Raw genomic sequence first — 144,179 nt, 5'->3', positions numbered from 1 at the left:
TCTGTTTTTTCACCGGCTCATGTATTTCTATCTGACATGATATGGATTTTTCATAACTCGAAGCGTGCTAGAGAAATATTTTGCAAGGATTGGGATCCTCTCAGTGCAATGCAGATTGGCATGCATGTTACCTTTGTTTGTTCATCTTCAAGGAGAATTACATTTTTTTGGTCATCTTCAATGCCAAAATCACATTATTAGTTTCATCGTGCTTTAAGGTAAACTGACACTTACTTATGCTAATTTGCATATCTTAGTATATGCAAAGGAGTAACTTAACACCTACCCGTGCAAGCTCACATTGGTCAAGCAAGGTTAGCTTTTCTATAGTATTGATTGTTGAATAGTAATGCAGAATAGCCTTTTGCATAGATGGTGAAAGCACCCAATTTTTATTCATCTAGGAATAATTGATGTGTATCGTAAATCAAATCATCGCTTTTCTTTTAGGCCGTGTTTAGGCTTAAATCATCATTTGTTTACTGGAACTGGAGAGTGAGGTGATTTTTCTCCCGTTGCAACGTACAAACATATTTAGGTGGCCCTTTCGGATGTTATTATGCCATGATGACGGTCATTTCCATGTATAGTGGGCGCAATAATTTCTCTCCCGGTGCAACCCACGGGCATTTGTGATAGTAAATACTAAAACCAAAAGAGCCCTAGATGATAAGTTCCGCCGTCACAAGCCTCTATAGCCACGAAAACTCAATCAGGACCCCGTTCCGGCACCCGGCTGGAGGGAGAAATCATCACCGGAGGCCATATTCATCATCCCGATGGCCACCATGATGAAGAGGGAGTAGTTCACCCTCGGGGCTAAGGGTATGTACTACTAGCTATGTGTTTGATCTCTCTCTCTCTCTCTCTCTTGTTCTTGATTTGGCACGACATTGATGTACCGCGAGCTTTGTTAATATATTTGGATCTTATGGTGTTCTTCCCTCTCACCTTCTTGTGATGAATTGAGTCTTGCTCTTTGTGGTTTCGTTATGTTGGATTGAGTATTGGATTTGAGAACACTTGATGTATGTCTTGCATCTGGATACCCGTGATGACAATGGGATGTTCTATTGATTCACTTGATGTATGTTTTGGCACTCAACTCACGGATTCCCGAGGTGACATTGAGGTAATCTATGCACAGGTGTTGCTGCACATTTTCGTCCTATGTTCTCCAATAGGAACTTTGGAGTGATTCTTTGTTGCACGTTGAGGGATTGTTATATGACCCAATTATGTTATCACTGTTGAGAGATTGCACTAGTGAAAGTATGAACCCTAGGCCTTGTTTCTAAGCATTGCAATACCGTTTGTGCTCCATTTTATCACTTGCTACCTTGATGTTTTTTTATTTTCAGATTACAAAAACCTATATCTACTATCCATACTACACTTGTATCACCATCTCTTCGCCGAACTAGTGCACCTATACAATTTACCATTGTATTGGGTGTTGTCGGTGTCAAAACCGGCGGATCTCGGGTAGGGGGTCCCGAACTGTGCGTCTAGGCCGATGGTAACAGGAGACAAGGGACACGATGTTTTACCCAGGTTCGGGCCCTCTTGATGGAGGTAAAACCCTACGTCCTACTTGATTAATATTGATGATGTGTGTTACAAGAGTGGATCTACCACGAGATCAAGGAGGCTAAACCCTAGAAGCTAGCCTATGGTATGATTGTTGTTCGTCCTATGGACTAAAGCCATCCGGTTTATATAGACACCGGAGAGGGCTAGGGTTACACAGAGTCGGTTACAATGGTAGGAGATCTACATATCCGTATTGCCAAGCTTGCCTTCCACGCCAAGGAAAGTCCCATCCGGACACGGGACGAAGTCTTCAATCTTGTATCTTCATAGTCTTGGAGTTCGGCCGATGATGATAGTTCAGCCATCCAGACACCCCCTAGTCCGGAACTCCCTCAGTAGCCCCTGAACCAGGCTTCAATGACAACGAGTCCGGCGCGCATGTTGTCTTCGGCATTGCAAGGCGGGTTCTTCCTCCGAATAATTCATAGAAGATTGTGAACACCAGGATAGTGTCCGGCTCTGCAAAAAATAAATTCCACGCACCACCGTAGAGAGAATAATATTACACAAGTTCAATCTGCTGACGTATTTTGCGGCGTGACGTCACACCACTACCAAGCCTTTACTAGAATCGTTTTTATTGTACCACCTCAGCGCGTTTAGCGAAGTGGTTTCTTTGGCACGTCTTGTCGAAGCAGAGATCATGTTCCCCTTATTCCGGGATTCCCATCAATACGGACGTGGGTAACCCAACCGCACCATTAATTGCGGCGCTTGGGGGATAAGCGAGTTTTATCAGGCTGGTGGGGACGCATGTTTGTGTCCGCCCATATAAGGGGATAAAGATCCAACCCTTTTACCCGTGCCTTCTTCCTCCTTGGCTTATCCAACTCCACGAACTCGAGCTCCAGCGCCCAAGTCCGCACTTCTCACCTCAACCTTCTCCAACTATGTCCGGAGCGGGAGGCAAGTGGATGGCCTCCTCCGTCACGGAGGGGCAGATCCAGAAGCTGCGCAACGCCGGATATTTGTCCAGCAACATCGCGCACCGGCTCCCCGACGAGGGAGAGCTCATCCCCACCCCCAGGCCCCATGAGAGGGTAGTATTTCTTCCCCATTTCCTCCGCGGACTGGGCTTCCCACTTCATCCCTTTGTCCGGGGGCTCATGTTCTACTACGACCTGGATTTCCATGATCTGGCCCCAAATTTCCTCCTCAACATCTCGGCGTTTATCGTCGTGTGCGAGGCCTTCCTCTGCATCCAGCCCCACTTCGGTTTGTGGCTCAAGACCTTCAGCGTCAAGCCGAAGGTTGTGAAGGGCAGCCAAGCGGAGTGCGGAGGCGCCATGGTGGGCAGGATGTCCCATGTTACTTGGCTGGAGGGCACTTTTGTGGAAACCATTAAGGGGTGGCAATCGGGGTGGTTCTACATCACCGAGCCGCGTGACCCTGAATGGGCAGCGGCCCCCGAATTCAGATCCGGCATCCCTACACGGCTCACCTCCTGGAAAGAGAGTGGCCGGATCTGGGGTGATTCGGAGGAGCTGACCGGACTCCAAGTCTGTATCCAAAAGCTGGTGGACAAGAAGCTCAAGCTTGTTAACGTAGTCCAGGTCATGCTCATCCGCCGGATTCTCCCGTGCCAACGACGGGGTTTCGACATGTGGGAGTTTGATCCGGCGCAACACCAGACTCTGAGCGGGCTCTTCGACACTACGTACGAAGATGTCTGGAAGGTGCTGTTCAAGGGCGCCAAGGCTCCTGCATCCGCTACCGAAGATCGCAGATTCATCTCGCAGCATCCGGCTGACGAGGTAAGTGATTTTGTCCTTTACGAAACGCTCGTTTTCTATAGTTTGACTCTATGCGGGATCTAAACTCCCTTTACCTTTGAAAGGACTGGCTGGCGAAGGCCGAACAGACTATCTGTCCGGCCCCGTTGCCAGAGGACCCAGCGGACGCCCGCCTAACGGGGCTGCTGGCTCCGGCACCCCACGTGGTGCCGGAGAAGAAGGCCAAGAAGAAGGCCACGGGGACTCGGAAGAGTTCCCATTTTCAGGTGCTATCGGATGATGACTCCGAGGCCGACTCCTCTCACCAAGGTGAGGAGGAGAAGAAGAAAGCCTCTCCCCCCAGAGGGGGAGAGAAGAAAAGGAAGGCCTCCCCAACGAGGGAGGCCGAAGGGTCCAAGAAGGGAAAAACTCTTCCCCCGGACTGCTCTGCCAACGCCAGTGACGACGACGAGGACTGGCCTCCAAGGGCCAAGCCCCTGGTGAGATCGTGAGTATCCGGACTCCCGAATAACTTCATGGTTTTTATTTTTTGCCACACAATGTCTTTCTAATGCCGCATACAACCCTGCAGTCCGCCCAAGGACGATCTTCCCGCTTCGTTGAGCGGGTCCTTAGGTGCGTCAGATATGGATTCTCTTCCGACCGCCTCCACCCCCCGTGACACGGATGATGCCGAGGTGGGATCCCAGGAAGGGACCCGCCATGAGGAGGAGGCCCAGGAGGTGTCGCAGGACAACCTCCTGGACTTTGCACTGGGCTCGGCTCCGGATCCCATAGTGGCTCCGGAGTCCGGTGGGCGGCCCCTTCATAAGAAGGGCAAGACCGTGACGCTGGCAGCCTCCGTCCAACCGGAGGCGGCGGATAGCTTGCTGGAGGCGCTTAATGGCGCCTCCATCGAAGAGGAACACCGCACTGTTATGAGTCGGTGATTCAGAAGGTGCAGCTCGCCAAGAGCGGGCTGACCGAAGCCTGCAGCAGCCTTCTAACAGGCTTTGAGGTAAGAATTTTGATATATGTAAAATAGTACCGCATAGACAGTAGCCCCTGATGCTCGGTTCGGTGTTCGGAAAGAAAAGCCGGACTGAGGATCTTAAGAAGATATACGCAGGAGTCATAAAAAATATGTCAATATGGGATTGCAGGCTGCGCTGTTGACCTCTGCCGCACTGACTGCGGAGGTCAATACTTTGAAGGAAAGCCTCGAGCGGTCCGAGAACGTGCTCGACCGTGCCAAGAAGCAGCTCGAGGACAAGGAAGGTGAGTAACACCTTATTAAAATTGTACCTTACAGAAAAGGATTTTGGTTGCAAAAAGAATGACAAGGATAACGTGGGTATTGCAGGGGCCACTAACGAGGTGGCGACCCTGAAAGAGGCGGTGGCCGTGGCCGAACGCAATGCGGCCGCGGAGTGCACCGAGTGAGAGAAGCAGGAGGCGCGGGTGGCGGAGGTACTAAGGCCGAAGCCTACAAGGCCCTCCAAGAAATCGAGGAATTGAAGAAAATAGCGGCGGGTAAGGCATTTTTCATGCAAAGTAAGCATGTGAGTGTTAATTACCTGTTTACCCGAATTCGGAGCTCTCCAGGAACGTTCGCAGATCTTTCTCGCAGCGTATCCGATGCCGCCGCATTCTACCGGGCCGAGGAGGGGAGCTCGACGGAGAAGGTCTTCTGGTCTCAGTATGCTGAGGCCGGACATCTGGTGCCCCTTAGCGACCAGCTGAAGCAGCTGGTCGAGCTCCACAAGGTGGCCGAACAGGCCATGAAGGGCCTCATAGTTCGGCTATGGCCTAAGGAGGCCATGCCCGGGAGCTACTTCGGCCTGGTGCGGCGGCTGGTGGATGCGTGCCCGTGGGTTGAAGCCATCAAGCACTCCGCTTGTATTGAGGGTGCCTGTTGGTGTCAAAACCGGCGGATCTCGGGTAGGGGGTCCCGAACTGTGCGTCTAGGCGGATGGTAGCAGGATACAAGGGACATGATGTTTTACCCAGGTTTGGGCCCTCTTAATGGAGGTAAAACCCTATGTCCTGCTTGATTAATATTGATGATGTGTGTTACAAGAGTGGATCTACCACGAGATCAAGGAGGCTAAACCCTAGAAGCTAGCCTATGGTATGATTGTTGTTCGTCCTATGGACTAAGGCCATCCGGTTTATATAGACATCGGAGAGGGCTAGGGTTACACAGAGTCGGTTACAAAGGTAGGAGATCTACATATCCGTATCGCCAAGCTTGCCTTCCACGCCAAGGAAAGTCCCATCCGGATACGGGACGAAGTCTTCAATCTTGTATCTTCATATTCTTGGAGTCCGGCCAATGATGATAGTTCGGCTATCCGGACACCCCCTAGTCCGGGACTCCCTCAGTAGCCCCTGAACCAGGCTTCAATGACGACGAGTCCGGCGCGCATATTGTCTTTGGCATTGCAAGGCGGGTTCCTCCTCCAAATAATTTATAGAAGATTGTGAACACCAAGATAGTGTCTGGCTCTGCAAAAATAAATTCCACATACCACCATAGAGAGAATAATATTACACAAGATCAATCTGCTGACATATTCTGTGGCGTGAAGTCACACCACTTCCAAGCCTTTACTCAAATTGTTTTTATTGTTCCACCTCAGCGCGTTTAGCGAGGCGGTTTCCTTGGCACGTCTTGTCGAAGCAGAGATCGTGCTCCCTTTATTCCGGGATTCCCATCAATACGGACGTGGGTAACCCAACCGCGCCATTGATTGTGACGCTTGGGAGATAAGGGAGTTTTACCAGGCCGGGGGGACGCGTGTTTCTGTCCGCCCATATAAGGGGATAAAGATCCAACCTTTTTACCTCCGCCTTCTTCCTCCTTGGCTTATCCATCTCTGCGAACTCGAGCTCCAGCGCCCAAGTCCGCACTTCTCACCTCAACCTTCTCCATCTATGTCCGGAGCGGGAGGCAAGTGGATGGCCTCCTCCGTCACGGAGGGGCAGATCCAGAAGCTGCGCGATGCCGGATACTTGTCCAGCAACATCGCGCATCGGCTCCCCGACGAGGGAGAGCTCATCCCCACCCCCAGGCCCCATGAGAGGGTAGTGTTTCTTCCCCATTTCCTCCGCGGACTGGGCTTCCCACTTCATCCCTTCGTCTGGGGGCTCATGTTCTACTACGGCCTGGATTTCCACGATCTGGCCCCGAATTTCATCCTCAACATCTCGACGTTTATCGTCGTGTGCGAGGCCTTCCTATGCATTCAGCCCCACTTCGGCTTGTGGCTCAAGACCTTCAGTGTCAAGCCGAAGGTTGTGAAGGGAAGCCAAGCGGAGTGCGGAGGCTCCATGATGGGCAGGATGTCCCACGTTATGTGGCTGGAAGGCACTTTCATGGAAACCATCAAGGGGTGGCAATCGGGGTGGTTCTACATCACCGAGCCGCGTGACGCCGATTGGGCAGCGGCCCCGAATTAAGATCCGGCATCCCTACACGGCTCACCTTCTGGAAAGAGAGTGGCCTGATCTGGGGGAATTCGGAGGAGCTGACCGGACTCCAAGCCTGCATCCAGAAGCTGGTGGACAAGAAGCTCAAGCTTGTCAACGTAGTACAGGTCATGCTCATCTGTCGGATTCTCCCGTGCCAACGACGGGGTTTCAACATGTGGGAGTTCGATCCGGCGCAGCACCAGACCCTGAGCGGGCTCTTTGACACTACATACGAAGATGTCTGGAAGGTGTTGTTCAAGGGCGTCGAAGCTCCCGCATCCGCTACCGAAGATCGTGGATTCCACTCGCAGCGTCCGGCTGATGAGGTAAGTGATTTTGCCACTTGTTTTCCATAGTTTGACTCTATGCGGGATCTAAACTCCCTTTGCCTTTGACAGGACTGGCTAGCGAAGGCCGAACGGACTATCTGTCCGGCCCCATTGCCAGAGGACCCAGCGGACGCCCGCCTAACGGGGCTGCTGGCTCCGCCACCCCACGTGGTGCCGGAGCAGAAGGCCAAGAAGAAGGCCACGGGGACTCGGAAGAGTTCCCGTTTTCAGGTGCTATCGGATGATGAATCCGAGGCCGACTCCTCCCACCAAGGCGAGGAGGAGAAGAAAGCCTCTCCCCCAGCGAGGGGAGGGAAGAAAAGGAAGGCCTCCCCAACAAGGGAGGCCGAAGGGTCCAAGAAGGAAAAAACTCTTCCCCCGGACCGCTCCACCAACGCCAGTGATGACGACGAGGACTGGCCTCCAAGGGCCAAGCCCCTGGCAAGATCGTAAGTATCCGGACTGCTGAATAATCTCAGGGTTTTTTCTTTTCGCCACATAATGTCTTTCTAATGCCGCATACAACCCTACAGTCCGCCCAAGGATGATCTTCCTGTTTCGTCGAGCGGGTCCTTGGGTGCGTCGGATATGGATTCCCTTCCGACTGCCTCCACCCCCCGTGCCGCGGACGACACCGAGGTGGGGTCCCAGGAAGGGACCTACCAGGAGGAGGAGGCCCCGGAGGTGTCGCAGGACAACCTCCCGGACTTTGCACCGGACTCAGCCCCGGAGGCCATAGTGGCTCCGGAGTCTGGCAGGCGACCCCTTCGTAAGAAGGGAAAGACCGCGGCGCCGGCTGCCTTCGTCCAACCGGAGGTGCCGGATAATTTGCTGGAGGCGCTCAACGGCGCCTCCATCGAAGAGGAACACCACACTGTTATGAGTGCGGTGATTCAGAAGGTTCAGCTCGCCAAGAGCGGACTGACCGAAGCCTGCAGCAGCCTTCTAACAGGCTTTGAGGTAAGAATTTCAATATATGTAAAATGGTACCGCATAGACAGTAGCCCCTGATGCTCGGTTCGGTGTTCGGAAAGAATAGCCGGACTGAGGATCTTTAGAAAGATAAACGCAGGAGTCGTGAAAATATGTCAATATGGGATTGCAGGCTGTGCTGCTGACCTCCGCCGCACTGACTGCGGAGGTCAATACTTTGAAGGAAAACCTTGAGCGGTCCGAGAACGAGCTCGACCGTGCCAAGAAGCAGCTCGAGGAAAAAGAAGGTGAGTAATACCTTATGAAAATTGTACCTTACAGAAAAGGATTTGGTTCCAAGAAAAATGACAAGGATAACTTGGGTATTGCAGGGGCCACTAACGAGGTGGCGACCCTAAAGGAGGCGGTGGCCGCGGCCGAACGCAATGCGGCTGAGGAGCGCTCCGAGCGAGAGAGGTAGGAGGCGCGGGTGGCGGAGGTACAGCAAGAGCTCCAGGATCTCGTGAAAAACATGAGAGCTTGGAGCGTGACTCGAAGACTCGAGAGTTTGAGCTTGCAACGGCTCTTGAGAGTGCCAAAGCCGCTAAGGCCGAAGCCTACAAGGCCCTCCAGGAGATTGAGGCGGTGAAGAAAATAGCAGAGGGTAAGGCATTTTTCATGCAAAGTAAGCATGTGAGTGTTAATTACCTGTTGCTTACCCGAATTCGGAGCTCTCCAGGAGCGTTCGCAGATCTTCCTCGTAGCGTGTCTGATGCTGCCGCATTCTACCGGGCCGAGGAGGGGAGCTCGACGGAGAAGGTCTTCTGGTCTCAGTATGCTGAGGCCGGACTTCCGGTGCCCCTTAGCGACCAGCTGAAGCAGCTAGTCGAGCTCCACAAGGCGGCCGAACAGGCCATGAAGGGCCTCATAGTTTGGTTGTGGCCTAAGGAGGCTATGCCTGGGAGCTACTTCGGCCTGGTGCGGCGGCTGGTGGATGCGTGCCCGTGGGTTGAATTATCAAGCACTCCGCCTGTATTGAGGGTGCCCGTCAGACCCTTGCCCGCGCAAAGGTGCACTGGGGCAAGATGGATGCCCAGAAGCTTGTGACGGACCCCCCACCAGAGGGCAAGGAGCATCGCACGCCCGAGATGTATTATAAGAGTGTGCTGAAGGGCACCCGCACTATTGCGGGTGAGTGCTCCAAAGATGTAATATTTGAGTAGACTCGCATTTTGTAATCCTGTGCGCTGAAATCTTGGTTCATATGCGCTAAGCAACGCTTGTTAATTTAAAATATTACCTTCTGTGCGGCTGTTTATCAAATCTGAGAGATGGCAAGTCGTCGGCTTCAGCCCCCATGCCACGAGTGCTGGGGTGTTCGGGATAACCTCGAGCGCTCTTGTTCCCATTTTTGGGTCCATCTAGGGAGGCGCTCGACACAGCGAACAAGGCAACCGGACTTATAATGCTTGAACACTCTCACTTAGCCATAGAATTCTATAATTTTAAATTTTGGCGAAGCCCCTAGTCTTCGGAAGGCCGAATTTGGGGCGCTATCCACGCCTTGGCCGGACAGTATCCGGCTCCTCGCTCTAAGCGGCATAAGTCTTTAAGGACTCACAAAAAACCTCTCGAACAGCGACCGGCTCTCGCCTCATCATGACGGTCAGTTTTAGCTTTCTCCACTGAGGCGTTAACCCAGCTCAACTGGGGCACAATCGCAGTGGTTCTCCCAGTGCTACCTTAGCCGATATAACGGAACGTAAGGTACCAAAACATGGGAGTCGGGCAAACCCAACTATTGACCCGAGACATGATTCGGAGCCGATGCATATAGTGCTATAAGTTCGGGGTGCCGCACTTGTGAAAGTGTTCGGACTCATCACACCATGATTCGGGGGAACATAAGCCCCTGATGTGTATTAGCCGTACCAAAAGTGTACGAATGCAATATGCCATGAATGAACATATGTATGAAAAGGAAACACAATTATAAGCAAAAAGGTGCTGCATTGTTTTATTCAATAAGTGCTGCTATGAATGCAGAACGATACAAATAGTGCGATAAGCAAGGTATGGGACTGTTAAACATGTCCCCCTCCAGGGGTAGGCTGCAGATTGGTGTATAAAAATGCTCGTAACGGAGACCACGTGTATATTCGTTGTAGCCTTTATCCTTCCCTGGCTGTTGCATCGTGAGTTCGGCAGATCTGCTGCCGGACAGGGCCTCTGACAAACAGAGTCCTGTGTTTAAAAAATAAAAAGGTAAAAAGAAAAGAAAAAAGAATGACACACTTGAGAGCCCCTGGTGCGGTTGAGCCGCAGTCTGGGTTTATCGTGGTCGTGCCCCTCTCCCCATGCTCATGGTATCTTCAGAGCGTAATGGTGTACGCGAAGGATCTGCTTTAACGTTTCGCAGGTGCTGGGGTTGGGGCCACACTGCTACGCGTGCTCGGAACGTGCCATGTGGTCTTGTTGTAAATTACTCCGGGTGCGCTTAGCTGTGTCCGGCCGCTTAAAGGCCGGACTCGATAATTGCCTCAAGAGGCTGCATTGCACTTCTGCCGCGAGAGCCGCTGTATGTTCCTCCGTGCGGAGAGAACGTTCAGTGTTTCCGTTGACCGTGATGACTCCTCGAGGGCCTGGCATCTTGAGCTTGAGGTATGCGTAGTGCGGTACCGCGTTGAACTTTGCAAACGCAGTACGTCCGAGCAAGGCATGATAGCTGCTGCGGAACGGGACTATGTCGAAGATTAACTCCTCACTTCGGAAGTTATCCGGGGATCCGAAGACCACTTCCAGTGTAATTGAGCCTGTACAATTGGCTTCTACACCTGGTATGACGCCTTTAAAGGTCGTTTTGGTAGGTTTAATCCTTGAGGGGTCTATGCCCATTTTGCGCACTGTATCCTGGTAAAGCAGGTTCAGGCTGCTGCCGCCGTCCATCAGGACTCTGGTTAGGTGAAATCCATCGACGATTGGGTCTAAGACCAGTGCGGCGAATCCGCTATGGCAGATGCTGGTGGGGTGGTCCCTTCGGTCAAAAGTGATCGGGCAGGAGGACCATGGATTGAACTTTGGGGCAACTGGCTCCATCGCGTAGACATCCCTAAGTGCACGCTTCCGCTCCCTTTTGGGTATGTGCGTTGCGTATATCATGTTCACCGTCCGCACCTGTGGGGGGAAACCCTTCTGTCCTCTATTGTTCGGCGGTTGGGTCTCGTCCTCGTCATCGCTATGTAGCCCCTTGTCATTGTTTTCGGCAATTAACTTGCCAGCCTTCTTGAATACCCAACAGTCCCTGTTGGTGTGGTTAGCTGGCTATTCGGGGGTGCCGTGTATCTGGCACAAGCGGTCGAGTATTCGGTCCAAATTGGACGGACCCGGAGTAGTTCTTTTGAATGGCTTTTTCCGCTGACCGGGTTTAGAGCCTCTGAATCCGGCATTGACTGCCGTATCCTCAATATGATCGCCGTTAACGCGGCGTTTGTTTTTGTTGCGACGCGGCCTGCCATTTCGGTCCTTGAAGTCCGGACTGCCAGAATTTTTGCTGAGGTTGTTGCTGCGTGCTAGCCAGCTGTCCTCACCCGCGCAGAAGCGGGTCATGAGTGATGTGAGGGCTGCCATGGATTTCGGCTTTTCCTGTCCCAGGTGCCGGGCAAGCCACTCGTCGTGGATGTTATGCTTGAAGGCCGCGAGGGCCTCCGCATCCGGACAGTCAATGATTTGGTTTTTCTTGGTTAAGAACCGTGTCCAGAATTGCCTGGCCGATTCATCTGGCTGCTGAATTATGTGGCTTAGGTCATCAGCGTCTGGTGGTCGCACATAAGTGCCCTGGAAGTTATCGAGGAATGCGGCTTCCAGGTCCTCCCAACTCCCAATTGACTCTGCTGGCAAGCTGTTGAGCCAATGTCGGGCTGGTCCTTTAAGCTTGAGGGGGAGGTATTTGATGGCATGAAGATCGTCACCGCGGGCCATGTGGATGTGAAGGAGATAGTCTTCAATCAAAACTGCGTGGTCTGTTGTGCCATCGTAGGATTCAATATTGATGGGTTTAAACCCTTCGGGGATTTTGTGATCCATTATTTCATCAGTGAAGCATAGTGGGTGTGCGGCGCCTCTGTACTGGGCGATGTCACGACGGAGCTCAAGGGAGCTTGGTCTATTTGGTTCGGCCCGGCCGGACTTACTGTGTCCGGCGTGACGATTGTCGTCACGTATCGTGGGACGCCCACACGATCCGTTGATCGATCTTGATTGTCTTGCCTTATCCTCCAATATATCTCGCAAGTCCGGAGTGTTCCCCTGTGGCCATGTGCTTTTCGAGCGATGCCGGGGTACGGGTCTGGTGAAGGGCCTAGAGGCCACTCTGTCGCGACCACGGGGTGGTCGGTCAGCCGTACTGTCTCCTGGTGATGCGGGTTCGTAAGCCTCCTCCTCTAATCGGGGGAGCAGCTTGCATTTAGGTAGCTTTTGGAGGGGCGCTTGAGCTCATGCTCTTTGGCCGCAAGGACTTCAGTCCATCTGTCGGCTAGCAGATCCTGATCAGCTCTAAGCTGTTGCTGGTTTTTCTTGAGGCTGTTCGCCATGGCCATAAGCCTGCGTTTAAAACGCTCTTGTTCGATGGGATCCTCAGGCACGACGAATTTGTCATCGTCGAGGCTCACTTCGTCTCCGGAGGGAGGCGTATAATCCTCTGCCTCTTCCCCTGCCGCTCCTTCATAAGGGCTGGCGTCTCCGTCCACCTGCGCTGCATCTTGCTGGAGCGGGTTGTCTTCGGCACTGTCTGGTGTATTATTGTCTTCGGTGCCGGAGTCTTCATTCTTGCTGTGGCGGGATTTAGAGCGGCGCCGCTGACGCCGGGCTTGGGCTGCTTTTTGGAGGGGTCATCCTCCTCTGTTCCTTCGCAATTCCCATCTTTTGGGATATCCACCATGTATATGTCATACGATGAGGTGGCTGTCCAGTGCCCAGTGGGCGCTGGTTCTTGGTCGTCTCCGGCGTCATCGTCCAGACCGTCGATGTCCTCGGAGTCGTAGTCTAGCATGTCGGTTAAATCATCGACAGCGGCTACCAAGTGGGTGGTGGGTGGGCTTTGAATTTCTTCGTCGTCCGCATCCCAACCGTCCTGACCGCAGTCCGGCCAGGGCTCTCCTGATAACGAGAGATATTTTAGCAAACTCAAGATGTCGCTGAAAGGTGAGTGTTGGAAGACGTCCGCTGCGGTGAACTCCATGATCGGCGCCCAATCGGATTCGATCAGGGTGGGCGCGGGTGGCTCAGAGTCCGGCGAGGAGTCCGGCACCTTGGAGTCACGAGCTTTATGAGGGACATAGTCAGTGTTCGGCTCTATCGCCGTAGAGGTTGAAGCACCCGAGGCGGTGTCTAGGCATCCGTCCTCGATCTGCGGAGCTGGCTCCGAATTCAAGATCGGAGCGGTTTCGAGTGCGGCCTCGAGGGTACTGTCCGGCGGCAGAGCTAAATCATGCCGGACGTGACAGTGCGGCACGCTCGGCTGTGGCTCGAATCCGTCGAAGATCAAGTCCCCGCGGATGTCAGCCGTGAAGTTCAAACTTCCAAATCTGACCTGACGGCCAGGGGCGTAGCTTTCGATCTGCTCCAGTTGGCCAAGCGAATTGGCCCGCAGTGCAAAGCTTCCAAATACGAAAATCTGTCCGGGGAGGAAGGTCTCACCCTGGACTACGTTGTTGATGATGATCGAAGAAGCCATCGAGCCTATCGGTGACGACACAGAGGAACTCTCAATGAAAGCACCAATGTCGGTGTCAAAACCGGCGGATCTCGGGTAGGGGGTCCCGAACTGTGCGTCTAGGCGGATGGTAACAGGAGACGAGGGACACGATGTTTTACCCAGGTTCGGGCCCTCTTGATGGAGGTAAAACCCTACGTCCTGCTTGATTAATATTGATGATGTGTGTTACAAGAGTGGATCTACCACGAGATCAAGGAGGCTAAACCCTAGAAGCTAGCCTATGGTATGATTGTTGTTCGTCCTATGGACTAAGGCCATCCGGTTTATATAGACACCGGAGAGGGCTAGGGTTACACAGAGTCAGTTACAAAGGTAGGAGATCTACATATCCGTATCGCCAAGCTTGCCTTCCACGCCAAGGAAAGTCCCATCCGGACACGTGACGAAGTCTTCAATCTTGTATCTTCATAGTCTTGGAGTCCGGCCGATGATGATAGTTCGGCTATCCGGACACCCCCTAGTCCGGGACTCGCTCAGTGCCCGTCGGGCCCTTGCCCGCGCAAAGGTGCACTGGGGCAAGCTGGATGCCCAGAAGCTCATGATGGACCCGCCGCCGCAGGGCAAGGAGCACCGCACGCCCAAGATGTATTATAAGAGTGTGCTGAAGGGCGCCCGCACTATTGCGGGTGAGTGCTCCAAAGATGTAATATTTGAGTAGACTCGCATTTTGTTATCCTGTGCGCTGAAAACTTAGTTCATTTGCGCTAAGCAACGCATTTTAATTAAAAAAATTACCTTCTGTGCGGCTGTTTATCAAATCTGAGAGATGGCAAGTCGTCGGCTTCAGCCCCCTTGCCAGGAGTGCTGGGGTGTTCGGGATAATTTTGAGCACTCTTGTTCCCATATTTGGGTCCATCTAGGGAGGCGCTCAACACAACGAACAAGGCAACCGGACTTATAATGCTTGAACACTCTCACTTAGCCATAGAATTCTATAATTTTAAATTTCGGCGAAGCCCCTAGTCTTCGGAAGGCCGAATTTGGGGCACTATCCACGCCTGGGCCGGACAAAAACCGGCTCCTCGCTCTAAGTGGCATAAGTCTTTAGGGACTCGCAAAAAACCTCTCGAACAGCGACCAGCTCTCGCCTCATCATGACAATCAGTTTTAGCTTTCTCCACTGAGGCGTTAACCCAGCTCAACTGGGGCGCAATCGCAGTGGTTCTTCCAGTGCTACCTTAGCCGATACAACGGAACGTAAGGTACCAAAACATGGGAGCCGGGCAAACCCAACTATTGACCCAAGACATGATTCGGAGCTGATGCATATAATGCTATAAGTTTGGGGTGCCGCACTTGTGAAAGTGTTCGGACTTATCACACCATGATGCGGGAAACATGAGCCCCTGGTGTATTTAGCCATACCAAAACGTATGGATGCGACATGTCACAAATGAACATATGTGTAAAAGAGAAATGCAATTGGAAGCAAAAAGGTGCTGCATTACTTATTCAAGAAAAACTGCTGTAAGTGCAGAACGATACAAATGGTGCGATAAGCAAGGGATGGGACTGTTAAACATGTCCCCCTCCAGGGGTAGGCTGCGGAATGGTGCATAAAACAGATTTAATGCTCGTAATGGAGACCACATGGATATTCGTTGTAGCCTTTCTTCTTCCCTGGCTGTTGCATCGTGAGTTCGGCAGGTCTATTGCCGGACAGGGCCTCTGATGAATGGGGTCCTGTGGGTAAAAATAAAAAGGAAAAAGAAAAAAAAGAACGACACACTTGAGAGCCCCTGGTGTGGTTGAGCCGCAGTCTGGGCCTATCGTGGTCGCGCCCCTCTCCCCATGCCCATGGTATCCTCAGAGCGTAATGGTGTACGCGAAGGACCTGTCTTGACGTTTTACAGGGGCTGGGGTTGGGGCCGCACTGCTACGTGTGCTCGGAACGTGCCAGGTAGTCTTGTTGTAGGTTACTCCGGGCGCGCTTAGCTGTGTCCGGCCGCTTAACGGCCGGACTCGAGAATTGCCTTAAGAGGCTGCATTGTGCTTCTGCCGCGAGAGCCGCTGTATGTTCCTCCGTCCGGAGAGAACGTTCAGTGTTTCCGTTGACCGTGATGACTCCTCGAGGGCCTGGCATCTTGAGCTTGAGGTATGCGTAGTGCGGCACCGCGTTGAACTTTGCAAATGCGGTATGTCCGAGTAGGGCATGATAGCCGCTGCGGAACAGAACAATGTCGAAGATTAACTCCTCGCTTCAGAAGTTATCCGGGGATCCGAAGACCACTTCCAGTGTAACTGAGCCTGTACAATTGGCTTCTACACCTGGTACGACGCCTTTAAAGTTCGTCTTGGTAGGTTTAATCCTTGAGGGGTCTATGCCCATTTTGCACACTGTATCCTGATAAAGCAGGTTCAGGCTGCTGCCGCCGTCCATCAGGACTCTGGTGAGGTGAAATCCGTCGATGATTGGGTCTAAGACCAATGCGGCGAATCCGCCGTGGCGGATGCTGGTGGGGTGGTCCCTTCGGTCAAAAGTGATCGGGCAGGAGGACCATGGATTGAACTTCGGGGCAACTGGTTCCATCGCGTATACATCCCTGAGTGCACGCTTCCGCTCCCTTTTGGGTATGTGCGTTGTGTATATCATGTTCACCGTCCGCACCTGTGGGGGGAAACCCTTCTGTCCTCTATTGTTCGGCGGTCGGGTCTCTTCCTCGTCATCGCTATGCAGCCCCTTGTCATTGTTTTCGGCAATTAACTTGCCTGCCTGCTTGAATACCCAACAGTCCCTGTTGGTGTGGTTAGCTGGCTTTTTGGGGGTGCCGTGTATCTAGCACAAGCGATCGAGTATTCGGTCCAAATTGGACGGACCCGGAGTAGTTCTTTTGAATGGCTTTTTCCACTGACCGGGTTTAGAGCCTCTGAATCTGGCATTGACTGCCATATCCTCACTATTGTCGCCGTTAATGCGGCGTTTGTTTTTGTTACGACGTGACCTGCCATTACGGTCCTTGATATCCGAACTGCTAGAATTTTTGCTGAGGTTGTTGCTGCGTGCTAGCCAGCTGTCCTCACCCGCGCAGAAGCGGGTCATGAGTGATGTGAGGGCTGCCATGGATTTCGGCTTTTCCTGTCCCAGGTGCCGGGCAAGCCACTCGTCGCGGATATTATGCTTGAAGGCTGCAAGAGCCTCCGCATCCGGACAGTCGACGATTTGGTTTTTCTTGGTTAAGAACCGTGTCTAGAATTTTCTGGCCGATTCATCTGGCTGCTGAATTATGTGGCTTAGGTCATCAGCGTCTGGTGGTCGCACATACGTGCCTTGGAAGTTATCGAGGAATGCGGCTTCCAGGTCCTCCCAACTCCCAATTGACTCTGCTGGCAAGCTGTTAAGCCAATGTCGGGCTGGTCCTTTAAGCTTAAGGGGGAGATATTTGATGGCGTGAAGATCGTCACCGCGGGCCATGTGGATGTGAAGGAGATAGTCTTCGATCCAAACCGCGGGGTCTGTTGTGCCATCGTAAGATTCAATATTCACGGGTTTAAACCCTTCGGGGATTTGATGATCCATTACTTCGTCTGTGAAGCATAGTGGGTGTGCGGCGCCTCTGTACTGGGCGATATCACGACGGAGCTCGAAAGAGCTTTGTCTATTTTGTTCGGGCCGGCCGGACTTACTGTGTCTGGCGCGACGGTTGTCGTCACGTATCATGGGGCGCCCACGCGATCCATAGATCGATCTTGATTGTCTTGCCCTATCCTCCAATATATCTCGCAAGTCCGGAGCGTTCCCCTATGGCCTTGTGCTTTTCGAGCGATGCCGGGGTACGGGTCTAGTGAAGGGCCTAGAGGCCTCTCTGTCGCGACCACGGGGTGGTCGGTCAGCCGTATTGTCTCCTGGTGATGCGGGTTCATACGCCTCCTCCTCTAATCGGGGGAGCAGCTTGCGTTTAGGGTAGTTTTTGGAGGGGCGTTCGAGCTCATGCTCTTCGGCCGCGAGGACTTCAGTCCATCTGTCGGCTAGCAGATCTTGATCAGCTCTAAGCTATTGCTGCTTTTTGTTGAGGCTGTTTGCTGTGGCCATAAGCCTACGTTTAAAACGCTCTTCTTCGACGGGATCCTCAGGCACGACAAATTCATCATCGTCGAGGCTTGCCTCGTCTCCGGAGGGAGGCATATAATCCTCTACCTCTTCTTCTGCCGCTCTCTCATGAGGGCTGGCGTCTCCGTCCTCCTGCGCTGGGTCTTGCTGGAGTGGGTTGTCTTCGGCACTGTCCGGTGTATTATTATCTCCGGTGCCGGAATCTTCATTCTTGTTGTGGCGGGATTTAGAGCGGCGCCGCTGACGCCGACGCTTGGGCTGTTTCTTGGAGGGGTCATCCTCCGCTGTTCCTTCGCCATTCCCATCCTTTGGGATATCCACCATGTATATGTCATATGATGAGGTGGCTTTCCAGTGCCCGGTGGGCGCTGGTTCTTGGTCGTCTCCGGCATCGTCGTCCATACCGTCGATGTCTTCGGAGTCGTAGTCTAGCATGTCGGTTAGATCGTCGACAGTAGCTACCAAATGGGTGGTGGGTGGGCTTTGAATTTCTTTGTCGCCCACATCCCAACTGTCCTGACCGCAATCCGGCCAGGGCTCTCCTGATAACCAGAGATACTTTAGCAAACTCAAGATGTCACCGAAAGGTGAGTGTTGAAAGATGTCCGCTGCGGTGAACTCCATGATCGGCGCCCAATCAGATTCGATCGGAGGGGGCGCGGGAGGTTCGGAGTCCGGCAAGGAGTCCGGCACCTCGGAGTCCATCGAGGATCAAGTCCCCGCGGATGTCAGTCGTGAAGTTCAAACTTCCAAATCTAACCTGACCGCCAGGGGCGTAGCTTTCGATCTGCTCCAGTTGGCCAAGCGAATTGGCCCGCAGTGCGAAGCCGCCGAATACAAAGATCTGTCCGGGGAGGAAGGTCTCACCCTGGACTACGTCGTTGATGATGATCGAAGAAGCCATCGAGCCTATCGGTGACGACACAGAGGAACTCTCAATGAAAGCACCAATGTCGGTGTCAAAACCGGCGGATCTCGGGTAGGGGGTCCCGAACTGTGCGTCTAGGCGGATGGTAACAGGAGACAAGGGACACGATGTTTTACCCAGGTTTGGGACCTCTTGATGGAGGTAAAACCCTACGTCCTGCTTGATTAATATTGATGATGTGTGTTACAAGAGTGGATCTACCAGGAGATCAAGGAGGCTAAACCCTAGAAGCTAGCCTATGGTATGATTGTTGTTCGTCCTATGGACTAAAGCCATCTGGTTTATATAGACACCGGAGTGGGCTAGGGTTACACAGAGTCGGCTACAATGGTAGGAGATCTACACATCCGTATTGCCAAGCTTGCCTTCCACGCCAAGGAAAGTCCCATCCGGACACGGGACGAAGTCTTCAATCTTGTATCTTCATAGTCTTGGAGTCCGGCCGATGATGATAGTTCGGCCATCCGGACACCCCCTAGTCCAGAACTCCCTCAGGTCTGTTGGGGGACAAGAGACTCTTTGTTATTTGGTTGTAGGGTTGTTTGAGAGAGACCATCTTCATCCCACGCCTCCCATGGATTGATAAACCTTAGGTCATCCACTTGAGGAAAAATTGCTACTGTCCTACAAAACTCTGCGGTTGGAGGCCCAACAAGAGTCTACAAGAAGAAGGTCGCGTAGTAGACATCAAGCTCTTTTCTAGCGCCGTTGCCGGGGAAGTGAGCGCTTGAAGGTATATCTTTAGATCTTGCAATCGAATATTTTAGTTTCTTATTTTATCACTAGTTTGGTTTATAAAAGAAAACTACAAAAAAATGGAGAGATTGCCTCATATTATCCATCTTTATAATGTCTTTCTTGAAAATGATGGATCGATTTTTTTTGCTCAATTGATAGAAGAAGAATTCAATAAAGTGTTTGGTATAAAATCCATGAACGATAGGCATGATTGCAATATTGTTGGTATTAATTCTTTGAATATCCATGATGCTAATGATATGCAAAGCGATAAGCTTGGGGATGCTATGTTTGACGAAGATGATATTTTCTGTCCCCCAAGTTTTGATGAGAAAATTTATTATGAAGATAGCATGCCTCCTATTTATGATGATTATGTTGATGAAAGTGGGTTTGGAAGAGTGTCAACTCCAGGTAATGATCCCACTATTTTGGATGGTGTTGAATCTTTTCGCAATATTGATGAAAGTGGATTTGGAGAGGTCATGATTTTATTTAATGGTGAATCCACTATTTTTGAAGGGCTTTCAATTGATTATGACAACAAAGTTGCTATCTATGATGATTATTGTGATGCCATGTATGCTATAAATAGTAATGATAAACATGAAACTTTTCATCATGATTTTGATCTTCAATTTGATTATGTCAATCAAGTGTCTCATGATAGTTATTTTGTTGAGTTTGCTTCGACTACTATTCATGAAAATAATTTTGCTTATGTAGAGAGTAATGAAAAATTTATGCTTATGGATCATGAAAAGAATTCTTTATATGATGGTTATATTGTTGAATTCATCCATGATGCTACTGAAAGTTATTTTGAGAGAAGAACATTTGCTTTTGTATATCTCAATAATATCAAGTTTCCCCTCTATGTGTTGAAAATCTTAACTTCATGCTTGTTTTGCCTTCCTATGCTAGTTGATTCTTGTTCCGATAAATTTGCTCACAAAATCCATATGCATAGGAAGTGGGTTAGACTTAAATGTTCTTGCCATGTGATTCATGATGCTCTATTTGTGTTTCAATTCTTTACTTCTACGTGAGCATCATTGAAATCATCATGCCTAGCTAAAATGCATTAAAGAAAATCGCTTGTTGGGAGACAACCCAATATTTACCCCTACTGTTTTTGGGTGTTCACATGATTAATCTACTGTAGTAATCATGTTTTATAACTTTTGTTTCAATAAAGTACCAAGTAAAGCCTTTGGGATAGTGTGGATGATAGTTGACTTGATTCTGTGCAAAAACAAAAACTTTTGTGCCCAGTTCTATAATTTTATAAATTCAAAGAAATGCGCTTTTGATCTGAGTTTTTTTACACATGATTGATATACAAATTTTCCACATTTTCCTAATTTTTAAGAATTTTTAGAGTTGCAGAAGTATGGTCAATATTCAGATTATTACACACTGTTCTGTTTTCCACATATTCTATTTTCAATGCATACTTTGCTTGTTTCATTGTTTCTATAGCTTATATTGGTCAATATAAATTGTGGAAATGATAGAGTACAGTAGGCATTATGTGGAAACAATTGTGAATCTTTTATTGACAATACCCAAGTGGGTGCTATGTTTTATCGTACTTCTTCAACAATGATCGGTCAGTTTTGGTTGATCCTAAGTTTTTGCTTCTTCACTTGATATGTGCTATCCTTGGAATGTTATTTTATTTGTTTCAATACTGTTTGAATAAAATACTCTAATTTTTTATGAGAGAGAGTCTTCACATAGCCACTTAATTATTTGACTACTCATTGATCTTCACTTATATCTTCTTGGAGTAGTTTGTCATTTACTCTCGTGCTTCACTTATATCCTTAAATGGTTGAATGAATTGAATATCATGAATATGAAATTATATATGTTTCATATGCTTATCCCATGGGGAGTAATGACTTCACATATAAGAAGTATAGGTGGTAAAATTTATTGAAAGTTAGCAAACACAACATTGGTCACTAGAACAATTCATGAATGAATATTGAAGGAAGACAGATTTCACATATAAATATACTATCTTGGACATCTTCTATCATTGTGAGCCCCATCAATTATTTTCAAACTTGAGTAAATTAGTTGAAGTTGGACAAGGAAGACAACATAATGAGTTATGTTTGGGTATATTTGTATAGAAGTTATATTGTTATGGACCCTCCAACATGTGGTGCTTGTCGGTGTCAAAACCGGCGGATCTCGGGTAGGGGGTCCCGAACTGTGCATCTAAGGCTAATGGTAACATGAGGTAGGGGACACGATGTTTACCCAGGTTCGGGCCCTCTCAATGGAGGTAATACCCTACTTCCTGCTTGATTGATCTTGATGATATGAGTATTACAAGAGTTGACCTACCACGAGATCGTAGAGGCTAAACCCTAGAAGCTAGCCTATGATTATGATTGTTGTTGTCATATGGACTAAACCCTCTGGTTTATATAGACACCGGAGGGGGCTAGGGTTACACAGAGTCGGTTACAGAGAAGGAGATCTACACATCCGAATTGCCAAGCTTGCCTTCCACGCAAAGGAGAGTCCCATCCAGACACGGGACGAAGTCTTCAATCTTGTATCTTGATAGTCCAACAGTCCGGCAAAAGTATATAGTACGGCCATCCGAGGACCCCCTAATCCAGGACTCCCTCAGTAGCCCCTGAACCAGGCTTCAATGACGATGAGTCTGGCGTGCAAATTGTCTTCGGCATTGCAAGGCGGGTTCCTTCTCCGAATACTCCATAGAAGATTTTGAACACGAGGATCGTGTCTGACTCTGCGAAACAAATTCCACATACCACCGTAGAGAGCACAATATTCCACAGATCTAATTTGTTGACAACTTTTCATAGTGTGACATCACGCCATGGCCTGGTCATTATTCAAACCGTTTTTCTCAACCAGCTACTACACATATTGCGAGGTGGTTTACTTGGCACGTCTTGTCGAAGCAGAGATCGTGTCCCCTTATCGCGGGATTCTCATCAATACGGGTGTGGGTAACGCAACCGCGCCATCAATCGTGGCGCTTGGGGAATAAGCAATTTTAACGGGCAAGTGGGGAGGCGCACAGTTTCTACTGCCTTTATAAAGAGATAGAGATTCCCCTTATTCACCCACGCCTTCTTCCTCCTTCGCTCATCCATTCTCGCACTCTCGAGCTCCAGCGCCCAAGTTCCCAGCTTCTTCGTAAAGCCATTCCAGACATGTCCGGAGTGGGAGGCAAGTGGATGGCCTCCTCCATTATGGAGGAGGACATCACGAAGCTCCGGGAGGCCGGATACTTAGCCGCAGACATCGCGCACCGGCTCCCAGACAAAGGGCAGATCATCCCTACTCCGGAACCCCACGGGAGGGTTGTGTTTCTCGCCCACTTCGTCCACGGACTGGGATTTCCCTCCACCCATTTGTCCGTGGGATCATGTTCTATTACGGGCTAGATTTCCACGATCTAGCCCCCAACTTCATCCTCAACATCTCGGCGTTTATCGTCGTGTGCGAGGGTTTCCTCCGCATCAAGCCCCACTTCGTCCTGTGGCTGAAGATCTTCAACATGAAGCCGAAGATAGTGGTCGGCCAGCAAGCGGAGTGCGGAGAAGCCATGGTGGGCAAGATGCCCAACGTCACCTGGCTCGAAGGTTCCTATGTGGAGACCGTGAAGGGGTGGCAATCGGGGTGGTTCTACATCACCGAGCCGCGCGACTCCAACTGGGCGGCGGCCCCCAAATTTTGATCTGGCATCCCCATGCGGCTTACTTCCTGGAAAAGGAAGGGTTTAGCCTGGGGCGAGCCAGCGGAGCTGACCGGACTCCACAATTGCATCAAGAATATGATAAGCAAGAAAATCAAGCTTGTCAACATGGTCCAGGTCATGCTCTTCCGCCATATCCTACCGTGCCAAAGACGGGCATTTAATATGTGGGAGTTCAACCCGGCCGAACACCAGACGCTGCGAGACCTCTTCGACATGATGCACAAGGACGTCTGGAAGGTGCTATTCAAGGCCGCCGAGGTACCTCCTCCCGTTACCGAAGATCGCGGTCTCAGCGCAAAGCGCCCCGCCAATCCGGTAAGTTATCTATATTTCACAAGATGCTCCTTCCCCTAATATATTCGTGAAAGTAATTTAAGCCTTCCCACCAATCTTAACAGGATTGGGTGGCGACAGCGAAGCGGATCGACTGCCCAGCTCCACTACCCAAAGACACAGCGACAGCTCTCCTAACGGAGATGCTGTTTCCGGCATCCTATGAGGTGCCAGAGAAGAAGGCCAAGAAGAAGGCCACGAGGACTAGGAAAGGTCTCCGGCGCAAGGTGGTGTCGGACTCGTCGTCCGAAGACACCGAGGCCCACTCCTCCAACGAAAATGAGGAGGATGAGGAAAACCCTCCCCCACAAACCTAGGGGGAGAAGAAAAGGAAGGCCGCCCCATCCAGGGAGGCCGAAGGGTCCAAGAAGGGAAGGACCCTCCCTCCGGACAACTCCACAACAGCCGCCTACAGCGACAAGGAGTGGCTGCCTAGGGACAAGCCCCTGGCGAAGTCGTAAGTATCCGGATACCATAATACTTCTGGCATGTTTTTGCTTTATTGCTTCTTATCACGTTAAACATGATCATGCAGTCCGTCCAAAGCCCGCATCAACTTATCCTCCTCGGATGGGTCTTTGAGTGCGTCGGCGATGAATAGCGACTCGCTCCCGACGGCCACCACCCCCCGGCCCGCGGACGACACCAAGGTGCTGTCTCAGAGGACACCGGGCCAGTGGGAGACAGTTCTGGAGGCGCCCCGAGGCGAAATCCCCACCGCCGGCACATGGGAGGGAAGACCCCCATGGATTCTGATGAGGGGGCCGCAGCAAGTTTGGCCCCCAGCCAGATACTACACCGGAACCTCCTGTGGTTCTGGATTCAGGCAGGCAGCTCCTCGCTAAGGGGGGCGAGCCGCCTATGCCGATGACCTCTGTCCATCCAGAGGCGTCAGACAACTTGGTGGAAGCGCTTCAGGGCGCCTCCCTTGATGAAGAACACCATACTCTTATGAGTACGGTGATTGCGAAGGTTCAGTCCGCCAAAAGCAGATTGAATGAAGCCTACGCCAGCCTCCTGACAGGCTTTCAGGTGAGTAATTAAATTCTGAGAAAATATCACAGTATAGACAGTAGCCCCTGATGCTTTGTTTAGTGTTCGGAAAGAAAGGCCGAACAGAGGATCAAATATTATCTCCAGGAGTCTAATCATATTATGTCTATGTGAATAAGGAGGCGTCACTATTGGCCACCGCCGCCCTCACTGCGGACGTCTTCGTACAGAAGCAGAACCTGGGGCAGGCTGAAGAAGAGCTCGGTCTCGTGAAGAGGAAGCTCGAGGAGAACAAAGGTAAGTGATACCCCGTCCGTGTGTTATATAAGGGAAAAATCGTTGATGCTAATAGAAGCATTATGAATTTTAATAGGGGCCATGATCGAAGTGGCGGCCCTCAAGAAGGCGCTGTCCGAGGGAGAATACAAGGCGGCCAAGGAGTGCACAGAGCGCGAGAAACAGGAGGCTCGGGTTAATGAGGTTCAACAAGAGCTCCAGGACTTCGTCAAAAAATTCGAGTCCTTGGAGCGTGACTCCAAGATGCAAGAGTCCGAGCTTGCGACGGCCCTCCAGAGTGTGCAAGACGCCAAGGCCGAAGCCCAGAAGGCCCTTCCGGAGATTCAGGCGGCCAAGAAGATAGCGGCGAGTAAGGCATTCATTATGCAAAGCAAGCATGTGAAGGAGACTTTCCTTTTACTTACCCGAATTCGGAGCTCTCCAGGAGCATTCGCAGATCTGCCGCACAACGTCTCTGATGTCGCAGAGTTCTACCGAGTTGAGGAAGGGAGCTCGACAGAGAAGTTGTTCTGGTCCCAGTATATTGGGGCCGAACATCCGATGCCTTTGAGCCACCAGCTGAAGTAACTGGTCGAACTTCACAAGGCGGCAGAACTGCCATGAAGGATCTCATAGTCCGGATGTGGCCTGACGAGCTCCTGCCCAACAGCTACTTCGGCCTGGTAAAGCGGCTTGTGAATGCCTGTCCGCGGCTTGAATCCATTAAGCGGTCAGTCTGCATTGAAAGTGCACTGGGCGAAGATGGATGCCGAGAAGCTGGTGACAGAGGGGCCGCCGGAGGGCAAGTAGCATCGCCACCCCAAAAAGTATTATGACGGTGTCCTGAAGGGTGCCCGCCTTGTGGCGGATGAATGTGCTAAGGATGTAATGTTTGAATAAATGTACTCATGTGATCCTGTAATATGAAAACGAGTTCATGTGCGCTATATGGCGCTTGTTAATTTAAAATAATACCTTCTGTGTGGCCATTTATAAAATCTTGAGAGTTGGCCAGTTGTTGGCTTTTGCCCCCATGTAACTAGTACTAGGGTGTTCGGGATAAATATAAACACTCTTTATCCAATTTTTTGGCCCTTTTAAGGAGGTGTTGAGCGCAACGAACAAGGCAATCGGACTATACAGCTTTATCATTCTCACTTGGCCATAGAAGTCTACAATTTTAAATTTTGGTGAAGCCCCTAGTATCCGGAAGGCCAAACTTGGGGCGCTATACACGCCTAAATCGGACAAGGCCGATTCCTCGCCCGAAGCGGAAAAAATCTTTAAGGATTTGAGACCTCTCAAACAGCGACCAACTCTCGCCTCATCATCACAGTTAGTTTTCGGCTTTCTCTATTGAGGTGCTCGTCCGGAAGAACCGGGACACAATCGCACTAGTTCTCCCTGTGCTACCTTAGCTGATATAGTGGAATGTAAGGTACCAAAACATAGGAGCCGGGAAAACCCAACTATTGACCCAAGACATGATTCGGAGCTGATGCATATAATGCTATAAGTTCGGGGTGCCGCACTGTCAAAAGTGTTCAGACTTTTCTTGCCATGTTATGGGGTACACTGAAGCCCCTGGCAAACTGGACGTACCTGTCGGATGTAGGGTTCCGCTAGACCCTTAAGGTTCGAACTCTGGGGTGCGCGCGAAGATCTCTCCTCTACCAACCTACGTCCCAACGCCTCGCTGAGAATCTAGACTAGCAAGATGAACAACACAAGGGACACATGGTTTATACTGGTTCAGGCCACCATTGTGGTGTAATACCCTACTCCAGTGTGTGGTGTGTGGATTGCCTCAGGGGCTGATGATGAATAGTGTAGTAGAATAACAGCCTCGCGAGGGGTGTTCTTGTGGTGGTGGGTGTTCTGCTTCGTAAGGGTTCGATCCAAGATGCTGCCCTTTTGTGGTGGCCAGCCCTATATATAGAGGCCCTAGTCCTCTTCCCAAATATTAAGTGGGAAGGGCGCCAACAACGGCCATTTTGAAGGGGAACATCTAGTACAACTTATATTGACTAAAGTTGGTCTTCGACTGCCAAAGGCTCTGACGATGACGCTGTCTTGGGCTCCACGGTGACCTCCATCCTGCCGCTTTGCTGGTCTTGGTCTCGTTGCAACGAAACGATAACCTTTACTTGATGCCTTGGTACTCCGTTCCTGCGCTTGCCCCCTTTGCACCAAAGGGGAAACAAGGACACTGCCCAGGCCGGCGCCCGCCTGGCGCCCGCCTGGTCTCAATCGTCATGGCTTATGTCATGAGCACCTCGCGAGGTACCCTTGCCTTGATATCTCTGCCTCCTCGCGAGCGTGCCTGGTGAGGCCGCCCCTGAGGAAGCTTCCTGTTGTCCGACCCGCGAGGCTTGGCCCCTCGCGAGGGTCTTGAGCTTGATTCGATGTAGACGGGCCATACTGGGCCACCATTCGAGCCACGCCGTAGGCCGTAGGCAGGCAAGTTTGGGGACCCCCGTTCCCAGAACACCGACAGTAGCCTCCGGGCCCAAGGCGCGCGTGGACTTGGCTTAGCAAAGAAGCGAAGGGGAAAGTGCGAAGCGCCGCGGGCCCCAGTAGCCTGCGGCCTTTGGCGCCGCGTGGCAGTTGATTGGATGTGGGCGTCTTCGCTCCCCCACGACGCCTCGGCAACTGCCCGTCTTGACAGGTCCCTGCATGCAAAAATGAGTCATGATTACTTGCGATCATGGAGGCTGACGGTTGGCCTCCTCTGGCTATAAGTACGGAACGACGCGAGCCCTCCCAATCTATCTCTCCTTGCTCCGCCTCTTCTTCTCCACTCCTTCTCCATTTTGATGACAATGGCGCCGATTCGCCGGTTCTCCGCCGAGGAGAAGGGGAAGGCCCCCTGAGGGGGCCCGTCCCACTCCCACTGAAGAAGCGGCTAGTCCCCTGTTGCCGCGACGAGGGCACTCAGCATGAGGCGTCGAGGCCTTGGTATGAGCGGCCGCCGCGGGGGTTTCCGCTGTCCTTGTACGCCCGAGCCGTGGGTTCTGGAGAAGGAGACACCGAGCGGCACTGCCGACACCGTCGGCGACGCCAACGAGTAACAGCGGTGCGCGTCATCGCCCCTGGGGTCCATGCCGAGGGCTCTTCTCGCGAGCTTGTGCTTCACACCGCTATGCCCCCGCGCTCCTGGATTCACCTTCCTCCCTCCTTCGCCCTCGAGATACCGTCGAGGGGGCCTCAGGAGCTCTGGCTGCAGCACGCCGACTGCAGCACCCCCGCGACCGAAGCGGAGGTCGAAGTTATCGCTCCGGGCAAGGTCTTCATGACCCGCAGCTAGGGCGAGATCGCCCGGGCCTGCCGAATGGAGGGCGCCCTCGTGATTCGTCTGGAATACGACGGTGCCTCCTTGATGTTCTTCAAGGTCTTTGATGCGGAAGGACGCCGTCTGTAGTGCTGCCCCAGGGACAGCGGCCAAAGCCCTGGAGTGGCGAGGGCCAAGCTTGCAGCCCGCTTCCCCGGCAGCTCCTCTGGCAGCAGCGGAGGAGCCGGAGGGTCCAGCGACTCTCCCGAGCATCTCGCGACTCCGGAGATGAGCGGCAACAGCTACAAGCCCCCAAGCTCGCGCCGTGCTCGAAGCAGGGCAACCGCGTCGGGCCGCCGGCGCGGCTGATCTGGATGGGGTTGGCGCCGACGCTCAGCGGCCCACTGTTGATGATGGCGTCGATCATGAAGGAGCGCGTAGTTAGAGTCCCTTAGGATTAGCACCTTTTGTTCCCTGCAAGGAATCAAGGAAGTACCCCGAGGGGGCATGTAAAGCATATGTGATGTCTTTTGTCAATATGATCCTTATCGTGAAGTAGTGCGAGATGCATGTCCTATCCCAGCTTAGTTCGTCCTTTCTATCCTCACAGGGGGTCGACGCTCTACGCCGACAAGTCCCGATCCCCAGGCAGGCTTCAGCCGTTGTTGGTATGCCAGGTCGCGATGCCGTGGTCAAGGCCAGGAGGTGAGCGGCCCAAGTTCCAGTAAGAGCCCTCGAGGCGCGGTGCTTAGGAGGTCCCCTTTAGCGCTCAAGCAGCCATCGCTAGGCGACAAAGGACGGCAACGTTGCCGTCACAGAGCCGCATTAAGTGAAGGTCGGGTGTTGCACAAGCTAGCTGTTCCAGGGAGTGACTTATCTTAGGAGCTTGGAGTCATCAATCGGCGCGGCGCGGGGCCTGCGCGCCGGCAGCTGGGAAATTGCCCGATGAGGTCCTCGTGAGCTTCTTCCCTCTTCCCCGCGCTCTCCTTCGTGCTCTATGTCCTTAGGTCCCGGCCCTCGAGCGAGCTCAGCTGTCGCTGGTATGCCATGTCGCGATGTCGTGGACAAGGCCTGGAGGTGAGGGCTAGAGAGCCAGTAAGAGCCCATGAGTCGCGATGCTCAGGCTCCCCCTATTAACGTGCAAGTGATTCGCGCAGGTGAGAGAGAGAGAGAGAGAGCTCACGAAAGCCTTGCCTGACATTATTCCTTAGAGTGGCCCTGCAAACCAATCATGAGGAAAACAAGGATTGCCAATACGATTGCCGACCATCCACGGGTTGCTTTGAGGGAGTGATGAGGGCACTAAGGGCCTGGTGAGGTGGCGCCTTGCGGGGCTGCCGCGGCCAGAGCTCGGCTACTCAGGTTGGTCGACGTTGCAGGGACGGACCCATGCACAAGTGCCGTGTCGGGGCAAGCAGCTCCAAGGGTTGGTGTCAATCGAGCAGGCGATTACGATGGGCAAGTTGAGCATGAAAGAGGAAACCAACTTAGATAGATGCGAGAAATATACACACCACTGGGTCAGGCCCGACCGGCTTGGGGATGATGCAGCCCAAGGGGCTCCCCCAGCAAGGTAAACTAAAGACGTGAGCAAAAGGGATACATGCTGCAGGGACAGACCCATGCGACCTGGGAATGATGCAGCCCTGGGGGCGCTCCCAGTTGAAATGGAACTTGAAAGATGTCACCTGATACCGTTGGAGACAAAGGAGTGTTGGAGTAGCTGACGACGCGCGGTGAGGAGGCTGACCCTCATGAGCCCCCAGGTCCTTGAGCCTGGGGAGGCTCTAGGGGTCCAGGCGGCTCTTCGAGGACCATCCCCATCTCCGCAGGACCGCGTTGTGCCTGACCTCCCGAGCTTCCAGAATGCTCCGCACCAGGCGCTGATGCGCAGCGGCCGCATTCGGTAGCCTGAGAGGCATGCAAATGTAGCTGTGAGGCGGGCCCTTGCAACATCCCACACGCGAAGGCCAGAGGCGCTCCTGAGACGCGGCTCGGTTGAGCCCTGGTACGTCGATGCAGACGTGCAGCCCACCATCCTCGCCTCGATGGAGAGCTACGGTGGGCAGGCGGCGGTTGCCACACATGACTCTTGACTACTGTAACTCCTGAGTCATTTTAGTGATGAACTCCTGAGGGTTGGATCTTCCTTGCTATGTACCTTCCTAAGGGAAACGTGCCACAAAGCATGCCTCCAAGTGCTGCCCAAGCGCCTCCCTCGTGATCTTCGCAAGGTCAGTGGCCCTCCAGGAGAGAGCCCTCGAGCCTTGCTCGAGGAGGGCGCCGGGCGCGCCTTCCTATGCGACGGAGGGAGGCGCCCCTTGAACGGGCGCGGATCCTGGCGTCGTGCCGCCGGAGGTGCCTGCCTCCTGAGGCCTTGGGCCAGGTGATGTCCTCTTCTTCTTGGGAGCCGCCTCAGGAGGGCTCCCACTCTTGCGATCTAGGTCTTCAATTGACGCGGCCTGGAAGGCACGCTCAAGGCAACACACTGCATCTTTCTCCTCACAGGGGACTGTGATGACTCCACCGCTTCCTGGCATCTTGAGGACATTGTAGCCATGGTGAGTCACTGCCATGAACTTGGCCAGGGCTGGATACCCGAGGATGGCGTTGCACGGTAGGCGAATGTGAGCGATGTCAAAGTCGATGAGCTCGGTACGATAGTTCTTGTATTGTCCGAAGGTGACAGGGAGGCGGACCTGCCCTATCGGGGTGGTAGAACCATCAGTGACTCCTGAGAAAGTCTTGGTTGGTTGAAGCTGATCGTAGGGCACTTGGATATTTTTGAATGTCTCGACAGACAGAACGTTGCGCCCTGCACCGCCATCGATGAGGGTCCTGGTGACCTGCACATTGCTGATGACTGGGGAACAGAGCATTGAGAGGACCCCAGCTGTAGATGCACACTTGAGCTGATCCGCTGAGCTGAACGTGATGGCGCACGTGGACCACCTGAGAGGGCGCGAGGCCTCGAGCTTTGGGAGGACCGTGTTCACCTCACGAGCAAATTGCTTGAAGATGCCCTGAGAGGCTGGGGCCTGAGCCCCGCTCAAGATACAAGCGATAGCACGCGGCTCCTGGAAGCCCCCAGCCCCCTCGTCCTGGTGCTGGTCTTCATTCCTTCTTGGCGGTGGTGGCAGAGGAGGAAGGCCTGCGTTGCCTTGTGGGCAATCCTCATGAGGCTGATCCCTCCAAGCCCCCTCGTGAGGCTAGTCCTCCCAGCGGTCCTCACGAGGCCGGTCACGCCACCCTTGGCGTGGGCCACGATCTTCCCATCATCCTCCACCTCTTCCTCCTCCTCGGCCATAGCCCCGGTCACTATGCTCGGGGCGTCGGCCGGCACGTCCTTCTCATACAGCCCCGAGCTGTTGACATTCGTTGGTGTTGTGGGTGTGAAGGTCGTGCTACACGCAATACCGGCTGCCCTTGGACGACTCCGGCTGATCTCTGCCACGCTTGGTGTCTGGCTCAGCTGCGAGCACAACTTCTCCCTTGCTCTTCACATCCTTGGCCTTGGGCTTCTTCTCTTCAGGATCAACAGCTGGAAGATCGAGGAGGGAGAGGCGTCCCTCCTCAGCCCTGGCGCACTTTGTCGCCAAGTTGAACAGCTCCAGTGATGTGCACATTTCTTCGTGGATCGCCAGTTCCTCCTTCATCTTGATGTCACAGACGCCATCAGAGAAGGCTAAGATGATGGCTTCCTCAGTCACCCTGGGGATCTTGAGGCGAGCGTTGTTGAAGTGCTGAATGTACTTCTGCTGGGTCTCTCCTGGTTGCTGCTTGATGCGGCACAGGTCGCTCATGGCAGGGGGCCGCTTGCGCGTGCCCTAGAAGTTGGCGATGAAGCAGGTGCGCATCTCGTCCCAAGAGGAGATCGTGCTGGGAGGCAGGTTCAGGAGCTAGGTGCGGACACCGTCCTTGAGCGCCATGGGGAACCAATTCGCCATGACTTTTTCATCTCTGTTGGCCACTTCGATGCCCAACTCGTAGAGCTGGAGGAACTCCGCGGGGTCGGCGATGCCGTCATAGCATGGAGGCAGATCCGGCTTGAACTTGCCCGGCCAGGACACACTGCGTAGTTCGACAGTGAAGGAGTGGCCGCCTGCGGTAGCCACTGGGGGCCTTTGCTGACGCAGGGCTTGATCCTGGGGGTCTCCGCGCGCTGCCGCCAGGAGCAGCGCGGGGTCTTGGCACGCTGGAGCAGGAACACGATCATGGCGCACCGGTGCAGGGAGCACGCGAGCGCCTTCTTAAGGGCGAGGGACTTCTTGCCAGCTCCTTTCTTGCTACGCGGGCGCTGGGCGCGACGGGTCTCGCCCAGGGGCCGCGCACCTCGGAGCCAGGGCGCCCTCTTGGGGAGGAGGCGGCGAAGGCGCGTCCGGAGCTGTGTTACCCGTGCAGGACGAAGGGCGGTGCAGCGAGAGGGACGACGCAGGGGAGCCCCCTGCGGCGCTGACGAGCTCGGTGATGCAGGCAAGCCACTCTTCATAGAGTTCGTCGACGGGACGGTAGTGCAGGAGCTCACGTGCCAGGAGCAACGCGGCATGCGTGTCCGCAGGAGCACGAGGGCATGCGACGATGAGCCTGCGGGAGTCAGCGACGGGGTGGCGGTGCGGCCTTCCCGCCGCACCAAGGGATGCAGCGACGACGCGTGCTGCTCGTTCCCCGCCGGGCCGGTGGTGGCAGGCACGGGGAACGATGGGGAGGCCCGCCGACGGGAGCCGTCTGGGCAACATGGGCAGCAAGAGCAGCCCGACGCTCGGCATGAGCTTGGCGAGCGTCAGCCATGGACGCGACAGACGATGGGACGCGAGACGGCGGAGGAAAAGATTCCGGCACACCCCTACCTGGCGCGCCAAATGTCGGATGTAGGGTTCCGACAGAACCTTACACTACTAGGGAAAAGGCTAGCAGCAGCGCAGGTTTTAGATGTATCAGTAGCGCGGGGACAGGCTCTACTAATAAGGCGCTACAGCTAACATATAGGAGTAGCGCGTGCTCACCGGCGCTACTGCTACACAAGTGTAGCAGCAGCGCTGTTTGCGGAAGCTCGCTACTGCTAGTAGCTCTAGCGCGTTTTACCTTGACGCGCTACTGCTACCGCGGCGCTGCTGCTAACTTTTGTACACTCGCTACTGCTAATTTAAGTAGGTTTTTTTGTTATTTTTTTGGCATATTTGTTTTGTATTTGAACAGGCTTTATAGAAGAATCTTTAGCACATATAAATGTCATCATGATACACATACAAATGTCTGCGAGACCACAAATGTAATCATAGCATGTACATACAAATAGTCTCATCATAATCATCATCCAACACAAAGTGATATCTTGTCATCATCTCGAAAATAGAGATACATGCAAGTCTCGAATACTTGCAACTACAACAATGTCATCCATCTAAACAAAGGTATACGCAAGAAGTGCTATCACTATGAGTGAGAGCGGAACTATGCAGTACATGAGGTGGCGATTACGAGTCCTCTCTCGCGCTAGCGTGAACCTCAAGTAACTAGCTTCTCCTTCTTGTCTGCTTTTGAAGCCTTTATGGCTGGCGCCCATGAACCCATTCACTTGCGCCTGACACTCATGCCACTCGTTGTACACCCCCGGAACCTTCCCTTGGTACACGACATAGCAATTCCATCTGGTCATCAAGAAACTAGGTACCCGTTAGAGATGCATGTTCATGAAGAGGATGTACAATCATATATATGCAACAAAATATACTAGAGCAACACCGAAAAAGAAAGGATTAGCAACTAGATGGAACATATAGTACACAAATTAATTAACTAGAGGTACGCAGGTCATCGTACGCAAACTAACAAAGTAGCATTACGCAAGTTCGGCATGGACCGTGGACATCACAAAGTTTCATCGCTACAAGAAGTATACAAGTTCAACCGACACATATCATCATCATTGGCATCATAAATCACTAGAAGTTCCATCCTTCCATATCATCGAGGACGAACTCTAGCTTCTTGAACGGCGTGAGGTCTAGACGTTGCATGCCTATGCGAGTTCGGACGTCAGCTCATGATATAGGGCCGTGGTGGAACATCCCCTTCTCATCGACGACTTCTTTCATGATGATCGTCGCAATGTCGCTTTGGATGCGAAAGAAGTCATCTCTAAGTTTATAATCCGCTTCTCCATGAGATTCTAGCCACTTGTGGATACGATCATCATTTCTGCTGTTAATGCGAAGCTTTTGGTGATCCCTGTTGAACTGAATCATGAGATGGACGATGTAGAATCCATCCTTCTTGCTTGGTTTTGGGACATGGATGCAGGAGAAGTTAGTTTTATGCGCGAAACCCATCTTCTTGTTCCTTTGTTTCTTGATCTGCACGTGGCCACCTCTAAAGCTGAAGCCTTGGAGAGCATCATCTAGAATATTCATTATGTGGGTGTAGTCTTTTTTCTCTTAGTCTCTGGAAGGGTCAAAATACATGGCGTGGGAGACTTGCGGGTAAAGAACGATAAGGACGGCGCGCCCGTTGCTGCAGGGAAAAGGCACCTCAAATTATTCCCCATATGAGAGAGAAGGAATGATTGAAATGTACGAAAGGGTTGTCCGGAACTGACTTACTTTGGATGATAAGGCACGAGGACAATTTCCCGGTCCTTATTCTGTACCATGAAGTTTTGGAGGTACTCCCTAGCAGTTTCATGCTCAAAGTCGCCGAGACTCAAGAAAGACTCGTGCATGTAGTACGGATCCGCCACACAGATTTGCGAGACTTCTTCACTCTTCATGACGAAGCTCATATGTAGCGCAAAAAGGCGGACGATAGTAAAATCAAGCCGCCTTGTTAGAAATATCTCAAAGATATGGTCAAACCGCAGGAAGAACACCTCCGCGGGCCGTGTGTCGACGTAGCACTTCCCCTCAGGCACACGAGCCGCGTATGTCGGATATCCTGGATCCTTTGAGGCTAGTAGGCTTTTCTCAGTCGACAACACATGGTCGTGCAGTCTCCTGAGATCCCCTGATAGTGCCTCCAGCGGTTTCGGCGGTAGCATCGGCTCTTTTCACGGGTAGTGCCTCCAGATGGAACATGACTGCACTTTTCACGGGTACACGCTCTTCAGAATGCATCGTCTGGCTGCTATGTGCTTTGTTTTGTTTGGAGACAGTTACCTTCCCCGATCTCTTCCTCTCCTTTTTCTTGGGCACACCTTCCAGACCCTTCCTTAACCCCTGCCCCAGTGTTCCCGGGCTAAGTACTATACGACCCTCGCGCCCGGCTAGTTAAGCCTGTGTTGAGGCGGCATCTTCAGGCGTGTCCTGTGAGGATTTCATGAAGAGAGACTTTTTGCAATCCATGGTACGACCCTGCCCGGGTATATCATCCATATCCTCATTAGCAAGCTGATAGCCCGATTCGTCATATGGTTGACTCATCATATCTATGTCACAGTCATACGCGTTTGTATTGAGGTAATCCATAGGGTCGACCTCCGTCTCATCATCCATTCTCTGTTCTACAGGAGAAATTACATCAGCCAGTACTATTGCACCCCCTTCATCGTGTCGTCCGCCGCTCTCACCCGGCACTACATGAGCTGGTAATTGCATAGGCGGGGTGGTGGTCTTCGCACATGCTTGTTGATGTGTGGTAGTTATTGGTGTGCTCTCGGCCGGCTCCAGACGAATAAGATTCTTCGGCCATAGCAGCACCCAATTCTTGCAGCTTCCAATCCGCGGCGGGGTCTCATCGTCCGCTCCCACATGCTGTACTGGAGGAGGCAAATCCTCGTGCCCCGATTTCACACTGGTCAAGCTAACCCTGACGTGCCCAGCGGGGATCGGCTGGTTGTGGAACATGCGTTGAGAGGGGTCCATTATCATCCCCTGTCCCACGTCCACCTTCTGGCCTTTGATCAAGTAGAGTATGGTGCACGGGGTTTCTTTCACCTGCAAACACATATGTCTGTGGCGTAAAACAACCGAAAGGCAACAAAAATGGAATATTATATATATATATATATGTTGGTGCGACATGTAATTACCGTGACGACGTCGAGCTCAGCCAAAGACGAAGGCCCACCTAGCGCGCCTGAGACTGAGGACGGGCTGCTACGAGTGGGAGCGGCTATGAGAGGAGGCCCGGTTGCATGAGCAAGTGATGGTGCGATGGTGTTGTTGTTCATGGAGTTGCTCCCAACGAAACTGGGCATCGGGAAATCATGTACCGTCTTGTCTGGATTTTCCTTCGCCCAGTTGATGATAACTGGAACCAAGTTAGTAGCGAAATCATTTCTATAGGCAGTTATAGCTGCATTGACTGCCTGTTGTAGCAACTCATATTTGTCCTCGGCTGCTTTTTTCGCGTCCTCAGCTGCTTTTTTCTCGACCGCAAGCTTCACCTTCGCGTCGATGTCCGCCTGACTAAACTTCGTTTTTAGCTTCTTGGCCTCCGGGCTCTCGTTGTAAAACACCTTCCACGTGGCGCCGTCTCCAGCGCCGTGCACACGACCATATTGCGGCCGCTGATCCAAAGGGAGTCCCTTAAGTTCGTTCAAGGCCCGATTGAGAGGGGAGTCCCACTTGGGCCTCATCGGAGAAGTAGGGCTTTCGGCTGCAAGCTGGTGTTGCTTCTCCAGTAGTCTAATCAATTTCCTCGTGATCTTGTCCGTGTAAAAAACCTTTTTCTCCTTGTTCCACTTGTAGCGGGCCCTGATGAAGTCATGCTCCAAGGGGTTGGTGAACTTCGCGAAGGGGTCTGGGAGACCCGCGGCTTCACGTTCCGCGTCCTCCTTATCCCATATGGGCCTTTTATCGAGGTAGCCACGGCTTCTAAGGCGATGCTTCCTCGTGTTCCTTTGCTGAAGGCTCTTGAATTTCGCAGCCTTAGCCTTGGCTGCCTCGCTAGCGCAAGTGTCCTTGAACTTTTCGAACTCCTCTTCCGTAAGTGTCGGATTTTCCTCCAGAATCTTGGACAGGGGTTCGTCAGCCTCAATAGCTCATTTCACCCTCGTTTCCCAGGAGGCCAAATCATTGCTGAACATGCCCATGGCGTGATTGTTAATCTTTTTCATCTTCGGATCATCCCACGGTTGTTCTATGTTATCATCCCGGTCGGGGAACTCGAATCTCTTGTGCAACTTTGTTAGGAGCAACTGCGTCAAATGTTCTTTACTCCTTAAGTCATCATCGTTGATGCTCGCGCATTCCCGTAGGATGCATCCTACTTGGTTCCCATAGCACTTGCGAGGTTCTTCCGGCTCTAACGGCTCAAACTTGCCAAGTGCCATCTTTGTGATCACAAGTCGTCCAATCCCTAGTTTGTTAGGTTTTCATATCCTCTGCTTCTTATGCTTCCTCTTTTCGGTAGCGGCATCGGGGCCGGTACCTTCCCCGCCGGTACCTTCCCCACCGGTCTCGGTGCCGCCATCGGTTAAATATGTATGCAAAATAGGAACATATATATTACACATCATTGGACCCATGCATAATAATGGCTAAGTGTGTATACAAAATAGGAACACATATATATATTACATCATTTGACCGATAACATAAGTTTCCTCAGTGCTGATGTTTTCGTTTTTGAGTCAGCTTCTTTCCCTTCTTGTTCGTGGAAGAATAATTGAGCCCCTCATTGTGACTTTGCCTTTTCCATGGAGTATGATTTTTCTTAGGTAATGTAGTATTGATTCTTCTTTTGACGTATACTTCATCATCATCGTCATCTTCCCTCATTGGGTTGCCATACTGATCATTGTGTTCCTCGTTGGCGACTCCATCCATTCCAATGATGTTCCTTTTGCCTCTCCTCAGGACAACACGGCTGGGATTGCGCGGGTCAGTTATGAAGAAGCATTGTGTCACGTGCTTAGCATGTACCCATGGCTCATTTTTTGCGATAGCGTTCACGGTAGCGCTCTTGGCGTCGGGTATAGTCATGGTAGTGAAAATCCGGCTTTCTCTTTCGACATTCTTAGCCCATCTGACATGGAACCTCATCGTGTTGTGCAGTCCAGAGTAGTCAAGCTCCCAGATCTCCTCGACCCTTCCATAAAATCATTCAGTTGCCCTGTTGTCGCTGCTGGTCATGCATTCCATCGTCACCCCTGAGTTCTGATCATCACTGTCCATATCTTTGGCCTCCGTGTAGAACGTGTATCCGTTGATATCATATGCCTGATAGGTTACGAGGTTGGGCGAGGGGCCATCTGCTATGGCGTATATGAGCAATCCGTCCTTAGAGCCCTCCTCCGGAGGATTAGCAATAATATGCTCTTTGAACCAATGCAGGAAAGTGGAGTTGTGCTCTCTAGTAACTTCGGCGTCCGTCCTGCATACCCCCCGGTCATGATACTTCTTTGCGATAATTTCTTTGTGCAGTGCCACGAAAGGATCTACCTCATCTAGGTGTTGTAGCACTACCAAGTTTGCTCTGTCAAAGTCGCTGCGTCGATCTGAGTATGCCACGTGCAGTTCCCTGCGACCGTTGCAGTGACCATCTCCTTCGACCCTCCCATCGTGCTTGTTAACGGGCAAACCAACACTAACACCAGGCGGCTGGTCTACGCCATATAGAAAATTCTCACAGAAAGAGATGCACTCTTGTGCCAAATAGCCCTGGACGATGCTTCCATCTGGACGGGACATGTTACGAACGAATCCTTTGATGATCCCATTCATCCTCTCAAATGGCATCATGTTGTGCAGGAATGATGGCCCCAGGTCTATTATGTTATCCACAATATGGACACACAGATGCACCATCACGTCAAAGAACGCGGGCGGGAAGTACATCTCAAGCTCATTCAGTATCACAACGATCTCTTCCTGTAGCCTTTGGAGCTGCTTCACACTGATCGACATTCGAGAGATGACGTCAAAAAAGTTGCAGAGACCAATAAGCGTGTCACAGACGTGCTTGTACATTATCCCTCTAAGGGCAATAGGTAGTATCTGTGTCATCATCACATGACAGTCATGAGACTTCATCCCGCTGAACCTTTTCTTGTCCGTGTCTAGATATCTGCTTATCTTGCCACAGTAACCGGAACTAACTTTCACTCCAGTAAGGCACTTAAAGAAGGCATTGATCTCAGCCTGACTTAAGGTGAAGCAAGAAGGGGGGCAATAATCCTCTTTCTTTATTTTCTTGCCCTTCTTCTCCCATGCCTCTGTCTCCGTATCTGTCTCGTCTGACATTTTACGAGGCGGCATGTGCAGATCTTCCCTAATTTTCAAATCTTGCAAGTCTTTTCTTGCCTTCGGCCCATCCTTGGTCTTATCCGGCATGTTCATCAGTGTTGCGAGCAAGCTCTCAAGGACATACTTACAAATATGCATTTGATCAAGGCAATGAGGTGTATCGATTTTGTGCCAGTACTCCAAGTCCCAGAACACAGACCTCATCTTCCATACCTTCAGCAGCGGCTCCGGCGCCTTTCTCATCGTCTTTTCCGGTGCGGGGCACTCCTTCCAGTTTTTCAACAGCTCATCGATTTCGGCACCGCTCCGCTTACGTGGAGGTCCTCGATGCTCAGCGTGACCATTGAATAGATCTCCACGGTTTCTCCACGGGTCGTCCTATTCAAGCCATCTTCGATGCCCCATGTACACGATTTTCCCAGACCCGCCATCTTTCCTTGACGTTAGCTGCTGAGACGTCGTATCATCCATGCACCGCGTGCATCCGCAATATCCATGGCACACCTGTCCTGCCACTTATCCGTAACCGAGATAGTCCTGCACTGTCGTGATCAGTGCGGCTCTCATGTTGAAATACTCACCTTTGCTGGCGTCCCATGTCTTGGTCGGTGTTTTCCATAACGTGTCTAACTCCTTTTGAAGTAGTCCCAGATACAAATCAATATTATTTCCTGGTTGTTTCGGCCCTTGAATAAGCATGCTCATGTGAATGTACTTCAATTTCATGCACAACCAGGGGGGGAGGTTGTACATCCATACAAACATGGGCCATGTGCTATGGTTGGTGTTCTGGTTGCCAAACGGATTCATGCCATCGGTACACGCGCCGAGCACGATGTTCCTTGCATCACATTCAAAATACTGATAGAAGCTGTTCAACGCTCTCCACTGGCTTCCATCCTTCACGTGTCTCAGCTTCGGATCATCTCCATCGTCGGGCTTCTTCCTCTCCGCGTGCCAGCGGATTAGCTTTGCTTCCTTGGGATCTACAAAATACCTCCGCAGACGGGGAGTGATCGGTAAGTACCATACAACTTTCTGGGGACATTTTTTCCCGGCCTTCTTGTATCGAGAAGCATTGCACACCGGACAGCTTGTTTTTTCCGCGTGCTCCTTCCGATAAATTATGCAATCATTGATGCATGCATGGTATCTAACGTGTGGCAGATCAAGAGGGCACACGATCTTCTTGGCCTCATCAATACTAGTAGGACATAGATTACCTGCGGGAACAACATCCTTTAGGTACTTGAGATGCTCATCAAGGCTAGTGTCGGTCCATTTGTTTTTAGCCTTCGTCTTCAGGAGTTGGAGCGTGAAACTCAAGCGGGTCACCTCAGGATTGCAACCATCATACAATGGAGTGTTCGAGTCTACCACCAGTTGCTCCAGCTTATCCTCCTCTCTAGAAGCAGCTCTCTCAGTACTCGTCTCCTTGCGAAGCAATGCTTGAACATGAGGGTCCCGCACGATTGAACTTAGTACCGACGAACTCTGCTGCGTGGAGTCCATGTCGTTCTCTCCGCCGCCATGTCCGGCCCCTTCTCCTCCGCCATGTCCGGCCCCTTCTCCTCCGCCATGTCCGGCCTCTTCCCCGCCGCCATTATCAATCATCTCTTCGTCTTGCCCCGTGTCATCATTGCCTGCCCCGTCGGCATCCTCAACATCGTCATCCTCATCTTCAATTATCCACCGCGTATAGCCATCCATGAAACCAGTCATGAGCAGGTGCGCTTCGACACGACCATCGTCATGGGGGTCGAGCCAAACTATTCCTTTGCATTTTTGACACGGACATAAAACCTTTGTCCGGTTATTTTCTTTCATGTCCTGCACCGCCGACCGCAACCACCTGTCCACCATCGTTCCACTGACCATCGTCAACTCTGCACGGTAATAATAAACAAATTGATTATAAAATTGCATGAATGCATCAAAGTCATAAAAAAATTGGCATGACCTTCCCTAAAAATAGGACATATATGGATCTAGAGTTTGCCCGGAATTCGCCGAAACGGAAATAAATCGACATTTCGGCAAAACATAGGCAACTCAAAAGCACAATTTGGCGTGCCACACACAAAATTTCCACAAACATATCACACACACATAAACATATTTTCATTTTGCAAAAGCATGAAATTTTCATCACCTCTATCTCGATCGAGATCGAGCACACGGTGGAGGTGATGTTGTAGGGAGAGATCAAAAGTGCATAAAGCTCTTCTTGACAAAGATAGATCTAGTTAGGGGGCAAATAGGTCACTTAACTAAGTGCTACATCTACCTAGCTAGCTAATTTGGGAGGAGACAACTTCAACTATGGAGGGGAAAGGAAAAAGAGAAAGGAGATGCATTAATGGAGGTGGTGTAGTTAGGTAGGAGTAATGAAGAGAGAGAAAGGTGGATAGAAGAGAAAGAGTAATGGGGGAGAAGTATTGAGGAAGAAGAAGAGTGAGAGTGGGAGCATGTGGGGGAGGTAGGGGGAAGGGAAGATAGGAGGGGGAGGGGAGGCACGGGTGGGGAAAGGTGGTGGGTTGGTGCGGGATAGCAGTAGCGCTGGAGGAGAAACGCGCTGCTGCTAAATAATTAGCAGCAGCGCGCTTTGGGCAACGGCGCTACTGCTAATAGTGACAAATTTTTTTTGGCAATTTGAAATGTAGCAGCAGCGATCATAGTAAAAGCGCGCTACTACTACATCCGTAGCAGTAGCGCGGTTCTAGCCACGGCGCTACTGCTAAATGGAGCTCGGTGAACACCGCCAGTGGATTTTTGTAGCAGCGCGGTTTACGCAGAGCGCGCTACTGCTAAAAATTTATCAGCAGCGAGATTCTAGCACACACGCTACTACTAATTAGCAGCAGTGCTCCTTTTTGAGCTGCGCTGCTGCTAAGATTCGATGTATAGGCTTTTCCCTAGTAGTGTTAAGGTTCGAACTCTGGGGTGCGCACGAAGATTTGTCCTCTACCAACCTACGTCCCAACGCCTTGCTGAGAATCTAGATTAGCAAGATGAACAACACAAGGGACACAGGGTTTATACTGGTTCAGGCCACCATTGTGGTGTAATACCCTAATCCAGTGTGTGGTGTGTGGATTGCCTCAGGGGCTGATGATGAACAGTACAGTAGAAGAACAACCTCGCGAGGGGTGTTCTTGTGGTTGTGGGTGTTCTGCTTCGTAAGGGTTCGATCCAAGATGCCGCCCTATTGTGGTGGCCAGCTCTATATATAGAGGCCCTGGTCCTCTTCCCAAATATTGAGCGGGAAGGGCGCCAACAACGGCCATTTTGATGGGGAACATCTAGTACAACTTATCCTCACTAAAGTTGGTCTTCGACTGCCAAAGGCCCTGCCGATGATGCCGTCTTGGGCTCCACGGTGACCTCCATCCTGCCGCTCTGCTGGTCTTGGTCTTGTTGCACCGAAATGGTAACCTTTACTTGACGCCTTGGTACTCCGCGCCTGCGCTTGCTCCCTTTGCACCAAAGGGGAAACAAGGACACTGCCCAGGCCGGCGCCCGCCTAGTGCCCGCCTGGTCTCGATCGTCATGGCTTATGTCATGAGCACCTCGCGAGGTAGCCTTATCTTGATCTCTCCGCCTCATCACGAGCCTTCCTGGTGAGGCCACCCCTGAGGAAGCTTCCTGTCATCCGCCCCGCAAGGCTTGGCCCCTCGCGAGAGTCTTGAGCTTGAGTCGATGTAGACGGGCCGTACTGGGCCATCATTCGAGCCACACCGCAGGCAGACAAGTCTGGGGACCCCCGTTCCCAGAACATCGACAGTACCAAAATGCACGGGTGCAATAAATAAGCTGTAAAGGAAAGGGGTAAATAAATGTAATAGTAAGCTGACGATGTACACTATTTTCCCTTGTTATTCAAATAATACGTCAAAGCATACGTATACAAGTAGTGCGGTAAGCAAAATAGGACTAATTGACACATCCTGACCAGGAGCGAGCTGTGTGCGGGTATGTAAAATAGGTATAACGATCATTATCAGAGACCACCTGAGGATTCCCTTGTACGCCAAAGCTTCTTGTCTTCTTGGTGTGTCCGTCCCGCTATGTGTCCGATAGTCAGTCTATCGGAAGAACCTCCCGAAGATAGGGACCTGAAAGAAGAAGGGGTGTAAAGATGCGTGGGGCCTGTGGCGGTCGAACCGCATTGTGGACCGTGTCACAGCCGTGCCTCCGCCTATGCCCATGGTATTTTAAGTGCGTAGTTATGTGCGCGCGGCACAAATTCCGCTGATTGACTGGGACTAGGATGGAGGCCGAATTGCTAGTCAAGCTCTAGACTTGCTGGACGATCCTGTTGTGGGGTACTCCAGACTCGCTTGATGGTGTCCGGGTTCTTTATTACCGAATTGGCTGTTCGCCTAAGAAGGCTGTTTTGTACTTCCGCCGCGAGGGCCGCAGTGTGCTCCTCCGTACGGAGCAAGCGCTCTGTGTTTCCATTAACTGTTATAACCCCGTGAGGTCCTGGCATTTTGAGCTTGAGCTATGCATAATGCGGTACCGCATTTAATGTGGCAAATGCGGTTCGTCCGAGCAGTGCATGGTAGCCACTGCGGAAGGGGACGATGTCGAAGATTAACTCCTTGCTTCGGAAATTGTCCGGAGATTCGAAGACCACTTCCAGTGTGATTGAGCCCATGCAATAGGCCTCCACACCTGGTATGACACCTTTGAAGGTGGTTTTTGTGGGCTTGATCCTTGAGGGGTCGATGCCCATTTTGCGCATTGTATCCTGATAGAGCAGGTTCAGGCTGCTGCCACCGTCCATGAGAACTCGTGTGAGATGGAATTCGTCGATGATGGGGTCGAGGACCAATGCGGCCGAGCCGCCATGACGGATACTTGTAGGATGGTCCCTGTGATCGAAAGTGATCGGACAAGAGGACCATGGGTTGAACTTTGGGGCGACTGGCTCCATCCCATAGACGTCCCTTAGTGCACGCTTCCGTTCCCTCTTGGGAATATGGGTTGCGTTTACCATATTCACCGCTTTCACCTGGGGAGGGAATTTCTTCTGTCCTCCTGTGTTCGGCGGCCGGGGCTCCTCATCGTCATCGCTATGCAGCCCCTTTTCCTTGTTTTCGGCATTCAACTTGCTGGCCTATTTAAACACCCATCATTCTCTGTTGGTGTGGTTGGCTGGTTTATCGGGGGTGCCCTGAATTTGACATGAGCGATCGAGTATGCGGTCCAGACTGGACAAGCACAAATTGTTTCTTTTGAATGACTTTTTTCGCTGTCCGGATTTAGAGCCTCTGAATCCGGCGTTGACTGTCGTGTCTTCGGCGGTGTTGCCATTGTTGCGACGCTTGTGTCTATTGCGTCGTGGCTTGCCGTTGCTATCTCTGGCGTCTGAATCGCCGGAGGTTTTTTGGTGTGATGTTGCTACGAGCCAGCCAGCTGTCCTCACCCGCGCAAAAGCGGGTCATGAGTGTCGTGAGGGCTGCCATGGACTTTGGCTTGTCTTGGCCGAGGTCGGGCGAGCCATTCGTCACGGATGTTATGCTTGAAGGCTGCTAAGGCTTCGGCATCTGGACAGTCGACAATTTGGTTCTTTTTAGTTAGGAACCGAGTCCAGAATTTCCTGGCTGACTCTCCAGGCTGTTGGGTTATGTGACTTAAGTCATCAGCATCTGGTGGTTGCACATAAGTGTCCTGGAAGTTGTCAAGGAATGCGTCTTCCAGGTCCTCCCAACTGCCAATGGAGCTTGTTGGCAGGCTATTCAGCCAATGCCGAGCCGGTCCTTTGAGCTTAAGTGGTAGGTACTTGATGGCATGTAAGTAATCGCCATGGGCCATGTGAATGTGTAGGAGAAAATCTTCAATCCATACCGCGGGGTCTGTTGTGCCATCATGTGATTCAATGTTCACGGGTTTAAACCCTTCTGGGAATTCATGATCCATTACTTCATCAGTGAAGCATAGGGGGTGTGCGGCGCATCTATGCTGGGCTACATCCCGACACAGTTCAAATGAATCTGGTCTATTGTATTCGGCCCGGCCGGACTTTTGTTTAGTGTATCCGGCGTGACGTTCATCGTCACGCGTTGTGGCGCGCCCCCGTGATCCGTAGATCGATCTTGACTGTCCTGCTTTGTTTTCCGGTATGTCTTGCAGGTCCTTCGTGTAGCCCCGGTCCTTAGTATTATTGTTTGATTGGCGACGGGGTGCGGTCTGGACTTCAGGCTTGTACGCCGCTTTGTCTCGGCTACGAGGTGGCGAGTCAGCCGCATCATGCGCTGGTAGTGTGGGCTTTAACGCCTCCTCCTCTAGTTGAGGTAGCAACTTGCGCTTTGGGTAACTTTTGGTAGGGCGCTCGAGTATGTATTCCTTGGCAGCCAGGACCTCGGTCCATCTATCAGTTAGCAGATCTTGGTCAGCTTGAAGTTGTTGCTGCTTTTTCTTCATGATTTTTGCAGTGGCTATATGCCATCGCTTGAAGCGCTCCTGCTCAACGGGATCCTCTAGCACGATGAATTCTTCGTCACCAAGGCTCACTTCATCTTTGGATAGAGGCATGTTATTATCATCCTCTGATTCTCCATCAGTTACCTATTTCTTGGGGCTAGCTTGCCCATCTTCTTGCTCGGCCTACTCGTACCCTGGCTGGGCCAAATTGTTTTCATCTTCGGCACCATCCGGATTGTTATCATCTCTTGTGCCGGTATCACTATTTTTGCTATGGCAGGGATTGGAGCGGCGCCTATGACACCGGTGCCTAGATTGCTTCTCCAGGGGATTATCTTCCATTGCCTCATCGCCATTGCTTTCTTTGGGGGTGTTCACCATGTATATATCATATGATGAGGTGGCTGTCCAGTGCCCTATAGGCGGTGGTTCCTGTTCTTCTCCTGCATTGTCGTCCATACCATTGATGTCTTCGGAGTTGAAGTCAAGCACGTTGGTTAAGTCATCGATGGTGGCTATTAAGTGGGTGGTGGGTGGGGAACGAATTTCTTCGAGTGTCCGCTTCCCACTCGAGCCGGACATAGTTCGACCAAGAGTGTCCTGACAAGGAGAGAGACCTTAATGAATTTAGCACATCACCCAAGGGTGAGTGGTGAAAGATATCCGCGGAGGTGAACTCCATGACCAGTGCCCAATCAAATTCGATAGGCATGGACGTACGTGGTTCGAATCCTGAAGCCGGAGACGAGTCCGAGGGTCCGATGATACCAACCTCATAGGAGGTGGGGTCAGTGTTCGGCTCCAAGGCAGATGAGTGTGCGGCCTCCGTGGCGGACTCCATCCACCCGTCCTCAGATGGCACAATTTGCTCCGGATTAATTCCCGGGACTGCCGCAGGCACGATCTCCCGAACACTACCCGATGGAAGATCTAAGTCATGCTCGCCGTGACTGTTAGGCGCACCTGCCACAGGCTCAAATCCGTTGAAGATCAAGTATCCGTGGATGTCGGCAGTATAGTTCAAGCTTCCAAACCTGACCTAATGGCCAGGGGCGTAGCTATCGATCTTCTCCAGATGGCCAAGCGAGTTGGCCCGCAGTACGAAGCCGCTGAATACGAAGATCTGTTCGGGAAGGGAAACCTCCCCCTGGACTGCGTCGTTAAGATGATTGAAGGAGCCATCAAGCCTTATCATGACGGCACAGTGGAACTCTCAATGAAAGCACCAATGTCGGTTCAAAACCGGCGGATCTCGGGTAGGGGGTCCCGAGCTATGCGTTTAAGGCTAATGGTAACAAGAGGCAGGGGACACGATGTTTACCCAGGTTCGGGCCCTCTCGATGGAGGTAATACCCTACTTCCTACTTGATTGATCTTGTTGATATGAGTATTACAAGAGTTGATCTACCACGAGATTGTAGAGGCTAAACCCTAGAAGCTAGCCTATGATTATGATTGTTGTTGTCCTATGGACTAAACCCTCCGGTTTATATAGACACCGGAGGGGGCTAGGGTTACATAGAGTCGGTTACAGAGAAGGAGATCTACACATCCGAATTGCCAAGCTTGCCTTCCACACAAAGGAGAGTCCCATACGGACACGGGATGAAGTCTTCAATCTTGTATCTTCATAGTCCAATAGTCAGGCCAAAGTATATAGTCCTGCCATCCGAGGACCCCCTAATCCAGGACTCCCTCAGTGCTTGCTTAGGATCTTTTGCTAGCTTTCACCTGTACTAAGCGGGATCACTGCTTGTGCATCCAAATCCTTAAAGCCAGAGTTATTCCATATGAGTTCACCATACCTACCTATATACGGTATTTACCTGTTGTTCCAAGTAAATTTGCATGTTCCAAACTCTAAATCTTCAAATAATAATCTATTTTGTATGCCCAAATATCTCATGAAGCGACAAGGGGCAGTCAGTATCTTCCATGCTAGGTGTGTTATTCTCATGATTAGTGTTTATTCACTTGTAATTCACAAGAAAGTGGCTGGTAATTGGGATGCCCAACCTATGATCAAACTGAAAATCAAAATATAATACCGAAACAAAACTCCCCCAGATCGTTGTTGGTTTGGAGGGCACCCGAGGATTTGGCTCACCGCAACTTGTGTTTGTTGGTGGGGGGGGGGGGTAAAAACTTTACCTTTTTGTTTGGGAGCCGCCTATAATGTGTTTAGCATGGAAGATATTGGGAACTCTCAGTCACTATGTTGAGAATGAAAGCATACCTCCCAAAATTATATTCATCTCTGTTTTACAAAACTTCGAGCTCAAGCACCTCCGCAAATCCATGCTTCCCTCTATGAAGGGTCTATCTTTTACTTTTATGGAAGAGTTAGTAGTATTCCTTCTCATTTCAACCTCAATTATTATCTAGTTGTCAAGTATCATGTGGTGGGGAAAGATCCAAGCATATATGGCCACTCAAATATATTTGATCATGAAATATTATGTTGACAATTATCTATATGATAAATAAGTTGGAGGGCGAAACATTAAGCCCCTATCTTTCTCCGTGTTTGATGGAAGCTATTTGTTCTAAAAATATGCTATGAGTGTCACCAATCATGGAAGACTATATGATAGTTGAGTATGTGGAATTTGCTAAATCAAATCTCTTACATAGACCATTCCTGAAAATAAGATGAATTGCGATTGTTTCATGACTAAGAACATAGTTTATCAATTTTCAACAAAGTTTATGGTCTATGCTTTAACATGTGAACAACTTGTTACTTGATCATGAGAAGTTTTATGAGATGATCTATTTTTTATGATATTTAATGATGTTAGAAAAAGTGTTTGGATCATTGATCAATTTCATGCACTATGCTAGCATTCACACTTCAAAAATTATTTGTTTTATCATTTACCTACTCGAGGTCGAGCTGGAATTAAGCTTGGGGATGCTGATACATCTCCAATGTATCTATAATTTATTAAGTATTCATTCCATGTTTGCAACAAATTTTATATGGTTTTGGTATGATTTGATTAGAACTAACCGGGACTGATGTTGTTTTCAGCAGAACTACCGTGGTGTCGTTTTTTGTGCTGAAATAAAAGTTCTCGGAATGGGCTGAAAATTTACGGTGATTTTTTATGGACCAAAAGAGACCCCCCGAAGCACCGGAGCTAGGCCAGGAAGTGTCCGAGGGAGCTACAAGCCTGGGTGGCGCGCCCACCCCCTCGGTTGCGCCTCCCGAGTTTGTGGGTCCCTCGGGCACCCTCTTGACGTTAGACCGACGCCAAAAATTCCTATAAATATGAAACCCCATGAAAAGAACCCTAGATGAGATGTTCCGCTGCCGCAAGCCTCTTTAGCCACGAAAACTCAATTGGGACCATGTTCCGGCACCCTGCGGGAGGGGGAAATCATCACTGGAGGTCATCTTCATCATCTGGGCGGCCACCATGGTGAGGAGGGAGTAGTTCACCCTTGGGGCTAAGGGTATGTACTACTAGCTCTGTGTTTGATCTCTCTCTCTCTCTCTCTCTCTCTCTCTCTCGTGTTCTTGATTTGACACGATCTTGATGTACGACGAGCTTTGTTAATATATTTGGATCTTATGGTGTTCTTCCCTCTCTACCTTCTTATCATGAACTGAGTCTTGCTCTTTGAGGTCTCGTTATATTGGATTGAGTATTGGATTTGAGAATGCTTGATGTATGTCTTGCTGATACGTCCATTTTGCATCATGTTTACCTACTGTTATTTATGTTGTTTTATTGCATAATAATGCTTTTTTGGAGTAATTCTAATGCCTTTTTTCTCATAATATGCAAGGTACACACAAAGGGGGAGAATTCAAGAAGCTGGAAATCTGGACCTGAAAAAGCTATGTCAGGCTACCTATTCTTCACAACTCCAAATGAGCTGAAACTTCACGAGGATTTTTATGGAATAAATAAGAAATAATGGAGCAAATAAGTACCAGAGGGGGCCACCCTGGTGGGGTGTGCTCATCCAGGCCCACCTTCGGTGCCCCCCTTCTGGTACATAAGTCATTTTGACCTAGAAAAAAAATAAGGAGAGGACTTTCGGGACGAAGTGCTGCCATCTCGAGGTGGAACCTGGGAAGTAGCACTTTTGCCCTACGGTGGAGCGATTACGCCAGGGGAACTTCCCTCCTAGAGGGGGAAATCATCATCATCATCATCACCAACAACTATCCCATCTTGGGGAGGGCTATCTTCATCAACATATTCAACAACACCGTCTCCTCTCAAACCCTAGTTCATCTCTTGTGTTCAATCTTTTTACCGGAACTATAGATTGGTGCTTGTGGGTGACTAGTAGTGTTGATTACATCTTGTAGTTGATTACTATATGGTTTATTTGGTGGAAGATTATATGTTTAGATCCATTATGCTATTTAATACCCCTTTGTCTTTAGCATGATTATCATTTGTGAGTATTTACTTTTGTTCTCGAGGTCACGGGAGAAATCATGTTGCAAGTAATCATGTGAACTTGATATGTGTTCGATATTTTGATGATATGTATGTTGTGATTCCCTTAGTGGTGTCATGTGAATGTAGACTACATGACACTTCACCATATTTGGGCCTAAGGGGATTGTGGAGTAGTTATTAGATGATTGTTTGCGAGAGTGATAGAAGCTTAAACCCTAGTTTATGAGCTATTCCGTAAGGGGCCGATTGGATCCAAAAGTTTAATGCTATGGTTAGAATTTATTCTTAATACTATTCTTGTAGTTGCAGATGCTTGCGAGGGTGTTAATCATAAGTAGGAGGTTTGTTCAACTAAGAACAACACCTAAGCACCGGTCCACGCACATACCAAATTATCAAAGTAGTGAACACGAATCGAGCAAACATGGTGAAAGTGACTAGATGAAATTCCCGTGTACCCTCAAGAACACGTTGCTTATCATAAGAGACCATTTTGTCACGTCCTTTGCCTCAAAATGATTGGGATACCTTGCTGCACTTTTGTTACTACGAACGTTACTTGCTCATTATAAATTATCTTGCTATCAAACTACTCTACTACTTACAATTTTAGCACTTGCAGACATTACCTTGTTGAAAATCACTTGTCATTTCCTTCTACTCCTCGTTGGGTTAAACACTCTTACTTATCGAAAAGGCTACAATTGATCCCATATACTTGTGGGTCATCACTTGCATGTGGATACCCGTGGTGACAATGGGGTGTTCTATTGATTCACTTGATGTATTTTTTGGCACTCAACTTGCGGATCCCAAGGTAATATCGGGGTAATCTATGCATAGGGGTTGATGCATGTTTTCGTCCTACATTCTCTTATAGGAACTTTGGAGTGATTCTTTGTTGCATGTTGAGGGATTGTTATATGATCCAATGATGTTATCACTATTTAGAGATTGCACTAGTCAAAGTATAAACCCTAGGCCTTGTTTCTAAGCATTGCAATACCATTTGGGCTCCGTTCTATCACTTGCTACCTTGTTGTTTTTTATTTTCAAATTTGAAAAACCTATATATACTATCCATACTACACTTGTATCACCATCTCTTCGCCGAACTAGTGCACCTATACAATTTACCATCGTATTGGGTGTGTTGGGGACACAAGAGACTCTTTCTTATTTGGTTGCAGGGTTGTTTGAGAGAGACCATCTTCATCCTACGCCTCCCATGGATTGATAAACCTTAGGTCATCCACTTGAGGGAAAATTTCTACTGTCCTACAAAACTCTGCGCTTGGAGGCCCAACAAGAGTCTACAAGAAAGAGGTTGCATAGTAGACATCATTGCCCATATCAGCCACGTAAAATTTGCAACAACAAAGTAGAGGACATCTAACTTGTTTTTGCAGGGCATGTTGTGATGTGGTTTGGCCAAAATGTGATGTGATAAATGTTGATGTATGAGATGATCATGTTTTGTAATAGGTTCACGACTTGCATGTCAATGAGTATGGCAACTGGTGGGATCCATAGGGTTGTCCTTAATTTATTGTATGACCTGCATGTCAACTAATAATGCCATGTAATTGCTTCACTTTATCGCTATGCATTAGCAATAGTTGTAGAAGTAATACTTGGCGAGACAACCACATGACGAAACAATGATGGAGATCATGGTGTCATGCTGGTGACAGTGGAGATCATGCCAGTGCTTTGGAGATGGAGATCAGAAGCACAAGATGATAATGGCCATACAATGTCACATATTTTTTGATTGCATGTGATGTTTATAGTTTATGCATCTTATTTTGCTTAGGATGACAGTAGCATTATAAGATGATCCCTTCACTTGATTTCAAGGTAAAAGTGTTCTCCCTAAGTATGCACCATTGCGAAAGTTCGCTGTTTCAAAGCACCATGTGATGATCAGGTGTGATAGACTCTATGTTCGCATACAATGGGTGTAACCAGTTTTACATGTGCGGAATACTTGGGTTAAACTTGACGATCCTAGCATGTACAAACATGGCCTCAGAACATGGAGGAATGAAAGGTCGAACATGAGTCATATAGTAGATATGATCAACATGGAGATGTTCACCATTGATGACCACCCCATCTCACGTGATGATCGGACATGGGTTGGTTGATTTGGATCATGTAAACACTTAGACAACTTGAGGGATGTCGATTTAAGTGGGGGTTCACTAGTAATTTGATTAACTGAACCAATTATCATGAACATAGTATAAATTGTTTGTTGTAGATCAATGGCTCGTGTAGTAGCTCTCTTGAATTTTAATGTGTTCCTAGAGAAATCTAAGTTGAAAGATGATGGAAGCAACTATGCAGACTGGGTCCGTAATTTGAGGATTATCCTCACTGCTGCACAGAAGGCTTATGTCCTCGAAGCACCTCTAGGTGTGCCTCCCGCTCCCACAAATCTTGACGTTATGAATGTCTGGTAGACTAGAAGTCATGACTACACGATAGTTTTTAGTGCGCCATGCTTCATGGATTAGAACTGGGGCTCCAAAGATGTTTTGAGCACCACAGAACATATGAGATGTTCTAGGAGCTGAAATTGGTATTTTAGGCTCATGCCTGGGTTGAGAGGTATGAAACCTCAGACAAGTTCTTTAGCTGCAAGATGGAGGAGAACAACTTGTTAGTGAGCATGTACTCGGAATGTCTAGGTACTACAACCACTTGAACCTGTTGGGAGTTAATCTTTCGGATGAAGTAGCGATTTACAAAGTTCTCCAGTCACTGCCACCAAGCTACAAGGGCTTTGTGATGAACTATAACATGCAAGGGATGGATAAAATGATCCATGAGCTCTTCGTGATGCTTAAGGCCGCGGAGGTAGAAATCAAGAAAGAGCATCAAGTGTTGATGGTTAATAAGACCACCAATTTCAAGAAGTGCCCGGGAAAGAAAGGGAACTTCAAGAAGAATGGCAAGGCAGTTGCCACTCCCATGAAGAAACCTAAGGCTGGACCCAAACCCGAGACTCGAGTGCTTCTATTGCAAGTGGAAGGGCCACTGGAAGTGGAACTGCCCCAAGTACTTGGTAGATAAGAAGGCTGGCAACATCAACAAAGGTATATTCGAGATATATGTTATTGATGTGTGCCTTACTAGTGCTCGTAGTAACGCCTGTGTATTTGATACTGGTTCGGTTGCTAATATTTGTAAGTCAAAACAGGAGCTGCGGAATAAACGGAGACTAGCTAAGGACAAGGTGATGATGCACGTTGGAACTGGTTCCAAGGTTGATGTGATCATCGTCGGCACACTCCCTCTATGTCTACCTTCGAGATTAGTTTTAAACCTAAATAATTGTTATTTGGTGCCTCCGTTAAGCATGAACATTATATTTTCATATTGTTTATTGCAAGACGGTTATTCATTTAAGTCAGAGAATGATGGTTGTTCTATTTATATGGATAATATCTTTTATGGTCATGCACCCCTTGTAAATAGTTTATTCTTGTTGAATCTCGATCGTAGTGATACACATATTCATAACATTGATGCCAAAAGATTCAAAGTTAATCATGATAGTTCCACATACTTGTGGCACTGCCGCTTAGGTCATATGGGTGCAAAGCGCATGAAGAAACTCCATGATGATGGACTTTTGGAATCACTTGATTATGAATAATTTGAGACAAGCGAACCATGCCTCATGGGCAAGATGACTAAAACCCTATTTTCTAGAACAATGGAGCGGGCTAGTGACTTATTGGAAATAATACATACTGATCTATGCGATCAGATGAGTATTGAAGCACGTGGTGTATATCATTATTTTCTTACCTTGATAGATGATTTGAGTAGATATGGGTATATTTACTTAATGAAACACAAGTCTGAAACATTTGAAAAGTTCAAGGAATTTCCGAGTGAAGTGGAGAATCATTGTTGCAAGAAAATAAAGTTTATGTAATTTGATCGTGGAGGTGGATATTTGAGTTACGAGTTTGGCGCTCATTTAAGACATTGTGGAATTGTTTCACAACTCATGCCACCTGGAACAGCACAGCGTAATGGTGTGTCTGAACGTCGTAACCATACCTTATTGGATACGGTGTGTTCTATGATACCTCTTACCAATTTTCCGCTATCATTTTGGGGTTATGCATTATAGACAACCGCATTCACCTTAAATAGGGCACTGACTAAATCTGTTGAGACGACACCATATGAATTATTGTTTGGCAAGAAACATAAGCTATCATTTCTTAAAGTTTTAGGGATGCGACGTTTATGTCAAAAGGCTTCAGCATGATAAACTCGAACCCAAAGCAGAGAAGTGTGTCTTCATAGGACACCCTAAAAAGACCATTGGGTATACTTTCTACCACAGATCCGAGGGCAAGATCTTTATTGCCAAGAATGGGTCCTTTCTAGAGAAGAAATTTCTCTCGAAAGAAGTGAGTGGGAGGAAAGTAGAACTTGATGAGGTGATTGTACCTTCTCTCGAACTTGAGAGTAGCACATCACATAAAAGCAGTTCCCGTGATGCCAACACCAACCAGAGAGGAAGCTAATGATGATGATCATGAAAATTTAGATAAAGTTACTACTGAACTTCGTAGGTCGACCAGGACACGTTCCGCACTAGAGTGGTACAAAAATCTCGTCCTAGAAGTCCTGTTATTAGATAATGGCGAACCTATGAACTATGGGGAAGCAATGATAAGCCTAGATTCCGAAAAATGGCTTGAGGCCATGAAATCTGAGACAGGATCCATGTGTGAGAACCAAGTGTGGAGTTTGGTAGACTTACCTGATGACTGACGGGCCATTGAGAACAAGTTGATCTTTAAGAACAAGACGAACGCGGATGGTAATGTTACTATCTATAAAGCTCGACTTGTCGCAAAAGGTTTTTGACAAGTTCAAAGAGTTGACTACGATGAGACTTTCTCACCCGTAGCGATGCTTAAGTCTGTTAGAATTATGTTAGCAATTGCCGTATACTATGATTATGAAATCTATTATATGGACGTCAAAACAATGTTCCTTAACGGTTTCCCTAAGGAAGAGTTGTATATGACTCAACCGGAAGATTTTGTCGATCCTAAAGATGCTAACAAGTATGCAAGCTCGAGTGATCCATCTATGGACTGGTGCAAGCATCTCGGAGTTATTATATACGCTTTGATGAGGTGGTCAAAGCTTATGGTTTTATACAAAACTATGGAGAAGCTTGTATTTACAAGAAAGTGGGTGAAAGCTCTTTAGCATTTCTAATATTATATGTGGATGACATATTGTTGATTGGAAATGATGTAGAATTTCTGGAAAGCATAAAGGGTCATTTGAACAAGATTTTTTCAATGAAAGGCCTGGGTGAAGCTACTTACATATGAGGCATTAAGATCTATAGAGATAGATCGAGACGCTTGATAGGACTTTCAAGAAGCACATACCTTGACAAGATTTTGAAGAAGTTCAAAATGGACCAGTAAAAGAAGGGGTTATTGCCTGTGTTGCAAGATGTAAAGTTGAGTCACACTCAAAGCTCGACCACGGCAGAAGGAGAAAGGATGAAGGTCATCCCCTATGCCTCAGCCATAGGCTCTATAATGTATACCATGCTGTGTACAAGACCTGATGTGTGCCTTCCATACGTCTGGCAAGGGGTACCAAAGTAATCTAGGAGTGGATCATTGGACAACGGTCAAAATATCCTTAGGTACCTAAAGAGGACTAAGGAAATGTTTTTTGGTTATGGAGGTGACAAAGAGTTTGTCGTAAAAGGTTATGTCGATGCATGCTTTGAAACAGATCCGGATAACTCTAAGTCGCAAACCGAACATGTATAGTGGAGCAATCATTTGGAGTAGCTCCAAATGGAGCGTGGTAGAAGCATCTATAATATGACATAGAGATTTGCAAACTACATACGGATCTGAATGTGGCAGATCCGTTGACTAAACCTCTTCTGCAAGCAAAACATGATCAGCACCAGGACTCCATGGGTGTTAGATTCATTACTATGTAAACTTGATTATTGACTCTAGTGCAAGTGTGAGACTATTGGATATATGCCCTAGAGGCAATAATAAATTGTTCATTATCATATTTCACGTTCATGATGAATGTTTATTATTCATGCTATAATTGCATTGACCGGAAACTTAAATACATGTGTGAATACATAAACTACACTGTGTCCCTAGCAAGCTTCTACTAGACTAGCTTGTTGATCAAAGATGGTTATGGTTTCCTAACCATAGACAGGAGTTGTCATTTGATAATGGGATCACATCATTAGGAGAATGATGTGATGGACAGACCCAACCGTAAGCTTAGCATCAGATCATTTAGTTATTTGCTATAGCTTTCTTCATGTCAAGTATCAGTTCCTTAGACCATGAGATCATGTCCTCCTGGATATCGAAGGAATTCCTTGTGTGTTATCAAACATCACTCTGTAATTGGGTGATCATAAAGGTGCTCTACATGTATCTCTGAAGGTGTCTGTTGAGTTGCATGCATCGAGACTGGGATTTGTCACTCCGTGTGACAGAGATATATATATGGGCCCTCACAGTAATACAACATCGTAAAAGGCTTGCAAGAAATGTGGCTAATTAGTTAGTCATAGGATCTTGTATTACACAATGAGTAAAGATACTTGTCGGTAACAATATTGAACTAGGTATGGAGATACCGACAGTCAAATCTCGGCCAAGTAACATGTCGCTGGATAAAGGGAATTGCATACGGGATTACCCGAATCCTTGACATCATGGTTCGATCGATAAAAGATCTTCATGGAATATGTGGGAAGCAATATGGGCATCCATGTCCCGCTATTGGTTATTGACAGGAGAGGTGTCTTGGTCATGTCTAGATGATTCTCGAACCTGTAGAGTCCGCACGCTTAACGTTCGGTGACGCTAGAGTAGTATTGGGATATGCACGTTGGTGAACAAATGTTGTTCGGAGTCCCAGATAGGATCCCAGCCACGAGGAGCTCCAGAATGGTCCATAGGTAAAGATTTATATTTAGAAAGTCCTGATTTGGTCGCCGGAAAAGTTTTGGGCATTATTGGTATTGTACCGGGAGTGCCGAAAGGGGTCCAGGGTCCACTTGACCCCGAGGCCCACACGGGTTGTAGGGGGCTCACACTAGCCTACAAGGGCTAGGGGCACCAGCCCTAAGAGGCCCATGCGCCAAGGAGAGGTGGAGGAGGAAGAGTCCTAAGGGGGAAGGCACCCCCTAGGTGCCTTGGGGAGGGAGAACTCCTTCCTTGGCCACCTCACTTCCTTGGAGGAGGGGCTAGGGCTGTGACCTAGCCCTCCCCCTTGCCTCCTATATATAGTGGGGTAGAGGGAGGGGCTTAACACACCAATTCCCACACCCCGATGGCAGACCTACCTCTCCCATAACTCTGTTTTCTCCTCAGATTTGTTCCGGCAGCGTTTGGCCAAGCCCTGGCGATACTACACCACCACCATCTCCACCACGCCGTCATGCTGGTTGAGATCCTATCTAATTATCCACCCTTGCTTGCTGGTTCAAGAAGGAGAGACATCATCGAGCCACACTTGTGTTGAACGCGGAGGTGTCGTCCGTTCGGTACTTCATCGGATTGGATCGTGAAGAGTACGACTATATCAACCATGTAATATACACTTCTGCTTAATGGTCTATGAGGGTACATGGATGCATTCTCTCCTATCGTTGATATGCTTCTCATAGATAGATCTTGGGTGATTCGTAGGAGTTTTTTTCATTTTCATGAAACATTTCCCATCAGCTTTTCCTCCTTGGTGGCAGCCCTCCACTCCCCCCTCTAACCTATATATACTTGAGGTATTGGCCACAATTGAATACACACGTTTTGGAGCCTCCTCTAGTTGATCTAGTTCTAGTTCTAGTTGGTCCTAATTGACTAATTAGAGCTATCCCTACTCACCTCTAATCCTCATAATTAGAAGCCTCATGTGGTTCTAATCTCCTCCCTCTAATTCTCCGGTGACGATTAGCTTTGGACGGTGAAGCGCTACCGGATTTTGAAGACTGTACGATTGCAACCAATTAGAGATGCAAAGTTTTTGGTATTCTGTTCGAGGGATCGTTCAAGGGCAGTTCACGGGATTGTCATTGATGTTCGAGGTACTGCAAGTATGATTTACACCAACTCGTCCACTTCCACCGCACTCCCGGAGTCGGTAACGATCGTTGATCCAAACCCTATATGCATCTTCATATTGTTCCTGGGTGATCGTAGGGCGATTTTTTTATTTTGTACTATGTGTCCCAACAATGGCATCATGATCGGGATTATGAGTAGGTGCATGTTGTAATCTAGATCACATGTGATTGCGAGGGTTGATGTTCTTGATGTGTTCCCTCAAATGTTGCTTTCGTTCGATTCATTGATGGCATGGTGTCGCTTTTTACAAGGTTCTGACTATCGATTGGCTCAGGCTGTCGACGATGTGCTAACAGTTCCTTGGGCTTCACCATAGTTGAGAATAGTGAACCTCGCGTGCACAAGTGGGAGCCGAAGATGGATGATCTTCTAAGGGGTCACGCGTATTAACGAAGTTTAGTATGGGGCTAGAGATTTTTCATTAATTCTCTTGTTTCACACACCCTGAAACTTAATCTAGCATAAAAAACATCCCCTATGTTGTGGACGTAGGTAGCTAGTATTACTTGTTAAAACTGGTTAACTACATAACCAAAATTTTGCTAAAATCGATTAGAGGATGTCTACTTGGTTTTGTAGGGTATGCATATGTTGTGGTAATAGCCTTCGTCAAGATAATGATTTTATGTATGAGATGATTATATGTTGTAATGTTAAGTGGCCTACACGTCACGACATGATAGCTGGAGCCACGAGATTGACACGTTAATGTAAAATTCATAGAGATAGCCTACAGGTTATAGGTGACGACGGCAACCGTACAAGGAGGACCCCCAATGAGGATAAGGTGTACTTGGCGTGGGACGAGGAGCTATAATTTTGTGCCAGACAGAATTTCTGAATTTGGTGCCACGACAATGTTTCTGAAGCGGTCGCCATTGCAATATTTCCTGAAATTGCAGCCATGGCAACCTTTTAGAAACAATTGCCACAACAATGAAATATTGGTCATCACGATGCTTCAAACGGAGATTGAAGATGATCACGGAGATTCCCGGCGCCTAGGGGTATACCATATCATATTTTTATGAACTGCCTGAGATGGTTATCACTTTGTTGCTTGCAGCCTTTGATTGCATAGTAGTCAATTATTAGGGTGATCTCTCACAGTAAATATCAAGTCATAAGGTGCTCTTCCCAGTGTTGCAACCATCTATAACACGTAGCATTCTGGAGTGCGTCATGTCCACATGAGTACAAATGGGATGTGAGGTGTAAGACGGGCATGGTCAGGCCATGTATGCAGATAGCACTCAGTTGTCTTGAAGTTCTAGCAGAATCATTCTGAGCTCGGAGCATGAAGCATCGAAAGATGAACAAGAGTCATATGGAGATATGATTGGCAAAAGTTTGCCCACCAGTCAAAATTCCTGTCATCAGTGATGTCCACATCAATGGATGAGAACTAGATTTGGATCTTGAATCACTTAAAATCAATTATGAGAGATATTGATTTGAGTGGGAGCACAATTATGTATTAATATAGTTTAATCACTATTGCAAATTAATTATCTATGTCTATGTGTAGTTTGCATTTGTAGAATTATGGCTCATAGTTCCACCTTTGTTTTTGAAATTGATTAGCTGTTATTTATCTGGTTGAATCTCTATGATTGAGAGGATCATTGTCGGCGTTCTGGGAGCGGGGGTACCCAGAATTTCCTGCCTGCGGCCTGCGGCGTGGCTCAAGGAGTGGCCCAGTAAGGCCCATCTTCATCAACACAAGATGAAGACCCTCGCGAGGGGCCAAGCCTCGCGGGGCGGATGACAGGAAGGTTCCTCAGGCACGGCCTCATCAGGCTGGCTCGCGAAGAGGCGGAGAGATCAAGGCGGGGTACCTCACGAGGTGCTCATGACGCAAGCCATGACGACCAAAGCCAGGCGGGCACCGGCCTGCGCAGAGTCCTTGTTTCCTCTTTGGCGCAAAGGGAGCAAGCGCAGGCAAGAGTATCAAGCAAAGGCAACCATTTCGGTGCAACAAGACCAAGACCAGCAGAACGGCAGGATGGAGGTCATCGTGGAGCCTAAGCCGGCGTCACCGCCAGAGTCTTTGGCAGGCGAGGACCGACTTTAGTCAGGATAAGTGTACTAGATGTTCCCCTTCAAAATGGCCAATTGTTGGCGCCCTTCCCGCTCAATATTTGGGAAGAGGCCCAGGGCCTCGCTCTATAAATAGGACTAGCCACTCTCAAGGCAGGGGATCGAGCAGTTGAACCCTAGCCAGAACCACCAACACAAGAACACCCCTCGCGAGGCAGTTCTTCCTTGTATTGTTCATCATCAGCCCCTGGGGCAATCCACCACACCACAAACTAGAGTAGGGTATTACACAACAATGGTGGCCCGAACTAGTATAAACCTCGTGTCCCTTGTGTTGTTCTTCGTGTAGTTTAGATCCTTGCGAGGCGGCGAGACATAGGTAGGTAGGAGGTGCGATCTCTGCGTGCACCCCAGAGTTCGAACCTAGAGGGTCGCCGGAACCCGAAATCCGACATTTGGCGCGCCAGGTAGGGGTGCGCCGGAATCCCTCTCCCGCCACCTCACATCCCGTCGCATCGTCATCATCATGTCCGGCGACCCAATGGGCAATCCCAATCCCTGGGCGGCCTGGCCCGCCCGCGCAGAGCGGCTCGCCCAGGGCGACCTCAACCCTGTGCCCCAGGCAGCCCGCGGTCCGCAGGGCGGTGTGGGCTGCGAGCGACGCAGTCAGGCAACATCAGCTCTCACACCATGGCAGGTGCAGTCAGCGGCGAGAGCTGATGTTGATGTGGTCAGCGGTCAGCGGTCAGGCAACATTGCAGCAACTCCTAGGGCTCGTTCCTCGGCCCAAGCTGGGGGGAAGAAAAACCAGAAGCTGAGCTCTTTCACGAGCCCCGGGAAAGCCCCGTCGACCACGCTGGAGGCAGCGGCTACCGGGTACCGTAAATTCCTCAGGAACAGGCATACGCTAACCATGCATCACAGGAGGTACATGTCGTCTCGGCGGATGGCTGCCCCAATCCAGCAGCCTCCTACCCCTCAGGAGGAGGGCACCGGGGGCTGCAGGAAAGGGGCCGATATCCGGCATCACCACCGCGGCATTCGGAGCAAGGCGTCCTCAGGAGGTAGGCCCTCTGCCGGGGAGGTGCGTCAGGGCCTACCCCCGGCAGAGGACCCGTGGTCGTCGGGGGAACCGCTGGCGACCGCTCTATCCCATCGGCGGCGTCCTCGGTCTCCGGACATTGTCGATGGCAATAGAGTGTGGCACAAGGCGGGGCCCTCATCTGGTGATATGAAGCAAGGTCGGTACTTGTGAAGAAGGCCCGGTGCCTGTGAAGCTCGCCGCCCCGTGACACTCTCACGTAATAATGAGTGGGGCCGTACACACCCCGGAGTCTCTGGAGAGCCGCCCTCGGGCCTCGGGGGATCCCTCCCACGCACAGTGGCAGCACTTAGCTCCGCGCTGGTGAGAAGACATCGAAGATTAGACTAGGTGCCGGACGCAGCCTTTCTGCTCTTTTTTGCCTTTTTGTCGTTTTCTCCCCTGTTTGAATTTAAGTTGGATTTGAGCTTGAGACTTGCGTGTGTTTGGGGAAGGGGTGTTTAGTCTCGTTCAAGCAATCTCTCGTGTTCTGGCTGCCGATTTGCACCCATCCAACTTCAGCTGCCTCCCCTCGTGAGCCCCTCGCAAGTCGGGCCAGGCCCAGCGTGCAGGCAGCCCGGACTGCCGCCACCGCGCCTTCTCAGGAGGCTCTCGCTACAGGTTCAATGGATTCATTCGGAAGGCACCCAGGACACCATGGCCCTCCCACGGGCTCGCTCAGGGCCCATGCGGGTCAAGGGTAAACAAGCAAATTGACTCGTCGCAAGGTCAATCGCTCGGTACAGTCATACAGGCAACGTCATGTCTACAATTACGCTAACCGCAAGTTTTTACATGAGGGCCCCCCTCCCCAAAGTGCTCTTACTACCCTCATGGCCAAGCCCGAACTCTCTCTGTGCAGGATAAAAAAACAGGAGCAGCACGCGGTCAATCGGATAAATCCCCCAATGAGTCCTCGAGGGCGCCACCTGAATCATCGCTGCCATCGCTGGCCTCGCCATCACTCTCTGCGCCGTCGTTGCCAGCATCCGGGCCGTTCACCATGCCGCCCCCATCAGCAACCACGACCACCCATCGTTATCAGCGGTGAAGGCCCTGACGAGGGCATCTACGTTGTCTTCCACCCAGTGCACCAGGTTTTCCTGGACGGCCAGGGGTACCGGGGCGATGGCGACATCAAAGTCAAAGTGGGGATCCATGTTCTGAAGATGACTGAAGACGCGAGAAAAGGCACGCCCGAGCAGAGAAAAGGCCCTGCCCAACCGAGCCTCTAGCTACGTCACCACATAAGTGAAGAACTGAAGGTTGCCGGCATAGTTAACCACATGAGGCTGCTCAACGGCTGCCTTGCAGATGTTTCCGAGGGCCGTGTTGGCTCTCTCCCGAAGCGTGAGGAGCATGGGGCCATGCATGTGCTCCAAGGTCTGCCTTTGGCGAATCTCGTCCTCGTTCCGCTGCGCAGCAGCCTCAGCCGCATCGACTCTCTGCCAGAGAAGAAGCACCTCGGTGCGAGAGGAGGCCAGCTCCCCCTGTGCCGCGCAAAGGGCGGCCCCGGCAGCATCAGCGGGCCGCGTCACTTCATCCAGCCTGGCCCTCAGGGTGATGGTCCTGCCTTCTGCTTTGACCCGTGTTAGCTCCAGCCTCTCCTCGTACGCACGCCCGAGGTTCAAGCGCGCCTCCGCCACCCGGTGCTCAACCTCCCCTAGGACTCGGGCTTCCCGCGCGGCGACATCCTCCTCCGCTTGCGCCATCAGGCGCTCTCTCGTCTCCAGCCGCTCAAGGTCACGAGCACGCTCGGCGGCCTCCAGCATCAGTGCCTCCTCACGTTTCTGGAGCTCTGCTTGGTCGACCGACGCCCCCTTCATCGACGCAAGGGCCGCCTCACGCAGCTCCACCTGCTGCTCCAGGGAGTTACTCCGGGCCTAGAGCTCCCGCGCCCGCTCCTCTACGGCCACGCACCGCAGGTCAGCCTCCCGAGCCCCCTCAGCGGCTTGGGAGCAGGCCTCCCGAGTAGCCACCAGCGATGCCTCGGCCTTCGCATCATCAAGGTCGCGCCGTTAGCGCGCAAGGGCAACGACCACCTTCAGCTTGCGCCTCTCTTCAGCAAGGCACAGGCCCTCGGCCTCAAGGCGCGTGTCCTCAACGGCAAGTTCTGCACCAAGCTGGCTCACTGCGTCGGACGCCCTCTGGAGAAACCCTTGGCGAAGGGCGCGGCGCTCCCAAGCGCGCTCAAGCACGTCTTCCACGTCGTCCTCCGCCCTCGGCTTAGGCGGAGGGCCACGAACCGGCATACCCCCTCTGGGCAGGGGGCTAGGGGCTGGCGCAATCGTGATGGCCGGGCGCGCCCCGCCAGAAGCTTGGCCCTGAGCCTGTTCGCCCTCCCGGGAAGAATGCAAGGAAGACCCCAGCCAGTCTCCATCCACAATCAAGGCCCGGGGCAGGCAGGCTATGCCCCGGAAGGGCTCACGAAGGAGGGGTGCGAGGAACACAGGATCAGGACGCACCACAAGGTGGATCACCTCTCCAACAGACCTAACCTCCGTTGTAGCACTCGAGCTCAGAACGCTTGGAGTCGGTGGAGAGGGCGGGGCCAGGGGAGATGGCTCCTCAGCCGTCTCCATGAACTCGACAGGGAGGGCCATGCAGAGCAATGGTCAGATGAAGCAACGAGAAAGTAAAGGATTAAGGAAGAAGAGGGCTTACTCGTCGATGGCGAAGTACTTCCTGTGCTTCAGCAGGCGGCAGGGGTAATCATCGCCACCCAAGGCCTCCCTTCTCTTTTGGAGAGCCTCGAAGTCCACGCGGAAGCAGCCTAGGAGCTCGGCGCAAGGATCAGTCTGCGGCGAGGAAGAAGCGCCAAGGTGACCGGCGTCGGGGACGTCGCCCTGGCACACGCCGCCAGTCGCCGCCCCATTGAGGGTGGCCGGGGCCTCAGGGGCCTCAACTGTGGAAGCCGCGGGGCGCAGCTCAACGCCTTCGGTCGCTGCTAGGACAACCTTAGAAGTCGCCACCTCGGGGGTTCTGCGCGGTGCAGTTATCTCGACGGCAGCTCCCTCAGCCCCCGGCGGCCCTTGCCTCCCAGCTCCACCACTCGAGGAAGGACCGCCACGGGCGACTGGGAGGGCAACCACTGCAACTGGATTCTCGCGAGGTCCCACGAGGCCTATTGGGCGCAGCCCCCATTCATCAAAGCTGGGCATCTGCCTCACGAAATCATCCCTGCCTGAGCAAAGATACAGCAAGGCACCCCCTTGCCGGACGCTGCCAGGGGAAGGATCCCCGGTCAGGATCACGAGAACCTTCCTCAGCACTTCAGGCGCCAGATCTTCCTTCTGGAGCCTCATGCGGTCTTCATGCCCCCCGAATTCCCACATCCGGCGGGAATGGCGCTGGAGAGGGGCAATGCAGCGCTGGAGGAACTCTTTCACCACCTTGGGTGTCGTCACACCAAACGCCCTCAAACTCGCGAAGCGACGCCAGATGAAGGCGAGCCGGGGGCTGGTGAGCACCTCATGGCCCCATCCCAAGTTAGGGACAGCAGGCAAGGTTGGCTCCGAGAGCAGGGGGCTGGGTACTCCGACATCCACATACAGCCACCGCTCTCGGAACCCAGTCGCGGGCGGAGGAAGGCTGAAGTCAATCCCCGAGGCCGCCACCTCTGGTGCAGCAAAGAAGCTCACGCATCCTGAACATTGGGAGGGATCACTGAGGCGCAAAGAAGAAGTGGCGCGGCAAGGCAACTGAAGGAGGAGTGCCCATCATCGCCTCGCAAACAAAAGCGAAGACGGCAAGGAGAGTAATGGATTCAAGACCCAAATGCATCATGTGAATCTGGTAATGGGAAAGCACAGCATTGAAGAAATCGGAAAAAGGAGGACCCAACCCCGCCCACAGTGCGTCAGCGAAGTACCGGACCTCGGTGGCTATTCTGTTAATAGAGAAGTGGGACGCGAGCCAGACCGTCGTACTCCCACACTCGTTGAAGGTGGTGGCAAGGGCGGAACTGACCTTGCCCAAAGCTTCCAGATTAAGTATGATCGACTGGTTGACGGCGGGAGCCGTCGGCGGCAGCAAACAGGGCGAGGACACCGGATTATTCCCCTTCCCTTTCTTCGTTGGCACCATGACGACAGGAAGGGGAGGGTCCGAGATTGGATTGGAAGCGGAGATTAGAGCTCTAGAGGAAGAAGAGCAGGGGACGCACAAGCGAAGAGGAGAGGGATGATTGTGTACAACTGCGGGTCTGCCTAGCCGGGCACAAAATAAGGAGGTGTGGGGAGCAGGGAAGGCCACGTCCAATCAACCGCCACGCGGCGCCCAAGGCCGCAGGCTGTTGGGGCCCGCGGTGCTTCGCACTTGCCCCTTTGCTTCTCTGCTAAGCCAAGTCCAGGCACGCCTTGGGCCCGGGGGCTACTCTCGGTGTTCTGGGAACGGGGGTACCCAGACTTGCCTGCCTGCGTCCTGCGGTGTGGCTCAAGGAGTGGCCCAGTACGGCCCATCTTCATCAACACAAGCTCAAGACCCTCGCGAGGGGCCAAGCCTCGCGGGGCGGACGGCAGGAAGCTTCCTTAGGCATGACCTCATCAGGCTGGCTCGCGAGGAGGTGGAGAGATCAAGGCGGGGTACCTCACGAGGTGCCCATGACGCAAGCCATGACGACTAAAGCCAGGAGGGCGCCAGGCGGGCGCCGGCCTGCGCAGAGTCCTTGTTTCCTCTTCGGTGCAAAGGGAGCAAGCGCAGGCAAGAGTATTAAGCAAAGGCAACCATTTCGGTGCAACAAGACCAAGACCAGCAGAATGGCAGGATGGAGGTCATCATGGAGCCCAAGCCGGCGTCACCGCCATAGTCTTTGGCAGGCGAGGACCGACTTTAGTCAAGATAAGTGTACTAGATGTTCCCCTTCAAAATGGCCAATTGTTGGCGCCCTTCCCGCTCAATATTTGGGAAGAGGCCCATGGCCTCACTCTATAAATAGGACTAGCCACTCTCAAGGCAGGGGATCGAGCAGTTGAACCCTAGCCAGAACCACCAACACAAGAACACCCCTCGCGAGGCAGTTCTTCCTTGTATTGTTCATCATCAGCCCCTGAGGCAATCCACCACACCACAAACTAGAGTAGGGTATTACACCACAATGGTGGCCCGAACTAGTATAAACCTCGTGTCCCTTGTGTTGTTCTTCGTGTAGTTTAGATCCTTGTGAGGCGGCGAGACATAGGTAGTTAGGAGGTGCGATCTCCGCGTGCACCCCAGAGTTCGAACCTAGAGGGTCTGCCAGAACCAAAAATCCGACAATCATCCTCTAAGAATGCTAAACAATGATTTTGTCCTATTGCATGCTTACAATACTCTCTTGCTAATGCTATGGATGATGAGACTTACGTCCTTTGATCCAAAAGCTAGAATTGCACTTGCTTCCGAGAAAACCAAACTTTAAAAATGTTTGGGATAGTTATGTGATATTCTTGGAACTGAAAATTATTTCTAGAAACAAACAAAGGTTAAAGATATGTGATATCTAAAGAAGTGTTTTGTTTGCAAGATCTAGTAAAGTGTTCAACTATGTTTAAGACTACAATGCGTAAGACCCGGAAGAATGCCAGTCATGAGTTGATGGCGAGAACTTAAAGAGAAAGAACAAAATGAAAGGATGTAATAAGATTTACATGCCTATGGAAGCTCGGGGCTCATGCCACTCTTAAAAGTTAGATGATTCTTCTATCAAGTGGGAGAAATATTGAAAGTAAAACTGTAAGAAGTTAAAAGAATGGAATGCCAACTCAGGTGTGAATGTCATACAAGTTATAAGATGTAGAGAAAAGTTGGTCAAGTAAAGTGTGATTCTTGAGAATTGTGATTAAAATTTTAAACACTAAATTCTTTCGGCATTGTGGTTAAAAGTTGATCACAAGAATACCAACTCGATTGCATGTTGTTGCGAACCGATGCAAGAATTACTACGGCCTAATGACCAACAAATTAATGAGGTGAAAATATGTGTTTAAAATTTTGTAATAGTCATGATACTTTTTATCAACATATTACCTCTGATTTATTATCATAATTCATTTAGAGTTTTTTACACTCTAGCCCATTGCATAGGAGTTGGCAAGAGGGTGTTCATGAGAGAACAATAGTTGTTCAATCTAATGAACAAAAGGGCTATACTAGTATTGGGAATAGGATTTAAGTTATGAATATTTATGATTAATTGAACATCCGTAACACTGACGCTAAACGTTGCAAGACTAAAAGAATACCACATATGTGAGGCATTGCATTTAGTCACATTGGAGAAACCCGCATGGAGAAATTTCATTGTGATGGATTTCGGAGTCATATGATTACGAATCATCTGACACTTGAAACTTTTGTCCAAATAGTAAAGTAAACTAAAATACCATTCACAGGCCATAAAGAACGAGTAAAAAAATAATTGGAAATATGCATATTGATGTATGTAGTCCAATAAGGGTTGTTGCAAGCAGTGGATTTATCTATCTTCAAGGATGACTTGGTTAGATATTTATATTTCTAACTGAGACATAAATCTGGATCTTTTAAAATATTTCAAAAGGATTTCCAGTATGAAGTAGAAATTATTGTAACAAGAAAATTATGTTTCTAAAATTGGATTGCAGAAAAGAATATTTGAGTTAGAAATTTAGCGTATGCCTGATGAATTACAAAAGAATTTTATAGCTTGCAACTCCTAGAAACACTACTAAGAGTAGAGTGTTTTCAGTAGATGTAATGAAGCTATGTATGACATGGTGAGATCATAGATGGCATTGATTGTTCCACCAATATAGGTTTAAAGTGATGCTTTAGAGACTATGGATTTTACACTAAAATGTTTTATGACATGGTGATAACGTTGATTGTTCCACCAATGGATGACGAAGTGCTACCAGATTGGGAAGACCGTACGCTTGCAACCAAGTAGAGAGGTCGTGCTTTCGGTCTTCTGTTCGAGGGATTGTTTGAGGGTAGTTCGCTGGAACGTCATCGACATTCGAGGGACTCCAAGTACGATCTACACCGACTCGTCTACTTCCGACGCACTCCTGGAGTCGGTAACGACCGTTGATCCAAACCCTATATGCATCTTCATATTGTTCCTGAGTGATCATAGGGCGATTTTTTTCTACTATGTTTCCCAACACTTAGTAGCTTATTACTAGGTTATAAATACTATGTACTAAAAAATGACTGCATGTTCCTCCTCAATTCCTCATCAACAAATAGACAAGTCTTTCTTCGTCGTTCCTTGCGTCTACCATGGTCTGTAGGAGGAGTTCTGGGTCGAGAAATGGCCAGGGAGCAGTGAGCATGGAAGCGGAAGCAGCAGAGATGTCCCGTCTCGCCGCGATAGCAGCCAAGAGGTCCCTCTGTGCCACCAAAGCAGCACAAAGGTCCCGTCGCACCGCCAAAGCAGCACAGACATCCCGCCAACAGAGTGGTCCGGCCGTGCCGCGGAAGCAGCAGATATGTCCCGCCATGCCGTGGAAGTAGCAGAGAGGTCTTGCCACGCCTCGGCAGCCTGGAAAGATGTCTCGTGGGAAGGCAAGGTCTCTCACAGGCGCATTCATGATGACATGCACATTGAGATCAATAAGCTGAAGGATGAGATCTCCGACTGGGCGAAGCTGCAGGAGGAGATCAATGCCTCGATTGATAAGGTGACCAACGTCATCCAGGAACTAATCAATGACAAGGAGAAGCTCTGCACCCAGCGTGACCTACTGAGGAAGAAGATCGCCAGCAGGGCTAAGCAACACGAGGAGACAACTTCCTTGTTGAACAAGATAGCTTCCATGGCCGAGGAACTTATCAACGCTAATGGCAAGCTCCGCATCAAACATGAAAGGCTGGTGGGGATCCGTGGCTGCTGGGAAATATTGAGGACGTGAAAGAGATCATCGCCACATGATGACCAACAAGTATAGGGGATCAATCGTAGTCCTTTCAATAAGAGTGTCGAACCCAACGAGGAGGAGAAGGAAATGATAAGAGGTTTTCAGCAAGTTATTTTCTACAAGTACTGAAAGTAGCAGCGATAAATAGTTTTGTAGCAAGATAACTCATAAAAAGTAACAAGTAGCAATAGTAACAAAGGTGTGGCTGTTGGAAATATGCCCTAGAGTCAATAAGAAATTTACTATTATTATCATATTTCCCTGTTCATGATAAGTGTCTATTATCCATGCTAGAATTGTATTGAACGGAATCTCAGGTACATGTGTGGATATATAGATAACACCGTGTCCCTAGTGAGCCTATACTAGACTAGCTCGTTGATCAAAAGATGGTTAAGGTTTCCTAACCATAGACATGTGTTGTCACTTGATAATGGGATCACATCATTAATAGAATGATGTGATGGACAAGACCCAACTGTTCGCATAGCATATGATCGTTCAGTTTATTGCTACTGCTTTCTTAATGTCAAATACATGTTTCTTCAACCATGAGATCATGCAACTCTCGGACTCCGGAGGAATACCTTGTGTGCAATCAAACATCACAATGTAACTAGGTGATCATAAAGGTGCTCTACAGGTATCTCCGAAGGTGTTTGTTGGGTTGGCATGGATCGAGGCTGGGATTTGTCACTCTGTGTGATGGAGAGGTATCTTTGGGCCCTCTTGGTAATACAACATCACAAGAAGCTTGCAAGCAAAGTGACTAAGGAGTTAGTTACATGATGTGTATTACAGAACGATTAAAAAGAGACTTGCCAGTAATGAGATTGAACTAGGTATGGAGATACCGACGATCGAATCTCGGGCAGGTAACATACCGACAGACGAGGAGAACTACGTATGTTGTCATAAATGTTTGACCAATAAAGATCTTCATGGAATATGTAGGAACTAATATGGGCATCCAGGTCCCTCTATTGGTTATTGATCAAAGAGGTGTCTCGGTCATGTCTACATCATTCTCGAACCTGTAGGGTCCGCACGCTTAACATTCGTTGATGATATAGTATTATATTAGTTATGTATGTTGGTGACCGAATGTTGTCCGGAGTCCTGGGGGTAGGACCACGGGGCTTTAAGAAAGTGCCCAAAGGGGTTTTCTCAGAGGGCAGGGGCTAGATGCCAAGGTTCATGGCGTCTACCCCCAGGAACCGTGGCGTTTGGCCCTGGAGTCCGAGTAGGACTCTTCTTTGCATTCCAAAATGACTTTTGGGAGGCCCTCTCCCCAAGAAACGACCCTAGGGCTCAACATATGAATAGAGGGGCAGGGTTAGCACCCGGAACACATCAAGATTCACCAAGCCGTGTGCCGACAACCCCGCCCCCTCTAGTTTATCCTCCATCATAGTTTCCGTTGTGCTTGGCGAAGCCCTGTGGAGATTGTTTTTCACCACCATCGTCACCACACCATCGTGCTGCCTAAACTCATCTACTACTTCGGCCCTCTTGCTGGATCAAGAAGTCGAGGACATCATCAAGCTAAACGTGTGTTGAACACGGAGGTGCCGTGCGTTCGGTACTTTATCAAGACGGATCATGAAGGTGTACGACTACATTAACCGCATTGATAAATGCTTCCGCTTAGCGATCTTTAAGGGTATGAAGATGTTCTTCCCCTCTCATAGCTATGCATCTCCATAGATAGATCTTGCGTGTGCATAGAATTTTTTTGTTTTCCATGCAATGTTCCCCAACAGTGGTATCAGAGCCAAGTCTATGTGTAGATGATATGCACGAGTAGAACACAAAGGTGTTGTGGGCGGTGATGTTCATACTGCTTACCACCAAAGTCTTATTTTGATTCGGTGGTATTGTGGGATGAAGCGGCCCGGACCAACCTTACATGTCCACGTACATGAGACCGGTTCCACCGACTAACATGGAACTTGTTTTGCATAAGGTGGCTGGCGGGTGTCTGTTTCTCTCACTTTAGTTGAATCAAATTTGACTACGCCCGGTCCTTACGGAAGGTTAAAATAGCAAACTTGATAATCACCGTTGTGGTTTTGTGTAGGTACGAATGGTTCTTGCTAGTTACCCATAGAAGCCACGTAAAACTTGCAACAACAAAGTAGAGGACGTCTAACTTTTTTTGTAGGGTATGTTGTGATGTGATATGGACAAGACGTGATGTGATATACGTTGTTGTATGAGATGATCACGCTTTGTAATATCAAAAAACGCAGGAGCCTTAGGGTTGTCTTTTAATTATTGTATGGCATATGTGTTAATCATTAAGCGCCATGTAATTGCTTTACTTTATCTCTATGCGTTAGCAATAGTTGTAGAAGCAATAGTTGGCGAGATGACCCCAATGCAACGATGGAGATCAAGGTGTCGTGCCGGTGATGATGGAGATCATGACGTTGCTTTGGAGATGGAGATCAAAAGCACAAGAAGATGATGGCCATATCATGTCACATATTTTGATTGCATGTGATGTTTATCCTTTATGCATCTTATTTTGCTTAGGACGACAGTAGCATTATAAGATGATCCCTTCACTTAATTTCAAGATAAAAGTGTTCTCCCCGAGTATGCACCGTTGCTAAAGTTCGTCGTTTAGAAGCACCTCGTGATGATCGGGTGTGATAGACTGTACGTTCACATACAACGGGTATAAGCCAGTTTTACACAAGAAGAATACTTGGGTTAAACATGAAGAGCCTAGCATGTACAGACATGGTATCGGAACACTAGAGACCCAAAGGTAGAACATGAGTCATATACTAGATATGAATGAAGATGTTCACCATTGATGACTACCCCATTTCACGTGATGATCGGTGATGACCCACAAGTATAGGGATTCTATCATAGTCCTTTCGATAAGTAAGAGAGTCGAACCCAATGAGGAGCAGAAGGAAATGACAAGCGGTTTTCAGCAAGGTATTCTCTGCAAGCACTAAAATTATTAGTAACAGATAGTTTTGTGATAAGATAATTTGTAACGGGTAACAAGTAACAAAAGTAAACAAGGTGCAGCAAGGTGGCCCAATCCTTTTAGTAGTAAAGGACAAGCCTGGACGAACTCTTATATAAAGCAAAGCGCTCCCGAGGACACATGGGAATTGTTGTCAAGCTAGTTTTCATCATGCTCATATGATTCGCGTTCGTTACTTTGATAATTTGATATGTGGGTGGACCGGTGCTTGGGTGCTGCCCTTCCTCGAACAAGCCTCCCACTTATGATTAACCCCTCTCACAAGCATCCGCAACTATGAAAGAAGAATTGGTAAACCTAACCATAACATGAAACATATGGATCCAAATCAGCCCCTTACGAAGCAACACATAAACTAGGGTTTAAGCTTCTGTCACTCTAGCAACCCATCATCTACTTATGACTTCCCAATGCCTTCCCCTAGGCCCAAATCATGGTGAAGTGTTATGTAGTAGACGTTCACATAACACCACTAGAGGAAAGACAACATACATCTCATCAAAATATCGAACGAATACCAAATTCACATGATTACTTATAACAAGACTTCTCCCATGTCCTCGGGAACAAACATAACTACTCACAAAGCATATCCATGTTCATAATCATAGGATTATTAATTATCATTAAGTATCTGAACATATGATCTTCCACCGAATAAACCAACTAGCATCAACTACAAGGAGTAATCAACACTACTAGCAACCCATAGGTACCAATGTGAGGTTTTGAGACAAAGATCGGATACAAGAGATGAACTAGAGTTTGAGAGGAGATGGTGCTGGTGAAGATGTTGATGGATATTTACCCCCTCTCAATGAGAGGATCGATGGTGATGACATTGGCAATGATTTCCCCCTCACGGAAGGATGTTTCCCTGGCAGAAGAGCTCCGCCAGAGCCCTAGATTGTTTCTGCCCAAGTTTTGCCTCGAGACAATGGGGCTTCATCCCAAAAGCTTCCTTATTATCTTTTTCCAGGTCAAAACACACCATACATCAGAAGATGAGCGTCGGGGGCCTGCCAGGGGGCCCAAAAGGACGGAGGGCGCGTCCAGGGGGTAGGGCGTGTCCTCCATCCTTGTGGATGGCAGGTGGCCCCCCTCCAGTGTTTTCTTCGCCCAATATTTTTTATATTTTCCAAAAATATTCTCTGTGATGTTTCATGACTTTTGGAGTTGTGTAGAATAGGTCTCTAATATTTACTCCTTTTCCAGTCCAAAATTCCAGTTGCTGGCATTCTCCCTCTTCATGTAAACCTGATAAAATAAGAGAGAAAAGGCACACGTATTGTGATATAATGCGTAATAACTTCCCATAATGCAATCAATATCAATATAAAAGCATGATGCAAAATGGACGTATCAACTCCCCCAAGATTAGACCTTGCTTGTCCTCAAGCGAAAGCCGATATCGAAAAATATTTCCACATGTTTAGATATAGAGGTGTCGATAAAATAAAATACAGACATGAGGGCATCTTGATCATCTTTAGAACAAAAGTATATATTGTCATATAATTTCTTATGCTAAAGTAACAATTCATTCACAAGGAAAAGTATGAATCAGAAACTTCATTGAAAACTAACAAACTATGATCTCAGACATTGAAGCAATTGCAATTTATCATAACATCAGAAAGATTCAATATAAGAGCTTTTCAGCAAGTCCACATACTCAACTATCATTTAGTATTTTACAATTGCTAACACTCACGCGATACTTATGGGTACAAAGTTTCAATCTGACACAGAGAAAGATAGGGGCTTATAGTTTCGCCTTCCAACCTTTTACCTCAAGGGTAATGTCAACAATAATACTTTATGAAAACCTACATCCGAGTGGATATATATATTCAGATCTCTCCAACACATAGTGCTTGCCAAAGGAAGAAGTGTAAAAAGGAAAGGTGAAGATCACCATGACTCTTGTATAAGGGTAGAAGGCAAAAATAAAAGGTAGGCCCTTCGGAGAGGGAAGCAGAGGTTGTCATGCGCTTTTATGGTTGGATGCACAAAATCTTAATGCAAAAGAACGTCACTTTATATTGCCGCTTGTGATAAAGAACTTTATCATGCAGTCCGTCGCTTTTATTTCTTCCATATCACAAGTTCGTATAAAGCTTATTTTCTTCACACTAATAGATCATACATATTTAGAGAGAAATTTTTATTGCTTGCACCGATCACAACATACTTGAAGAATCTTACTCAATCCATAGGTAGGTATGGTGGACTCTCATGGAAAAACTGGTTTTAGGGGTGTTTGGAAGCACAAGTAGTATCTCTACTGGGTGCAAAGAATTTGGATAGCATGAGAGGGAAAGGAAAGCTCAACATATTGGATGATCCACGACAATATAACTTCTATTCGGATATAAGGAAACATAACCCATTATGTTGTCTTCCTTGCCCAACATCAACTTTTTAGCATGTCATATTTTAATGAGTTCTCATAATCACAAAATATGTCCAAGATAGTGTATTTATATGTGAAACATCTCTTTCCTTATTACTTCCTATTAATTGCAACAATGACCAAAACTATGTTTGTCAACTCTCAACAACTTTTATTCATTATACTCTTTATATGTGAAGTCATTACTCTCCATAAGATCAATATATGACCCCTTTTTATATCTTTTTATTTCTTTCTCTTATTTTTATTCCCTCAAGATCATAGCAAGAAAACAAAGCCCTCAACTCAAAACTACTCTTTATTATATATAACTCACAGATTCGATTACATAGAGGGAACATAAAGCAAAACTCAAGGCTAGATCATACTAAAAACTTTATTCTACTAATTCAAGATATAACCAAAATGATCGAACTAAGAATAACGATAAATATAGAGGTTTGATGGTGATCCGATACCGGGGCACGTCCCCCAAGTTTGGCGATTGCCAAGGGGAGTGCCATACCCATGTATTTATATCTCTTCCTTCAGAGGTTGAAAGATTGAGGATGTCGCCTAGAGGGGGGTGAATAGGCACTTTAAAATAATTACGGTTTAGTCTTGAACAAATGCGGAATAAACCCTTGCGGTTAATTTGTCAAGCACAAAACGTACAACAACTAGGCTCACCTATGTGCACCAACAACTTATGCTAAGCAAGATAATCAACTAAGTGATAGCAAGATATATGACAAGAAACAATATGGCTATCACAAATTAAAGTGCATAAGTAAAGGGCTCGAGTAAGAGATAACCGAGGCACGCGGAGACGACGATGTATCCCGAAGTTCACACCCTTGTGGATGCTAATCTCCGTTTCGAGCAGTGTGGAGGCACATGCTCCCCAAGAAGCCACTAGGGCCACCATAATCTCCTCACACCCTTGCACAACGCAAGATGCAGTGATTCCACTAAGGGACCCTTGAGGGCGGTCATCGAACCCATACAAATGGCAACCCTTGGGAGCGGTCACCGAACCCATACACTTTGTCAACCCTTAGGGGCGGTCACCGGTACCCGTCAAATTGCTCGGGGCGATCTCCACAACCTAATTGGAGACCCCGACGCTTGCCCGGAGCTTTACACCATAATGATTGAGCTCCGAACACCAGCAATCGTCTAGGGCGCCCAAGCACCCAAGAGGAACAAGCTCAAGGGTACCAAGCACCCAAGAGTAATATGCTTCTCAACTTGTAACTTCCACGTATCACCATGGAGAACTCAAACCGATGCACCAAATGCAATGGCAAGCGCACATGGAGTGCCCAAGTCCTTCTCTCCCAAATCCCACCAAAGCAAGTAATGCTAGGGAAGAAAATGAGAGGAAGAACAAGAAGGAGAACATCAAGAACTCCAAGATCTAGATCCAAGGGGTTCCCCTCACATAGAGGAGAAAGTGACTGGTGGAAATGTGGATCTAGATCTCCTCTCTCTTTTCCCCCCAAAACTAGCAAGAATCCATGGATGGATTGAGAGATAGCAAGCTCGAAGAAGGTCAACAATGGGGGAAGAACACAAGCTAAATAGATAAGGTTCATTGGGGAATAAGACCCCCTTTTATAGGGACCCCAAATCCAACCGTTATGCACTCAGGTTGTGCACAAGCAGTACTACCGCTCGGGGGAGCGGTACTACCGCTTAGCACGGTCAAAACAACCCCACGAGAGAGAAAAACATGAGACGCAGTTCTGCCAGAGAGGTAGTACCGCTCTGGGGAGAGGTAGTACCGCTCGGGTCGAGAGGTAGTACCGCCCGGAGAGGTACTACCTCTCAAGGGGAGAGGTAGTACCGCTTACCACTTATAAGAGGTACTACCGCTCAACTACCGCGAAACCTGACACGAAAAAATGCATCCTAGAATCAGCGGTACTATGCGTGGTACTACCGCTCGGGAGAGCAGTACTACCGCTTGAGGCTTTCAGGAACACAACAAAGAAAACATAGAATGCGATAAAGCCTAAACTGCCACAACTTATGCAAATGAACTCCAAATTGAGCAAACTCAAGTTTTTTGGATAGATGACATCGAGAAGCATCCAAACAACAACTAGTTATAGAAAGAAGAGGCAGGGGAGGTATGCTAACAAATATAGGAGTGAACCCTCCAACAGAGAAGAACCGACATAACCTCCAACATCGAAAACATCATAGAAGATGCATGTGAACTCCATTTTCGATGAAATCGAGCTTGTCATGAAGATGAACAAGATCTAAAACTCACAAATAGAAACACCAAACAAGAACCAAGAAAGATGATGCAAGGATGCAATGGTTTGAGCTCTCTACTAATGATACAATCAAGCCACCAACTTGAGAGCCCCCTTGATAGCACGACAATCGATCCTATAACCCAGTCTCCCAACTACCACCATGAGACCTGTAAAATACAAAACCTATCAAGGGCAAACCATTGCCTTGCGCATGATCCAATTGAGCTAGATGATGACTATCTTGTCCTCCTCAAGATGGACCACCTTTCTTGATTGTGTTGGGTCGATGAAGACTAGTTGATTGCTCCCCCATACTCCACTATGGGTGAGCCACTCTTCGGCACATCTTCACAAGTCCATTGTCACCACAATGGACAGCAAGCTTCAAGCACTTGATCTCTTCGTGATGCTCCACTTGAACTTGCACACAACAATCTTGATGATGATCACCACTTGATGTAATCCTCCATGGGTTGTATGATATCTTATTCTTGATGCAAGCCCATGGAACCATACCTAACCCCACATAGAACTCTCACATAGACCATGGGTTAGTACACAAAGCATAATGGACAATGCTTACCATACCATGAGATCACTTGTTCCCACTTGGTACATCTTCTATGCTTTGTGTGTTGATCAACTTGAATCACTCTTTGTACATAGTCTTGATCAACCTTGAATCTTTCCAACTCTCTTCATTTGGATGATGTCTTGAAGATAAACATGAATGATCACACAATCTTCTTATTCGAGACATGCTTGCAATAAGCTCAACACTCACATGACCAATCTTTGGATAATCCCTTAATAGCACCTTGGTTAACTCATAAACTCCTTGAAACCAAGACATGGACTTCAAGAAAAGCCTATGGACAAATCCTTCAAATATAACTCAATGCAACCATTAGTCCATAGATAATGGCATCAATTACCAAAACCACACATGGGGGCACCACATGTCCTTTCAGAGGTGGTGATGATGGAGTTGTTGATGATGTATGCTTGTCGTCCATCTTCCAGGGCATAGGCTCACCATTGTAGAAGGTTGAACGATTCTTCGGGATCCTCAAATCTGCGGCCAAACTCATCCTCTTGAATCTATATTCATACTCATAGTTTTGGTTTTGCAGGTCATAGATCTGGGCTTGGAGATGCTCAATTTTATCATGAAGCTTGAACATGGCCTCCCTGATGTTCTTGGCATCCAGCTTGTGATAGTTGGCGAACTCCGCGATCTTCATGTGATTGGCGTTGAGTCCACGTTCCACCATCCCATGGATCTTGAAAACTTGTTGCTCCATTGCTTCGAGTCTTGTCTCCATGCTTCCGATCTTCTTCGGCCCCTCAACATCGCGAATGTGCAGCACCCCCTCACGCATCTCAATGGTTTCAGGGTGTTGCAGCACCTCCGCGAGGTAGGGGTTGATGACCTTCTATAAAAACTTATCCTTGGGGCGCTTGGAGATGTCATGGTGATCTAGATCTGTCAGAAAACAACTCGAAACAAAAACAGAGGATTTTGTCGGGGTACGGTGGTCAAAACCTTCGGGAGATTATTAATGAATTTTTACCGAGCAAAAGAAGTATTGTGCAAGAAAATGGAGTCCGGAGGGCACACGAGGTGGCCACAAGGCAGGGGGCGCGCCCTCCACCCTAGTGGTTGATACGTCTCCAGCGTATCTATATTTTTTTATTGTTCCATGCTATTATATTATCCATCTTGGATGCTTTATATGCATTTATATGCTATTTTATATGATTTTGGGGACTAACCTATTAACTTAGAGCCCAGTGCCAGTTTCTATTTTTTCCTTGTTTTTGAGTCTTACAGAAAAGGAATATCAAACGGAGTCCAATTGACCTGAAAATTTACGGAGATTATTTTTGGGCCAGAAGAAGCCCACGGAGCATCGGAGATGGACCAAAAGAGTCCCAAGGCCACAACGAGGGTGGAGGGTGCACCCTACCCCCTGGGCGCGCCCCCTACCTCGTGGCTACCTCGTGGACCCTCCTGACTTGTTCCCGACGCCAACACCTCTTATATATCCCCAAACTTCCAGAACAGAACCTAGATCGGGAGTTCTGGCACTGCAAGCCTCTGTTGTCGGATTTCGGGTTCCGGCAAAACCCTTGAGGTTCGAACACTGGGGTGCGCACGAAGATTTCCCCCTACCGAATCTCTCTCTCAGCCTCGCTGCGATATCTAGCTTAGCTCGACGAACTCACAACACAAGAGACACAAGATTTATACAGGTTCGGGCCATCATTGTGGTGTAATACCCTACTCCTGTGTGGTGGTGGTGGATTTCCTCTTGGGCTGATGATGAACAGTACAAGGGAAGAACAGCCTCCGGAGGCGAGGTGTTCTTGAGCTGGTGGATGCGAAGGTGAACTCCGTTCGTCCCCTTCTACTGTGGTGGCTACTCCTATTTATAGAGGCCCTGGTCCTCTCCCCAAATATTGAGCAGCAAGGGATCCAATAACGGCCAATTGAAAGGGGACAGCTAGTACAAGCTATCCTGACTAAAGGTGGTCTTCGCCTACCAAAGGCACTGGAGGTGACTCCCATCTTGTGCTCCACGATGACCTACATCCTGCTGTCCTGCTGGTCTTGGTCTTGTTGCACCGATATGGAAACCTTTGCCTGATGCCTCGGTACTCCGCGCCTGCACTTACCCCCTTAGCACCAAAGGGCAAACGAGGACACTGCGTGCGCTGGCGCCTGCCTGTCCATGGTCGTCATGGCTTGCATCACGGAAATCTCGTGAGGTACCCCCTGCCTTGATCTCTCCGCCCCCTCACAAGCCTGCTTAGTGAGGCTGGTCCTGAGGAGGCCTTGTGTCGTCCGCCCCGCGAGGCTTGGCCCCTCGCGAGGGTCTTGAGTGTTTGCTTGATGAAGACGGGCCGTACTGGGCCACTAGTGGAGCCACGTCGTGGGTCGCAGGTAGGCAAGTCTGGGGACCCCCATTCCCAGAACACCGATAGTAGCCCCCGGGCCGAAGGCGCGCTAGGACTTGGCTTAGCGGCGAAGCCAAAGGGCAAGTGCGGAGCGCCGCGGGCCCCAACAGCCTGTGGCCTTGGTCAACGCATGGCGACTGATTGAACGTGGGCATATCTGCTTCCCCATGCTGCCCCAATATCCGCCTGGCAAGGCGGCCATGGTGCCCTACACAATTATTTCCCCCTCGCAGGCAGCATGCTCCCCATCCTTCCTTCCTCCTTGAGCCCCTTCTTTTGCTTCCAATCTAACTCGAGCTCAGTCCTATCCATTGCCATGGCACCGACTAGCACGGAGAAAGGGAAGGAGCCTCCGTCCTCAGCCACTCCGCCCTTGTCAATCGAGCCCACTGTCGGTCGATCGCGGGTGCTGAACCGGGAGGCCATGGGCTAGTTCTGCCCCACGCTCACTTCCAGCTTCAATGAGTGGGGAGGGACGATGGCTTGACCTGCATCCCGAGCTTCCATTGATAGGACAGCCACTAAGGTTCTATTCTTCGTTGACGCCTTGTGGGCTGTCCTGGTTCCCCCTTTCTCCGCCTTCTTCAACGTAGTGCTTTCCCATTACCAGATTCACATGCTGCACATTGATCCCCAATTTGTTACCCTTCTCGTTATCTTCGCCTTTGTTTGCGAGGCCATGGTGGGATTGCTCTTCCATTTCCCTCTTGCACCATTTCTTCTCGCTGCATCTGACCGACCCTTCGCAATGCTCGGGGTGCCTGAGCTTCCAGGCCGTGGTAGAGACGGCCGCCTCGGGGATTGACTTTGATCTCCCGACGTCCGCGAGCGGGTTCCGGACGCGGTGGGTGTACATGGATGTTGGAGTGCTCAGCCCCCTGCTCTCGCCTCCGTCGTTGCCCGCCATCCCCAACTCCGGCTGGGGCCATGAGAAGCTCGCGAGCTCTTGCCTTTCCTTTGTTTGTCTCCGGCTGAAGAGGTTGAGAGACCTTGGCGTGACTGCGCCCCAGGTGGTGAGGGAGTTCCTCCAGCGTCGCATTGCCCCTCTCCAATGCCATTCCCAGCCGATGTTGGCCCTGGCCGGTGACCAGGATCACATGAGGCTTCAGGAGTCGGGGCTCTCGCTCGAAGCGTGAAGGACGGTGCTTGAAGTCTTGACTGGCAACCCCTCGCCAGGAGATATGCCGCAAGGGGGTTGTCTCTTGTATCTCTGCTCAAACAGGGTTGAGTTCGCGGGGCAGATGCCTTCCTACGACGAATGGGGGCTGCGCCCGGTTGGTCTTGTGGGGCCTCGTGAGAATCCTATCGTTGTGGCTCCCCTCCTTGCCACCAACATCGAGCTTGCCCCAAGGGTGGACGCAGGGAGGCAAGCATCGCTAGGGGCCGGCGGTGCGAGTGTCGAGGTGCCGGCGCCGCTCGAGGTTCCTGAGGCGCCATCCTCAGGAACCCGTGAGGCTTGCCCTGAGGTGGTCGTTGAGGGGGAGAGGCAGTCTGCGGATCCTGAGGCCGAAGCTCCTGAGGCTTCGACAAGCCAGCATGAGGCAGAGCCTGATGGCTCTTCCCATATTGGCGCCCCTGGGGTCGACTGCCTGGATGCCTCTCCAGCTGTGCCCCGCGCGGGCCTCCATGTCCAACACCTTGGCTGGTTCCACGTGGACTTCGCCGCGCTCCGCAAGAGGAAGGAATCTTCGAGCTGCAATGGTGGCACCATCCGGACATTGAAACATAGGAAGTACATAGCCATAGACGGGTAAGTACCTTATCCTTGTAATTTCCCAATCGCTGTTTCCCTTCCTGACTGTGGCTCTTCTGGATCCCTCCTACCAAGCCCGAAGAGTCTCTCGAGTAGCAACCTCCTCTGGCCTTGCCTTCATCGCTGGCCTTGAGGGCCCCAAGCCTGCATGCCATCCCTGGCGCGGGATCAGCCGAAGAAGCAAGCCTGCCTGCAAGGTGCCTTGAGCCCTCGCCCTTGCTGCCTTCCCTTTGCAACCTCGCCTGGAGCGCGACTAGCCTAGCCAGGGCTCCTCCTCCGGTCATGGATGGCAGCTGGTTGGCATCGATCCTGGGCTCCTCTTCAAGTGGCGAGCTTGTGCTGGTCCGGATCCCTTGCAGGGCCTGGCCAGCGACCGTGGAGGCGCCAGCCCCCAGCCCCCTGCCGAGAGGGGGCGAGCCGCTTCGGACTCCGCCGATGGCGCCCGTGACGGGGGACGTCATCGGCCGCGCACTCAAGTTTGCACGCGAACAAAGCGTCATCCACCACGAGTTCTTCCAAAAGGTGATGGATGCGATGGGCCAGCTTGGTGGAGAGCTTGCGGATGTAGACGCGCGCCTTGAAGCCGAGGGCCTACGGCTGATCGAGGAGCGGCATAAACTGAAGGTGGCCATCAACCTCGCGCACCACTAGCACGAGCTTGGCAACGCGAAGGCCGAGGCGTCCCTTGCGACCTTGCGTGAGGCCTGTTCCTGAGCTTTGGAGGAGGCCCGGGAAGCATACCATCATCGCGAGATTGCGGAGAAGCGCGCGTGGGAGCTCTAGGCCTGGAGCGCTTCCTTCGAGCAGTGGGTGGAGTTGCGCCAAGCCGCCCTTGTGTCGCTGAGGGGGACGCCTGTCGAGGAGGGGGGGTCCTGAGGTGTGAGGAAGCATTGACGCTGGAGGTCGTCGAGCATTGTCTTGAGCTTGAGCGGTTAGAGACGAGGGAGCGCCAGGTTGCTGAAGCGGAGGATGCCATTGGCGCGCGCGAGGCCCAGGTCAAGGAAGAGGTCGACCGCTACTTGGCTGAGGCTCACGCAGATCTTGCGATCAGGTATGACCTGAAGTAGAAGCTAGTTGAAGCCGAGGTTGCGGGAAGGACTACCGACCACAGGTCCAGGCTAACCGAAGTAGAACGGTGCGCGGAGTCCGCCGCAGCCGCCCTGGTCTCGTCGCAGGCCGAGCTGCCCTCTGCCCGCGTAGAGTTGCTTCCTCTTCAACAGCGGGTTGTCGATGCCGAGTCCGTCGTGTAGCAGAACAAGGAGGAAGTACTTCAACGGCGAACGTTGGAGCACGTGCTCGGCCCCATGCTCCAGGACCTCAGGATCAGGGTCAACACGGCCCTGGGCAACATCTGTAATGAGAACGCCCCGCATCCCCACGCGACCGACTATGCCAGTCATCTCCGCTTCTTTACTGACGTGGTGATGTGCCTGGAGAACCGCTCCGAGAGAGCTCACCAGCTTGTTGAGGAGAGGAGCCGCAGCCTACTCGGGCGCGCGTTTTCCCGCGTCTTCAGCCATCTTCAGAACACCTATCCCGACTTTGACTTTAACGCCGGCATCGCCCCGGTGCCCGAGGCCATCCGGGGCAACCTGGCGTGGTGGGTGGAGGATACGTGGATGCGCTCATCAGAGCCTTTTCTTCCGATGACGACGGGGTGGTAGTTGCTGCGGACGAAGGCGACATGGTCGAGGATGGTGACGGCGGTGCTAATGATGGTGATGGCGATGTCAGTGACAGCGACAGCGGCCCCAGCAATGCATTTAGAGGCGACCCGGGGGACGCGGTGAGCGATATGTCTGACTGATCCCATGCTCCTCTATTTTTTATCCTGCATATGGAAACTCGGGCACAACCCCAAAGGTTGTAAGAGCATTTTGGGAGGGGATGCCCCTCATGTAAAAAGATTGCCATCTCTATGCTTTCAGGGCCAATGCCGAATATATGCTTCTATGAGCCTACGGGCCCTGCGACGATCTTGCGGTTGTAGTTTACCTTTAGCCAGGCCAGGTCCTGGACCGGCTCGTGAGGCCGTGAGCTTCCGAGGATCCCTGAGGGACCTACCGACCTGGTCGAGAGGGCCTCGCGAGAGCAAATGCCGGTCGTGGCATGGCATGCGCGCAGCGTACATGCGCTGCGCCCAGCCCCGCCCGCGAGGGGCTCGCGAGGGGGTGGCAGCCGGTGCAAACTCCAAATTAAGACAGGAACCAGAATGCAAGAAATCACACAAACGAGAAAAGTCACCCTCCCCGCGCACACAAATGAAAATTCAACTCCAACTTAAATCCAAAGCAAGGAAGCATGACTACAGGAAAAGGGGGTCAAAAAGCAAATGGCTGCGTCTGGCGCCTAGTCTAGTCTTCATGTATTCTCACCAGCGCGGAGCTAAGTGCTGCCACTGGGCATGGGAGGGAGCCCCCGAGGCCCGAGGGCGGCACTCCTGAGGCTCCGGGGCGTGTACAAACCCACTCATTATTACGTGAGAGTGTCACGGGCGGCGAGCTGCACAGGCACTGGGCCTTCTTCACAGGCACCGGGCCTTGCTTCATATCGCCAGACGAGGGCCCCGCCTTGCGCCATCCTCGACCACCATTGGCGGCAACCGGAAACTAGGACGACGCTAAAGGGGCAAAGGGGACGCCAGTGGCGCCCTCAGCGACCACGAGTCCTCTGCCAGGGGTAGGCTCTGCAGCACCTCCCCGACAGAGGGCCTACCTCCGGGGATGCCTTGATCCGTGCGTCGTGGGGAGGGGCCTTGCTCCGGGCTCCTCTCCTGCAGCACCCAGTGCGCTCCTCCTGGTAGAATGGAGGCTGCCGAGATGGGGCAGCCATCCGCTGCTGTGACCTGACCCTCTTGCGACCCGTGGTTAGCATAAGCTTGCTCCTGATGAATTAGTGGTACCCGGTAGCTGCTGCTGCCGATGTGGTTGGTGAGGCTCCCTTGAGGCTCCTGGAAGGGCTCGTCTTCTGGCATCTCTTCGTCCCAGCCTGGCCTGAGGAATGAGCCAGGGTCGTCTTACAACGCATACTCCTGATCCACCATGCAGGGCACGTAAGCCTCCAAAGCCCCTGCCTCGAAGACTTCATTGTAGTGCCCCACACTCCATGTTGCCCGGCCTAGCGCACCGTCTTGAGGATGGTAGGGCAGTGGCCCGCCCGGGCTATAGGCGGCAACGCGCATGCCCTCATTCATAAGAGATGGTGCGGGTGCGACCTGGCGTCCGGCGCCGATGGTTGAGCTGGTGTAGATGAAGCCTTGGGGCGTGCTTGGGGGCACGCAGGCGCGGAGAGGTCCGTTGCGTGATCCAGCCGATGCCCGGGGTGCAAGCTGGGAGCATAAAGGCGGTGCCCCCGAGGCCGCGACATCCAGGAGCTCGGCAACGCGCTCCAGCAACGCATCCCGACCGCTCTCCATTAACCTGCATCGAAGTAGCTCCCGAGCCACAGTGAGCACGGCTTTCATGTTTGCTTGTTCCCGTCAGGTTCCCGTGGCTTGAGGCTCTTGCGGCTGCCCACACCTGCCGCGGAGTAAGGGCGGGCGGTGTGTGACCGCGCCGCCCGCGCCCCACAACATTCAGCGGTGCGCGGGCTTCCTGGGGCGTGGGGTGGAGGCCTTCTTGGGTAGGTGGTGTGGCTCGGGCTGGCCAGGCTGCCTAGCGGTCGGTGCTGGCCATCGGGTCGCCAGACATTGGACTTGCAGAGCAACGGCAAGCTAACTGGCAGAAGGAATGCTCCAGTGCACCCCTACCTGGTGCGCCAAATGTCGGATTTCGGGTTCTGGCAAAACCCTTGAGGTTCGAACACTAGGGTCCGCACGAAGATTTCTCCCTACCGAATCTCGCTCTCAGCCTCGCCGTGATCTCTAGATTAGCTCGACAAATGAACAACACAAGAGACACAAGATTTGTACATGTTCGGGCCACCATTGTGGTGTAATACCCTACTCCTGTGTGGTGGTGGTGGATTGCCTCTTGGGCTAATGATGAATAGTACAAGGGAAGAACAGCCTCCGGAGGCGAGGTGTTCTTGAGCTGGTGGATGCGAAGGTGAACTCTGTTCGTCCCCTTCTACTGTGGTGGCTAGTCCTATTTATAGAGGCCCTGTTCCTCTCCCCAAATATTGAGCGGGAAGGGATCCAACAACGGCCAATTTGAAAGGGGACAGCTAGTACAAGCTATCCTGACTAAAGGTGGTCTTCGCCTGCCAAAGGTGCTGGCGGTGATGCCATCTTGGGATCCATGATGACCTCCATCCTGCCATCCTGCTGGTCTTGGTCTTATTGCACCGATATGGAAACCTTTGCCTGATGCCTCGGTACTCCGCGCCTGCGCTTGCCCCCTTAGCACCAAAGGGGAAATGAGGACAGTGCACCCGCTGGCGCCCGCCTGGCGCCCGCTTGGCCTTGGTCATCATGGCTTGCGTCATGGGAACCTCATGAGGTACCCATTCCTTGATCTCTCTGCCCCCTCACGATCCTGCCTAGACTGCTCCTTAGGAGGCCTTGTGTCGTCCGCCCCACGAGGCTTGGCCCCTCACGAGGGTCTTGAGTGTTGCTTGATGAAGACAGGCTGTACTGGGCCACCGGTGGAGCCATGCCGCAGGCTACATGCAGGCAAGTCTGGGGACCCCCATTCCTAGAACGGCGACATCTGTAGCCACAAAAACTCAATTGGGACCCTGTTCCGGCACCCTGACGGAGTGGGGAATCCATCACCGATGGACATCTTCATCATCCCGGCGCTCTCCATGACAAGGAGGGAGTAGTTCACCCTCGGGGTTGAGGGTATGTACCAGTAGCTATGTGTTTGATCTCTCTCTCTCTCTCATGTTCTTGATTTGGCACGATCTTGATGTACCGCGAGCTTTGCTACTATAGTTGGATCCTATGATGTTTCTCCCCCTCTACTCTCTTGTAATGGATTGAGTTTTCCCTTTGAAGTTATCTTATCAGATTGAGTCTTTAAGGATTTGAGAACACTTGATGTATGTCTTGCATGTGCTTATCTATGGTGACAATGTGATATTCACGTGATCTACTTGATGTATGTTTTGGTGATCAACTTGCGGGTTCTGTGACCTTGTGAACTTATGCATAGGGGTCGGAACACGTTTTCGTCTTGACTCTCTGGTAAAAACTTTGGGGCACTCTTTGAAGTTCTTTGTGTTGGTTTGAATAGATGAATCTGAGATTGTGTGATGCATATTGTATAATCATACACGCGGATACTTGAGGTGACATCGAAGTATCTAGGTGACTTTAGCGTTTTGGTTGATGTGTGTCTTAAGGAGTTATTTTACTATGAACTCTAGGGCTATTTTTGACATTTATAGGAATAGCCCAATGGATTGATCGGAAAGAATAACTTTGAGGTGGTTTCGTACCATACAATAATCTCTTCATTTGTTCTCCACTATTAGTGACTTTGGAGTGACTCTTTGTTGCATATTGATGGATTTTTATATGATCAAATTATGTTATTATTGTTGAGAGAACTTGTACTAGTGAAAGTATGAACCCTAGGCCTTGTTTCAAAGCATTGCAATACCATTTTTGCTCACTTTTGTTACTTTCTACCTTGCTGTTTTAATATTTTCATATTACCAAAACCTATATCTACCATCCATATTGCACTTGTATCACCATCTCTTCGCCAAACTAGTGCACCTATACAATTTACCATTGTATTGGATGTGTTGGGGACACAAGAGACTATTTGTTATTTGGTTGCAGGGTTGTTTGAGAGAGACCATCTCCATCCTACGCCTCCCACGGATTGACAAACCTTAGGTCATCCACTTGAGGGAAATTTGCTACTGTTCTACAAAACTCTGCACTTGGAGGCCCAACAACGTCTACAAGGAATAAGTTGTGTAGTAGACATCAAGCATTTTTCTGGCGCCATTGCCGGGGAGGTTAGTGCTTGAAGGTATATCTTTAGATTTTGCCGTCGAATCTTTTAGTTTCTTGTTTTACCGCTAGTTTAGTCTATAGAAGAAAACTACAAAAAAATATGGAATTGAGGTTGCCTCATATGCTTCATCTTTTTAATGTCTTTCGTGAAAATGATGGAAAGGATTGTGCCCAAGTGTTAGAAGAAGAAGTCTATAAAATGTTTGACACTACATATTTGAATGATGAGCATGATTGCAATGTTGTGAGTATGAATTCTTTGAATATCCATGATGCTAATGATATTCAAAGCCACAAGCTTGGGGATGCTATGTTTGATGAATATGATATTTTTAGTCCCCCAAGTTTTGATGAGAAAATATATTATGATGATAGCATGCCTCCTATTTATGATGATTATATTGATGAAAGTGGTTTTGGAAGAGTGTCAACTTTAGGTAGTATTGATCCCGCTATTTTGGAGGGTGTTGAATCTTATGGTTATATTGATGAAAGTGGATTTGGAGAGGTCATGACTTTATTTAGTGATGAATCCACTATTTTGGGAGAGGTTCCAATTGATTATGAGAATAGAGTTGCTATCTATGATGATTATTGTGATGACATGTATGCTATAAAGAATAATGATAACCATGAAACTTGTCATCTTGATTTTAATTTTCAATTGGACTATGCCTCACATGATAGTTATTTTGTTGAGTTTGCTCCCACTACTATTCATGAGAATAATTTTGCTTATGTGGAGAGTAATATAATTTCTATGCTTGTGGCTCATGAAAAGAATGCTTTATATGATAGTTATATTGTTGAATTCATTCATGATGCTACTGAAAATTATTATGAGGGAGGAATATATGCTTGTAGGAATTGCAATAATATCAAGTTTCCTCTCTATGTGTTGAAAATCTTGAAGTTATGCTTGTTTTGCTTTCCTATGCTAGTTGATTCTTGTTCCCATAAGTTGTTTGCTCACAAAATCCCTATGCATAGGAAGTGGGTTAGACTTAAATTTGCTAGTCATATTCTTCATGATGCTCTCTTTGTGTTTGATTTCTTATCTTTTATGTGAGCATCATTGAAATCATCATGCCTAGCTAGAAAGGCATTAAAGAAAAGCGCTTGTTGGGAGACAACCCAATATTTACCCCTACTGTTTTTGTGTGTTCACATGATTATGCTACTATAGTAATCATGATTTATAGCTTTTGTTTCAATAAAGGCCAAGTAAAGCCTTTGGGATAGTGTGGATGATAGTTGACTTGATTCTGTGCAAAGACAAAAACATTTGCACTCAGTCCAGGAAATTTGAAAATTGACTGGAACATTCTTTTTGATCTGAATTTTTTACACAAGATTTATATACAATTTTCCAATATTTTTCTAAGTTTTCAGAATTTTTGGAGTTACATAAGTATGGAAAGTTTCTAGATTACTACAGACTGTTTTGTTTTTGACAGATTCTGTTTTCTATGTGTTGTTTGCTTATTTTGATGAATCTATGAGTAGTATCGGAGGGTATGAACCATGGAGAAGTTGGAATATAGTATATATAACACCAATATGAATTTAGAATGAGTTCACAATAGTACCATAAAGTGGTGATTTGCTTTCTTATACTAACAGATCTCATAAGATTTTCTGTTGAGTTTTGTGTTGTGAAGTTTTCAAGTTTTGGGTGATGTTTAGATGGACTATGGAATAAGGAGTGGCAAGATCCTAAGCTTGGGGATGCCCAGGGCACCCCAAGGTAATATTCAAGGACAACCAAGAGCCTAAGCTTGGGGATGCCCCGGATGGCATCCCCTCTTTCGTCTTCATTCATTGGTAACTTTACTTGAGGCTATATTTTTATTCACCGCATGATATGTGTTTTTCTTAGAGCATCATTTTATTTTATTTATATTTGCTTGATCTTATTCATAGACATGGTTTATATCTTTTAGTTCAATAAAAAGTGAAGTATAGCCTTTACCATGCTTATTTTACAAGTCTATGCATTGCTGTTTTGAAATCAGAAAGTTTGTTGTTATGTTTTGAATATTGGTGAATAGTCAGAACATGTTCAAATCTTGAAATTTTGACATGATGAGTAACAACAAAATTTATACAGTGTGGTAAATTTTCAGAATTTTTAGAGTTAGGGAAGTATGATTCCTCTTGCATTCTTTACAGACTATTCCGTTTAGACAGATTGTTGTTATGTTTGCATATGTTTGCCTGTTTAATGAAGCTATTTGAGGATAAGAGTATTAAATATGTAGAGGTATTTAGTAGTCAATATCAAATAATAATATTAGTGATTTTCTACAGTAGAGAATGATAAGGTTTTGCATGGATTTATATTAATTTATCTCACGAGTTCTTGGTGAGTTTTGTGTGTATGAAGTTTTTGGGATTTAGGGAAAACGTGATAGAAAAGGAATTAAGGAGACACAAAAGCTCAAGCTTGGGGATGCCTGAGGCATCCCTAATTAGTATTTCAATGATTCTCAAGGATCTAAGATTGGGGATGCCCCGATTGGCATCCCACCTTTCTTCTTTAACAACTATCAGTCAGTTTTGGTTGAGCCTAAGTTTTTGCTTCTTCACATGATATGTGCTACCCTTGCAATGTAATTTTATTTTGTTTTGCTCGATGTCTGAATAAAATCCCAAGATCTGAAATTCTTAAATGTTAGAGAGTCTTCACATAGTCACCTAATTATTCAACTACTCATTGATCTTCACTTATATCTTTTGGAGTAGTTTGTCGTTTGCTCTAGTGCTTCACTTATATCTTTTTAGAGGCGGTGGTTTTATTTTGAAGAAATAGATGAACTCTCATGCTTCACTTATATTATTTTGAGAGTCTTAAACAACATGGTTGTTGGGGAACGTAGCAATAATTCAAAATTTTCCAACGTGTCACCAAGATCAATCTAGGAGATGCTAGCAACGAGAGAGAGAAAGGGAGTGCATCTTCATACCCTTGAAGATTGCTAAGCGGAAGCGTTACAAGAACGCGGTTGATGGAGTCATACTCGCGGTGATTCAAATCGTGGAAGATCCGATCTCGCGCCGAACGGACAGCGCCTCCGCGTTCAACACACGTACAGCCCGGGGACGTCTCCTCCTTTTTGATCCAGCAAGGGGAGAGGAGAAGTTGAGGGAGAGCTCCGGCAGCACGAAGGCGTGATGGTGGAGCTTGTGGTTCTCCTGCAGGGCTTCGCCAAGCTCTACGTAGGAGGAGGAGGTGTTGGAGGAGGGAGGGCCTGCGCCAGGGAAGGGGTCGGTTGCCCTCTTCTCCCTCGCTATATATAGGGGGAAGGGGGGAGGAGGAGACGCCCTTAGGGTTTCCCTAGGGGAGGGGGGCGGCCACAGGGGAAACCCTAGATGGGTTTGGGCGCACCCACCCCTAGGAATCTTGCCCCCCAAGCCGGGAGGGGTGGATGCCCTAGGGAAGGCACCCCCACCTCTCCAAATTATGTGAGATGGGGTGGAAGGGGCGCTCAGCCCCTTAGTGGGCTGATGTGCCCCCTCCCCTTGGCCCATAAGGCCCCCCAACGCTTGCCGGGGCCTCCGAAACCCCTTTTGGACATGCTGGTCGTCACCTGGTACCCCCGGAACAATTCCGGACTCCAATACCCTTCATCCAATATATCGATCTTTACCTCCAGACCATTTCAGAGTTCCTCGTCACGTTCGGGATCTCATCCGGGACTCCGAGCAACCTTCAGTAACAACATACTATTTCCCATAACAACTCTAGCGTCGCCGAACCTTAAGCGTGTAGACCCTACGGGTTCAGGAACCACGCAGACATGACCGAGACACCTCTCCGGGCAATAACCAATAGCGGGATCTGGATACCCATATTGGCTCCCATATGTTCCACGATGATCTCATCGGATGAACCACAATGTCGGGGATTCAATCAATCCCGTATTCAATTCCCTTTGTCTATCGGTATGTTACTTTCGCGAGATTCGATCGTTGGTATCCCTATACCTTGTTCAATCTCGTTATCAGCAAGTCTCTTTACTCGTTCCATAACGCATGATCCCATGACTAACTCCTTAGTCACACTGAGCTCATTATGGTGATGCATTGTCGAGTGGGCCCAGAGATACCTCTCCGTCATACAGAGTGACAAATCCCAGTCTCGATTCATGCCAACCCAACAGACAGTTTTGGAGATACCTGTAGTGCACCTTTACAGCCACCCAGTTACATTGTGATGTTTGGTACACCCAAAGCATTCCTACGGTATCCGGGAGTTGCACAATCTCATGGTCTAAGGAGATGATACTTGACATTCGAAAAGCTCTTAGCAAACGAACTACACAATCTTGTGCTAGCCTTAGGATTGGGTCTTGTCCATCACATCATTCTCCTAATGATGTGATCACTACAAAAAAGACACATCCGTGACATTTTGGGCCGAACGAAAAAAATTTCTGTCATACATATGACACTTCTATGACGATAATTGTGACAAAACCCGGTATCATCATAGATGTGGTGGGCTCCTACTTCTATGACAAAAAATCATGAAAAATGGGCTTTTCGTCCTGGGCGGGCCGGAGATGCAGCTGCATGACATTCTTTGGGTCGTCCATGATGGAAAAAACCATGGTAGAAGCGAGGGGGAGGAAAATTTCAGGGTGTTGCCAGTTACGGTGGGAGGTCGGCGGCCGAGATATGTGTGTTTCTCTCGTACGTACGCGCGTGTGTGTGCGAGGCGTTGGCTCTAACTTAAGCCGAGCGAGGCGTTGGGCTATAACTGAACCCGAGCGATTGCACTGCAGGCTACGCGTTACAGAACCCGAGCGATCGATCGATGGCTGTTAATTGAACCCGATGGAGCGATTCCTTCGCTACTGCTGCTAACTGAAGCTGATCGATGCTGCCTCTGGGATGAACAGTGAGCGTTGCAGGGGGGGGGGGTGGATGAACAGTGAGCGGTGGCGTTGCCTCTGGATGAACAGGAACCCATGGTGTGGAGGGCTGGATGAACAGTAGACAGTGGAGGGGTGGCCGTGGACGGGTGGTTGAACAGGACCCCGTGGTGTGGAGGGCTGGATGAACAGTAGACGGTGGAGGGGTGCCCGTGGAGGGGTGGATGAACAGTAGCCGGTGGAGTAGCACACGGTGAAGGCTGGATGAAAAGGAGCCCGTGGAGGCTGGAGGAGGTCGACGGTTGCCCGTGGAGGCTGTAGGAGGTCGATGGTGGAGATGAACAGTATCCCGTGGAGTCCCGTTTTGCGGTACGCCACACCCCTCCCCCCCGTTTCGACTGTAGCACTCCAACACAAGTCCGTTTCGTCCGTTTTGCGGTATGCCACACCCCTCCCAATCAATAGGACCCCCATTTCAACCGTAGGAGGTCCGTTTCCTCCGTTTTGTGGTACGCCAGGCCCCTCCCGATCAACAGGACCCCGTTTCGAACGTGGCCGGTCGAACACAAGGCCGTTTCCTCCGTTGTGCGGTACGCCAGGCCTCGTTTCCATCACCTGTTCCGTCCAAGCCCTCCCGATGAACACGACCACGCACCAGCCGGTTGGCTCCCCATGAACACGACGACGATGCTGTTTCTCCATTCCGACCCAGCCATGTATGTATGCGTGAGTAGGCGTTAGAGACCCTGCTCGTATGTACGTACGTGGCCGTATTTTCTTTCTTGCACCCTCGCCGCTGTACGTACGTGTACATGCTACGTGCGCGCCTCTACTATGGCACGTGCGCACCTCTACTACAACACGTGCGCGCCTCTACATCGACCAGTATGTACGTACACGTTTGTGACTAGGATGACAACGCTACGTACGCTTCGACAAGGTGGGTCCTGACTGTCAGGCACTTCCTTGCCTGCGAAGATGTAGCTGGTGGGTCCGAGCAGTCAGGGGGGCGAATCATTTTTTTTTGCCCAGACGCACTTCCTTGCGTGCGAAGGTGTAGCTGCTGGGTCCCAGCAGTCAGGGGGGTGAATTGTTTTTTTGCCTGGACGCACTTCCTTGCGTGCGAAGGTGTAGCTGCTAGGTCCCACCAGTCAGGGGGACGAATCGTTTTTTTTGCCCGGACGCACTTCCTTGTGTGCGAAGGTGTAGCTGGTGGGTCCCAGCAGTTGGGGGGCGAATCGTTTTTTTCGGATGCACTTCCTTGTGTGCGAAGATGTAGCTGGTGGGTCCCAGCAGTCAGGGGGGCAAATCGTTTTTTTTTCGGACGCACTTCCTTGCGTGCGAAGATGTAGCTCGTGGGTCCCAGCTGTCAGGGGGCGAATCATTTTTTTCACGAAATACGGTGGCCCGTCCGGTGGGTCCCCGCTGTCAGGTGGAGGAATGATTATTTTGCGCGTAATAAGGAGGAACTTCCTTGCGGCTGCCGTGGACCCAGCTGTCAGCGTCTCCACGTACAGTCCACGTCCAATGGAAGTCGTTCCTTGACCACATTGACCACGCCGCGCCGAGAGCACCACGGCGGTGGATGATGGCGAGGCCTAGGAAGGGGACGACGCGGAGCCGGGGAAGACGCGGCAGTGGATGCACACGCGGAGAGGAGTACGAGGGTTCACTGGTTCGGCTGCGCTGCCGTCGCCGCAGAATAACAGGGGGTGTGGGTCAGTGGGTGAGTGGAGGGATGGCCTGGCCAGCGGTGGGAGTAGTAGGGGGCGGTGAGGCCTCCGCGGCAGCACAGCCGGCCATGGGAGACAGGAGCAGGCGGCACGACCGGCGCTGCTTTGGGCGGCTGGAGCAAGAAGACCATAGGTTGAAGAAGCACGACGGCCGTTGGATGGACATCGTACGGTCACTGCAGCTAGAATCGTTTATATTGACTAAGTTGACAAAGCCCTTGGTACGTCAACTTAGTAGGCCCACAGGTCAGCTTCCGAAACGGTGCGCCCCAGATGTCAGGGGGATGAATCATTTTTTGGGCGGGTGAAGCTAGAATATCCGAGATTGAAGAAGAAGCACGGCATCCGTTGGATGGACATCCAACGGCCACTGCTGCTAGAACCGTGTGTTGACTATAAGTTGACAAAGCCTTGCATACCCGTCAACTCTGTTTTTTTAGGGGACGCGTCAACTTAGTAAGGCCAGAAGTGTGTGGCAGAGAACTTATAGCCCATTTGAGATTTGTAAGAATGTGTAGCCCATTTTTGAATTCTAATGGAATTTACTACAGCCCATTTACAGTTTGTTAAAAGTACAGCCCATTTCAACCAACCGTTCAAAACAGAATTCAATAAAATTTCCCACATTTTGATGGGATCCGAATATTTTTATCCCGAAATTTTAGTCAGATTAAATACAATTTCAATATAAATTTATATTGCGTAAAAATCCAACGAAACATTCCGCTCGCAACAATTAATGAAATTAAAATTTTCAATATTCCAAAAATAATATTTTATAAAGTAATCACTGTTTGGTGCATTTTTTATAGTTACTACCCAGTTTTTATAATTACATCCCATTTATTATTTCTTAAAGCCCATTTTCTTGTTAAGCCTAATGCATCCCTCCTAGGAAAGATTTGCAGCCCAGCGGGGCGGAGAATAACAACTTGACCTTGCCTGGGTATTCCTAAAAAAAAGTATAGCTGGGCTAGCCATTTTCAGCTTGAAAAAATTAATATCTGGGCTGGATATCTGGCCTGGGCTAGACGGGCCACAGCCCGCCCAGTTAATACATGCAGCGATGTTTTCGTTGTTGTTCATAGGAGAAAAATTAATATCTGGCGTAAACATCGAAAAACTCTGCAGTGCTCACACCTCAAAAACACAAATACTGCTCGAGCTGCTTGGTCCCAGCTGTCGGCCGCTTCTTGTGCAATTCTCTCGTTTATTGACTACTCCCTCCTTTCCGGTTTATAATGCTCAATTCAAAAATCTCACCAATCAAGGTAGATGGCGAGTGGTGGAATACTTTTTCTAATTTTGCAAAAGCACCTAATTAATGCTCTTGTTATCCTCAAAAAATTATGTTTATCAATGCATTAATTGCAATGCATGCATGCATAAAATACATGCATTGGTCAATTTTCTCTTAATACTTGCATGCAATGATTTAATGCACCTTGGAATCTGAACATGTGATGGAAAACAACCAAATTGAGCCTTATAAAATGGAAAAACAAAAATTTTGAGATAAGCCCTATAAACCAGAAAGGAGGGAGTACATAGGTAGACAATGGTGTGGGACCGTGATGTCAGGAAACCAGGAGGAAGCAAAATAAATTATAGTTATATATATATATATATAATAAGGAGGCACTTGCGTACGTGAGGCTATGGACCTGGTGGGTCCCCATTGTCATCCTATCCAAGTAAAGTGATCTCCTCGCCCGCGCGCGCTTTCCGCCCGAAACAGTCAGCGCCGGCCGCCCTGCTTCCCGGTGCAGGCTATTGCTCCGCCTTCAAACGACACAAGTGTCGTCCGTCCGTCCATCTGCCGCACACATTAATGATACGCGGTTGCCGAGGCGGCTACTCCGGCGTCACACGTCCGTCCCTCCGCCCGCCCACCATTGCTATATAAACTGTTGCGCCGGCCATAGCCGCAGTCATCCGCATCCGTTGCCTTTCTCCTGTCCACACCACTACTGCCCACCATGGCTTCCTCGCGCTCCAGCGCTCTTCGGGATGGGCGAAACGACGGACACAAGGAGATAGCAAGCCATTGCTGCCGACCGGCTGGCCGGCAGGCAGCCGGAGGACGATGACGTCCCAATGGAGAACATGGTAGTCGACGATCCGGCGCCAACCCCCTCCTCCGCGCCATCCTCGCCGGTGCATTGCACCATGACCATCGGCGAGGCCCGTGCCCAATATATGGACAGGGTGAGGCAGATGCATGAGGAGCAGTTCCGGGAGGCGCAGGCCGACGCCGCCTACAACCACCATCTCCTCCAGGAGCACCTACAGGCAGAGGAGCAGATCGCCGCGGAGCGGGCGGAGCAAGAGGCGCTGCTCGACTCGTACCGCTCCGCCCGCAAGGGCCGCCTCGAGCGCTGGCGGTACCGCATGCGGGTGGCGGAGGCTGCGGCCGCCTACAAAGAGGCTAGCAAAGAGGGCGATGAAGCGGGCGAGGCGCTGTTTGGCAAGACCGAGGACGAGGAAGAGGACAATGCCGGCTCCGACGAGTCCCCGCTCCGCTGGCGTCGACGATGTCCCACGGCACCAACAACGAGGCAAAGGACACCACTGGCTCCGCCGAGGCCCCGTGGCGCCAACAACAAGGCAGAGGACACCGCCGGCTCTGCCGAGGCCCCGCTCCGCCAACAACGAGGCAGAGGACATCACCGGCTCAGCAGAGGCCCCACCCTGCCGGCAACGTGGGGAGGATTTCCACCGCTCCGCTGAGGCGCCGCCCGCTGGCAACGAGACCGAGGACATCGCCGGCTCTGCCGAGGCCCCGCCCCGCTGCCAATGAGGCCGCGCCACATAGAAAATGAGGAACAGTAGAACACGGTAGGTCACCGCCGCTCGGGTCCAAGTAAGGCCACCGCTGCTACCCTCCGGTTGAAGCCAAGCTAGGCGGGTTTACCATTGACGGCCGATTAGCTTCTTGGCGGCGACGTGGAGTCGGAGAGCTGCGCTGGAGAAGAATGCTGCTTCTACTTAACTGCTGGTGTAGTTGGCTGACTGACACGTGGGCCCAACAGGCCACATGTCAGTTACGCAACTGCACCTGCAGTTAAGTCACTGAAGCTTCCTTTCGGCTCAGCGGGACACAGGTGGGTAGCTTCGGTTAATTAATTATACCTCCAGCGCACCCCTTTTTAGTTTTTTTAGAAAAGGAGGATGACCCCCGGCCTCTGCATCTGGGAGATGCATGCGGCCACAAACACCCCTTTTTAGTTGAAGAATGTATGAAATGTAATTAAATCTGGCATGTTTATATGAAATCCGACCGTGTATGAATGAATTTATTTCGATTAGTTCGAATTCCTGTATCACTGGCATTGGATGAACATGCAAAACAATACGTACTAGCATTATTCCCAGGGTGATCACCTCGTTTGCAGCAGTTTCACATGTACTCCCTCCGGTCCTTTCTATACAAGTTTTGTCTGCAGTCAAAGTATCTCTACTTTGACCAATCTTATACAAAAAAGTATGCACTTTCACAATGTGCGAAGTAAAAAGGAACAGAAGGAGTACAAAGAGTTTGAGCAGCTTTTTAGCGTTTCTGTACATTGCAATCAAACACACAGGGCTGGCAATTCATAGAGAACATTCAAAACAATCGATGATTATGCATCTCAGCGACTCACATGTTAGAGGCAATATTTACTTCACAACTAAAGAATAAAGAAAAAATTGATCGACGCTGCTGACAGCAAGGGCGTCCCATTCGAAAATATCAAACGCATGTCTTAAAATCAATGAGAAAAATTTGACAAGGTTGTCCCATTCCAAAATATCAAATGCCTACGATTGTGGAATGGGCAGGGTTTGCCATCAGTTCGGACATTGACATGGCACCTCGTGCTAAATAAACCAACTGTTCTTTTTGTGCAGTTCCACCAAAATCAACCAAATTCACGCGTAGCTTGTATGATTTCGCCCTTATATGTTGCAACGCCTTGAACTTATCGGCACCTCCTTTCTTGTGGTGGAAATGAATGATTCAATGTATTCATGAACATTTTGTGCAGTTCCCATTGAAATCAAGCCGATCACCCCTGTTTGCACAAATACAAAAAAGTGATTAGTATAAAGCAAAATGTACTATGAATTGACAGTTTAAATAGGCACCTACATGGTCCATGTAGAGCACACTTTTAGAAAAATGGAACTCACCAGAAAGAATCCTAGAACAACATTGTACTCGCGCATCACAGCAAAAAATGGAGATTTGTCAGTCCTTCTGAGCTGAAGTTAGTTTGGTCTTGTGGGGAGTAATGTAACCATCCTTCAACTGCTCCTTCTGATGAGAATCCTAGAACAACATTGTACTCGCGCATCACAGCAAAAAAATGGAGATTTGTCAGTCCTTCTGAGCTGAAGTTAGTTTGGCCTTGTGGGGAGTAATGTAACCATCCTTCAACTGCTCCTTCTGATGAGAAGATAGACAGTGCTTCTTCATCCTGGCATAATCGGAACTAGTCACTTCACGTACTCCATATTCTTCTTCAGAGGAAGATGATCCTATTGTGCAAAGACAAGAGGACAACTAAATGCTAGCATCCCTATTTGCTCGAAAAAAAGGAAAGGAAATATTTAAAACAGCACAGATGAAGCACTTCTCAAGGACAATACCACTTTTTCATGACAGTATCTAAACAGTAGCACAACGCTAATAGAGATGACAAAGCTCAATCATATGGATGAATTAGTGGGCGAGTACCAACCTTTGTCAGGAGGCTGATTGTGTAGAGCATACAGATGAAGCACTTCTCCGGAACCATCTGTTGCTATCTACTATGGTGGCCATGCTTACTATATCTTTTTGTGCAGTTCCACTAAAATATATGGTATCTTCAAAGAAGATCCCTGTTTGCACAAGTAGAGATAATTACGTATGGCATCAAATCAGTGGCAAAACAATTGCTCGTTCCAGCCATAGCAATAAATTAAGATGCAAAACTATATCATTACTTGTGTCATCACAGTTCCAGTGCTTCATTACAGCACCGGGAGTTGATTTTTGTTTTTCTTCCGCTTGTTCTTCCCCTTCATCACTTGGTTCAATAACAGACAAGCTTCGCCTTCAATGTAAGATTTGGCATGTCAATTAGGGAGCACAAGTATAGTACTAAACTTAATTTTCTGATGAAAGTGGCAAAATACAGGCCAGCAGTTGTGAAATATCCTTATCTTACCTCAATGGGATATTACGGTGCACATACAGATTGGAAGTCTTGTCTCCATTTGTGCAGTTCACTAAAATCAAGCAACATTATCGTACAAGTAGCACAACATATGAAAGCACACTGCAGAATCATGTGAAAGAAGGCTAGTACTGACCTCTCATGATGCGGAATTCAAACAACTCACAAGAAGAAGATCTGAACCAAATTCGCCTTAACGGATAGGAAGTAAGATCTCCTCTTGTGCAGTTCCACTAAGATCAAGCAATCAAGCAACGTTGTCGGTGTGACATTTTGGTTGAACTGCACAAAACAGTCTTAAAACAAAAGTGTTTTGTGCAGTGCAACAAAAGGTCACAATGGCAACGAGGTGAAGTAGATAACCCTGTTTACACAGAGGTGCAAAGGAAACAATTAGTGGTCAATAACGGTGGATGACACAGAAGCCAACAAAAAGAAGCATCTACCTTATCGAAATGGGAAAGAAAGCAAGACAGTAGCATTTCTCAAACGGTGGCATTGATTAATATTAACATAGAGATTATATTAACAATAAAATTCGTTAAACATGTAATTTGCTTTTAACTGTGGCATTGCATCAATTTTCCAGCGGCATTATTAGAGGGTGTTTGTTTACAGGGACATTTTGGTGTAGGGACTAAAAAAACTCCGTGTCAGTCACATCTAAACCAAACAGGAGGGACTTTTCGGGACTAAAAGTGGGCATTTGGGACTAAAGAAAGAAGACCCCGAGGGAGTCTTTTTGGGACTTTTTCCAACAGTTGCCCCTGCCACGCATCGCACCTTGTTTCTATTAGTTCATTACTAGGGGTAACATGGTCTTTTATCATGTCATTTAATAACCTCTAGTCCATGTTTAGTCCCTGGAACCAAGCAGGTAGGGACTAGGGAGTTTTTAACCAAACAGGGCCATAGATTAACAACAGCTAATGAGTTGCACGGGACAGTGGACGCACCAGCACCATGTGCATCTACCGATGTACTGTGGTCATGCACAGTCTGTTGCAACAAAGAACAAACAACCAAGGAGCATATTTGTGTTGGTCCCAGTTTTGTTATCTTTAGACACCTTTCCCTATGTGAGCGCAGCAAATCTAGTCCTGCTCAAACTCTACAGCCTTGTCCCTTCCTTTCCTTTTTGAACTAGTACTTTCGCCCCTTCCTTTCCTCTTTGAACCACGTCCTAGATTTATGCGATACAACTTTCCCCACTACTTTCCCCCATTCCTTTCCTCTTTGAACCACGTCCTAGATTCATGCTATACAACTTTCCCCCTTCATTTCCTCTTTGAACCACGTCCTAGATTCATGCTATATACAACTTTTCCCACTACTTTCCCCCACTCCTTTCCTCTTTGAACCACGTCCTAGATTCATGGTATACATGCAGCTAGAGCAATGCATGTGGAGTAAGTAAAATATACCTTAAGGTTCTTGGGGCGTGGTTCGGTGGGCGACGGGACGGCGGCGAAGAAGAAGGGTCGGAGGCCCTCCCGCGCCGCCGCTGGGTGGAAAGTGAACAGCAGCGCCGGTAGTGGATTCCCTCCCTCGCCGACGGCGACAGCGTTAAGCCTCCTTCCCTTCCCGGCGGACGGATCCTGCCGGCTCTTTGAGCAGCAGTGAGGGGAGAGAGAGGCCAACGAAGTCTTGTTTAGATCTGGAGAGGGCGAGAGAGTGTGAAGAGAGCAACTACAAGCGCTGAGGATCCAGCGGGAGAGGGCGAGAGAGTGTGAAGAGAGCAACTACAAGCGCTGAGGCTCCAGCGTGTATATATATACTGGAGAGAGAGTGTGAAGCGTGCAAACCCTAGAAAACATTTTGACCAGTCAAAGAATCCTCCTGGCAAAAATTATGCTCAAGTGTAGTTATCGAACCCGAGACCTCAAGTTTGATGAGCGAACAGGCTAACCAGCTACACAACCCTCCCGTTATGTTCAACGAGAGGAAAATAACCTTTTATACATTCCTGCATTCGTGTGACAGGCATGCCGTGTTTTTTTGTGTGTGTGTGGGAGTCATTAGGATTTCAATCATAATCGTGTCATGTGGCTTTGGTGGTAAGACTATCCACAGTGGTGCAGAAATAATGCAGCCTTAGTCACCTTACCTCTCTCCACGTAGTACGTTGGGTCCCACCAGTCAGAGGGTGAAACAAACAAATTAATAAGAAAAATTAAAAGCGCCAGCGGTGTATCTTACTACCTCACACATCTCGCTACTGCTCGGGAACACTGTCCAATTGATCCCTCTGTTCGCTCACGTACTATTTTAAGTGAATCCTTATTATAACATGCACACAAATTTTGGGCACTTGTATTCGACTTAAGTCAGTGTGCCACCGTATCTCGTATACTTACTACTCCCTCCGTCTAGGTGTAATAAGTCACGTTAGAAGGTGCAACGGGACCAAGGTGCGTGCGTGTGCGTGTGTGTGTTTAACAGCATGTGTGTGTTAGAGAGTGCGACAGATCGACCTACTCCTACAGAGATATGGTGTGTAGTGTACGATTTTAGCCGCGAGAGTCGGTGCATCCTCTCGTTTCCGGGCGTGTCCGGTAGGGACATGCCGACAGCTGCCACGCCCGCTCCTGACCAGCCTGGCCCACCCAAAGCCCCTCCACCGCCCGCGCGCTTCCCGCCCGAAACGGTCAGCGCCGCTCCAAAGAATCGGTGCCGCATTCATGCCCGGGCAGAGCGGACGCGACCTCTCACTGGCGCAAGAGTGATGGTTGCTTCGTCCGTCCAACTTACTGCTGGGTCTATGTGATTTGACGGCTCATTGGTCTTTATTACTGAGGTGGTAGGACTGCTGGATGTCCCACGCTTTCGGCGAAAGGAGGTAGTAGATTACAATTTTCTCCATTCTTACAGCGGAGGAGTGCAAGAGCAGTGAAAACACGCAGGCTCAGTGATTACATGGCCCACCTCACACTATCACCGTGCGACACCTAACTCTTTACATAGTACTCCCTCCGTTCCTAAATATTACTAGATGAGTCCCCGCTCGTTGCCGCGGAACAGCGGTATATCTCTCTGCGCAAAATTATCGATTTCATAGAACTAAAAAAAATCTATAACCGCATGACAAATGTGGTAGCCAAACTAAATAAACTCCCATCATCATTTAGATCATCCCACATAAGGAAAAAAGATCAGCCAACTCCTACTGCATAATGGGATTATATTTTTCTTTTTGACATGTTAATGGGACTTAAAAGCTCACTTACATGCATGCTACCGGTGCATGCTTGCATGCAGACATGTTGATGTGATTTAAAACCCACTCACATGCATGTGCCACGGTATTTCTGCATGCTTGCATGTGGCTTAGTGCTGAGCCTCTCAACGTCTAGATCAGACGGCTATTATGACTGATTTACTTCATCTAACGGCTACGTCAATTTTGATGATGTGGCTCAAGGAGAGGATAGAGAATTCCTAGTAGTGGGGGCTAGCTATTACTAGTAGATAAGTCTTTGTAGAGATTCCACTAGGTGAACTACATACGGAACAAAATGAATGAATCTACACTTAAAATGCATCTATATACATCCGCATGTGGTTAATGGTGAAATCTCTACAAAGACTTATATTTAGGAACGGAGGAAGTACTAGTATAGTACTAGTACGTACTGTAATTTATCAGCGAGATAAATTTGTACAATGCTATGAAGCTTCCAGCTCCTGTTACATGTATCTTGCGTCCAAGGTTGCCCGTTGCAACATTTCATCAAATACAAAGGAGACTAACATGCATGCTATTGCATCTCAATGATTGACAGATCATAGCAAATATGTACTCCCTCCGTTCCAAAATAAGTGTCTCAACTTTGTGCAAACTTTAGTACAAAGTTGTACTACTACTAAAGTTGACACTTATTTTGGAACAGAGGCAGCTAAAGAAAAAAACGATCCATGCAGTCCCTAGCCCTTGAACCGTGAACCCTGACCAGGCTTCAATTTGCTGGCAACGTTCGAGCTTCCTAATAAATGAAGTTTGCAACCTTTTGACCATCGGATCATTTTGTGCAGTTTCACCAAAATCGAGATGAGCATCCCTGTGGCAAAGAAATTGAAGAAGCGTGATTAGAATAAGATTACTAGGACTAGTTGATGAGACATAAACTCATCACAAATACAGTACGTAGAAGCCAGTAGAGGTATCAGGTATGTGCGGGGCAAAGAAGTAGAGAAATATCCACAGGGAGTGATGTGGGCAGCTGGAGCAGTGGTGCAAGCCGGCTGTAAAGGGAGTTGTACCTGAGGGACGTAGCTCGACCTTGAGGAGGGCGGCGGGAGGCGGCAACTGCCCACGTCGCGGCAGTGAGCAAGGGACGAAGGCAACCTCACCGGCTTTGTGAGAGAGAACGGCGGGGACCCCTGATCGGGACGTGCCGACAGTGGGTTTTCGCCGTCGGCGACGGACACCGCATCTACACTAAGCATCCACCCCTTCCCCAAGCGGACGTGATCCGCCGGGATGTTAGAGATGTGGCCACAGTCGTTTTGTGCGAGAGAGTGTGAAGAGAGCAACCCCAGCAAGCAACCGTGTAGGCTGGCCCGTCCTGACTATGTATATAGTGGAGCGGTTTCCTTTTCTCTCCATATGAACCTATCATATTGCGTACGTGCCACTGAAGAAAAAAAATTATTTATAAATGACGCGGCACCTACTACTCGTTCTCCTATAACCTTGCGCTTGGCATCTCCAAAATATTAACCTTGCGATTGGCTCTTCGCCTCTTCGGGAAGTCGAGCAATAATGGTAGTGCAGTATATATCGTTCTGGCTATATGAGACCGAATGAATTGCTGCACGTCCACCACGTGGGCGAGGGTCGAGGGGCGAGGGAGAGTGCTACTACATACGGAGCAAAATGAGTGAATGTACACTCTAAAATACGTCTATATACATCAGTGTTTGGAGTATGTACTAGTAGTTCATATTGAAATCTACTAGTAGTAACATACGCTAGTAACATACACATATCCTTAGACTATGTTACTACCTTCATAGTGGGTAGTAACATAAGTATGGTAACATGCAAAGCTTCATTTATTAGGTTATAGACTCATATTGTATTGAGACATGTGATGTTACAGTAACTAACTAAGTTACTATAACTATCTCTCTCTTCATTAACTCACTGCCACATAAGCAGATTTGCTGAGTTGGACTCGATGTTACTACTGAAGTTACTCCCAATGTGGCTAGTCTAAGGACATATATATTCCAAACAATATAATATAATCTATATAACCAAGGTAGTAGGAACGAGTAGTAAACGAAGGGAGTAGTAATTTTTTCTCCTCGTCCTGCGAGCCACCGCGCGCATGGGCTAGTGAGGAGCAAGCTTCACCTCATCCTGCGAGCCACCGCGCCCGTGGGCGGGGGAGACGGCATACTAAGCAAGCTTCTCCTCGTTATGCGAGTTGATGGGACACAACAAAAGTACTCTAGTGTATAGAGCCTTGCCTCTAAGGTAGGCCCCACATGGTTTGCCTCTTTTTTTAATTTAACATAACGCATCAAGTCGCAATTTGTTTGTTCACCCGTGGTAGACGATCCTCCCTCCACCAAGTGGACAACCAGTGCACGTGCCAAATTACCACGTGGGCTGCCTTTTTCGCACAGAAATGAGCTCCACCGTGTACCCGCGCGGGTGTGGTTGGGAAAGAGACAGGAGTACGTGCGCCGTGCATGCACCTCTTCTCTTCGTGCACGTCCCCCACCTACGTGGGTGTGTGTGAGAGATACAAACCGCGTTCGTGAGTGTTTTTTGTTTTGTGGTGGGGGTGGGGGTGGGGTGGGGGTTGATTTCGTGAATTATTTGTGGGAATATGTGTCGATGACATCTCAAACAAAATTTTGCATGCAATGTGTGTGAAATGGAGGCCTATCCATATCATACATAGAGGGTCGGGCAATCCACGAGAAGAGAGGGAGGGGTCATAGCTATCGATAGAGTCGAAGAGAGGATCAAGTACGGGTGGGTGCGAGATCGATGAAGAGAGCCATCGAAATTGCGTGTGTGTGTGCAAGTCAAAGATATAGGGCGACTGGCCTACCGGAACGTTAGAGGGCACATGTCAAGTTTGTGTGTGGCAGGGAGACATGACTAGAGCGCTTGATGTATCGGTGTGTGTGGGGGGTAGGGGGTGGGGGAGGGGTAGGCAGAGGCCTAACTATAGAGGTAGAACGACTCGTATATGTGTTGAGAAGGAGAGACCCAGCTATGTCATGAGGGAGATCGGTCGACATCCATACATAACTGAAGGACGGGAAATATGATGGGACAGAGAGAGAGAGAGAGAGAGAGAGAGGGAGGGAGAGGGAGGGAGAGGGGTAGAGTGCTGGATGGGTGATGGAGTTGCTTCTCGGAGATGTTGGGAGAGGCCTACTAGACAAACTGAGGGTGGAACTGCAATGTTATCAATAAGAGTGGGGATGTGTTTCTGTGTGTGCCTGTGCGTGATAGATCTGTCGGGACGCATCCATGGATGATGAAGGGGAACCATGTGTTTGGTAAGCAAACCTAACTAGATCGGTAGATCAATTGTTGTTTGTCGGAGGAAGGGAGAGACACAACTAATGAGGTAGATCGATCGATGTGTGGGTAAAAACGAGTTATAAGGACCTAGCTGGCTATATGTATAGCGAGAGATCGGTCGGTGTACGTCCATTTGTTAGAGGCAAATAAGGCCCAGCGAGACGGATAGACAGAGAGAATGGAGCTAGGAGGTGGTGCGAGAGGCCCAACTACTAGCTGGATAGGGGGAGGAGTGTGCGGTTGTGAGATCGATTAAAAGAGGGGTGAGAGTTTACACGTGTGTCTGACCATATGAGAGACACGAGGCAAGGACACATAAAGGAGGAGATTGAAGCTGTGTGTGTATGCTGTAGGCAGGCATCGCTGGAGAGGTTTATCGATCGGTGTGTGTCGGAAAGGAGTTGTGGAGACTCTGGGAGAACGACCTAAAGGAAAAAATGAATGTGCCCGGTGGATAGAATGCCGAGGGAGGGGGAGGGCGAGGAGGGCGTGTGCATGCACGAGAGAAAGTTAGTGGTAGCTACAAAGGTTAGAGGACTGTGTGGGTGTAAGAGACTAACAAAGATCATAATTTGATATGAAAGCGGATTCATATATTTGAATAGGAGATCATAGTGTTTTAAACATTGCATGCATGAATATAGCGGTGATACACGTGCTGTGCACATGTTATACCATAATGTGATAATGCATGGCGTTTGCAACTCACAGCTAAATGCCGAACAATCTAAACCATACTATACATCAAACAATCTCACATTTTATTTGAATTTGTGATAATGTGCGGCGTTTGCAGCTTACAACTAAATATCGAGCAATCTAAACAATACTATATATCGAACATTCTCACATTTTATTTGAATTTGTGGTAATGTGTGGTGTTTGCAACTCACATCTAAATACTTGTAGGCGTAGGGGGCGGGGCACCATACATAATGTGATAAACACATTATACATATGAGACATGGTTTAGATTATGAAGATCTAGCTAGAGCTAGAAATGTAATGTGATTTGAAATCAAAATAAAGTGGATTCAAAAAATCTAGTTCGAGTTCATATAGTACACATAGTTCATATGTAACTCGATACTGATCATGTGGTGTGCTGTGAAGATAATACACAAACGATGGTTTAACTTGACAATAATGATGATTGTAGATCTTATTAAAACAGAGAAACGAATTCAAATGCTTTGACTTCACAACAATCATTATTGTAGATCTTATTCAAATTTAGTTCATATTGAAGCGGTAGTATATACGTTTGGAATGCACTAAAACGTTCATTTGAGTAGTAGGTTGCATGCATTATACACGTAGCGAAATATTTTAATTGAACATAACATGAATTCAAAGTTTTGAATGACATTTGTAGTGCGCATTGATTTGGTACAGTACACGTTAGGCTTGTCCGGAAATTTCAACCCGCGCCTTGTTAGCCCGAAATATTTAAGATATATCTTTGTCTCGTTGTGCTCCGACAACTCCCTCCATCTCAACCCGCGCCTTGCTATTCCGAAATTACAACGCGCGCAAAAACTCCCACCTCCTGTGAAATCCTAACACGTGAAATGCCCGTGGTACCCCTAAACCGAAAGAACCGCCTCAAATCGGTGGGGGGTACTTTTGTAACTTACCCCACATTTCGGACAAGCGCGTCTCTAAGCCATGGTTCCCCACTGCCATCCCATCCGCCCACTCATTCGTACACCGAGGCCGCGAAAACCCGCGACGAAACCTCACACCCTGCTCCGTCCGCCACCCAGCCGGAGCTTCTTCCCCGATGACGTCGTCCACAACAACAGCTCGACGTCCCTCATCCACCGTACTGGATGAGGATCCGTCGTCGATCTCAGCATCCCGCGGGTTCAGCCACCCCGTCCTCCACCTCCAAGGAGCTACCCCGATGTTCCCCTCGTATTTTGCACCACCTCCATTCCCACACCACCGTCTTCACCTGCACCACCAGAAGAGCATCATCATCACCGTTTCCTCGGATGAAGCTGCGGCCTAATCGGCACCACCAAAGAGGATGTACACTAATCGCCGCATTTTCTTCTTGATTCGATCTCACGGTGCTGCCGGCGCTCGGTCCCGAGACGACATGGCGCGGCTCCATCCACGACGGCGTCGCCAGCCACTTCCTCCACGGTGTCGCTCCCTCGGCGGCGACGTCCACATCAGTAGGAGCTGCTGCTGCTTTAGCTCTCGCTCGCGCTGCTGCTCTGCTCTTGCTCTCGTTCCCCTGCCTGGTCTGCTCTTGCTATTGCTCTTGCTCGCGCTGCTGCTCTTGCTCTTGCTCTTGCTTGCGATGCTGCTCCGATTTGGCTACACTCCATTCGACTGAATCGACTTTTGGGTCAGTCGATTTCCAAGGGGTGGGCTCGCCTGGGTGAAGGAAGAACCAGCCGCAATAGGGAGGTGGGCTCGTCAGAGAGGTACCCCACTATCTATCTTAGGGTTCAGGATGGGGGCGGTGGTCGCCGGCGGTGGTGGGGCGTTGGCGGGGCAGTGGCATGGGGATCGCCGGAGAAAAAGCTCGGCACGGGGGGGGGGGCTAGAGGGATGGCCGGGGCGGCGGCGGACCGGCGGTGGGGAGTGTTTTGGGGCGGGCGGGGCGGCGCACCGCCGGCCGCGGGCGGTGGGGGGCTGCTGTTTGGCTGGTGGTGGCTGGCGGCTCAGGGGGGTGGAGGTTGAAGATGAACCACATGCCCTTGATTTCGTATCCAACGGCTGCAAAATCGACTGACCAGAGATGAAAAAGTCAGTCGACCGACGTGTAGCCTCACCTTGCTAGTGCGTTCAGTTTCGACAGCAAAATTCAGTTTCGAGAGCAAAATTCAGTTTCGACAGTTAGGTTCAGTTTCGACAGTTAAGTTCAGTTTTGACAGTTAAGTTCAGAGATGAGCGGCTGATGTATTTTACATCTAGCACTTTTTGGTTATGTATTTTACGTCATGTATTGGAGATGCTATTAGAATTCCACTCAGGTTAACGTTGTTCGTTGTCTCTCTTGTCCTGCTTCAGCCTCGGCGTCGTACAACTCACCAGAGCTGCTCCAACGACGAAACCCTCCATCACAGCGGAGCATACCTCGGGCTCCATCTCCAGACGCCTAAGATCTTCTTCCCCTCCTCCGACAGCAAAGTCAGCCGGAGCATCCTCACCGGCCAACCCAATCACGCTGAGATCGACATGGCTTCGCCAAAGAGGTTGTACACTTGTTGCATCTCTTTTTTACTCTACATGTTATATATATTGTCCACTGAGCACACGGATTTGTTCCTTTAGTGTCTCCTTGAAAGAAAAAACGTAGGAATTTTAATTTTCACTTGTCCTCCTTTTCAAATTCCTATTCATGAAGCACAAGACTAAGAGATAGTAGCATAATAGCATTATAACCGTACATTTTCTTGTGGTTTGACTTAATCTCACCATGCTTCTTTGCATCCTGTGATCTTCCAATTGTTGTGAATCAAACACCCAGATTGGCAGAAATCCTGTGTTTTTAAATTCTCTGTTTTGCACGTGCATTCCTATCCTATTCCTGTCTATTTCCTATCCCTGCATTGTTGGAATCCTCCAATTCAAACGAGCCCTTACAGAATTACTTCTCTTACAGATAGTTGTCAAAGAAAACCTTGCGTGGTTTGTCCCGGTCCTGCTGCGCCGTCGTCCACCCCAGCTCAGCTGCTCCAACGACAGAAGGGTCCAGCAGAGCAGGGATCCGGCCTCCAGACTGTCTTTCGCCGCCTCAGATCTTCTTCCCCGCCGCTGGCAGCCATGAAAACTGCATTACCATCATCAACCGAGCAGATGACCTCGAGGACTACACGGGTCCGCAAGAGAGGTCGCACTCTTTCGTGTCTGCTTACGTTATGCATCGCTTAATATTACATGCTACTTTATCGTCCTGTTCACCGATTAGACTCTGAGTCAGCTCCAAACTAATGGTCAAACTTGAGTTTTTAAATGGTTGTGGGGTACATATCGGGGCCGCTATCAATAGTATCTATCTACTATCTGGTTAATCTCCGGTGTCTACTATGAGTTTCATGTTGGGTGGGAAACAAACAGTAAAGAAGCCATTATCTGTATTTATTAACTGAAGCCATTATCTGCCTGCTATTATTGGTTTTGGGTCTATCCACAGGTTGCTACCATCACTCTGGATTTCTGCATGCACTCCTTACATAATCTCACTATGTTTTATTCCTATGCATGACAGTTATTGTAAACAATGGAACTGAACATGTAGAGCAAAAGAGACGAGCCTTGCGTGGCAATATAATTTCATGCAGACGTCGCTCCATGGTAGGCGCAAAGGCAGCCCCCCTCCACGCATTTCGGATTGTAATCGAGAGGAAGATATCTGTTCTGAGGGGGATTCAGAAGGAGAAGATAACTCCTATTTACCCCCTGAGGTCTTCGCTCTAACTTGGCATGCTGATGTTGGTTATATCATGCATATGGTGTCTTGCATTGCTTACTTTATACATCAAATATGTCATCTGCTTAGTTTAGACATCCTTTGTGCGAATGCCATCTGTTTAGTTTATTCATCGTTTATGTGAATTATGCAACGCCACCTTGTTTAGCCAGGCATCATATATGTGAATTTTGCAATGCCATCCTGCTTAGCCAGTCATCTTATATGTAAATTAATCAGGCCATCTTTTTTTTCGTTACATATTACATTCATCAACAATGTTAGTACATTCAACTGCTCTTCGTGTGCATCAGCCATTTGACACGGTGATGGCAAATTCTGGAGTGAAAACAAGGTCTTCTGAACAGACTATGCTATCTGACGAAGCGCATATCTCGCTGGTTACGGATAGCTCCTCAGAGGAGGATTCAGAGACAGATGTCCAGTTCTATTCCCCCCCCCCCGAGGTGTATGCTCTAACTTGGAAGGGTTATGTTGCTCATATCGTGCGTATGGTGTCTCGCATTGCTATACCATTTGATTAGTTTAGACATGCTTTGTGTGAATGCCACCTATTCAGTGTCTAATTACCATATATGTGAATTATGCATTGCCATCTTGTTGCAAGACATTATATATGTGAATTATACAATGCTATCTTGTTGCAAAGGCATTATATATGTGAATTGTGCAATGACATGCTGTAGTGGCGGAGCTACAACCAAATAGTTGGGCGGGCCAACGTAAAAGAGAACACAAAAAAAATCACAACTTAAGCCATACTACTTGGATGCTACTAGGTATATTAATCTATGCTCACTATAAACTAGACTAGGCTGTAACGGGAACAAGTCCCTCCTGCATATTCATGAGGAAAAGTCAGCCTCTCATACGCGTTCAGGCTGCTGACGCATGACGCCTCACACTCACCGGGCGTAGTAATTTACCTTTTGGCTTTTGGGCAGGGCGGGCCACGGCAGGCTTTTGCCTGCACGTAGCTCCGCCGGTGCCATGTTGTTTAGCCAATCATCATGTATGTGAATTATATCATGCTATCATTTTTTTGTATTACGTGTTCCATTTGTCGACAATGTTTATATATTCAACTACTCTTCCTGTGCATCAGCCATTTGAAACGGTGATGGAAGTATCTCGAGTGAAAACAAGGTATTCAGAGCAGACAATGCTACCTGCTGAAGCAGACATCTTGCTGGCTACAGAGAGCTCCTCAGAGGAGGATTCAGAGACTGATGACCAGTCCTATTTCCCCCTGAGGTCTATGCTCAAACTTGGCAGGGTTATATTACCCATGTCATGCATGTTGTCTTGCATTGCTTAGTTTTTACATCATATATAGATTTCCATCTGCTTACTTGCTTACTATATAAATCATATATTTGAATTATATCATGCCATCATGTCTACATAGTACATACACATCATCTATCTGAATTATGGCATGGCAACCCATTTAATAAAGACATCATATAGTTATATCATCTCATCTTGTTTAGTGTTTACAGTCATCATATTTAGAATTATGGCATTCTATCCATGAATGTATGTGAATTATGGCATGCCAACCTATTTAATAAACACATTATATAGTTATGTCATGTCATCCTGTTTACATAGTCTCATATTTTGAACTATATCTTTCCATCTTTTTTAATTAGCCATCATAATGTGAAATTGTGTCATGCTATCCTGTTTAGTTAGCCATCATATATGTGAAATTGTGTCATGCTATCCTGTTTGGTTAGACAACATAAATATGAATTATTTCATGCCCTCTTTTATTCCCCACTATCCATTGCACCTGTCTATCATACAATGTCTATACTTTCAATTACTTTTCTTGTTTATCATCCATTTGAATTGGAGAGCGTGATGGCAGTATCTAAGGGAGTAACAACACGGTCTTCAGAAAAGATAGTGCTACCAGTTGATGCCGATAGAACCATGGTTGTACTTGCCCAAGGACCAGATCCACCACACATAACCCAGACTCTCGTAGATTGTACCCCTACCCAGTTGGACAGAGATCCAGCTACACCCCTTTTAACCCCAACCCCGGCAGATAGTAACCCAGTTCCAGTTGACACAGCACTATCTCCACCACAGAGCACCCAAACACGAGCGGTTAGTAAGGGAACTGAAGTGCCCAAAGCACGAGGACCACCACTCCGAATCCCAACTCAACGCTTAAAGGAGAAGAAGATTTGTTCTCAGGTCAGGTTCTGTAGCTATGGTTCATACTCCTTTGCTCTTGCATTACTGTATTTACTCATACCAACTATTTTCAAATTTGAAGGATGGAATTGAAACTCCAATGGCTCAACAGGTGTGTTTTAAACCTGTTTCTTTAACTGGTTTGCTGTTGTAACCTGCTCTATGTTGATTTCAGTTTCAATTGAATAAACAGTTATGTTCTCATGTCATGCACATTACAAGTGTTGTTATTGCTCTATAGTTACCCACACTTATATTCTGTCTATTCTGCTTTGTCTTGAACAAATATTATTTGAACTGTGTCTCTATCTTGATTTGGCAACAAAAACTAGAATGATATAGACCATAAAGTGACCATGGCACATAGATATATGTTTGTTTCATGTTGTTATCCTGTCCACTTTACTACTGAACTCATTTACCAAAATGAGTTTCATATACAACATGGTAAACATGTGATGTGTCTGCTTGTTTCTCTTTTACAATGCGGACAAAATATTGGAGAACAGTACCGCGTTATCCAATGGTAAAGGAAGTAATGCAGATAAGGTTCAAGATAGTGAGACATCCCTGTTGGTCTCCAAGAAAGCTGATAAAAACTATCTTGACGATAGTGAGGGAACCCAAAAGTCCTGTCTTGATGTAGTGTTCGAGTTACTGGCCACTCCTGCTGGCACAAGCTCTTCGAACTCGCTGCCTGAATCAGTTCGTCTTCTTGAGTCTCAACTTCAAGTTGAAAGACATCGATCAGATGTGCTACGACAGGAAGCTGAAGGACCGAGGAAGTCCCCGCAGAATTCAGATGCATATTTTCTGGTGCAACATTAAGCGCTGGAGGATTTAAGCGCCAAACAAGAGAAAGTTAATAAGCTTGCTAAGCATCTTGCCAGCATTATGGGTACCCAGGACATTGTTTCTTGAGATCTTCTGAATTGGTTTCAGTTCTGGATTTGTTTTGCTGCGGCGTTTATTTGTGCTGGTCGCCAACTTTGATAATCAATGTATATGATATGCTGCTTTGTTCCCTATATTTGCACTGGTGGCGAACTTTGATGCCCAGTGGATGTAATATGTGTAACATCCGTGATAGCCTAGCATAAGTTGCTTGCTTATTTATTTCCTTGTTGTCTTGTTTATTTGTTTGCTTGTAGTTAGTGCAGTTCTTTTTAAAACAAGGCCACAATAACCATGGGCTAATATTTACTGTAGTGACATTGGGCCTCCTACGGGCCGTAGAAACAGTGGGCCTTCTACGAGCCGTAGAAACAGTAGGCCTTCTACGGGCCATAGAAACAATGGGCCTTCTACGGGCCGTAGAAACAATGGGCCTTCTACGGGCCGTATCATCAATGGGCCTTATACGGGCCTGATGACCCACAAGTATAGGGGATCTATCATAGTCCTTTCGATAAGTAAGAGTGTCAAACCCAACGAGGAGCAGAAGAAAATGATAAGCGGTTTTCAGCATGGTATTCTCTGCAAGTACTGAAATAAGTGGTAACAGATAGTTTTGTGATAAGATAAATTGTAACGAGCAACAAGTAACAAAAGTAAACAAGGTGCAGCAAGGTGGCCCAATCCTTTTTGTAGCAAAGACGAGCCCGGACAAACTCTTATGATAGGAAAAGCGCTCCCGAGGACACATGGGAATATCGTCAAGCTAGTTTTCATCACGCTCATATGATTCGCGTTCGGTACTTTGATAATTTGATATGTGGGTGGACCGGTGCTTGGGTACTGCCCTTACTTGGACAAGCATCCCACTTATGATTAACCTCTATTGCAAGCATCCGCAACTACAACAAAAGTATTAAGGTAAATCTAACCATAGCATGAAACATTTGGATCCAAATCAGCCCCTTACGAAGCAACGCATAAACTAGGGTTTAAGCTTCTGTCACTCTAGCAACCCATAATCTACTTATTACTTCCCAATGCCTTCCTCTAGGCCCAAATAATGGTGAAGTGTTATGTAGTCAACGTTCACATAACACCACTAGAGGTTAGACAACATACATCAAAATATCGAACGAATACCAAATTCACATGACTACTAATAGCAAGACTTCTCCCTTGTCCTCAGGAACAAATGTAATTACTCACAAAGCATATTCATGTTCATAATTAGAGGGGTAATAATATGCATAAAGGATCTGAACATATGATCTTCCACCCAATAAACCACCTAGCATCAACTACAAGGAGTAATCAACACTACTAGCAACCTACTAGCACCAATCCCGGACTTGGAGACAAGAATTGGATACAAGAGATGAACTAGGGTTTGGAGATGAGATGGTGCTGGTGAATATGTTGATGGAGATTGCCCTCTCCTGATGAGAGGAGTGTTGGTGATGACGATGGTGATGATTTCCCCCTCCCGGAGGGAAGTGTCCCCGGCAGAACAGCTGTACCAGAGCCCTAGATTGGTTCCGCCAAGGTTCCGCCTCGTGGCGGCGGAGTCTCATCCCAAAAGGTTCTCCCCGATTTTTTTCTCATTGAAAGACTTCATATAGGAGAAGATGGGCGTCGGAGAGCCACCAAGGGGCCCACGAGGTAAGGGGCGTGCCCAGGGGGCGCCCCCCACCCCCGTGAGCAAGGTGTGGGCCCCCTGGCCTTCATCTTTGGCGATGATTTTTCTTTATTTATTTCAAGGTGTTCCGTGGAGTTTCAGGACTTTTGGAGTTGCGTAGAATAGGCCTCCAATATTTGCTCCTTTTCCAGCCCGGAATTCCACCTGCCGGCATTCTCCCTCTTCATGTAAACCTTGTAAAATAAGAGAGAATAGCCATAAGTATCGTGACATAACGTGAAATAACATCCCATAATGCAATAAATATTGTCATAAAAGCATGATGTAAAATGGACGTATCAACTCCCCCAAGCTTAGACCTTGCTTGTCCTCAAGCGAAAAGCCGATAACAATAAATATGTCCTGATGTTTAGAGGTAGAGGCGTCGATAAAAACAAAATACGGACATGAAGGCATCATGATTATTTCATAACAACAACATAAATAGATTTTGTCATATGATTACTCATGTTCAATTAATGATCTATTCACAAAGCCAAAGCATGAATCAGAAACATTATTGGGCACTAACAATTATAATCTCAGTCATTGAAGGAATTGCAATTTATCATAACATCGGAATGAGTCTATGTCAGAGCTTAAAAGCAACTCCACATACTCAACTATCATTTAGTCCTTCATAATTGCTAGCACTCATGCGATACTTGTGGTTACGGAGTTTTAATCGGACACAGAGAAAGATAGTGTCTTATAGTTTTGCCCCACAACATTTTACCTCAAGGGTAATGTCAACAATAATAATTCATGCTCCCCTACATCCAATTAGATATGTATATCATACTCTTTCCAACATGCTGAGCTTGCCAAAGGATAAAATGAAAAAGGAAAGGTGAGGATCACCGTGACTCTTGTAAGGTAGAGGATAATAATAAAAGATAGGCCCTTCGTAGAGGGAAGTAGAGGTTGTCATGCGCGTTTAGGGTTGATGCACAAAATCTTAATGCGAAAGAACGTCACTTTATATTGCCCCTTGCATGTGAACCTTTATTATGCAGTCCGTTGCTTTTATTGCGTCCACAACAAGTTCGTACAAAGCTTATTTCTCTACATTAATAAGTCATGCATATTCAGAGAGCAATTTTTATTGCTTGCACCGATGACAACTTACTTGAAGGACCTTACTCAATCCATAGGTAGATATGGTGGACTCTCATGGCAAAACTAGTTTAAGGGTGTTTGGAAGCACAAGTAGTATTTCTACTTGGTGCTAAGAATTTGGCTAGCATGAGGTGGAAAGGCAAGCTCAACACGGTAGAGGATCCATGACAACATACTTTATATCGAATGTAAGAAAACATAACTCATTATGTTGTCTTCCTTGTCCAACCTCAACTCTTTAGCATGTCATATTTTAATGAGTGCTCCCAATCATAAAAGATGTCAATGATAATATATCTATATGTGAAACCTCTCTTTCCTTATTACTTCCTATTAATTGCAACTATGACCAAAGCTATATTTGCCAACTCCCAACAACTTTTAATCATCATACTCTTTCTATGTGAAGTCATTACTTTCACTAAGATCAATATGAGCTCCTTGATTCTTTTTATTCTTTTCTTCTACTTACCCAAGATCATGGCAAAACAATCAAGCCCTTGACTCAACACTAATCTTTATTTTATAGCTCACAGACTCGATTACAAAGAAGGATCGTAATGCCACGACTTTATTCTACTAAATCAAGATACTACTAAAAGGATCAAACTAAGAAAAACTGTAAAGATAAGAGTCTGATGGTGATACGATACCGGGGCACCTCCCCCAAGCTTGGCAGTTGCCAAGGGGAGTGCCCATACCCATGTTATTATGTCCTCGGAGGTGATGGAGGTGGTGATGATGATGGTGGATAATCGCACATCGAGCGTAAAAGCTCCTCCAACTTGCGGATAATGCCCTTGAGTCCGGCGTTATGATCCTTCAACAAAATATTCTCCTGTGTGAGATACTTATTCTGTATGCGAGCTAACTCAATCATCTTGAAAGCTTCAATCTCAGTTGGAGTAAAGAGGTTTGGTAAGGGTTGAGGGATGTCTTCTTCTTCCACTGCCGGGGCTTGAACCTCCATGGCCTTCTTGATCCTTTCATCCTTGTTGATCTCTTTTGGTTCTTCTCTTTTCAACTCTATTTTCAATAGCCAAGCATCCTTGTCTTCATTGTTGAAGGAGGGTGACGCCATGGTGCTCTAGATCTGTAACAGAGAATAGCTCGAAACAAAAACAGAGGATATTTGCATGATACAAGAGTCTAAACCTTCAGGAGTATATATAATGAATTTTTACCGACCAAAATACGTATCGTGCAAGGAAACGGAGTCCGAAGGGCACACGAGGTGCTCAGGAGGTAGGGGGCGCGCCCAGGGGGTAGGGCGCGCCCTCCACCCTCGTGGAGGCCTCGTGTCCTCCTCAGACTGCTGCTTATTTTTCTATTTTTCTAAATATTCCAAAACGGAGAAATATTTCCTTAAAAATTGTTTTGGAGTCGGTTTACTTACCGTACCACATACCTATTCCTTTTCGGAGTCTGAAACGTTCTGGAAAGTGTCCTTTATGTACTCCTCCGGGGTCACAGTTTCAATAATATTAGTTTCAACATTTATAGGATTACCTGAGATATAGTGTTTGATCCTTGGACCGTTTACCACCTTCGGATTTCTGCCTGTGAAGTTGTTGATTTTTATGGCACCGGAACGATAGACCTCCTCGATAACGTAGGGACCTTCCCATTTAGAGAGAAGTTTTCCTGCAAAAAATTTTAAATGAGAGTTGTATAGCAATACATAATCACCTACATTAAACTCACACTTTTGTATCCTTTTGTCATGCCATCTTTTAACCTTTACTTTAAACAACTTGGCATTTTCATATGCTTGGGCTCTCCATTCATCAAGTGAGCTAATATCAAATAACCTCTTCTCACCGGCAAGTTTGAAATCATAGTTGAGCTCTTTAATAGCCCAATTTGCCTTATGTTCTAGCTCGAGAGGTAAGTGACAAGCTTTTCCATAGACCATTTTGTACGGAGACATACCCATAGGATTTTTATATGCAGTTCTATAGGCCCATAATGCATCATCAAGTTTCTTCGACCAATTCTTTCTAGGCCTATTAACAGTCTTTTGCAAAATTAATTTGAGCTCCCTATTGCTCAATTCTACTTGACCACTAGATTGAGGGTGATAAGGAGATGCAATCCTATGATTAACATCATATTTAGCAAGCATCTTACGGAAAGCACCATGAATAAAGTATGAACCACCATCAGTCATTAAATATCTAGGGACTCCAAACCTCGGAAAAATAACTTCCTTAAGCATTTTAATAGAAGTGTTATGATCAGCACTACTAGTTGGAATAGCTTCTACCCACTTAGTAACGTAATCAACAGCAATGAAAATATGTGTGCATCCATTAGAGGCAGGAAAAGGTCCCATATAATCAAAGCCCCAAACATCAAATGGTTCAATAACAAGTGAATAATTCATAGGCATTTCTTGACGTCTACTAATATTACCAATTCTTTGACATTCATCGCAAGACAAAACAAACTTACGGGCATCTTTGAAGAGAGTAGGCCAATAAAAACCGGATTGCAATACCTTATGTGCAGTTCTATCTCCAGCATGGTGTCCTCCATAAGCTTCGGAGTGACACTTGCGTAGGATCTGTTCCTGTTCATGCTCAGGTACACAACATCTAATGACACCATCTACTCCTTCTTTATAAAGATGTGGGTCATCCCAAAAGTAATGTCGCAAGTCATAGAAAAACTTTTTCTTTTGCTGGTATGTGAAGCTAGGTGGTATAAATTTAGCAACAATATAATTAGCATAATCAGCATACCAAGGAGTGCTACGAGAAGTGCTTATGACATTTAATTGTTCATCAGGAAAGCTATCATCAATCGGTAGTGGGGCATCAAGAACATTCTCTAACCTAGACAAGTTATCTGCAACGAGGTTCTCAGCTCCTTTTCTATCAACAATATGCAAATCAAATTCTTGAAGCAAGGAGAACCCATCTAATAAGTCTAGGTTTTGCATCCTTCTTTCCATAAGATATTTAATAGCAGCATGATCAGTGTGAATAGTAACTTTGGAATCAACAATATAAGGTCTAAACTTATCACAAGCAAACACCACTGCTAAAAGTTCCTTTTCCGTAGTAGCATAATTTCTTTGAGCACTGTCTAGAGTCTTACTGGCATAATGGATAACATTTAATTTCTTATCAACTCTTTGCCCTAAAATAGCGCCTACAGCATAATCACTAGCATCACACATAATTTCAAAGGGTAAATTCCAATCAGGTGGCTGAACAACAGGTGCAGAGACTAGTGCTTTCTTAAGTATTTCAAATGCTTCTACACAATCATCATCAAAAACAAATGGTACATCTTTTTGCAATAAATTAGTCAGAGGCCGAGAAATTTTTGAGAAGTCCTTAATGAACCTCCTATAAAATCCGGCGTGACCAAGGAAACTTCTTATACCTTTGATGTCCTTGGGACATGGCATCTTTTCAATAGCATCAACCTTGGCTTTATCAACTTCAATACCTCTTTTAGAAACTTTGTGCCCCAAAACAATACCTTTATTAACCATAAAGTTACACTTTTCCCAATTCAAGACAAGATTAGTTTCTTCACATCTCTACAAAACTCGATCAAGATTGCTTAAGCAATCATCAAAAGAGGAACCATAGACGGAAAAGTCATCCATGAAAACCTCACAAATCTTTTTGCAAAAGTCAGAGAATATAGCCATCATGCATCTTTGAAAGGTAGCAGGTGCATTACATAAACAAAAAGGCATACGTCTATAAGCAAAAGTACCAAAAGGGCATGTAAAAGTAGTCCCTGATTGATCTTTAGCTGACACGGGTATTTGAGAGAAATCAGAGTAACCATCTAGAAAGCAATAATGTGTATGTTTACATAATCTTTCTAGCATTTGATCAATAAAAGGTAAGGGGTAATGATCTTTCTTAGTAGCTTTATTTAATTTACGGAAATCAATTACCATCCTATAACCTGTGATAATTCTTTGTGGGATCAATTCATCTTTATCATTAGGGACAACTATAATACCTCCCTTCTTAGGGACACAATGGACAGGACTTACCCACTGACTATCAGCAACGGGATAAATTATACCTGCCTCCAGAAGCTTAAGTATTTCTTTTCTTACCACTTCTTTCATTTTAGGATTCAAACGTCGTTGAGGATCACAAACTGGTTTGGCATCAGCTTCCAAATTTATTTTATGTTGACATAGAGTGGGACTAATGCCCTTAAGATCATCCAGAGTATATCCAATAGCAGCACGGTGCTTCTTCAGAGTTTTCAATAATCTTTCCTCTTCATGCTCTGAAAGGTTAGCGCTAATAATGACATGAAATATTTTCTTTTCATCAAGATAAGCATATTTAAGATTATCAGGCAACGGTTTAAGCTCAAATACGGGATCACCCTTGGGTGGAGGGGGATCCCCTAGGATTTCAACAGGCAAATTGTGTTGCATAATAGGTTCCTGTTTAAAGAATACTTCATCTATTTCCCTTCTTTCATTCATGAACATATCATTTTCATGGTCTAGCAAATACTGTTCTAAAGGATCACTAGGAGGTACAGCAATAGAGGCAAGACCAATAATTTCATCCTTACTAGGCAATTCTTCCTCACGATGTTGTTTACTAAATTTAGAGAAATTAAACTCATGAACCATATTATCCAAGCCAATAGTAACAACATTCTTTTCGCAGTCTATCTTAGCATTAACAGTACTCAAGAAGGGTCTACCAAATATAATGGGACGAAAGCTATCTTGCGGGGAACTGAGAACAAGAAAATCAGCAGGATATTTAGTTTTCCCACACAAGACTTCAACATCTCTAACAATTCCCACTGGTGAAATAGTATCTCTATTTGCGAGTTTAATTGTGACATCAATTTCTTCTAACTCAGCAGGTGCAATTTCATGCTTAATTTCTTTATATAATTCATAAGGTATAATGCTAGCACTAGCACCCATATCACATAGGCCATGATAACAATGATCTCCTATTTTAACAGAAATAACAGGCACGCCCACCACAGGTCTATGTTTATCTTTATCACAAGGTTTAGCAATTCTAGCAGTCTCACCCTGGAATTGAATAACATGCCCATCGAAATTATCAGACAAGAGATCTTTAACAATAGCAATATTAGGTTCTACTTTGACTTGTTCAGGAGGTGTATAATTTCTAATATTGCTTTTACGAACAACATTTGAAGCTTTAGCATGATCCTTCATTCTAATAGGGAAAGGTGGTTTCTCAACATAAGAAGTGGGAACAATAGGATCATTATAAGTGACAATCTTTTCTTCAACTTTAATAGGTGCAGCTACTTTCACTTCTATGGGGGGATGATATTTAAACCACTTCTCCTTGGGGAGATCAACATAAGTAGCAAAACATTCACAGAAAGAAGCTACTATCTCAGAGTCAAGTCCATATTTAGTGCTAAACTTACGGAAAATATCGGTATCCATAAAAGATTTAACACAATCAAACTTAGGTGTCATACCTGACTCCTTACCTTCGTCGAGGTCCCAATCTTCAGAGTTGTGTTTAATTCTATCTAGTAAATTCCATCTGAATTCAATATTCTTCATCATAAAAAAGCCAGCACAGGAAGTATCAAGCATGGAGCGGTTGTTATCAGAAAGCCGAGCATAAAAACTTTTCATAATTACTTCTCTCGCGAGCTCATGATTGGGGCATGAATATAACATTGATTTAAGCCTCCCCCAAGCTTGAGCGATGCTTTCTCCTTCCTGAGGCCAAAAATTATATATATAATTGCGATCACGATGAACAAGATGCATAGGGTAATACTTTTGATGAAATTCCGATTTCAATCTTTTATAGTTCCATGATCTCATATCATCACATAGCCTGTACCATGTCAATGCGTCTCCGTTCAAAGATAAAGGGAAAGCCTTCTTCTTAACAGCATCATCGGGTATACCTGCAAGCTTAAATAGTCCACAAACATCATCCACATAACGTAGATGTTCATCAAGATGCTTTGTTCCATCTCCTGTATAAGTGTTAGCTAGCAGTTTTTCCATCAAACCCGAAGGAATCTCAAAAGGAGTTTCATTTTCAATAGGTTCAGTAGGTTGACTAGGTTGAGTAGGTTGAGTAGGTTGAGGAGCAACTCTTTGCTCTACTGGACGGGGTGAAGATACCCTGAACAAGCCCCTCGGGCAATTACTTTCCATAGTAACAAGTGACAGAAAATTTCAGCACACTAAATAAATTTTTCCTTACCAAATTCCACCTACCAAAGGCGCTTCACTCCCCGGCAACGGCGCCAGAAAAGACTCTTGATGACCCACAAGTATAGGGGATCTATCGTAGTCCTTTCGATAAGTAGAGTGTCGAACCCAACGAGGAGAGGAAGGAAATGATAAGCGGTTTTCAGCAAGGTATTCTCTGCAAGTACTGAAATAAGTGGTAACAGATAGTTTTGTGATAAGATAAATTGTAACGAGCAACAAGTAACAAAAGTAAACAAGGTGCAGCAAGGTGGCCCAATCCTTTTTGTAGCAAAGGACAAGCCTGGACAAACTCTTATGATAGGAAAAGCGCTCCCGAGGACACATGGGAATATCGTCAAGCTAGTTGTCATCACGCTCATATGATTCGCGTTCGGTACTTTGATAATTTGATATGTGGGTGGACCGGTGCTTGGGTACTGCCCTTACTTGGACAAGCATACCACTTATGATTAACCTCTATTGCAAGCATCCGCAACTATAACAAAAGAATTAAGGTAAACCTAACCATAGCATGAAACATATGGATCCAAATCAGCCCCTTACGAAGCAACGCATAAACTAGGGTTTAAGCTTCTGTCACTCTAGCAACCCATCATCTACTTATTACTTCCCAATGCGTTCCTCTAGGCCCAAATAATGGTGAAGTGTTATGTAGTCGACATTCACATAACACCACTAGAGGTTAGACAACATACATCTCATCAAAATATCGAACGAATACCAAATTCACATGACTACTAATAGCAAGACTTCTCCCTTGACCTCAGGAACAAACGCAATTACTCACAAAGCATATTCATGTTCATAATCAGAGGGGTAATAATATGCATAAAGGATCTGAACATATGATCTTGCACCCAATAAACGAACTAGCATCAACTACAAGGAGTAATCAACACTACTAGCAACCTACTAGCACCAATCCCGGACTTGGAGACAAGAATTGGATACAAGAGATGAACTAGGGTTTGGAGATGAGATGGTGCTGGTGAACATGTTGATGGAGATTGCCCTCTCCCGATGAGAGGAGCGTTGGTGATGACGATGGTGATGATTACCCCCTCCCGGAGGGAAGTGTCCCCAGCAGAACAGCTCTGCCAGAGCCCTAGATTGGTTCCGCCAAGGTTCCGCCTCGTGGCGGCGGAGTCTCGTCCCGAAAGGTTCTCCCCAATTTTTTTCTCATCGAAAGACTTCATATAGGAGAAGATGGGCGTCAAAGAGCCACCAGGGGCCCACGAGGTAGGGGGCGCGCCCAGGGGGGTGCGCCCCCCACCCTCGTGAGCAGGGTGTGGGCCCCCTGGCCTTCATCTTTGGCGACGATTTTTCTTTATTTATTTCAAGGTATTCCGTGGAGCTTCAGGACTTTTGGAGTTGTGTAGAATAAGCCTCCAATATTTGCTCCTTTTCAAGCCCAGAATTCCAACTGCCGGCATTCTCCCTCTTCATGTAAACCTTGTACAATAAGAGAGAATAACCATAAGTATCATGACATAATGTGAAATAACAGCCCATAATGCAATAAATATTGTCATAAAAGCATGATGCAAAATGGACGTATCAGGGCCGTATGACCATAACGGGCCATAGTTAATAGGCCGTATTTGATGACGCTATGAAAACGGCCCAACGTATTAACGGACCACAAACGGGCCGATGTAACCACCAGTTGAATTTGGCCCACAAGCAGAAAATGACAGTAACGGGCTGTAAGTAAACAAATGCTGGAAATGAGCCCAAGAATAAATGGGCTCTGGGAAGGCCGAAAGATAACATTTGCTGGAAACGGCCCAACTGAATAACGGGCCCTTAATGGGTATAAAGTAATATACTGTTCATTACGGGGCAGTTTCACCACGGGCCGTTAGTGGGTGTAAAGTGATACACTGTTCATTGCGGGCCAGTTTCACCACAGGCCGTTAATAGGGCAAGAGTTACATAGGGCCTCATATGGGCCGAAAGACGTCATGGGCCATATGGGCCAAAAGTGAAAATGGGCTGGAATCATATTGGATGGCCCAGATGACGCTACTGGGCCTAATTTGGATAGGGCGTAACGGGCCTTGGGTTAGCGGGCTGTAAATGGGCTATATGCGAACAGGCCGTTAACAGGCTTTCCATGGGCCGGCCTGCCACCTTTTGACCAAGTCAAACATGCCAGCCTTTTCGCGGGAATGGGCCTCTATTGGGCTGTGACACGTGTCAACGTATCATAGGCGCCTTCTGTCCAATGAGTGGATGACATCTGTCCCAACGGTGAGCCGACACGTGTTTCCTCCAGCCAATGATGATTTTACACGTGTAAAATCCCCATTGGTCGGGGCTGTTAATGGGTTATCGGATCCAAAGCCCGACCCGATAGCTTAACGGCGTTCTGTTACGGTGGATGCCACGTGTCGGTCACCCTTGACGAAAGCAGTTCTGTGACGCGCAATTTATCATGATGGAAGTGGACACTTCCGTGATGATAATTTTGGCAATGTCATCGAACACTTCTACGACAGCACAGGTATGACTATCTTTATTCTGTCATAAATTTTTCATGGATGTACATGCATGACAAAAAACGCGACCTACTGTGACAAACACGTATCATCATGAAAGTGTATTTTTTTGTAGTGGATCCCGTTATCAATGACATCCAATGTCCATGGTCAGGAAACCATAACCATCTATTGATCAATGAGCTAGTCAACTAGAGGCTCACTAGGGACATGTTGTGGTCTATGTATTCACACATGTATTATAGTTTCCAGTTAATACAATTATAGCATGAACAATAGACAATTATCATGAACAAGGAAATATAATAATAACCATTTTATTATTGCCTCTAGGGCATATTTCCAATAGTCTCCCACTTGCACTAGAGTCAATAATCTACTTCACATCATTATGTGATTGTAATGACTCCAACACCCATGGGGTTTGATCATATCTCGCTTGTGAGAGAGGTTATTAGTCAGCGGGTCTGAACCTTTCAGATCTGTGTGTGCTTTAAAAATCTCCATGTCATCTTGTAGATGCAGCTACCACGCGCTATTTGGAGCTATTCCAAGTAACTGTTCTACTATATGAATCTGGTTTACTACTCAGAGTCATCCAGATTAGTGTTAAAGTTTGCATCGACGTAACCCTTTACGACGAACTCTTTTACCACCTCCATAATCGAGAAAATTCCTTAGTCCACTAGTTACCAAGGACAACTTTGACCGCTGTCTTGTGATCCATTCCTAGATCACTCTTGTACCCCTTGACTGACTCATGGTAAGGCACACTTCAGGTGCGGTACACAACATAGCATACTGTAGAGCCTATGTCTAAAGCATAGGGGACGACCTTCGTCCTTTCTCTCTCTTCCGCCATGGTCAGGTCTTGAGGCTTACTCAATACGCACACCTTATAACACAGCCAAGAACTCCTTCTTTGCCGATCTATTTTGAACTCCTTCAAAATCTTGTCACGGTATGTATTCATTTGAAAGTACTATTAAGTGTTTTTTGATCTATCCTTATAGATCTTGATGCTCAATGTTCAAATAGCTTAATCTAGGTTTTTATTGAAGAACACCTTTCAAACAACCCTATATGCTTTCCAGAAACTCTACATCATTTCCTATCAAAAATATGTCAACAACATATACTCATCAGAAATTCTATAGTGCTCCCACTCACTTCTTTGGAAATACAAGTTTCTCATAAACTTTGTATAAACCCAAAATCTTTGATCATCTCATCAAAGCGTATATTCCAACTCCGTGATGCTTACTCCAGTCCTTCTAAGGATTGCTAGAGATTTGCATACTTGTTAGCATCCTTTTAGGATTGACAAAACCTTCTGGTCGTATCACATACAACCTTTCCTCAAGAAAATCATCGAGGAAACAATGTTTTGACATCCTATCTGCAAGATTTCATAAATAATGCAGCAACTGCTAATATAATTCCAACAGACTCTTAGCATCGCTATGAGTGAGATAGTCTCATCGTAGCCAACTCCTTGAACTTGTCAGAAAACATCTTAGCGACAAGTCGAGCTTTCTTAATGGTGATAATTACCATCATTGTCCGTCTTCCTTTTAAAATCCATCTGCACCCAACAGCCTTACGACCATCAAGTGGTTCTTCCAAAGTCCATACTTTGTTTTCATACATGGATCCTCTCTCGGATTTTTATGGCCTCGAGCCATTCGTCGGAATCCGGGCCCACCATCGCTTCTCCATAGCCCGTAGGTTCATTGTTGTCTAGCAACATGACCTCCAAGATAGGATTATCGTACCACTCTTAAGTAGTACGTGTCCTTGTCGTCCTACGAGGTTTGGTAGTGACTTGATCCGAAGTTTCATGATCACTATCATAAGCTTCCACTTCAATTGGTGTAGGCACCACAGGAACAACTTCCTGTGCCCTTCTACACACTAGTTGATGTGACGGTTAAATAACCTCATCAAGTCTCCACCATCCTCCCACTCAATTCTTTTGAGAGAAACTTTTCCTTGGGAAAGGACCCGTTTCTACAAACAATCACTTTTGCTTCCAGATCTGAAATAGGAGGTATACCCAACTATTTTGTGTGTCCTATGAAGATGCATTTATCCTCTTTGGGTTCGAGCTTATTAGGCTAAAACTTTTCCACATAAGAGACGCAGCCCCAAACTTTTAAGAAATGACAACTTAGGTTTCTGTTGGGGATATTACCACTGGGCGTGAACCGGCCTACCTGGGCCGGGTTAGCTTCATTAGTAGTTTCAAGGTGGTTAAGCAGATGAAGGCCCAAGGCCTATAGTCGGTTTAGAACCTGTAGTTGTAAACCGGCTTGATATGTAAACTTGCACTGTAAGTTAGGAATAGAAAGAGACCAGCCGGGATATGAGTATGAACCAGTGTGGGACTCTGTGGACCGACCGGCGTCACCCGTGTATATAAGGGGACGACCCGGCGGCGGTTCAAGGAGAGACGACAACAACTCGAGCCTAGGCGAAGCTTGTTTGCTCCCTAGCCATCAAAACCACATCAATTCCATCACAACTAGACGTAGGCTTTTACCTTCATCGAAGGGGCCGAACTAGTATAAACCCTTGTGTCTTTGTGTCCGCTTTAACCCCTTCAAGTTAACCCGTAGCGATGGCTCCACGACTAAGTCCTTTCACAAGGACATCTGCCGTGACAAATCCACGACAGTTGGCGCCCACCGTGGGGCTATCGCACGACGGTTTGATGATCTTGGAGGGCAAGCTCAAAGGACTCGAAGGCTATGCTGTGGGCGAGATGACCAAGAGTCATCGCGGCAAGCTCTACATCGACGATGGAGGATGGGGTCCCGAAGCCGGCTTGATCGAGTACGGGTACCGGGTCCCCTTTGGTGGCATACATGTTTTTATTGGCAAGATTGGTGAGCCTGGGCCTGAGCCAGACATCCGCACCGACCTCGTCGAGACGGCTCAGCGCGCGAGATCAACCCAGGCTAAACCGGCCGTGAAGTGTGCCTTCGTGAGAGTTATCCACGGAGGAGAGCATGGGGACGAGTCAGAATACGGTAGCGAGACCGTCGTCTATTCTAGCGACGAGTCCTCGACTGGGGAGACCGAATCATTGTACCAGTTGCAAGACGACCAGATTAGGGGCTGTTCCGATGGCGATAGTATTCCGGACCCCCCTGAGCAGATCAACCGGATTGGAATATTCATGGCCGGTACGCAGGCGGCGAATCACTCCTCGACCGCAGCAGCAATGTTCTCCGGATCAGCAGCGGCAGCAGGGGCAGGAGGCCTTGTGCGCCCACCGGTTCAAGTTCTGTCTGACCTGTTTGATGCACTAGCTGTACTTATGGCAGAGGCCAATCCGGCGGATCAGGAGGCCCATGATGCAGAGATTGCAAAGGTGAAAGAGCAGATCGCACAGGCCAAAGCCGACCTGGCAGCAGAGAAGGACAGGATGGCCGCAGAGCGGGCCGCTTTGGACGCCCAGGCCTATAAGCTCATGCTCGACCAGAACGCATCACAGGAAGTCTTGAAGCGGAAGCACAGATCACGCCTGCGGTTAGGGTTTGACCCTCGAAATCTCTTCCACACTCCGGGAGCTGGAACCAGTAATCCGCCGGGGCACCTGGAGGTAAACCGGGTCGAGGCACCAGGGCCAGGAGCGACGGTCCAACCCCGCCTGATGGAACCTCCTCGGCAGAACATTGTGATTCCTCCGCCGGTCCAGACACCTCCAGGTCATTATTCTAATCCTATGGACAATCTTGTCGCGGCTGCTGCGTGATTAGAAGCTATCCCGGTCGAAGGAGACTCTCCGCAAGCAATAGAGATGCGCCGGGTTAAGGAACTTCTCCGGATCGCTTTGATTTAACAGGAGGCATATTCATACAGCCGCGATCGGATTCATTCCACACCTCGTCCAAGCTGGAGCTATAGTAGGTGCCTGGATGAACCGGCCATATCAAGCAATGCGCGGGGCCGTGAAGCGGCCCGTGGCAATAACCCGGACGGTGGTGTTCACGATGCTTAGGACATAGTGGACCGGGCCCGGGCACGAAGGGAGGCCGATTTAGCAGCACAGAACGAGGCGGATCAGCTTACACCGGTTCGTCCTACCACCTCTGCCGGGCCAGGGGTCGCATCTAGCTTGGGAGTGCCCTGTTTAGTCCCCGCTTTACGCAATGTACGCCTGCCCAAGGACTTCAAGGGCCCGCCCAAAGTGCCAAATTACACCGCTGATTTATCTCCAGAAGCGTGGGTAGAGAGTTATGGGATGGCAATGGAGATGCTGGATGTGGATGAGACCGCGTGTGTAAAGTACTTCACCATGATGCTTGAAGGCACAGCCCATACTTGGTTGAAAAGCCTGCTGCCTAATTCTATCAGTTCATGGGCCCAGTTGTGGACCCGGTTTATCCAGAATTTCAAAGATACGTGTAAGCAGCCTATGTCCATAGTAGACTTGGCGGCTTGTGTTCAAGAGGACGGAGAGTCAACAACCCATTGGGTACGCCACGTTTCTGAAGTCTTGCACTCGTCTGACAGGATCAATGCTGACTCTGCGATCTTAACCCTGGAGGGCAACTGCCGGTTTAAGCCTCTAAAGCAGAAGTTGGGGCGTATGAAGCGGTTCTATAATGACATGGGAACTCTCATGGCCGCTTTAGTGAAGTATGTTGATTCTGATAGTACCAAGGATCCCGAGACTGACGATGACGAAGCAGGGAAGGGAAAAAAGAATAGCAACTCTAAGGGGCATCAATACAAACCGGCGAGCCATGGAAACGGAGGCAAGCGTAAGGCGGATGGCAGCATGGACTTTGTGGCTAACACTAATGCGCAGGACAAGGGTCAGCGGCGCAGAGGTAAAGCGGCGAATCGTAATGGGGCTCCAAATCCTAACCCTGATCGCTTAAACTATTTGCTGAATCAGCCTTGCCCAAAACACGGGACGAAGGATGCGCCGGCTAACCACCTTTGGAAGGATTGTTACATTATGCAGGAATTTAAAAACTCTAATGCCTTCCGGTATGACCGTGGGTCAGGTGGTGGCTCAGGATCCGGTTTCCATGGGCCGGGTCACGATGGAGCTTCCGGTTCAGGTTTCAATCAGGGCGGTAATAATAACCAGGATAATCAGAACGGTCAAGGGGGTTACAACCAACAGCAGCAGCAACAGTGGTTGGGTTATCAGAGCCAGCCAAAACAGTTGAACAATGGGCAGTATCACGTTTTCACAACTAGCTCGGATAAGCGCGACCGGAAACTTCATAAGCGAGCAGTGAACTCTGTTGAACCGGCCGTACCGCGTTATTTACGCTGGTCGGAGCAGCCTATCATGTGGAGCAGGGAGGATCACCCCCCCCCCCCCCGGGTTGACAATCCGGGCCTGTTGGCATTAGTGGTAGACCCTCAGGTGGGAGGTTATAAATTCACCAAGGTACTCATGGATGGAGGGAGGAGTATTAACATCCTATACTATGAGACATTCCGCCGCATGGGGCTAACAGACAAGGATCTCAGACTGTCTAATATGGTGTTCCATGGTGTGGTGCTTGGCAAATCAGCATATCCTGTTGGTAAGATAGCCCTGGAGGTGGCTTTTGGGGACGAGCATGATTCCCGATCCGAGACACCAACCTTTGAGGTGGTGAAGATCCGGAGCCCGTATCACGCCTTGTTTGGGCAGCCGGCTTATGCCAAATTCATGGCACGGCCTTGTTATATCTATTTGCAGCTCAAGATGCTGGGTCACAAGGGGACAATAACGGTTCATGGGAGCCGCAAGATTGCTTTGGAATGTGAGGAAGGTGATGCGGCTTATGCAGAGTCGGTTTGTGCCACGGAGGAGTTAAAATATTATAGGGACAATGTTGATCCGGCGGACATGACCCCTTTGAAGAAGCCAACTACGGAGCATGATTCAGATCTGAAGTTCAAATCAGCGGCTGAGACCAAGCTTGTTGACTTCATGCCCGGCGATTCGTCCAAGCAGTTCACTGTCAGTGCCAACTTGGACCCTAAATAGGAAAGCGCGCTCATCGAGTTCATCCGTGAGAATCGGGACATTTTTGCATGGAAGCCTTCTGACATGCCAGGTGTACCGAGGGAGCTTGCTGAGCACACTCTTAATGTTGATCCCAAGTATAAACCGGTAAAGCAATTTCTCCGCCGGTTTAACGAAGAGAGGCGCAAAGCTATTGGTGAGGAGGTGGCCAGGCTCTTAGCCGCTGGTTTTATCATTGAAGTGTTCCATCCAGAGTGGCTTGCTAATCCGGTGCTGGTTCTTAAGAAAAATGGCACTTGGCGTATGTGTGTGGATTACACGGATCTTAACAAGGCTTGTCCAGCGGATCCTTTTGCCCTCCCTCGCATTGACCAGATTATTGACGCCACGGCGGGTTGTGAGCGTTTGAGTTTTTTGGATGCATATTCTGGGTATCATCAGATCAAAATGGCGGTTAAGGACCAAGAGAAGACGGCGTTTATTACTCCCTTTGGAGCCTTCTGCTATGTATCTATGCCTTTTGGGCTCAAGAGCGCCCAAGCCACTTATCAACGGTGTGTACAGTTGCCTGCATAAACAGATCGGCCGCAATGTGCACGCCTATGTGGATGATATTGTAGTCAAGTCAAGGCAGAAGGAGACGCTGGTTGATGATTTGAAGGAAACCTTTGACAACTTGCGGGTTTATAAGATGATGCTTAACCCTACCAAATGTGTCTTGGTGTTCCAGCAGGCAAGTTACTGGGCTTTCTTGTGTCCAACAGAGGAATTGAGGCTAATCCGGAGAAGATTACGGCTATCACCTCCCTGGCTAAACCGAAGTGTATCAACGATGTACAGCGTTTGGCGGGTCGGATCGCCGCACTGAGCCGGTTTATCAGCCGCCTCGGAGAGAAGGCCATCCCTTTATACCAGATGTTGAGAAAGACAGATCAATTCATCTGGAGTCCAGCTGCTGATGAAGCATTGGAGGACTTGAAGCGGCGATTAGCCAATCCGCCCGTTCTTGCAGCTCCGGTCGACAAGGAGCCGTTATTGTTATACATAGCGGCCAATGCTCGTGCAGTTAGCGTGGCTATTGTGGTAGAACGCAAGGAGGCAGGCAAGGAGTATCCGGTTTAGCGGCCGGTTTACTATATTAGTGAGGTGCTTATTGAATCCAAGCAAAGGTATCCGCATTGGCAGAAGCTGGTATATGGAGTTTTCATGGCAAGCCGGAAGTTGAAGCAATATTTCCAAGGGCACCCCATCACAGTGGTCAGTTCAGCTCCCTTAGGCGATATCATACAGAACCGGGAGGCGACTGGCCGGATTGCCAAGTGGGCCATAGAACTTGGGCCGCACGGATTGAAGTACGTGCCTCAGACGGCGGTGAAGTCTCAAGCACTTGTTGATTTAATCAATGATTGGACGGAGTTGCAAGAACCAGAGGAAAAGCCGGATCACACATATTGGACTATCCATTTTGATGGATCCAGGCAATTGGAAGGCTCGGGGGCTAGAGTCGTGTTAACTTCCCCACGAGGTGATAAGTTTTGTTATGTTCTCCGCTTAATGATCCCTTGTACTAATAATGCAGCTGAGTATGAAGCCTTGCTCCATGGTCTCCGGATGGCTAAAGAGATGAATCTAAGTCGGGTTAAGTGCTTCGGTGACTCGGACCTCGTAGCTCAACAGGTGTCTGGCACTTGGGATTCTAAAGACCCACTCATGGATGCATATCGTCGTGAGGTGGACATTGTTGCAGGTCACTTCAAGGGTTATCAGGTGGATCACGTGGATCGTCGAAAAAATGAAGCGGCGGACGCTTTAAGCCGGTTGGGCTCTCAGCATAAACCGGTCCTGCCTAATGTCTTTCTTGATGTGTTGCACAACTCGTCAGTCAAGCTCCCGGGTGAAGCGGATTTGGCTATTCCTGACCCGGAGGCTCAATTGGTGGCATCCCTGGATATTATACCGGATTGGACAGTTCCCTATCTTGCTTACATGAACCGGGGAGAGTTGCCAGAGGATGAGACTCTAGCCAGGCAGATAGTCCGGCGATCCAAATCTATGACAATTATCAATGGCGAATTGCATCATTGCAGTGTATCAGGGGCGTTTCAACGCTACGTCTCTCCTGAGGAAGGTTGTGAAATTTTACGCAAAATCCATGAAGGGGATTGTGGTCACCACGCCGGTTCAAAGTCTCTGGTGGCTAAGGCGTTTCGTCACGGGTTTTACTGGTTGACAGCTCATGCTGATGCGGAGGACTTGGTTAAACGGTGTGATGGCTGTCAGAAATTTTCAAGGCGTGCTCATGTGCCGGCTCAAGAATTGAGGATGATTCCAATTAATTGGTCATTTGCAACATGGGGGCTGGATATGGTTGGACCTTTTAAAAGATCCAAGGATAAGAAAACCCACCTTTTGGTGGCAGTTGACAAGTTTACCAAGTGGGTTGAAGCGGAGCCTGTCAGCAAGTGTGATGCAGCTACAGCGGTGCAGTTCATTAAAAAGGTGATTTTCCGGTTTGGCTTTCCACACAGTATTATTACTGACAATGGTACCAATTTATCCAAGGGTGCTATGAAGGAATTCTGTGAACGTGAGCACATCAGACTTGACGTATCTTCAGTGGCTCACCCCCAGTCCAATGGGCAGGCAGAACGAGCTAATCAAGAGATCTTGCGAGGCATCAAACCCCGGCTTATGGTTCCATTGCAAAGAACACCGGGATGTTGGGTTGAAGAGCTACCATCTGTGCTATGGAGTATCAACACTACGCCCAACCGATCTACAAGATACACACCATTTTTTATGGTCTACGGAGCAGAGGCGGTTCTCCCTAGTGATATCCGGCACGACTCGCCTCGTGTGGCGGCTTATGTTGAAGCGGACAATGAGACAGCACGGCAAGATGCTTTGGACCTATTAGATGAGGAGCGTGACATAGCGGCTGCCCGCTCGGCGATTTATCAACAAGATCTTCGTCGCTATCACAGTCGCCGGGTCAGAACCAGAACTTTTCAAGAAGGAGATTTGGTGCTTCGGCTCATCCAAGATCAGACGGATATGCACAAGTTATCCCCACCTTGGGAGGGACCTTTCGTGGTCAGCAAGAATCTGCACAACGGGTCGTACTATCTGATTGATATTCGAGAGCATACAGACTCACGCACATCAGAGGAGGAGACCAACAGGCCGTGGAATATAGCTCATCTTCGGCCTTACTACACTTGAGCCATCGGCTCTATCTATGTACATATTATGGCAGTGTATATATTATAATTGATATAATAAAACCGGAACCTCAGCTAAAGCGGGGTCTCTGTCCTTTCATATCATGTGTGGTTACATGGAGTGGTTCTGTTTTAAAGCGGCCTCCGGTTTACCCCTTGAAATTTGCTTTTCAAAAAAGCTTTGTGATATCACTTGGGGCCTTGGTCGTGTCCGAACCAATGCGACACCTTTTGATAGGCGAAAGCCACCATATCACTTGGGGACATGGTCAAGTCTGAACCAGTCACGCCTCTTGATCGGCCTAAGGCCACAGAATCACTTGGGGGCTTGGTCGAACCCGAACCATTGCCACACCTTTTGATCGGCATAAATGCCACGGTTTCATTTGGGGACCTGGCTGACTTGAACCATTGTCACTCCTATTGGGGGCTTGGTCCTATCCGACCGTGGTAACACCATCTGATCAGCTCAGTAAAGCATGTTTTTGCAAACGGTTTTTATCATTGCCTTTGCTTCCATATTTCTTTTATGCCTATTCTTCAATTTTTGTTGTGTTTCCTTTAAACCAACAACACTTCTTTACTGGTTCAGCTGACGGAAATCGGTTCATTTGTACTCCGGAGAAATATGCCCGGTTTAACTTTCCTGTTAACATCATGAAGTAGCAGGGGGGCTCATAATGACCCAGCACGGTTTACATGGGAGTTGTTTTCTCCCCTTTGATGGTAACGGTTTATAAATACTCCATTTCAAGCCTGGCTAAGCCAACTTCATGCCCAGCGATGGCAGGTATTTTGTATCGCATATTTGATTATATGTTTTAAATACATTGATATATATATATATCAAGGTTATAAACCGGTTGGCGGTATAACCGCCACCGCAGTTCAAGATTTTCTGATTGCAGGAAATATAAATTGAGGATTTCACGCAAAAGCATCAGTACGTATGCACGAAGGCATATTTAAAGTAGAGGTATTGGCTATTCTATTACAAGGCAACGCGGTGCCCAAATAAGATCATTGTTATTTTGGCGGATCATAATAAGGCAGTTGTTTAAACCGGCTTCCGGTTCAAGCCTACTCATCAAACCGGTCTGATGGTTGTGGGTCGTCCCGCGCCGCTTTAGCTTCCTCATCTCTATCCATTGGCTGGAAATCAACAGTGGACCAGTCGATTCCCATTAAAGCTTGAAAGACAGCTTCTTCATGGATCAGAGAAGACGGTTCAATATCAGGAGCGTAAGTATGCTTACGGATTGGAGGAACCAGATTCTCCGCTTCAGGAATTGGCGCGGCCACCCTTTTGTTCTGATCATTGTACTGAGCTTGATAATGCGACAAGTCAGCCTCTTCAGCCAATTGACAAGCCAGAGGGCGTACTGCACGGTTTATCGCCCTCAAATCATCTTCATTGAACTCTGAGCCATCTTCCTTCAAGCTGGGATAGCCTTGAGCTGCTTCAACAGGATCGAAATCCGGCACCCATGCTTTTGCCCGGATTAAGGCGTTAATGGCTCCGGTTTGAGCAGCGGATTTTTTCAGTTCTTCAATCCGAGTAGGAAGCATTGACAACCTACTAAGAGTGTCTTGGATTAAAGTGGGTGCCGGATTGTTATGAGATGTAGTGGTGATGATCTGTTGCGCTCCGGTATACAGCTGTTCAATTAAAGTGTAGGCAGCCTTCAACTTCTTCCGAACATCTGACCCTAAGTGACCAATGCGTGTACCTGTAACAATACAGGAAAGATCACAAACCGGATCTATTATAAGCAGGCTAGAGTTGTCCAAGAAACCAAAAGGAGCTTACCAAAGATAGCAGCGGTCATGGAATGTACTTGCCGCTTTACGGCGGTCGGCTCATCTACCACCGGTTTAAGGGCAGCTTCAGCGTTTTCAGCTCTTTTTATTAAATCGGCTTTCTCAGTGGCCCAATCAGTCTGCTCCTTCTTGAAGCCCTCCTTCAGCTGTTCTGTGATGCTCAAAGCGCTGGTTATTTCTTCCCTTGCCTTGTCGGTTTTAGCTTGCTGGGTTTTCAAAATTTCCTGTAGATCAGTAATCCGGTCCTCTTTGATCCTCACTTCAGCCTGCATAAAGACAGCGCTTGGCTTTCAACAAACGGTACAAGAATTTGAAGTACCAACCACATAACAAGTTATATGCTTGATACTTGGGGGCTAATGCACCTTCAATTTTCATCTATTACTAAATCGCAAAGTCCCAAGCTCAATACAGGTATTCAACTTGGCACTTGGGGGCTAATGGCTATTTGCTCAGTTATGTTCTGATGTTAGAATCTTTATTGGAGTCCCGGTTTAACTATACTAAGTTGAACCGGCCCTTGGGGGCTACATTGATGGATTTCAAAGTATTGAGGACTATATTCAAGTCCCGGCTTGAAGAAGGTTACAAACCGGCCCTTGGGGGCTAGGAGGATTAATACAGTGGCTGTAATTAAAGAAAGAAGAAGCAAGGATGTTACCTCAAATTTATCTCTCATTATCTTTACCAGGCCAGCTTCATAGTCACGACTAGTATATAGCCGGTTCAAGTAACCAGAATGAACATCTTGGGCACTCAGACCAGCATATGTTTCCAGATCAACATCCCATTTGCCTTTGTTCATGCCAGAAGAATCTTCTTTCACAGTATGCTTGGCCAAAGCGACAGGATTCCCTGGTTCAAAGCGACCTACGCCGGTAATTACAACGTCATCATCCTTGGACTTGCCGGTTTGCGTTGGCGCGGTCGGTTTATCGGCAGGCTTTGAAGGACTACAGGATCTATCAATCCGGACGGAGCTAGCAGGCTGGTCAACAGGGACTGAGGTATCGATAGGCCTTTTATCAGTAATAGCATCATCTTGCAAAGGAGGATCATTGGGAATATCTTCAGGAACGAACGCTTCAAGATCTGGTGTTTTATCCTGTTCAGGGGCAGCATCTTCCTCGGCCGCTTTATTCAGGCGGGCTTTCTTGCTTGGTTTAGGTTTAGCCCTGAAAGAGAAACAAAGAGTCAAGGAACAGCATAAGTTATAACGTGGTATACCAGAAGCATATGTTCAGTCTAGCTTACCCAAGAACCATTTTCAGTGGTGGCAGCTGAGTGGCCGACGATTCACCAGAGGAAGAATGGGAAGTAACCTGATAATCGGAGTTGGATAGATTAAGAGGTTGACAGATGAAACCCGCTTTAGGACATAAATTAATAAAAAGGTCGGAGACCTCAGAGCGGCGTTTTCGAACCGGACTGTTTGGTAAACTGGCGGAGGTAACTACCTGGCCGTTGTGCCGGGTTGTGCGGCGAGCTTCATGTTGCTGAGTCTTCATAAGAAATTTGGGATCCAAGTAAGTAAGAGGATGAGAAAATTTAACTTTCCGGTTTGCCTGGCGAAATTTTGGCAAAGGCAAAGGATCTGAATCGGAAGAGAGAATAATTACCTTAGAGACATCAGCATTACTGGCTTCAGCGTCGTCCTGACAAGTATCATCATCAATAAGGCATGTAAAAAGTAAGCCTAGTGAATCGAGTTCTACCTCAAGGTCCGAGTTACCCACATCATCATCAACAACTGGATTAGATGAAGCAGTGGTTTTCCTCTTTGTAGCAGGCTTCTTGGTGACCTTGGTCTTTAGCCGGGTTGGCCGTTCTGCTTTCTCCGGTTTGTCTTGTGGAAGCTTCTTGCTCCAAAACGGATTATCACCCTGGTTAAGCAGCAATTGATGTCAGACAGAGATAGCAATAACAGGTTCAGTAAAAAGTACAATCAAAATCTTACAGCTGGCGGTTTGTTGGTAGCACAGAAAGGGGGCAGGCCGATTTGAGCGCAGAGGTGCTCCGGTTCGTTCAGCATTTTCTTCACAGCCTCTATGACTTCATCATCGGAGAGCTGGATGTTGGTGTGTCGGAGTGGGTCATCAATGCTACCAGTATATTTGCACATCAAACCGGAGCGCCGGCTGAGAGGCAGTATGCTCCATGATATCCAACAGCGTGCGAGATCTACTCCTGTTAAACCCTTGGCCATGAAGTCTCGGAGCTTGGATAATTGCGGAGCGTATTTACTCCTCTCCTTGGCACTTAACCTTTGTGGGAAGGGGTGTGTATTGCTAAGCCGCTCCGGACGAAAGCCAGGCAAAGGATTTTCGTCATCAGGGGAAGTATCTTTGCAGTAAAACCATGTTGCATTCCACTCCTTGGGGTGACTGTGTAGTCTGGCATGGGGATAAGTGATTTCTTTCCTTTTCTTAATTGCCATACCGCCCAATTCGGTATTGGGACCATCAGTGAATTCTGTGCGGCGGTTTAAGTGGAAGCAGTCTCTGAACAGTTCAACTGTGGGTTTCTCTTGAAGGTATACCTCACAGAGCACTTGGAAGTGACATAAGTTGGTAACAGAATTGGGGCCAGTATCTTGCGGGCGGAGTTGAAAATTGGCTAACACATCCCGGTAAAATTTAGAGCCGGGCGGTTTGAAGCCCCGGGCTAAATGGTCCGCAAGAATCACAACCTCTCCCTCTTGAGGTGTGGGAGGACATTCATCACCAGGAACCCTCCAGTGGATAGTATCTTTGCTGTCTAAAGCGCCAATCGAAACTAAATCATCCAGCTGAGTTTCTGTGACGCAAGAAGGAACCCAGTTGCACTCATATACTTGTTTGGCCATGATGAGATCTACAAGAAATAAGTGATTCCGGTTCAAGAATGCGCTGGTATGAACAATGCTAAACCGGAGGCAGTATATTCAAACCGGATTTTTATGAAGTGGCATCATATGGCTAAAGAGTTTTGGCGGTTCAACAAGGGGACTAATGATATATACCGGTTTATTAACTTTTTCTATATTAAGTTAAACCGCCTGATCTAAACATTGAAAGCAATTGAGGTTGCGGATGGCTAAGTATGCAGAAACAGGTTTCACAAGGTCTTATTGCAGCAATGGATCTGAAGCAAGTTCAGAAAAACAGAAAATATTCAAAAGATTAAAGCAGAACGGAAGTGAATCAATGGGCAGGTATGTAGATGAGATCTATGGACTTGAGCGTGAAACTACAGGTGGATGCTAAAAGGCTACTGCTACTCAGAGCAGGGTTTCACAGATCTATCCAGGAGTCTGGGTACGAGCATGAACAAGTGAGGAGCATGACAAGAACACGAAACCCTAGAACAGATCTATGTTAAGAAGAGCATAAGGCTTACTAGAATCGAGGAAGACGCGGAAAGCTACCGCAGTGCTTTGGAGCGTTCAGGTTGATGCAGCGGCCCAAGATGGTGCAGAGGTCAATGGCGGTGGCGGAGCTCCAAGGCTGGCGACGCGAGGAAGACGAAGAGAAAGAGACAAAGGGGAGAAAAGGAAATGACCCTTCGGTCCTATTTATAAGGCAAAAGACGTGTGTCAGGCGCGCGAATCCAGGAGCCACAAGATTCGGAAGTGGAGCTGCTGCCTTGGGTATCGCAGATCTATTAATAAAAGAAGGCGTTATAAATGTTAACTTCATAATGACGTCATGCCGGTTTACAGCAACCAGAGATGATGATGACATGGCGGTTTACCAATTACCAGATGATTGACATGAACCAGTTCAAATCAATCTGGGGCCTAATGTTGGGGATATTACCACTGGGCGTGAACCGGCCTACCTGGGCCGGGTTAGCTTCATTAGTAGTTTAAAGGTGGTTAAGCAGATGAAGGCCCAAGGCCTGTAGTCGGTTTAGAACCTGTAGCCGTAAACTGGCTTGATATGTAAACTTGCACTGTAAGTTAGGAATAGAAAGAGACCATCCGGGATATGAGTATGAACCGGTGTGGGACTCTATGGACCGACGGGCGTCACCCGTGTATATAAGGGGACGACCCGGCGGCGGTTCAAGGAGAGACGACAACAACTCGAGCCTAGGCGAAGCTTGTTTGCTCCCTAGCCATCGAAACCACATCAATTCCATCACAACTAGACGTAGGCTTTTACCTTCATCGAAGGGGCCGAACTAGTATAAACCCTTGTGTCTTTGTGTCCGCTTTAACCCCTTCAAGTTAACCCGTAGCGATGGCTCCACGACTAAGTCCTTTCACAAGGACATCTGCCGTGACAAATCCACGACAGTTTCTCTAAACCATAGTTCATACGGTGTCATCTCAACGGAATAACGTGGTGCCCTATTTAAAGTGAATGCGGTTGTCTCTAATGCCTAACCCATAAACTATAGTGGTAATTCAATAAGAGACATCATGGTATGGACCATATCCAATAGGGTGCAACTATGATGTTCGGACACACGATCACACTATGGTGTTCCAGGCGGTATTAGTTTTTTTTCGAACCGGGCTTTTCCCCTTTCCATTACTTTCATAACGGAAATACAATGTCTCAGGAACTGAAACCAGCAAGGCTAGAGAGAAAGAGGAAAAGCGAGTTCGGAGCAGCATCAAGAAACCCACTATCTGCGCCTGTCATCAGGAACAACAGATCATGGGGCGAAAACTTGATGTCACCCAAAACCGCGCTAACGAACACCTACGAGCAGTACTATAAGTTTTACAGATAACACCAACAAACATCGGGCCACAGCCGCCACAACACCTCAAGACCAAAAGAGCTACCATAAACCTCCTACCAAGGCTCTCAAGAAGCATCCACGTCCCTCCTCCTGTAGAAGCAACACGCCAGTAACATACTGAACAGGATTAGCATCGCCTCCCTCCTCAGTTTTCATCGCGCCCATCTTGAGCTGGAACTGGTGGACCGCAAAGCAGCATCATCTGCGTAGTGTTCTCTTTCAGCATCTCTGCTCCTTTTTCACCATCTCTGCTTTCTGGAGGCCTGCCCAGTTTATCAAAAAAGAACAAGCTGTGAACACAATCTCAAACGGGGAGTTAATCCATTTGTGTTCAAAAGTGGCTTGGTTCCTGGCCAACCAAATAGCCCAGCATATAGCAGCCAAGCCAACAGTGTAAATTTTGTCCATCCCAGGTAGGAAACTGTACATCCACGTATAGTATTGCCAGACAGAGTTAGGACAGCAATCAGTTCCAAGTAAGGAACCCACGTTTCTCCACACCACCCTGGACACAGGGCATAAAAAGAACAAGTGTTGGGCTGTTTCTAATTGATTACAAAATGAACAGCAAGGATCCCCCGGCCATAGTCTTTTTTTCATATTGTCCCTAGTCAGGATGGCATTCTGCGCCATCTGCCATAAGAAAATTTGGATTTTAAGAGGTAGCTTTGCATCCCAAATCCATTTAAAATTAGATCCTGCAATATCTTTCTCCAGCCAAGCATACATGGATTTAGTGGTATAATTGCCCGAACTATCCCATTTCCAATAAACCTCATCTGCCCCATCACTAAGTTTAAGGTTTAACACCTCATTATTCATATCTCCCCATTGTTGCAGCATCTCAGGGGACATCCTCCTCCTAAAAGAGGTGATCTGATCCAGGTTTTTAAACTGGTCAACATTACAATTTTGCTCATTACAGGTCTCAAAGAGCAGTGGGAATCTATCTTTAAAATGCATTTTACCCTCCAGGCTATCCTGCCAGAGTCTAGCCACATCTCCTCTATTTAGATTAATACCCCTTCCCATCATATATAGGTCTTTCACTTTCAAAAGTGACTTCCAGCAAGGCGAGTCACTGGCTTTGTGTTTCACCATAGCCACCGAAGTTTTCTTAAGGTATTTAGCCTTAACTATATCTTGCCATAATCCACTGTTTTTCTCAAGCTTCCACCACCATTTCGCTAAAAGACTTATATTCTGTTTCCTCAAGTCCTTAACACCCAAACCCCCTTTCTTTTTGGATCTACATATACGGCTCCACCTAACCATGTGGTAGCCTCTCTTTTTCTTGTTGTTGTGCCAAAAAAATTTCCTCCTGGGTTTGTCCCATTTTTCCAGGGTAGTCTTGTTCAAAAGAAACATAGACATGTAGAAAGTAGGAATGTGAGAAAGCACAGAGTTCACTTTGATCAGCCTTCCTCCCATGGATAGGATTTCACTAACCCAGTTTTCGCAGTGATCAATGAACTTGTCATCAACAATGGTCCAGTCACTACATTTTAAGCCAGCATAACTCACAGGCATGCCTAGGTATTTGATAGGAAAATTACCTATCTCGCAGTTGAACATTTCAGCATAGCTTTGCATAGTATTGTCATCAGCACGAATCGAAAAAATTTCGCTTTTCATAAAATTGATTTTTAGCCCGGACATGACTTCAAAGAGATACAGCAACAACTTAATATTGAGAGCATTTCTAGGGTTATCTTCGAAGCATAGGATCGTGTCATCCGTATATTGCAAGATGGCCACCCCATTGGGTATCAAATCAGACGCTAAGCCTTGAAACAAGCCATTTTGTTGAGCCTTTATCACCATTTTTGTCAAGCAGTCAGCGGCTAAGTTAAAGAGAAAAGGCGAAAATGGGTCACCCTGGCGCACCCCTTTCGAGCTTTGAAAATAGGGTCCTACCTCGACATTCAGCTTCACACTTACTGTACCCCCTACCAGGATCTTTCTAACCCGTTCAATCCATTGCGGATGGAATTCCCTCATCTTATGACAGTTTAATAAGAAATCCCAGTTAACTTTGTCGTAGGCCTTTTCGAAGTCTAGTTTCAACACTATCCCTGATTTTTTCTTATTGTAAGTATGGTGGAGAATCTCATGTAAAGACATGATTCCATCCATTATGTCTCTTTTTTTGATAAAAGAATTTTGATGTCTGCTGAATAGGACTTCAACAAAAGGCTCCAGTCTAATGGTAAGCACCTTAGTGATAAGCTTATAAATGCATCTCAGCAAGCATATGGGTCGAAACTGCTGGATTTTATTCGCCCCTACCATTTTGGGCAGTAATGTAATTATCCCATAGTTCAAACGTTGTACATCTAGTCTGTTGTCGTGAAACCACTCAAACAAGAGTAATACTTCATTTTTTACTATGTCCCAGCAATGCTGAAAAAATTCAATGGGCATATTGTCTGGGCCTGGTGTTTTATTCTTCTTCATAGAGAAAAGAGCATTTTTTATTTCTGTTTCGGAGAAGGGTCTAGTAAGGATGAAGTTGTCGATATTTGACAACTTTTCATTTGGCTCCCACATATTTTCTTTAAGTCTGCACAAATCCCCAGATGCAGGCCCAAACAGTTCTTTATAAAACTCAGTTGCATGCTTCAACAAGTTACTACTCCCCTCAATCACCTCATCTCCACGACTAAGTGAGAAAATAGTATTTCTCCTTCTTCTACCATTCACAATTCTGTGGAAATATTCAGTATTTCTATCCCCTTTCAACAACCAATTTGCATGTGATTTTTGCATCCATGTGATCTCTTCTTCCACAAGTAAATCATGGAGTTCCACCAAAATATCCACTTTCTTGCCGTATAGTTCGGGGGAGAGCACATCAGTTTCTTCTAATTTTTCTAGATGTTCAAGTTCCACCCTAAGGTCACTCCTTCTTTTTCTAGATTTTCCAAACAAGTTGGATCCCCACCCTTTGAAAAACTTTTTGAATCTCTTCATTTTGATGTTTAACACATCAATGGGGTCACTGGCCTTTACAGGTTTCATCCATACCTTAGCAACTAAGGGAACAAACTCAGGATTTCCGAACCAATTAAGATCAAATCTGAATTCTCTTTTATGACTTGCGTTAGGAATACAGTCCTCTGTATTCAGGATCAAAGGGCTGTGATCCGAAATCTCTTTTGTCAGTTTCCTGACAAAAGTCAAAGGGAATTGCCTTTCCCAAGAACTGGACATAAGAATACGGTCCAACTTTTCAAGGGTAGGGTTATGTTGGTTATTTGACCAGGTGTATATACCACCATTCATGTCAATTTCCCTGAGACAGAATGTGTTAATGATGT

This window comes from Triticum aestivum, chromosome 5B (genome assembly GCF_018294505.1).
Source record: "Triticum aestivum cultivar Chinese Spring chromosome 5B, IWGSC CS RefSeq v2.1, whole genome shotgun sequence".
NCBI classification, from domain to species: Eukaryota; Viridiplantae; Streptophyta; class Magnoliopsida; order Poales; family Poaceae; genus Triticum; species Triticum aestivum.
The sequence above is the reverse complement of the archived record's forward strand: the minus strand, read 5'-3'. Positions refer to the sequence as shown.